Genomic DNA, 122326 nt, shown 5'->3' with positions numbered 1-122326 from the left:
GATGAAATATTTAATCGAGTCAGGTGATAGCAGCATGCTGGCTACACAAGAGTAGGGCTCCTGTATTTTGGACTAATTTGAACATTTTACTTGCTTAGCAAATACATGACAGTTCAAACAACTGAAACGCTGTAGGAAGCCAGTCTGATAGCCCAAGAAGTATAGCCCCTGGCATTCAGTGGCAGATGTTCTAGGTTCTTAATCCTGTGATAGATTTATCCCTTATGCAAGAACTGGTGAAATTCTAGGGCTGGTGTTGTGCGGTTTGTCAAGATTATCATAATGGTCTCTTCTGCCCTTAAAAAGATATGAAAAAAATAATGTATCTTTCTAAATTATACAAGAGACTACTCCAAGTATAGATAATTCCACCACTGGTTCTTCTTATACCAGCCCCCAACATGATACCTATTGACACATAAAAGTATTAGGATACCACTACTATGAATTATTAGCTTTTTTTTTAATTACAACTTTATTTTGAAACATTGCACATATCAGAGTTATTGAGAATTTCTTCTGAAGTGGAAAAAGTCACAAGCATTACTAATGGCTGACCAATTTACTTAAGCAGTTTAATTCACTGTCTAGGAATAGGAAGAACTTGAGAAAGCCACTATGGAACAAGTTTTAAAAGAAAAGCACGCTAAATTAAAACATTTTCCTAGCTCTATGGAGACTCCCTACTTCAGTACTGATCCTAAAGCCTGGTCTACAGCAGAAAATTAGCTCAATTTAATAACATGGCTTAGGGGCATAGTTAAGCAGAACTAAAGCCGTGTCTACACTACAAAGTTAAATCAGCTTCATGTAAATTAGCTGTTACCACTCAAGAAAGAGATCTTGGAGTCATTGTGGATAGTTCTCTGAAAACATCCACTCAATGTGAAGTGGCAGACAAAAAAAGCAAACAATGTTGGGAATTATAAAGAAAGGAATAAATAAGACAGAAAATATCATTGCCTTTATATAAATTCATGGTATGCCCACATCTTGAATATTGCCTGCAGACGTGGTCACCCCATCTCAAAAAAATTATATTGGAATTGGAAAAGGTTCAGAAAAGGGCAACAAAAATTATTAGGGGTATTGAACGGCTGCTATACAAGGGGAGATTAATAATATTGGGATTTTTCAGCTTGGAAAAGAGATGACTAAGGAGATATGATAGAGGTCTATAAAAGCATGACTGGTGTGGAGAAAGTAAATAAGGAAGTCTTATTTACTCCTTCCTATAACACAAGAACTAGGGGCCACCAAATGAAATTAATGGGCAGCAGGTTTAAAACAAAAGGAAGTATTTTTTCACACAACACACAGTCAGCCTGTGGAACTCCTTGCCAAAGGATGTTGTGAAGGCCAAGACTATAACAGGGTTCAAAAAAGAACTAGATAAATTAATGGAGGATAGGTCCATCAATGGCTATTAGCCAGGATGGGCAGGGATGGTGTCCCTAGCCTCTGTTTGCCAGAAGCTGGGAATGGGCAACAGGGGATGGATCACTTGATGATTACCTGTTCTGTTCATTCCCTCTGGGGCACCTGGCATTGGCCACTGTTGGAAGACAGGATACTGGGCTAGATGGACCTTTGGTCTGACCTGGTATGGCCGTTCTTATGTTCTTAATACTGGAGTGGTGTAGGAAAGTGTCCTACCGTGGTGAACAAAATAAGGCAGCACTTCCCAGAAACCTGCAAAGGATTGTAGAGTACCTCCATGAAAGCTTCCTAGAGATATCTATGGCGAATTTCCGGGCCATCCCCATGCACATAAACAGTCTTTTTTTGGAGAGCACCCTCTGCGTAGCTGGAGTAGCCACCGATACCCACTACACCTACTTTTTTGTTCAGATTAAACATAAAAAATACCATGTAACTCTTACAGTTTGATTGGAAATGTGTACTCACCAGAGGTGCCTTCCCTGGCCTCATGCTGTGCTGCCAACTAGTCCTGTGAAGGGGTGGGGTCCAGGGTTAAAAACAGTTTTTGGCTGTCAGGGAGAATGAATCTTCCACTTGCCTGCCTCACGTTCTCCTCCTCTTTCTCAACAATGTCCTCCTTGTTGTTGCTCAGGGTCACCTGGGGCTTCTGGGAGGTATCCACGGAGCATGTGGGGTAGTTGTGGGGTCGCTGTCAAGAATCGCATGCAGCTCCTCATAAAAGCGGCTTATTTGTGGGGCAGAACCAGAACGACTGTTTGCTTCGCTTGTCTTTTGGTATGCTTGCCGAAGTGCCTTTATTTTCATGGGGCAGTGCTGTGTGTGTCCCTGGTGTAGCCCTTCTCCTCCACGCAATCTTGGCATAGATGTCAGCATTTCTTCTGCTGGATTGGAGCTCTGCCAGCACAGACTCTTCTCCACACAGCAATAAGATCCACCACCTCTGTACTCTGTGCTGGAGCGCATTTGTGGCCTTGAATCTCCATGATCATCTGTGTTGGCAAGTTCTCCACACTGATCAAACAGGAAAAGAAAATTCAAAAGCTCCTGGGGCTTTAACAGGGGAGCGGCTGTTTCCTGTGTACCTGGCTGACGTACTGTGGAGTTGAAAGTGCTCTTCATAGTGGTCACAGCAGAGACCTGGAGGCCAATTCATTTGAATTACACAGTGCAGTGTCTACACTATCCTCATGTCGACCCATGGATGTCGAATCAAGCGCTACGCCTCTCGTGGAGGTGAAGTACAGAAGGCAACTTTACAGGCCACTTAGGTCAGCGGAAGGGACCCGGTAGTGTAGACACATATATTATTAGATTGACTTAATGCGGCTTATGTCGACCTAAGTTGGTAGTGTAGACCAGGCCTAAGTCCCCAAGTAGACAGCAGTAGGGCAATGGAAGAATTCTGTCAACCTAACTACTGCCTCTTGGAGAGGTGGCTTACCTACAACAGGTAGGAGAATCCCTCCTGTTGGCATATGTAGTGTCTACACTGAAGAACTGCAGTGGCACAACTGTGCCCTTGTAGCATTTTAAGTGTCGGGAAGCCCTAGGGAATACATACTAGCTTTACCAGCCTAGCAAAAGATTTATTCTTTCCCCTCTTGACCAAAGACACAGACACCACATTGTTTCCAGAGCCTGAAGAGGCCCACCCAGCTCAGGACTCCAGCTCCCTGCCCTAATTCTCCCTCCCCATCTCCCATAAGTAATCAGAATTGGGGTCTTCCCTTTCCCAACATCGTCTCAGGCACTGCAGACAGGGTTCCAGGGCTGAGGGCCTTCCTCCTCACATTGGCATCCATGGAAGGTCTAGAAAAGTAGACTTAAGGCAACCTCAGTAACTATAACCATTCTTTTATTAAACCCACCCTCTTATGCATGCTCCATTTAAAAGGATAGGTACTTGCTAGACCCCAGGATCAGTCTATTCTGCAATTCCACAGCAGAATCCACTCCATCCTGCAGAATTGTGCTCCAGAATCCATTTTGTTGGTTTTATTTTAAATCAATGGCAATTGCTCTCATGACTGTAATTGTGACGCTGAGCCAGAAAGGGTTAAACAACTTGCAGGCAAAATGACCCAAATTCTACCTCTAAAGACATATTAGGAAAGAAATAAATGATAACTAGGGCTATTCCTTATAAATAGCTAGCAAAGCCATGTTAGATAGACTGGAGCTTTGAAATGTAGACTTGTATTGTTAAGGAATTGGAAGAAGATAGTGATTGTAATAGTCAATGATTACCTATATCTTGTTAGAGATTAAAAGTGTCACTAGATGGTTTCAGTCTGTCACTATGTTCTATTGACTCAAAGATCAAAGGGAAATATTAACATTTAAATGAATGGTGAATGTGGTAATATCAGTCTATTTCTCTTTGAAATATCATAGAATCATAGAAGGTCAGGGTTGGAAGGGACCTCAGGAGGTCATCTAGTCCAACCCCCTGCTTAAAGCAGGACCAATCCCCAATTTTTGCCCCAGATCCCTAAATGGCCACCTCAAGGATTGAACTCACAACTCTGGGTTTAGCAGGCCAATGCTCAAACCACTGAGCTATCCAAGCATACTGTTAATCCTTTACAGTTTGATAAATAGAATATTCATATGTAAATGTATTAATGGGTTCTGTGTTACTTTTTTTTTTTTTTTTTTAAAAACTGTACTTGGAAAGAGCTGTACCTGTACTTTGCCAGGGACCTGAAAATTACCACTGATGGATGGCTGCTACCGAGAATCTATACAGTTGACTGGGATCTGAGAAATATAATCCATGTAATAAACTACCTGTAAATGACAGGTTTCAGAGTAGCAGCCGTGTTAGTCTGTGTTCGCAAAAAGAAAAGGAGGACTTGTGGCACCTTAGAGACTAACAAATTTGTTTGAGCATAAGCTTTCGTGAGATACAGCTCACTTCATCGGATGCATTCAGTGGAAAAAGTAGATTCCACTGAATGCATCCGATGAAGTGAGCTGTAGCTCATGAAAGCTTATGCTCAAACAAATTTGTTAAGTCTCTAAGGTGCCGCAAGTACTCCTTTTCTTTTTACCTGTAAATGGTGGAAGATGGGCAGTTGCCTTATGCTAATCCATACAGCTAATTACTGGTGATGCTTAGGAAATAGGCCTACTTCAAAGCCACAATGCTTCACTTATTATTCAACTGCTGTCAAGAAGCTGCCAGAGAACTATAAAGAGAACTCTTGAGCCCTGATCCTGTAATCTCAGATCTGCTTCAGCTCCATCAAGGAAAGTTTGAGTCACAAGACTGAGGTCCCCAGCTACAGTCTGGGTCATCCTGATATTGGTCATAGGTTATAGTCCAGTGGAATTTATTCTGAAAGAACTTTTTGCAACTCTAAAGCTCACCGTCTTTCCTATGAAACTAAACTAAGAACTTTATTAATATCTGTATGTATAATGATTTTTAACCTATACTCACTCTCCTTTTTTTAAATAAATTTTAGTTTAGTTAATAAGAATTGGCTGTAAGCATGTATTTGGGTAAGAACTGAAATATTCATTGACCTGGCAGGTAATGTGTCTGATCCTTTGGGATTGATAGAATTTTTTATATGATGAATAAGATTTTCAGTAATCCTTATCGTATTTGACTTGGCTGCCTGGGTGGGAGCCCAAGGCTGGATCGTTTTAAGGGAATTGTGTTCTTGGCTTCTGGGTAACCAGTAAGGTGTTGTAGAAGCTGTTTTGTTGCTGGATTGGTTGATCTAATTATTAGAAATACTATAGTGCTGGAAAGAGCCACTGGCAGCTCCCGAGCCTCAGTCTGAGTATCACTGCTTTAAAGGGAGACAACTATTAGGGAACATAGGCTCCAAATTTTAGCTTTTTAAAAACAAAAATATCAGTGGAAATATTTTCATTGTATTTTAATACATTTGAATTAAAATATCTAGTTTTTAAACTTCTTAAAATATTTATAAGACAAACACTACACCCCTGTGCTAGCATGAAGAATCAGACTGACTGTAAACAAAATCAGAAAGTATCTACTCCTGTTTAATTTACTTTATGCATTTTATTCAGCTTGGCAAGTAGCATGGACCATGAAGGTGTGTGTTCCTTATAATTCTGTATTAATGAATGCAGTCAGTTTAGATCACTTCCATCTGAATATATTTATCTATTATTACATTTTCTAACATTACTATAACTGAAAGTTGTGGGGAACATAGTTGTTTTTCAGTTAACTCTGTATACACAACAGCACTTTCTCTCTTTCAGACAGCAAAAGGGAAGAGACAAAATGGATTGTAAAACTACACAGATTGACAAGTGAAGTATAAAAGTATTTCTATCTATTTTGTAAGTGGACTAAATTATAACTTGCTATCCTTTAATGATTATGGTACTTTGATATCTTTAAAGAACAGATTTGCTTAGCTATCTAGCTACTGTTAGAGTAACCTCAGTGTCCACCTTAAGAAAGATGTATGCTCACTGGAAGGTGTTAAGAAGTCCCTTTGGTGTGAGAGCCACCATGTAAAGGCATGTATAGGTGGTGCAATAGAAGTGAATCAACCACTAACCCTAGTAGTAAAGAATAATAATCTTGCTGCTCCAGCATTATCTGTCTCATTCAGAAAGTGCAACTGTGTCCATCCAAGCAAACTAAACAGAGGATCAGTTTTTCATCTTACAATATATTGAAACAAACTGTAGGTGAAAAAGTAGCAAAAAAAATCAATTTTAACATGCTTTATAAGTTTATGTTCCTGGTTGGCTGCATTGCCAATCATGAATGAAAATTTGGATTTCATTTCAAGAGTTACGTCAATAATTATACATACATTTGCTTAACCCTTTTCCATTAAGAAATACATATTTTAAAATATATTTAAAAAATTTAAAATATATATGCCTTTATCCTTACACATTGCACTAATTTCATAAGCAATACTTTTTAAACCAGTAAATAAGCAGTTAAGAGAAAGAGAGAGCAGTTTTTGTAAAATACATTTATTTCATAACATTCTCTCTCTTTTTACATGTGTTACTAATTAAAGTGTTTTTAAGAATTTTTCAAAGTCCTTTACTGAGGCCTTGGCAACCTCTGTACAAAACACCTCATCGGGCATGGATACTAGCTTGTCCAGAGAGATGTAGCTGGGCTGTGCTGGGTCATACTGTGCTCTTCCCAAAAATGTAAGAAACATATGTCTTTCTTTGACTCGTAATAGCTTTGAATTGAAAACCTAGGAAACAAAAGAAAAGGCTGAGTTTTATAAGCTTCAGGCTCTATAAGTACATCTAAAACTAAAAGTTTTGCCACTAAAGTAAAAGTTCTGAATAAAAATGAAAATTTTGCACCTCCCCCCCTCCATTTTTCTGAACCATTCCTCATTAAGCATATGAACCAGATCCTATACTACACTTTTTTTTTTTTTTTTTTTAAACAACACTGTTGGAATTAAACAAAGAATCAATAAGTGATGATAAATCTCTAGAAAGTAACTTCACACGGTGGATTCCATTTATTAGCAACTGCTTGGTTCCCAGCAAAAAGTTGTCATTATCTGGAAGTTGCCAATAAGCAGAAGGTAAGTTTGCAGAGCTGCAGCCAGGGAAGAAAGCATTGGGACGTGTCTTGCCTGTCTGCAGCTGGTGCATGCAGGATGCAGCCCAGAGAGTGCTTGGAGAGGTACCATGCCTCCCCATGGACCCCCAGTGCCTTCACTCCTCATGGAAAACCCCGGCATTTGGACTGCAGCCTTCCCTGCCCTACCCACGACCTCCCTTCCCCATCCGCAGTGCCAGGACTCCTGCAGGGCTTCCCCAGTGGGCAGGGATGCGAGCACCCCAGATGGCTAACTATGCGAGCATCCCAGACTGCTAACTCCTGTGAAGGCAGTGAGGCTGCCGCCAGGGAAGAAAGCTCTCTGATGTGCTAAGCCTAGGACTCCAGTGCCAGGTCAGGACGCACCCTGGAGAGTGCAGGGAGAGGTACCGCACTGCCCTAGGATTTCCTTCCCTGGCTGCAGCCCTGCAAACTTGCCTGTGGATGGGGCCCTTACTCCAATCAATAAAAAAAAGTAAGCAGCATGCCTATTACCAATATCCAAATCCCATTAATATTAAAGGTAATGGGATGGAATCAGCTCCCATTAACCGAAAATTATTAACATCGGTTTGCTGTTAAGCAGCATCCCCTTTATATGCTAACCCATAAATCAATGGTACTCTCTAACCTGAAATACTGTGTTCAGTTCTAGTCAGTCACCTTATTTCAAAAAAGAATATAGCACAAATGGGGGTTCAGAGATAAGCAACAAGAATGATTGGAGGCAAACAGAAGCTTCCATATGAAAAGAGATTCAGACTAGGATTGTATTTTAGAAAACAGACAAATAAGAGGGGATGAGGACATGATACAGTACAAAATAATGAATGGTAGAGTGGTGGTATATTCACCGTTCATAATGCAGAACCAACAGAATATGTGATGAAACTGATAAAAGGAAGTTTATATCATACAGTACACAATTAGCTTGTGGAACTCATTTTCACAAAATAACACTGAGGCCAAGCGGTCGATAGGATTCAAATAGGGATTGGGCATTTATACGGATAAGGTATCCAGAGATATAGCAGTATGGATTAAAAAGTTTTGAGAGGAATATAATTTTTCATGCTTCAGAGCATCACTCAACTTCTTTAAGGGGAGTTAAGAAGAATCTTTACCTGGGGGCAGATTATCCAGAACTGCTGACCTTAGGGCTTCTTCCACTTTCCTCTGAAGAGGCTGGTATTGGTATGGTATTCTGACTCTGGCCACTCTTGGAGACAGGATACTGGACTAAACGGACCACTAGTCTGTTCTGGTATGGCAGTGTCTATGTTCCTGCCCCCAAAATCTTAACATTTAAATATGACATGGCAATAAGTGAGGATCAGAAACAGACAATAAGGGAATAAGATGGAAGAGTGTGACAATTAAGACTATTTTAATGGTTATGTTAATAAAATTGTCATCGTTTCTCCCCTCACTTCTTGTAAACAAGATGGCAGAATAGAGGGCAGAATTTTTTTTTAGGAGAAATTTGAATGAGGCAAGGGAGGTGGCTTGGTGAAAGATTTGGGGAGGTTGTTCTCAGCTTAAGGGGTAGCATGAAAGAAGGAAAGATGATGTGTCTCAGAGGAGAACACGATGCATCAAAGCTGATGATATTGGCAGAGTGAAGAGGGCAGAGAAGACACATAGAAACCAGGTCAGAGATGTATCTTCTTCTTTCATATGGCATTGCAATGCTTTTTTATTATTGGATAAGTGAGGACATCAGTCTTCTGTTTGCATAGTAGCTTGGTCAGGTAATCACATTTTGCCGAAGAGGCCCATACACTGCTGCTGGCAGAGGGGATCCACTGAACAAGGCCGCTGTGGGTGGCAAGAGGGACCCCCGGAGCTCGTGGCTGCTGCGGGTGGCAGGGGGGACCCCGGCAGCTCCCAACAGCAGCAGGGCGCACCCTGGAGCTCCCAGGACCCCCCACCCCCGGTTACCCATTTTGTCATGGGTATTTTTAGTAAAAGTCAAGGACAGGTCACAGGCTTCCATGAATTTTTCATTGTTGTCTGACTTTTACTAAAAATATCCGTGACAAAAACTTAGCCTTAGTTATAATCTTAAGTAGCAGAGAGGATGGTGGCATCTATTGTTGTGGAAAAGAGGTAGGTGAGAGGGCTTGGTAAGGAAGTTTGTGTGTTCGGTTTTGCATGAGGCTTGAAATGGTGATGATCCATTATCTAAAATGAGATGTTAGAGAGACAAAGATTAGACTCAGCTGCTGGAGACAGCTTATATTTGTGAATGTGGATAAAGGCAATAGTTAATAGTGAGTGCATGGGCCCCACCAAGGATAGAGCACAGGCAGAAAAGCTGATGGGTCAAAGAACTGAGCTTTCAGGGACCCACAACAGACAAAAAGCCTTTTAAATGTATACAGAAAGAATGGCTAAACATGTAGTTAGGAGGAGAACCAAGAGGGACGGAGTCATGAACCTAAGGGATGACGTGAATAGTACTAAAGGCAGGAAGATGAATATGGAGATAGACACCAAGGCCATTGGACTTAGTGTTAGAGCAGTGGTTCTCAAGCTTTTATACTGGCGACCCCTTCCACACAGCAAGCCTCTGAGTGTGACCCCCCCTTATAAATTAAAAACACTTTTTTACATTTAACACTATTATAAATGCTGGAGGTGAAGCATGGTTTGGGAGTCGAGGCTGACAGCTCGTGACCCCCATGTAATAATCTCACGACCCCCTACGGGGTCACGACCCCCAGTTTGAGAGAATGCTGGGAGGGAAGGGTGGAGATACAAGCAGTAATGGGAGATCACATGAGATTTTTTCATTTTTCCTTGGGGAAAAAACTATCAAGATCCTGGATGGAAAGAGAAAAGACTCTCAAGGTCAGCTCCCAGACTGCTGTGCTGGGCATCACAACATGGGGAATAGATGGCCAGCCCTCTGTGGAGAAAGAGGTGGTTAGGGACTATTTAGAAAAACTGGACGTGCACAAGTCCATGGGGTCGGATGAGTTGCATCCGAGAGTGCTAAAGGAACTGGCGGCTGTGATTGCAGAGCCATTGGCCATTATCTTTGAAAACTCGTGGCGAACGGGGGAAGTCCCAGATGACTGGAAAAAGGCTAATGTAGTGCCAATCTTTAAAAAAGGGAAGAAGGAGGATCCTGGGAACTACAGGCCAGTAAGCCTCACTTCAGTCACCGGAAAAATCATGGAGCAGGTCCTCAAAGAATCAATCCTGAAGCACTTACATGAGAGGAAAGTGATCAGGAACAGTCAACATGGATTCACCAAGGGAAGGTCATGCCTGACTAATCTAATCGCCTTCTATGATGAGATTACTGGTTCTGTGGATGAAGGGAAAGCAGTGGATGTATTGTTTCTTGACTTTAGCAAAGCTTTTGACACGGTCTCCCACAGTATTCTTGTCAGCAAGTTAAGGAAGTATGGGCTGGATGAATGCACTATAAAGTGGGTAGAAAGTTGGCTAGATTGTCGGGCTCAACGGGTAGTGATCAATGGCTCCATGTCTAGTTGGCAGCCGGTGTCAAGTGGAGTGCCCCAGGGGTCGGTCCTGGGGCCGGTTTTGTTCAATAACTTCATAAATAATCTGGAGGATGGTGTGGATTGCACTCTCAGCCAATTTGCGGATGATACTAAACTGGGAGGAGTGGTAGATATGCTGGAGGGCAGGGATAGGATACAGAGGGACCTAGACAAATTGGAGGATTGGACCAAAAGAAATCTGATGAGGTTCAGTAAGGATAAGTGCAGGGTCCTGCACTTAGGACGGAAGAACCCAATGCACAGCTACAGACTAGGGACCGAATGGCTAGGCAGCAGTTCTGCGGAAAAGGACCTAGGGGTGACAGTGGACGAGAAGCTGGATATGAGCCAGCAGTGTGCCCTTGTTGCCAAGAAGGCCAATGGCATTTTGGGATGTATAAGTAGGGGCATAGCCAGCAGATCGAGGGACGTGATCGTCCCCCTCTATTCGACATTGGTGAGGCCTCATCTGGAGTACTGTGTCCAGTTTTGGGCCCCACACTACAAGAAGGATGTGGATAAATTGGAGAGAGTCCAGCGAAGGGCAACAAAAATGATTAGGGGTCTGGAACACATGAGTTATGAGGAGAGGCTGAGGGAACTGGGATTGTTTAGTCTGCAGAAGAGAAGAATGAGGGGGGATTTGATAGCTGCTTTCAACTACCTGAAAGGGGGTTCCAGAGAGGATGGTTCTAGACTATTCTCAGTGGTGGAAGAGGACAGGACAAGGAGTAATGGTCTCAAGTTGCAGTGGGGGAGGTTTAGGTTGGATATTAGGAAAAACTTTTTCACTAGGAGGGCGGTGAAACACTGGCATGTGTTGCCTAGGGAGGTGGTGGAATCTCCTTCCTTGGAAGTTTTTAAGGTCAGGCTTGACAAAGCCCTGGCTGGGATGATTTAATTGGAGATGGGTCCTGCTTTTGAGCAGGGGGTTGGACTAGATGACCTCCTGAGGTCCCTTCCAACCCTGATATTCTATGATTCTAAGAGTCCTCCCCAACAATCTGTTAGCTGACCTTTTTGTTTGGTCTTGACTTCTTAAGATTAGCCATCCCATGGCTTTTAACTTCAAGATTTAGAATGTTAGACTCAGTGGCATGGCTACAATCATTTCATTCCTTCTGAAACTGCCCCTTGCAGTTTTAAATTGCACACGGTTTTCTTGTAAAAAGTTGCCATGTTCCACTCAGAGGTGACTTCATTTCAGCAGTGGGTAAAGTAAACCCAAAATATACTGTTTATTTTTAGGATGATAGTAAATGTAAGGTCTAAAATCATTTAAACAAGGCAGTAGAAAAAAAGTTAATTATCAGGAACTCACCTATTTGTGCAATACACCTCAGTGAAGATTTTAAGAAGTGTAAGAACATAAGAAGGGCCATACTGGGTCAGACCAAAGGCCCATCCAGCCCAGTATCCTGTCTACCGACAGTGGCTAATGCCAGGTGCCCCAGAGGGAGCAAACCTAACAGGTAAAGATCAGTGATCTCTCTCCTGCCATCCATCTCCACCCACTGACAAACAGAGGCTAGGGACACCATTCCTTACCCATCCTGGCTAATAGCCATTAATGGATTTAGCCACCATTAATTTATCCTGTTCTCTTTTAAACCCTGTTATAGTCCTAGCCTTCACAACCTCCTCAGGCAAGGAGTTCCACAGGTTGACTGTGCGCTGTGTGAAGAAGAATTTCCTTTTATTTGTTTTAAACCTGCTGCCCATTAATTTCATTTGGTGGCCCCTAGTTCTTATATTATGGGAACAAGTAAATAACTTTTCCTTATTCACTTTCTCCACACCATTCATGATTTTCTATACCTCTATCATATCCACCCCTTAGTCTCCTCTTTTCCAAGCTGAAAAGTCCTAGCCTCTTTAATCTCTCCTCATATGGGACCCGTTCCAAACCCCTAATCATTTTAGTTGCCCTTTTCTGAACCTTTTCTAATGCCAGTATATCTTTTCTGAGATGAGGGGACCATATCTGTATGCAGTATTCAAGATGTGGGCGTACCATGGATTTATATAAGGGCAATAAGATATTCTCCATCTTATTCTCTATCCCTTTTTGAATGATTCCTAACATCCCGTTTGCTTTTTTGACTGCTGCACACTGCGTAGACGTCTTCAGAGAACTATCCATGATGACTCCAAGATCTTTCTCCTGATTTGTTGTAGCTAAATTAGCCCCCATCTTATTGTATGTATAGTTGGGGTTATTTTTTCCAATGTGCATTACTTTACATTTATCCCCATTCAATTTCATTTGCCATTTTGTTGCCCGATCACTTAGTTTTGTGAGATCTTTTTGAAGTTTTTCACAGTCTGCTTTAGTCTTAAGTATCTTGAGCAGTTTGTATCATCTGCAAACTTTGCCAACTCACTGTTTACTCCTTTCTCCAGATCATTTATGAATAAGTTGAATAGGATTGGTCCTAGGACTGACCGTTGGGGAACACCACTAGTTACGAATCTCCATTCTGAAAATTTACCATTTATTCCTACCCTTTGTTTCCTGTCTTTTAACCAGTTCTCAGTCCATGAAAGGATCTTCCCTCTTATCCTATGACAACTTAATTTACGTAAGAGCCTTTGGTGAGGGACCTTGTCAAAGGCTTTTTGGAAATCTAAGTATGCTCTGTCCACTGGATCCCCCTTGTCCACATGTTTGTTGACCGCTTCAAAGAACTCTTGATTAGTAAGACATGATTTCCCTTTACAGAAAACATGTTGACTTTTGCCTAACAATTTAAGTTCTTCTATGTGTCTGACAATTTTATTCTTTACTATTGTTTCAACTAATTTGCTCAGCACTGACATTAGACTTACTGGTCTGTAATTGCCAGGATCACCTCTAGAGCCTTAAATATTTGCGTTACATTAGCTATCTTCCAGTCATTGGGTTCATAGAATCATAGAATATTTGGGTTGGAAGGGACCTCAGAAGGTCATCTAGTCCAACCCCCTGCTCAAAGCAGGACCAATCCCCAATTTTTGCCCCAGATCCCTCAATGGCCCCCTCAAGGATTGAACTCACAACCCCGGGTTTAGCAGGCCAATGCTCAAACCACTGAGCTATCCCTCAGAAACAGATTTAAAGAACAGGTTACAAACCATACTTAATAGTTCCGCAATTTCACATTTGAGTTCTTTCAGAACTCTTGGGTGAATGTCATCTGGTCTCAGTGACTTATTACTGTTAAGTTTCTCAATTAATTCTAAACCCTCCCCTAGTGCGGCTTCAAACTGTGACAATTCCTCAGATTTGTCACCTACAAAAGGTTTGAGAATCTCCCTAACATCCTCAGTCAAAGAATTCATTTAGTTTCTCTGCAATCACTTTATCATCTTTAAGTGCTCCTTTTGTATCTTGATCGTCCAGGGGCCCCACAGGTTGTTTAACAGGCTTCCTGCTTCTGATGTACTTAAACATTTTGTTATTACCTTTTGAGTTTTTGGCTAGCTGTTCTTCAAACTCCTTTTTGGCTTTTCTTATTACATTTTTACACTTAAGTTGGCAGTGTTTATGCTCCTTTCTGTTTACCTCACTAGGGGTTGACTTCCACTTTTTAAAAGATGCCTTTTTATCTCTCACTGCTTCTTTTACATGGTTAAGCCATGGTGGCTCTTTTTTAGTTCTTTTACTGTGTTTTTTAATTTGGAGTTTTAAGTTGAGCCTCTAAAAAGTGTCCATGCAGCTTGCAGGGATTTCACTCTAGTCACTGTACCTTTTAATTTCTGTTTAACTAACCTCCTCATTTTTGCATAGTTCCCCTTTCTGAAATTAAATGCCACAGTGTTGGGCTGTTGAGGTGTTCTTCCAACCACAGGAATGTTATATGTTATTATATTAGGGTCACTATTTCCAAGCGGTCCTGTTATAGTTACCTCTTTGACCAGATCTTGCGCTCCACTCAGGACTAAATCAAGAGTTGCCTCTCCCCTTGTGGGTTCCTGTATCAGCTGCTCCAAGAAGCAGTCATTTAAAGTATTGAGAAATTTTGTCTACATTTCGTCCTGAGGTGACATGTACCCAGTCAATATGGGATAATTGAAATCCCCCACTATTATTGAGTTCTTTATTTTGATAGCCTCTCTAACCTCCCTTAGCATTTCATCGTCACTATCACTGTCCTGGTCAGGTGGTCGATAATAGATCCCTACTGTTATATTCTTATTAGAGCATGGAATTACTATCCACAGAGTTTCTGTGGATCATGTGGATTCATTTAAGATTTTTATTTCATTTGATTCTACATTTTCTTTCACATATAGTGCCACTCCTCCCCCGGCACAACCTGTTCTGTCCTTCTGATATATTTTGTACCCCAGAATGATTGTGTCCCATTGATTGTCCTCACTCCACCAGGTTTGTGATGCCTATTATATCAATATCCTCCTTTAACACGAGGCACTCTAGTTCACCCTTCTTATTATTTAGACTTCTAGCATTTGTGTACAAGCACTTTAAAAACTTGTCACTGTGTATTTGTCTGCCCTTTTATGAAGTGTCAGATTCTTTTTTATGTGAATGTACTAAGAAGTACACTGATGCGTAAAGACATTTTGTTGCTTGCCATATATATTCTAAAGGCAATACACGAAATTACATTCAAGCTATTTAATGATATTAAACTTTTGCCAGCTAAAATACTTAACTTAGAAACAGCGTAAATCTGAAAGTCGTCATTGCGAGATCTGCATTTTTAGAACTAGTTAAATACCTGATGAAGAAAGTTTGGATTTTTTGGATTAGATTTTCCAATAATTTAGAATGAACTTTCTCCAGTGTCCTTCCTATTTCCACCCTCAACTGACATGAAAACCTTAGGTCCAGTGGTACTCACCCCTCAGTGGTTCAGGAGTCAAATTAGCAATCAACATTACCCAAAAGAGCCACAGTAGTGTGAATTCATTGTTTCATTTACTATTTTTATAGGTATATATTATTCTCACAGCAAATTACCAAGTACTCTACAATTGGTTAATAATATAGTAAAAGCATCCTGATTGGTTAATAATTAAATCAGTGTTTTAGTATCATGTGCTGCAAAGAGCCGCAGGGGAGACATTAAAGAACCACTTTCAGCTCCTGAGCGTCAGTGTGAGTATCTGAGGTGCAGATGATGAAGGCTCCAACAACAGTGTTCGATGTAGCAGGCACTTATCTATATTGTAAATCAGCCAGTAGAGATCACCACTGCCATAACCATAGAAAACAAGATTATTATGTTCACTGGACCAAGGAAGAAAAAAAAGTGCTAAATGAGCTTCCAAATTTAAATCTTTAGCACAGCTACCTGTTGCTCCACTGAACTAGTCATGAGTGAATTACTGATAAAAATTGTTCTAATTTAAGCCAAGCCCCAAACTACTTTTTGCTGCCAGAGGTCACTTGAAGAATCCATGTGGATTTTGGCGATTGTATAATTTTGCCCTCAGAGCTGGCCCAGTGAAGGAAATCAAACTCCTTGTTTTGACGGCAATTACACTTTAACCCACAATTCTTAAATCTCTTACTTGAGGGAAGTTAGTAAGGATGTGGTGGGGAATGCCCATTACATTGTGCAGGTAGTCAAAAGTCTCTGTAAGCTTCTTTTTGTTTGCAGTTAAAATCTTGGGGATTTTAGATACAATATGCTGAATTTCATTACGCCGAAAACCAAGTTCAACCTGGCACACCTGAAAAAAGAAATAATAAATCAGCTATGATCATTTGATTTTTAACAACACATCACTGAAACTGATTTTTTTTTTTTTAAAATAAGTTATCCATACTACTAAGATATTCCAGTCACTGATCATCTAGCTGTGGGTCTCTAAACGATAGCTTCCACCATGTTCAGACTGTAAACTGCTTTGGGACAGAAACTGAGTTGCTTTATGTTATAGACCACCATGAACACTGATGGTGTTCAACAAACAAGGATATAAAACACACGTGATCTGGTAGGTTGCTGAATAAGAAAACTTTTGCACTTTCATACTACAGCACAATCAAACTGAGGATCTCAAAGCACTTTACAAACATAAATAAATTCAATCTTAACTCATGTCAGGTAGGAGAGTTATTATCCCCATTTCACAGATGAGGAAACTAAGCACAGAGATCAAAAGATTTGCCCAAGGTCACACAATAAGTCTGTTGTAGAGCCAAGTGAACATCCCAAGTGATTTAACTGTATTCATACTTACATTCTCAGGGGTTTTTAAATTGTATTAACTATGTCTGCCATCCCAGGCCTATGACCCACAATTTCATTAACAGGCATCCTTTTATGCCTCCACTTCCATCCGGATTAGTGGTTGATGACACAAGGGACAACAAACCAAAGTAAACGCAAGAAACAATATTTCTTCTGATAGCCTGAGAAGGTTATTGGTTGGGTGATAAGAGGTGAATGAAAATAGAGGGAAATGGTCAGACTTACCTCCAGAAATACTATCCCTGCACAATATAACTACCTCCACTTGCCCAGAAGCAGAATTCACAAGGCTGGGTCTACCCTACAGACTTATATTGGTATAACTACATTGCTCAGATGAATGGATTTTTTTGTTTATCCACACTCTGAGCAATGTAGTTATACCAACCTCTCTTTCATATTCTTGGATGGAGATTATCTGGGTCCCCTGATTTAGTCCCAATAAACTGTTTGTGTTTGACTTCCACCTCAGATGCAGTAATTTCTACATCCATATCCTCGCTTCCATTAGCCACCCTGCCACTGCCTCTAAGATCTTCATCAGCCTTATTAAAAACAAAGGCAAAGTATTTGATTTGGTGTTGGGCCATGCCTAGATTATTTTTAATCCCCCCTCCCCACCCCAGTGTTTAGCAGTCCCACTTTTTTCCTTTTAATTTTATTTATATGGCTATAAAACCTTTTATTATTGGTTAGAATTCCCTTTGGAAGGTCCAACTCTGCTTGGTTTTTGGCAGTTCTCACTTTATCCCTACACTTTCTGGCCTCCAAGAGGTAGCTTTCCTTGCTGATCCATCCCATCTTCCATTCCTTGTAGGCTTTCTGCTTTCTTTTAATCACCTGTTTGAGATGCTTGCTCATGCAAGTTGGTCTGCAACCCTTCCCTATGAATATTTGCCCCTTGCTTGAGATGCAGGCTTCATATAGTTTCTGCAACTTTGACGTAAAGTAATTCCAAGCCTCCTCCACATTCAGATCCTGGAGACCTTTGGTGCAGTCCACTTCCCGAACTAATTCCCTTAATTTTTTAATGTTAGCCCTTCTGAAATAAAGGACCCTAGTTACAGCATATGTTTATTTATCCTTCTATTTAGTTTCAACTGAATTAACTCATGATCACTAGAACCAAGGTTGTCTCCTACAATCAGATCTTCTAGGAGGTCCTCACTACTCACCAATACCAAATCGAAAATGGCATCACCTCTTGTTGGTTCAGAGACTATTTTGTGAAGAAATCTGTCAGCTATCACATTCAGGAAAATCTGGATCCTACTATTGTTAGTAGGACTTGTCCTCCAATCTATATTTGGAAAGTTAAAGTCTCCCATAATCACACAATTCCCAGTAGTATTTATTTCATTAAAAACATTCAAGAGGTCTCTACCATATCCAAATTGGATCCTGGGGCTCAGTAGCATACCCCAAGCACAAGCCCAGGGGATCCTCTAGTAGCTTTTTTCCCAAAAGTGATTTTTGCACTAACAGACTCTGGGTATGTCTATACTTGCAGAGTTTTTGTGCTGTAAGTTTCACCGGTGATAGGGAACCAGTGAAAGTAAAGTACTGGTTTGAGTACTCATTTAATTCTTCAGGTGTCAAAGTGTGTTTACATTAGCAGCACTTCCATCACGGAGGACAGCAGCGCTCTAGGGCAGCTATCCCACAGTGCAGCTCTCTCCAGTTTGACATGGGTCTTGTTGGAAAGGGGGGGATAATCGCGGGGCATCCTGAGTCCCTGCACAGCCTCCTCTCCCCAAACACGGATAAGCTCCAGTAGCTCAGCATTGCTCCAAGCAGGGGATCACTTGCTCTGTGGAGCAGGCATTGTCACCTGGCCAGATAAGTGTGCACTTGCCAAGAAAACAGGGAAGGGGAGTTTCAAAGTTCCCAGGGCTTTACTGGGGGAGGGATGGATGTCTGTTTACCTGGCATCAGAGCAGCAGAGCTGCTGGCCAGAGTGGTCACCTAGGCACTGAGAGATCTCCTCCAGGGACGAACTTGTCTTCACTTGCACATCACCGCAGAAGCATCACTGGTAAGAGCTGTACGCCTCTTGTGGAGGTGGTTTTCTTTTTGTGGTGAAACTTTGGAGTTTCACTGCAAAAAGTCATTAGCAAGTGTCGACGCTCCCATGGGTTTTACGCAAAAAAGGGACTTTTTTCCGCTTTAAATGGCAAGGGTAGACATGCCCTCTGTCTTATCCATTCCCTCACTTCTAATTTCTTTACAGTAAATTTCATTAATATACAATGCTACTCCACCATCTTTGTCTTTATTTCTCTTTCCTGAACAGCACAGACCCTTCAATACCAGTACTCCAGTCATGACAGCTATTCCACATGTTTATGTTATTCCTATATATCTGGTTTCACTTCCTGCTCTAATAGTTCTAGTTCCTCCATTTTTGTTACCCGGGCTCCTGGCATTGCTGTATAAACATCTTAATTGTTGCTGCTTAGCTTCACTCACATTCCTTATCCAATTGGGTACATTCAATCTATTGCCAGTATTGCCTGCCTGACTGGTAGCTTCATTGGTATTGGCACTATTTTTCCTTTTAATGTCCATTCTCCTACCCACTGCTGTTCCTTTATCCATTGTTTTATCCTTTCTTGATTTTCCTCCTTTTCAATGTTAAAATCAGCTGTGGAAATTACATGAGCATACCCCAACCATCTCCCCTGAGTTTCTAGGTTAAAGCTCTTTTAAATCAGTTTTGCCACATCCATCCCAGAAGTCTATTTCCCTCACTACTCAGGTGGAGTCCACCCCATGAGAACTGTCCTCTGTCCATGACTGCCTCCCAACGGTCAAACATCCCAAAGCCCTCCTTATATTACCACTGCCTGAGCCATCTGTTGATCATTATAATTTTGTCTCATCTTCATTCTCCTCTAGGGAGAAGTAGAATCTCACTGAAGATCACCTGAGCCTCTATTTCTTAAGCATCTTCCCCAGCCTGGCATAATCTCCCTTGATACGTTCCAGCAAGAATCTAGCTGTATCATTTGTTCCCACATGAAGGACAATCAGTGGATCCTTTCCTGCTCCCATTAGGATCCTCTTCAGCCTTAGATCCACATCCCATATCTTATCTCCCGGCAGACAGCACACCTTTCTGTTCTCTGGATCAGCTCTGGTGACAGGCCTGGGTCTTGGGACTCCCTACTAAGAAAACGATCACGTAGACCTGCATTTTCCTGGTGATGGAGTGATGCACCAAAAAGAACAGGAGGAAGGCTGGTGAAAGTCCTCGTCTTTTATTCTCCCTTACAATCTTCTGCAAGTCATCTTGTATCCTCCTGGGGCTCTGAACTCTGGGTATCTCCATTGACTCTTCCCCTCTTCTTATAGGACTAGCCACTCTTCTCTTCTTCCTTGACCTCCCACTTTCAGTTACTGCCTGCCATGCCCCTTTTTCATTCACCAACTCAGCAAATCTGTTTCTGAGCTCTATTTCTTCTTCATTAGCTGGTCTTTTCCTTTACCTGGTTCTTGTAGGCAATGCTTCCTCTGGCCACTTTTCTCACCCAGCAATCTCTCCTCACAGTTCTTCAGTCCAGCTTGCATCTGCAAGTCTTGACATTTCCCTTCAGCCTCCTCTTGCCTTCCCTCCATCATCTGCTCGAATCCCCTTCAAAACTCAACCATAGTTTCCACCTGCATCTCCAAACTTCAGATCTTCTCTACCATCAGCTCTATCAGGCGGCACTTCATACAAAGAAAGTTCTTTTCAGGTATCCGTTCCAGGATCGCGTTCATCCTGCAGCTTCCACATCCAGTCGTCTTCATTGTCTCTTCCATTGCTTCGGTGACTACCACTGCTGCCTCTGTATCTGTCACAGCCTTCCCACCTAATATCCTGCCAATCTGACTGGGGGGAAAGGGGGAGGGAGTGGTGTCACCTTCCTCTGCAGCATGGGAAACAGGTCACTTGCAAGTTTAAGCTAGTGTAAATGGTGGCTTCTCTGTAACTTGAAGTCTTTAAATAATAATTTGAGGACTTAAGTAATTCAGCCAGAGGTTAGGGGTCTATTAGAGAAATGGGCGGGTGAGGTTCTGTGGCCTGCAACGTGCAGAAGGTCAGACTAGATTATCATGATGGTCCCTTCTGACCTTAAAGTCTAGGATTACCCCCCACCCCCCGACCATGTGGGCATCACTATATCGACGGGAGAAGCTACTATCTCTCAGGGACGTGGATTAATTATACCGATGGGAGAAACTTTCCAGTCAACACAGTAGCATCTTCACTAAAGTGCTATAGCGGTGCAGCTGAGCCGCTGTAACACTGTAGCCAAGCCCTTACTGAGGAAGCATCTTAAGAAGTGGGGGTGTTCTCATGAAAAACCGGATGCGCCTCATTCCTGTGAAGCCAGCCAGCTCTGCAACAGAACTTTTTTTGGGGGAAAAACTACTTTATTAAACAGGAAAGGTAACTACTACTAAGCGCAGACCAAGAGTTGCTTTTATGATTTTGTCTTGTATTGTGGGTTATACGGGAGTGGAGATTTAAGGTAAAACTAGTAAATTGGGATACACTGCTTCTTTTGGGGCAGAGGACCTGGCATTTCTGTGATTAACTAGTGTCATGGGCTGGATACCACAGGAGAACACTTTAGACTGTGGGACTCAGATGCACCAAACCTGCAAGGCAAAGACAAGGCTAGTATAGCCCAGAAGAGAGTATCTGAGTTGCTGAAAGACTGGTAGCGTTAAGGAGCTGATACCCAGCTAGTCACAGACAAGATACCCTCATTGCAGATGAAGGGTGACTCTCAGTCCCGGGTGCCCAGAGAACCATCAGTCCATCTAACAACTGTCTGATAGTAACAACTCTTGTCCACTACCAACCTAGGCTGGATTTGAACTACTGATCTAAAGTTTCATAGATTCTAAAGCCAGAAGAGACCTCTGTGATCCTCTAGTTTGAGCTTCTGTATAACACAGAACTTCCCCAAAATAATTCCCAGAATCTCTCTCTTAGAAAAACATCCCATCTTGATTTAAAAATGGTCAGTGATGGAAAATCCACCACAACTCTTGCTAAATTGTTCCAATGGTTAATTACTATCACCATTAAAAAGGTATACCTTATATCCAGTCTGAATTTGTCTAGCTTCAGCTTCCAGCCACTGGATTGTGTTATACCTGTGACGTTGCACCCCGTAAGACTTTATGGAAATATGCTTATGAACGTATATATGACATAACTGGAATATGTTTTATGCTACATATGCCATGTAACATGTATGTAAAGGATATGATCTACTGAATATATTCATCCTACTTGTATGCATGTGTCATTGTTGTATTCAAAGTTATGAACATTGGCTGTGTACTTGTTTGATTTTAAATAGCCTTAGTAAGGCATTTGGTCAGCTTCTTTAGAAAGGAATTTGCAAGTTAAGTGCCTAATCAAGAAGCACTTAACAGACAATGGATCTTGGAAGGCTCCAATTCACATCAGAAGGGATTCACATGAGGACGTTCAAAGTAGCATGTGAACCACGGCTGCTATCTGTAAATTCTGAGTCATACGTGGACATGTGACTTGCCCATGTGACTCCAAAACTCCATCTTGTAGCTGGAATTCTATGGGGAGGGGGGGAGGCGTCTCCACCCACAAGAGAAAGTCTATTTAAGCCCATGGGAGACCCCTCCACTTGGTTTTCAGCTGGCTCAAGAGATCGCCTCTCCATCCCCAGGGATACCTAAAAGAAACTGGAACAAAGGACAGTAACTACAGAGGGTGTGAGTGATTGCTGGACCCAGAGTAGAAGGAGATTAGTCTGTAAAAGGAAGCTTACTGGAACTCCACTGAGGGTGAGGTTTTATCTGTATTCAGTTTTCTTACTGTATTAGATATAGACTTACGTGTTCTGTTTTATTTTGCTTGGTAATTCACTTTGTTCTGTCCGTTATGACTTGGAACCACTTAAATCCTACTTTCTGTATTTAATGGAATCACTTTTTTCTTACAAATTATTAATTATTATGCATTAATACCGGGGGTGGGGGGTGTGTGAAGGGGAACAGCTGTGTGTATCTTTCTGTCAGTGTTACAGAGGGTGAACAATTTATGAGTTTACCCTGTATAAGCTTTATACAGAGTAAAATGGATTTATTTGGGGTTTGGACCCCATTGGGAGTTGGGCATCTGAGTGTTAAAGACAGGAACGCTTCTTAAGCTGCTTTCAGTTTAAGCCTACAGCTGTTAGGGGGACGTGGTTCAGACCTGTCTGGGATTGCAGCAGGCTAGCGGGTCTGGCTCAAACCAGGCAGGGCACTGAAGTCCCAAGCTGCCAGGGCAAGAAAGCAAGGACAGAAGTAGTCTTGGCACATCAGTTGGCAGCCCCCAGGGGCTTTCTGTGATCCAACCCATCACAATACCTCTCTCTGTTAGACTGAAGAGCCCATTATTAAATATTTGCTCCACATTTAGGTACTTATAGACTGTAATCAAGTCTGCAAGATTAAAGACTATCTCACTTGCAGTCCCTGAATTATCTAGCCTTCAGGGGACTTATTTCCACAGTATTACTAGATTTAATTAGTGACTAATGAGAACTGTTTCTTCCCATCCACAAAGGTAAGGACAGCAACACTGTGTACTTCATTAGACAGACAAACTTGGGCTTTTCAAAAACATTCATTGCGACACTTTACTTGCACAGATAGGGGATTCAAAGTTCATTAAAAAGAAAGTGCTATTAATTGAAACAATCTGCTCCTTTCCAAACCTCCTCCCTCACCACACCCTTCCAGATTGACACTCCTGACCACTGGAAATCTGCCAGAGCAGCTATTCCATCTGAAAACAATAGATTTTTATTCATTTATGGATTATATGGTAATAGGATTTCTCAAATTGAGTTACTACACATCATGCTGTTGGCCTAGCTGGTGTGACAGCACAATAATTAAAGCAATACACAATTTACATTTTCAAAGGGGAAAAGTCCTTATGGAATTGCAAGTTATTTATCCAACAATTGTTAATAATGACCATCTGCTATCAGACAATAGGTGTCAAATCCACTTTTTGGCAGCTCAACTTCCTACCAAGAGAAGATCATCAGCTGCATATTTCTTGCTCCTAAATCCTCAGGGATAATTACTATATTTTTTGCCAGCTTGGGTTAAGAAAAGATAGCAGCCCAATCTTTCACTGTTTACTCAGAAAACGATACCCGCTGATGTCAACAGGACTTTTAACTGAGTAAATTACGCCCAAAAAATCCTCTAAATCCAAAATTAAAAAAAACAAAACAAAGTGCTCTGGAGCATGTGTGCTCTGAAACCTGAATGTTAAACACCAAAACAGGTTTACCAGAAAGATCCTTAAAGTTGTTTTATATGTACATATAAATACATTACCTCCTGCATGGAATTTACGTCTAAGGAATTTTAAATCTGTATTTTTAATTAGCATAGTTATACAGTATATTGACTTCTTAGATGGTTTTTAAGCTTACCTGCCAATTTTCTTTTATAGGCTCAAGACTGCCAGTCAGTAGCCTTGGAAGACGAACTACTAAATCCCGGGTCTGTAATTTAAAAATGGGAAAGATTACTGTTATTGAAACCACAACTGTTAGAAATTCATCCATGTAAATCAGATACATATTTTACATTCACAAATGTTTTGTTGGACTTTTACACACATGCTCCTGAATTTCAGTTCTAGTCTGAGGAAACTAATTCTTTCATTTGAAAATTCATTATGATATCTCCAGCACCAGGATTAGAGAGTCTGAAGAGAAAGGAAAAAATAAGAGGAAAAGGTACCAATAAATAGCTGGAGTCAAATTTCACCATTCGGAAAAAGATGGGATTGAAAGGTATGGCAAAACAGCAGGAAGATGGGATTAAAATAGGCCTACAGACAAAGGCATTTTGAACTCCATATCCTTTGACAGTTCTTAAGAGTTGTTCTTTTGTTGAGATAGCCAATCAGTTTTGAGACATTAAGGTGCTGGTGTATGGACTTTATCTCCTGGTACACTTTTTATTTCTCCACCATGGTCTCCTAAAGACTTTTAGCAGCATATCCTCTTTCTACGCTATCATCATGAGACTGAAATAAGAATTTAACCACCAATCAGAGACACGTGTGACACATATCATCATGGTTTTGTACTATTTGGATTTTCTTCTCCTTCCCACCACTCTCAAGGCTCTATTCCAGTTATCTTTCTAGCCAAAGAGCAGAGGACACCCTTTGGAGGCTGATAATTAAGGAGTAGCTGTTGAATGAAGTAATTAACTCAACTCCTACATGCTTCAGAAGACTGAATGGACTGCTAATGCCTTAAAGACCATAAAGCAAGGAACCGTGCATCTAATCTGATCTCCTGTGCAACCATGCAGAGTACATCCAATAGGTTTCTGGGCTAAGTACAGTGTTACGAGTTTATGCTAGTATGGTATTTGTATACTATATGATGTACTTAAGGCCCTCATTATATTGCAGCGTTTAGAAAATGATGAAGTCAGTTGTCTTTCTTGTTTTATTTATTATTTTAGCAGTAGGATCGATCCTCAGATGCTGCATCAGATGATAAAGCTGTATACACATTTGACACTGTTCACAGATGTACTGCCTTCAGAGGCAGTATTTTGGGATCCTTAGTGTTAAAGATTCATGCTACCTACCTGGGGGAGTTAAAGTCATGTCTTTCGGCAACAGCATGAGAGTGACAATCAATAACCTTGCACGTACACTAAGTATTTTGAGGTTATCTGTGGGCACCTATATTTCAAGTCTAGCCTACTTTCACTAACAAAATACATAAGTATGTAGGGGTATATTATTTACCTTTTGCACACTTAGTCCAAGTTCTTTTTGGAAGAAACCCAATCTATTATCCAATCTTTCCACTGAAAAAGACAGTAAAAACGGAGCTCTCGAGACCATCCGTGCAACTGCTTCCTTACCAAATTTTTTTGATTTTAGGTAAGCCACTCTAGGAAAGAGCAAGAAAATCAGTGATGAACATTTATTGCCTCAATTTATTCATCTAGTTGCTCAAATTCCTCAGTGATATCTTACATGTTTTACAGATGTTTTAATATTAACATACAACCCTGCCAGAAATAATTAGGGGGGGAAGTCTGCAGTTATCATAAAAACAAAATACCATCCCTTCCAATTAACTACAAGCAAAATATGAGAGAGCAAAATGTCAATACTGAAGACAGATTTTAATTCTTTCCAGCTGTACTTAAAATACAGGTTAAAATAGTTATCTGCTTAAGTAGCAGCCTGTCTCACCGATTAAGAACGCACTAATGCACATCAGGGCACGTGGCTATGACAATATACATTGCCTTCTGCTTATTTTAATGAAATACATTTTCATTGCTTTGGTCAAACTTAAGAAGGACCTCAATACCATTCTCCCTTGCACAGTCCTATTATGCCAATATCACAGAAGTAGAAATACCATACATTGCCATGTATGGTGAAACCCTCCACAAAAAAGTTAAACACTTTTAGATCTGTAGAAGTTATTTTTGTTATAACAGATCTCTACTTTTGGTTACTGCCCCCAAGATTTAGTTATAAAACATCTGGTTGCCAGGACACAGAAAGAGTTTATCTACAGCCTTCAAAGCGGAGCAATGGGGGCAAAAAACCTAACTGGCTTCAAGACTGAGCTTGATATATTTATGGGGGGATGGTATGATGAGACTGCCTACAATGGCATGCAGCTGACCTGCAACTGCGAGTAGCAAATATCTCCATCATCTGGTGATGGGACACTAGATGGGGAGGGCTCTGCGTTACTACAGATAATTCTTTGCCAGCTGTCTTGCTGGGGGGTCTTGCCCATATGCTCAAAAAGATTGAACTGATCACCATATTTAGGGTAGGGAAGGAATTTTCCCTATGACCAGATTGGCAAAGACCCTGGAGCGGAGGGGGGCTTTCACCTTCTTCTGCAGCATTGCCAATCTGACTTGAGTGGTGTCACCGTCTTCTGCAGCATGGGACACGGGTCACTTGCAGGTTTAAACTAGTTTAAATGGTGGAGTCTCTGTAACTTGAAGTTTTTAAATCATTATTTGAAAACTTCAGTAACTCAGCCAGAGGTTAGGGGGTCTATTATAGGAGTGAGTAGTTGAGGTTCTGTGGTCTGCAATGTGCAGGAGGTCAGACTAGATCATCATCGTGATGGTCCCTTCTGACCTTAAAGTCTATGAGTAACATTTTTATGTTTAAGAGAGGTTTATTTCCTCTCCGTCTCCTGAAATTAGTGAAAATGGAGTTCTATTTAAAATACTATATGTAGGGCCCTACAAAATTCACAGTCTATTTCGGTCAATTTTAAAATTAGTCAATTTCACAGTTTTAGATGTTTACATCTGAAATTTCAGGGTGGAACCCTGGGGGTCCCAACCCAAGTAACAAAGTGAAATTGACCTAATTCTTGTCAGTTTGTTTCCAATATGGTTCTAAAAAGAAACAATTTTCCTGTCACAATTTTGCTCTGCTGCACTTCTTCCACTCAAATTTGCTAGATACTGTACTCTGTTCCTTGCAATGAAACCTAGAATTCTGCAGAAACTGATGGCAGAGGTCTTCATTTTCAGAGGAAGTCTCCTATTTACCCCTAATGAATGGATTGTTCAAGACCCGTTTAAATATATCATATACTCAGAATTGCCAATCCCAAACATTCTAAAAAAAAAAAACACACAATGGTTTTTAAAATTTCACAATGTAAGTCAAAGGATTGTGGAGTACTTTTTCTTTGCTGTCTCTTTGGTGAGTCATTAGGTTTTATGGTTTCAAGCTTTTCTACAAAACCATGAGAGCCAGAAACTTACTTTAAACAAAAAAAAAAATTAAAAAAGTACAGCTGACATTTTCATGTGGTCACCTGACACTAAGAGCTGGGACTTTTAAGGCAGACACGAACAAGACTCACGATAATCCTGTGAGAATTGGCAACCCTGTCAGATCAGCAGTTGTATAAAGCATGTTAAAGATTCAAGTCACCATTAACAGTATTTCAAAATAAACATATATGGTGCAGCTGCACTACAGACACTGATTTGCAACTGTCAGAATTGTTATGAATTATGGAATGTTTTTACTTTTACAGTGTTTATCTCAAGTCATAAATGCCAAATCTATTGAAACTTTTGTTTTGTTTCCTGGCAACATGGGATCCATAACAATAAAACATTCCAGAGAGTGATGTAACCAATATTGTGTCCATCTGTATTTAGGGCCTGGTCTACACTACGAGTTTATGTCGAATTTAGCAGCGTTAAATCAAATTAACCCTGCACCCGTCCACACAACGAAGCCATTTTTGTCGACATAAAGGGATTAGTGCAGAAATCGACATCGCTGTTTCGAATTAAGGTTAGTGTGGACGCAATTCGACGGTATTGGCCTCCAGGAACTATCCCACAGTGTACCATTGTGACCACTCTGGACAGCACTCTGAACTCGGATGCACTGGCCAGGTATACAGGAAAAGCCCCGGGAACTTTTGAATCTCATTTCCTGTTTGGCCAGGCGAGCTCATCAGCACAGGTAACCTTGCAATCCCAGAATCGAAAAAGAGCTCCAGCATGGACCAAACAGGAGGTACTGGATCTGATCACTGTATGGGGAGATGAATCTGTGCTATCAGAACTACATTCCAAAAGACGAAATGCCAAAACATTTAAAAAAAAATCCCCAAGGCCACCATGGACAGAGGCTACAGCAGGGACGCAACACGGTGCCGCGTGAAACTTAAGGAGCTCAGACAAGCGTACCAGAAAACCAAAGAATCAAATGGATGCTCTGGGACAGAGCCCCAGACATGCTGCTTCTACACTGAGCTGCATGCAATTCTAAGGGGGCCGCCCCTACTACCCCACCCCTGTCCGTGGACTCCGATGATGGGGTACTCTCCACCATGCCTGAGGATTTTGCAGACGGGGAAGATGAGGAGGAGGACGAGCTTGAGGAGAGCACACAGCACCCCATTTTCCCCGACAGCCAGGATCTTTTTATCACCCTGACTGAAATACCCTCCCAACCCAACCAAGCCAGAGAAGGGACCTCTGGTGAGTGTACCTTTTTAAATATAATACATGTTTTAAAAGCAAGTGGTTTTTAATGATTAATTTGCCCTGAGGACTTGGGATGCATTTGTGGCCAGTACAGCTACTGGAAAAGTCTGTTAACATGTCTGGGGATGGAGTGGAAGTCCTCCAGGGACATCTCCATGAAGCTCTCCTGGAGGTACTCTAAAAGCCTTTGCAGAAGGTTTCTGGGGAGAGCAACCTTATTCCATCCTCCATGGTAGGACACTTTACCACGCCATGCTAGTAGCAAGTAGTCTGGTATCATTGCATGACAAAGCCTGGCAGCGTATGGTGTTTGCTGGCATTCAAGCAACATCCGTTCTTTATCTCTCTATGTTATCCTCAGGAGAGTGATATCGTTCATGGTAACCTGGTTACAAGGGGAATTTAATTAATTCAGGGGACATTCAGAGGTGTCCATTCCTACTGGGCTGTTTGCCTGTGCCTAAAAAGAAATCCCCCCCACAGTTAGCCAAGGGGTGTGGGGGGGGGCACTGGCACTGAGCTGTTCGCGTTTGGCTAGCAGGATCTTTCCTGATACCAGCCACACGGTGCGGGGGAGGGGTAAAGCGATCATCCCAGAGAATTGGATGGTGGGGGGGGATTAGTTTGGTTTCTGCTGCTGCACGTTAACACGAAAACTATAGCACTAAATGGCCAACTCAATGGGCTTTGCTTGGTATGGGAAAGGAGGGGCACTGCTGTTATGAAGGTTGCAGAAGTCAAAAGACTAAGGCTTACCATAGCCGCCTACAAGACGAATTCTCTTGCCCGGTACTGCGTGTGTGACCTCTAACACCAAAGCCGCAGGCACTCAATATAAGATGCAAAATGCGACCTTGTACCAAAATCACACGTGTTATGTAATGTGAATAGTGTTGTTCACTGTGAAAGAGTATAGCCATTGTTCTGTAAAATGTATCTTTTTAAATACTTCACTCCCTTTTTTTCCTCCCACAGCTGCAAATGTTTCAAGCCTCCCTCCTCCATCCCAAAGGCTATCTCAGATAAGGCAGCAAAAAAAACACACGTGCGATGAAATGTTCTCTGAGCTCATGCAGTCGTCCGGCACTGACAGAGCTCAGCAGAATGTGTGGAGGGACACAGTAACACAATACAGGAAAGCGGCCAATGAACGTGAGGACAGGAGGGATGATTGAGATGAGAGGTGGCGGCAGAAAGATCAGAGGCGGCAGGATGCAACACTGGGGCTACTGCGGTATCAAACAGACATGCTCCGGAGTCTGGTGGAGGTTCAGGAACGGCAACAGGATCACAGACTGCCGCTGCAGCCCCTGTTTAACCGTCCTCCCTCCTCCCCAGGTTCCAGAGCCTCCTCACCCAGATGCCCAAGAACATGGGGGGTTCGGGGGGGGAGGGGAGGAGGGAGGCTCTGGGCACCCCACCACTCCACCCCAGTAGACATTCCAAGCAACAGAAGTTTTGAAGTGGCCTTCTCCTCCCCTCCTCCCACACCCCACCCAGGCTACCTTGTGAGTTATCTCCCTATTTTTATAATAAATTAATAAAGAATACATGGTTTTTAAACTATAGTGATTTTATTTCCTTTGCAAGCAAGCTGTGATCAAAGGGAGGAGGGCGGGTGGCTTACAGGGAATTTAGAGGCAACCAAGGGAGAGGGTTTTCATCAAGGAGAAAAACAACTTTTACACTGTAGGCTGGCCAGTCATGAAACTGGTTTTCAAAGCTTCTCTGATGTGCAGCGCTTCCTGCTGTGCTCTTCTAATCACCCTGGTGTCTGGCTGCGCGTATTCAGTGGCCAGGGGATTTGCCTCAACCTCCCACCCCGCCATAAATGTCTCCCCCTTACTCTCACACAGATTGTGGAGCACACAGCAAGCAGCAATAACAATGGGAATACTGGTTTTGCTGAGGTCTGAGCAAGTCAGTACACTGCGCCAGCGACCCTTTAAACATCCAAATGCACACTCTACCACCATTCTGCACTTGCTCAGCCTATAGTTGAACAGCTCCTTACTACTGTCCAGGGTGCCTGTGTACAGCTTCATGAGCCAGGGCATTAAGGGGTAGGCTGGGTCCCCAAGGATAACTATAGGCATTTCAACATCCCCAACAGTTATTTTTCTGGTCTGGGAAGTAAATCCCTTCCTGCAGCCATCTAAACAGACCAGAGTTCCTGAAGACGCAAGCGTCAAGAACCTTTCCCAGCCATCCCACGTTGATGTTGGTGAAGCGTCCCTTGTGATCCACCAGTGCTTGCAGCACCATTGAAAAGTACCCCTTGCAGTTTATGTACTGGCTGCCCTGGTGGTCCGAGGCCAAGATAGGGATACGGGTTCCGTCTGTAACCCCTCCACAGTTAGGGAATCCCATTGCAGCAAAGCCATGTAGTATGACCTGCACATTTCCCTGACTCACTAGCTTTGACAGCAGCAGCTCAATGACTGCGTTGGCTACTTGCATCACAGCAACCCCCACAGTAGATTTACCCACTCCAAATTGATTACCAACTGACCGGTAGCTGTCTGGCGTTGCAAGCTTCCACAGGACTATCGCCACTCGCTTCTCAACTGTGCGGGCTGCTCTCATCTTGGTATTCATGCGCTTCAGGGCAGGGGAAAGCAAGTCACAAAGTTCCATGAAAGTGCCCTTACACATGCGAAAGTTTCGGAGCCACTGAGAATCGTCCCAGACCTGCAACACTATGCCGTCCCACTAGTCTGTGCTTGTTTCCCAGGCCCAGAATCGGCGTTCCACTGCATGAACCAGCCCCATTAGCACCATGATCCCTGCATTGCCAGGGCCCGTCCTTTGAGAGAAGTCTGTGTCCATGTCCTCATCACTCTCATCACTGCGCTGACTGCACCTACTCGCCCGGTTTTGCTTTGGCAGTTCTGGTGCTGCATATACTGCTGGATAATGCACGTGGTGTTAAATGTGCTCCTAATGGCCAAAGTGATCTGAGCGGGCTCCATGCTTGCCATGGTATGGCATCTGCACAGAAAAAAGACGCGGAACGATTGTCTGCCGTTGCTCTGACGGAGTGAGGGGTGACTGACTACATGGCTTACAGCACCCCGTTCTCCCCGACAGCCAGGATCTTTTTATCACCCTGACTAAAATACCCTCCCAACCCAACCAAGCCAGAGAAGGGACCTCTGGTTAACAAAGGGGGTGGCTTTACATCAAGGAGAAACAAAAACAACTGTCACACAGAATGGCCCCCTCAAGGATTGAACTCAAAACCCTGGGTTTAGCAGGCCAATACTCAACCCACTAAGCTCTCTCTTCCTCTGGTATTTCAGGCAGGACTGAATCTCCATTATAGTTTTCAAGGTGCCCGACAGACCTCACCAAAACGATTGTTGGCCGTTGATTTCACGGAGGGAAGGAGGGAGGGAGGAGCAAATGAATACAAAACAAATCTGGTCTATTTCTTGTTTTGATCCACTCCATCTATCTTTTACATCTTTGGCTGGCAGCAGACGGTGCAGTAGGACGCCAAGCCATCCACATCTCCTGGCTGCTCGGCAGAAGATGGTGCAACAGGACTGCTAGCCTTCCTTATTTCCTGCCTGCCTGGCAGAAGATGGTGCAATAGGACTGCCTGCAGGACTAAAGAGAATGACATTGTTGAGTCACTCCTAATTTATTCCCTGCGCCCATGTCTGCCCATGCGCTCCTGACCGACCTTACCGAGGCAGCCAGGAGCATCTCGGACACAATGAGGATGGTTTTCAGGCCTATTGCACCGTCTGCTGCCACAAGGCAATGGGTTGCTACTGCTGTGTAGCAATGCAGTACCACATCTGCCAGCACCCAGGAGACATACGGTGACAGTGAGCTGAGCGGGCTCCATGCTTGCCGTGGTATGGCATCTGCACAGGTAACTCAGGAAAAAAGGCACGAAACGATTGTCTGCCATTGCTTTCACAGAGGGAGGGAGGGCCTGATGACATGTACCCAGAACCACCTGCAACAATGTTTTTTGCCCCATCAGGCATTGGGATCTCAACCCAGAATTCCAATGGGCAACAGAGACTGCGGGAACTGTGGGATAGCTACCCACAGTGCAGCGCTCCAGAAGTCGACGCTAGCCTCGGTACTGTGGAAGCACTCCGCCGAGTTAATGCACTTAATGGAATTAGAGCATTTTGCGTGGGGACACACACAATCGACTATATAAAAACGATTTCTAAAAAACAACTTCTATAAATTTGACCTAATTTTGTAGTGTAGACATACCCTGAGAAACGAGCACTGTCTGGTTGGATCACGTCATAATGAAGGCATGGGATAATAAGCAGTGGCTGCAGAACTTTCAAATGCACAAGGCCACATTCCTGGATCTGTGTGCAGACCTTGCCCCAGCCTTCCAGCACAGGGAGACCAAAATGGGAGGTGCATTGACAGTGGAGAAATGAGTGGCTATCGCACTGTGGAAACTTGCAACACCAGATTGCTACCAATCAGTTGGTAATCAATTTGGAGTTGAGAAATCTACCACCGGGGCCATTGTCATGCAAAACATGCAGGGCTATTAATAGAGCCCTGCATGGATACAAAAATGTGTATCCGCATCTGATCTGCGATCTGCAAAAATTGTCCATGGATATCTGCATCTGCAGATTTGCAGAGCTCTACTTACCATGGCTGGGCTGAGGCTCCAAGGCACCCCCACGCTGGAGCCCAGTCAACAGAGGGTGTGGGAGTCTCAGACCCTCCACCTGCCCTCAGCCGGGCAGGTACACAACCCGGGGCTGCTCTAAGCCCTCCCCCCAACTACAGGAAGGTGGAGGGTCCACCGCAGCTCCACACAGCAGCCAGCCCAGCTCTTACTGTGGCCAGGCTGCAGCTCCAAGCCACCCCCACCCCGGACGGAGCCAGGTCAGGGAGAGTTGCACTGCGGGGAGCCTGGGTGTCTCCACCTGCCCTGCGCAGAGCACCTGGGGGCAGGGACATGGGCTGGGTGCTGCCTGAGCCCTCCACCCAGGGAGGGTGGAGGGATCCAGGCTCCCCAGAGCTGCCGGCACAGCTTTCCCCAACGCAGCTCTGGCCAGAGGCAGCTCGTAAACTGCAATTCTGCTAGGTTTAGCTATATCAGTCTAGAGAATTGAGTAAGCCATCTTAGCAGGTGGGCATGACATACAAATCAGGCTCCTGGAAAAGGTGCGAGTAGCCCAAACCTTTCCAGCTTCTTCATTTGTTTTCTGTCCTCTGCTAGTCAGACTCGCTCCCACAAAATAGCCAGGTAGAAGAATTTTGTTGTGACTTAACTGCAGTTTTTCATTCTCAGAATAATTTCAAGCACATGTTCCCACCTACCTAACTGTCACAGTTGTAGGGTTCCCAGTCTAATAAATTTTTTTGAATTTTTATTCTACCTTTCTGAGCAGTGGCAGACTTAGATCTATGTGACTGTAGGATTCCAACTCCCAGGGGCCCGCACACCTAGCCCCCACAATCCCGATTCCCCTCCTTAGTCTGGACTGACTCTGGCAACAGCAGCCTGCTGCACAAACCCAGTTATAACTGCATCTCTCTGCAACCTGTTTAGAAAGCTGCACTTCCTCGCTGCCTTATTTCCTGGTTCATGTAGAGGTGGCAGACATCAGCAGGTGTCGATCCCACAACCAGGTGGGGCGGCAGAAGGAAATCTGAGATGGGAATGGTGGGGGCACAGAAAGGCATGGGACAACCAACAGGTTTGTAGCACAGGTGAAAAGAAATTGGGTGGCTATAGATGAGGAGGGAGGCATTTTCTGTGGATTTTCACTTAGAGCCCTGCACACCAAGCACCAGCCCCACATTTGAGATTTTAAAGCATTTACGTGTTAGACCTAACAAAATCCCACTGTAATATTTACCTATTTTATAGATGGGTAAATCGAGGTAGAAGGGATTGGATTTATGTGATTATAGTTAGCAGGCATAGGATTTGGGTCATGGGCATGTTTCATGAAAGACCTACCTTGTCTCTAGCGCCTCCATGTCTACAGCAAGAATGTATGGATTTTGGGTCAGGAATGGACCCAGCTGATTATCTTCTACACCCACATCCTTAAGAAACAAAAGTCTTTTTCTTATATCTTTTTCAAAATCCAGTCTCAGTAGGAGTTGGCCTGCATTTGGACGTTTTTCCACTTTGGACAAATCAACTCCTACAGCAAATAAATCAGACACTACTTTAGTTGAATACTTAGTTAAATGAATTATGAGGAAGAGATTCATAAGAAACATAAGTACATGCTGCACTGCATGTATGAAGTCTTGAATACAACTTTTGTGCATATAGCCAAAATATTTTGATTGCTCAAGATATTGTGGTCACAATAGCTTGTATATTCAGGAGAGAACTGAGATAAAACAAGCTCTAAATTCTTTCTAACCCAAATTTTAGTAGCAAAATTCAGACAGTTTAGTTTATTCTTTGAAGAAAAAGACAGCAGGTTTCAGTATTGCAATCAGAGAAGTTAAGCACAGTAAGATGCATTTCACACCATATTCTGAACTGTGCAATGTGCAGGGATCTCATTTTGTTTGCTCAGAGGTACGTGGAGGTGGTTACCTCCCAACTCTTTCTTATATGGGCACAGTAATGAGAGGAAAATTTTATTGCAAAGTGTCTTTGGTTACCAACACAAATAGCTCTCATTATTAGACTGTTAGCCAAAGGCAATTTTAATACAAAACCCACTTGCCCCAACAATCCAGCAATTTACTTTTCTCTGGGCTTTATTCCACACTAGAGTGTATAACTTTTTGTCTGCGCTACTGTGTCATGCACTAAGTGGCCTGTATGGACCCTGCTGCCACACACAAAGTTCCCTAGCGTGCTTTGTTGTAGTCCCATTTCAAACAGTACTACGTGAATACACACTAGAGAAATTTTAGTTCGTGGCAGCAGGGCCTACACAGACCATTAGCACATGGCACATTAGTGAGGACTAAAATCTACAACTGTCTGGTACAGTGTAGACATCTCCCCTCCCACAAGTCATTTTTGTATTCCATGCATTTCTTGCACTTGAAGACGGTTGGAGGAAAAAGATCACCTTGACTTCAGGCATCCTTCTTTTTCAATTTAAGGTATTTTTTGAGAGAGCCAGGATATTCCCCATTTCTCCCGCCCTGCCTCTTTTAATTCTTCTCACTTCTAGGGCCCTGCATGATGGTAACTTTCCTTCCTACCCAGGAGAAAAAGTTGCAGCTTCTCCACAGCCAGTTAACATTTCTTCAGTGAGCCCAGAGGGATGGAGGCTACTAGAGTACAGCAAGGTGTTCCTTACCTCCAGGAGCTGCAGGTGATGCCCTCTCAGTGCTCCTAGCTAGATCAACAGCTGAGGAACACAGAGTCTGTCCCAAATATACATACATTGCTGGTAAACCACATAAACAGACTCTACTTGTGTTCACTTGTCCTGCATCTCTCCCCTCTATCTTGGATTGTGCATTGCTACACTTATAAAATTATGATTTGCAAGTTTACTGCTAAATCAGTAAGATCAAAATATAAACTAAGGAATACTCAACACACCAAGCACAAATATTCTGCCTAAACATCATTACACTTACCCAAAAGCACTAATTTGCTCAGAGTTTCTGAACGATCAACATAATCTCGAAGTGTGAAAGAACCAAGGGGAAGGGGTGGCTCAGCTACAATCTGCACAGCTTCTTCTTCAGAGATCTCCTCCAAAGCAGATGAAGGTGGTGTATCTTCCCAAACTAGAAGCCATTAATAAGAGAAGTGTTAATAGATTTTCTTGACAAACTGTTACAATTTCCAGTACCTTCCCAATCGGTCTCAAGAACTAGAAATTAAAGTAATTTCAGAATATGATTTTACTTATGTTGTTGCTTTCACTTGTTTATGGCATTTCTTCTGTGAGGCAACTATGATTACCAGGAAACATAATTAGCTGTAATGTGACAAAATCAAAGGACCGATTCCTTCCCTAGCTCAGCCAGGACTTCCTGGATTCCTGCTAATCCTGCAAAAGCTTTTTTGAATGCTTATCTTTAAGCATCCAAGTGGTAATATCATGTGCTTAAAACGAAGCATGTGTGTAAGTGTTAGCAGGACTGGGACTTTACAGTGCAACTTGGGCAAGTCCCTCAATCTTTGCTTCAGTTTCCCCATCAAATATAGATAATATCAGATCCCTAGCTGGTGAAGCACAATTAATAGCTGGAATGTATGTTAAGGTCCTTGGATTGATGCTGCTGTAGCAATATCACCAAAAAGCTTCCTAATAGTGAGATCTATTGAATTATGTAGTAGTCACTCAAGGGAAGCGGTAAAAGCCACATCGCGGTAAAAGCCAATTGAGACATTTAAATTTATGAAGTCCTGGAGAATATTAGCACATCTCTTTGGAACAGCCCTGTAAGGTAGAGAACTACTGCTATCACTGTTTAACAGATTAGGAATTTAGATACAGAAATAATGACTTACCCAAGACTGAACACAAAGTCTATAGCAGAGCTCAGAACTGAAACTATACATCCTGATTCCCAGTCTAATGCCTTAACCACAAGACAATCCTCCTCACTTCTGGCTGATTTTTTAAAACCTACTCGTTACAGTAATTTGAGGTCTGTCTTGAAACAGGTTAGAAAAACACTTCTCTCTTTTTTCCATTTTGTACACTTGACAGCGTATTTCACATACTTTGTTTCAAAGTTTCTCCAGTTGTGTGGATCTTTCACACAGCAATAAGGGAGAAACTTCTTTCCTGTTATTTCTTAAAGAAAATAAAACGGAAAAACTACAAAACTGGCAGGGACATTCGGGACCAGTAGAATCCCTGAAACTGTATCTTTTAAAAAAAAAAAAGAACATCCATTTAGTAGATGTGAAATGGATGGTGTCCCTCTAACAAGGCTTTATATGTCAACACTTCAATTTTTCCGTACTGATAGTTTTAGTAGAAACATCCAGCTAGCATGCATAGCCAGTGTGGCTAGACAGAATAAAAGGTAGAGTTATAAATTATATCATCCATCTGCCACTGTCACTGTAGAATTGTTCCTCATATTTTCTCATACTTTGTAGAGTCTATTTTTAAATGCCCTAAAAGTTGAGATATGGCCTCTAGTAACTCTATTCCACAGTCTAAACAGAGCTCTCGCTGTTATAGAGTTTTAGATGATTTTCCAGCAAAAGTTTCTTTTTTCTCCACTTCATCCTAATATACTGGTCTGCATTTCTGGGACCAATTCAGCCCTGGCATAAACAGACAAAACTCCATGGAAGTTGGAGTACCTCACAGACTGGTTGTAGGGCTTTAATTAATGTCTACAAAACACAAAGTCCTGGTCTATGCTAGAAAAGGTACCTGTTGCTCAAGAATACATATGCGAGTTGCACATTATATGGGTCACTAAACAGCTTGCTACGCTTCCACCTATTTGCACCTCTGACTGCAGAATATCAGTTTTGACACACTCTGGATGAAAGCTGACTCATCTAAACCAGATTTACACACACTTTGCACTACAGTCACAGAGGACCCAATCCTTCTCAGTTGTACATGGGGTTAGCTGCAAGTGTAGGCCAGACAAGTCAACACAGTGTAGGAAACTCACTTTTTCTAGCATTCCCCATTTGCAGAAGGAGAAAATGGTTTGTCAAAGGACACAAAAGGAGTCCTTGACAGAACCAGACTAAAACTCAGTTTCCTGGCACTATGCTCATAGCCCACCTCTCGGCTGTGTGGAAGAGAGGCCTGTAAGCAGTATCTAAAACAGTTTAAATGGATTAGTGTGTTTAAACGACTGTTTTAACACACTAATCATTTAACATACGTTATGAGTGATATAAAAAGGGTTAAAACAATCTCCAATATCTTATTTCGCAGTTGCAGGTAAATGCTATAAGAAGAATGAAGTATTCTCACACTTAGTACTTCCATAGCAATTTTTCTCCATACATATTAAAAGCCCTTTTCAGTGGTTGTTTTTTATTATCCTTATTTAGGGGTCAGGGCACAGAGTGGTTCAGTGGCTTGCCTAAGGTCACACAATGAGTTTGTGGCACAATGGAGAAGAGAATTCAGGTCTCCTTACCACCAGTCTGATATTCTGATAAGACGACTAAACTTCTGACTAGATTTAAAAGCAATCAGTACGGTTCTGGATCAAATACTTGTCTTATATGACAGAAATCCTATATTAATACTGAGGTTCAAACTGAGTGAAACTTGTAAAGACAGTCCAATGAGTTAACAGCCAAATGTCAAGTTTAAAGCAGGATTTTCAGTACAGAAAAATAGAAGTTCTGACATCATGCTGCCAAAATGAGAATGCTTAGGTGGACACTGGTAAGATAGGCTACACAATAAAACGGCACGAGCCCTCACCACAGAAAAGCAGAGGAAGTATTGACTGAGATGAACGAGTCAAGTGAGACAAAACGTGGGATATGCTGGCTAGAGAGTATATGAACTAGTAGCTGTGGGACATGAGGAATACCTAGAAAAAGGTGGTTTGAGATGCTGAAGGACGACGTGAAAGTTGGTGTCCGCTTGTTAGATGCACTGGACAAGAATGCTTGGAGACTAAGAGCCAACGACACCGAACTGATGGGACATTGTGGACTTTAAGTTAAATTCAAGTTCTTAAAGTTTCTTACCTTCATATAATGTTTTTGTATCTGAGCTGGGTATTACTTCTGCTTGCTGCTGGTAGTGGTTTACTGGAGAATGTAAGTTACTTTCTGAAGAAACAATCTGTCCATTACTTAAGTTGGTGGACTGTAAACGGTTCCCCAAAGATACAGATCTGTAGGTCTTCAATCCACGCTGAAGAAAGTGATTATCAGTGCACAGGAAAGATAGAACTGAAAGCTTACGCAACTGCATCCACATTCTGTGAGTTTTTCTCAGTTGCTGAACAGAATTAGCAACACTACTTGTTTTCACTGACAAGTGCCATATGCTTATCTGCCGAGCCCAAAAAGCCATCTTCTACATAAATATGGTTCCCTGCTAAGAAAAAGGAGCACTTAATTATAAGGAGAAAATGGTCAGGAATAAAGTAATGCATCTCACTGTTCACACAAACTAGGTCCAAAGTTTAGGAAGCGGCTTTATCAAAATTAAAGCAGAAGTAGGTCTGTGCTATCTAATGTCATTCAGCTGCCTTGTGAATTTACAAATGTGATATCCTAGAAAATACATAACTGAACAATAAAAATTTAAAAATCTTCAACAGACATTGTTTGCATTAAGTGTGTTAATTCTCAACAATCTGTTTATGAAAAAAGAATCAGGGCACCACAATGTCAAGTCTCTTCATGGGCACTGCCAGACTGTCCTTTGGTTCTGTAAAAAGAAAAGGAGTACTTGTGGCACGTTAGAGACTAACAAATTTATTTGAGCATAAGCACATAGCACAGGGAGGTCCTGGTCCAAAACTGAAGCTCCTAGGTGTTATGCTAATACACATAAATTGATTACAACAGTAACACATTTAGTCTGAAAAAAGAAAAGGAGTACTTGTGGCACCTTAGAGACTAACCAATTTATTTGAGCATAAGCTTTCGTGAGCTACAGCTCACTTCATCGGATGCATACTGTGGAAACTGCAGAAGATCTTTTTATATACACACAAAGCATGAAAAAATACCTCCTCCTACCCCACTCTCCTGCTGGTAATAGCTTATCTAAAGTGACCACTCTCCTTACAAGGTGCATAATAATCAAGGTGGACCATTTCCAGCACAAATCCAGGGTTTAACAAGAACGTCAGAGGGTGGAGGGGGGTAGGAAAAAACAAGGGGAAATAGGCTTGAATAGAGACTGGGAGTGGCTAAGTCATTATGCAAGGTAACCTAAGTTAATTGTATCAAATTTGCAAATGAATTCCAATTCAACAGTTTCTCGCTGGAGTCTGGATTTGAAGTTTTTTTGTTGCAATATCACAACTTTCATGTCTGTAATCACGTGACCAGAGAGATTGAAGTGTTCTCCGACTGGTTTATGAATGTTATAATTCTTGACATCTGATTTGTGTCCATTTATTCTTTTACGTAGAGACTGTCCAGTTTGACCAATGTACATGGCAGAGGGGCATTGCTGGCACATGATGGCGTATATCACATTGGTGGATGTGCAGGTGAACGAGCCTCTGATAGTGTGGCTGATGTTATTAGGCCCTGTGATGGTGTCCCCTGAATAGATATGTGGGCACAGTTGGCAACGGGCTTTGTTGCAAGGATAGGTTCCTGGGTTAGTGGTTCTGTTGTGTAGTATGTGGTTGCTGGTGAGTATTTGCTTCAGGTTGGGGGGCTGTCTGTAGGCAAGGACTGGCCTGTCTCCCAAGATTTGTGAGAGTGTTGGGTCATCCTTCAAGATAGGTTGTAGATCCTTAATAATGCATTGGAGGGGTTTTAGTTGGGGGCTGAAGGTGATGGCTAGTGGCGTTGTGTTATTTTCTTTGTTAGGCCTGTCCTGTAGTAGGTGACTTCTGGGAACTCTTCTGGCTCTATCAATCTGTTTCTTCACTTCCGCAGGTGGGTATTGTGGTTGTAAGAATGCTTGATAGAGATCTTGTAGGTGTTTGTCTCTGTCTGAGGGGTTGGAGCAAATGCGATTGTATCGCAGAGCTTGGCTGTAGACGATGGATCGTGTGATGTGGTCAGGGTGAAAGCTGGAGGCATGTAGGTAGGAATAGCGGTCCGTAGGTTTCCGGTATAGGGTGGTGTTTATGTGACCATCGTTTATTAGCACTGTAGTGTCCAGGGAGTGGATCTCTTGTGTGGACTGGACCAGGCTGAGGTTGATGGTGGGATGGAAATTGTTGAAATCATGGTGGAATTCCTCAAGGGCTTCTTTTCCATGGGTCCAGATGATGAAGATGTCATCAATGTAGCGCAAGTAGAGTAGGGGCGTTAGGGGACGAGAGCTGAGGAAGTGGTCTAAGTCAGCCATAAAAATGTTGGCATACTGTGGGGCCATGCGGGCACCCATAGCAGTGCCGCTGATCTGAAGGTGTACATTGTCCCCAATTGTCCTTACCCATAACTATTTTACATTATGGCCCCACAGTATGCCAACATTTTTATGGCTGACTTAGAACACCACTTCCTCAGCTCTCGTTTATTTTTATTGCTCCAACCCCTCAGACAGAGACAAACACCTACAAGATCTCTATCAAGCATTCTTACAACTACAATACCCACCTGCGGAAGTGAAGAAACAGATTGATAGAGCCAGAAGAGTTCCCAGAAGTCTCCTACTACAGGACAGGCCTAACAAAGAAAATAACAGAACGCCACTAGCCATCACCTTCAGCCCCCAACTAAAACCCCTCCAACGCATTATTAAGGATCTACAACCTATCTTGAAGGATGACCCAACACTCTCACAAATCTTGGGAGACAGGCCAGTCCTTGCCTACAGACAGCCCTCCAACCTGAAGCAAATACTCACCAGCAACCACATACCACACAACAGAACTACTAACCCAGGAATCTATCCTTGCAACAAAGCCCGTTGCCAACTGTGCCCACATATCTATTCAGGGGACACCATCACAGGGCCTAATAGCATCAGCCACACTATCAGAGGCTCGTTCACCTGCACATCCAACAATGTGATATACGCCATCATGTGCCAGCAATGCCCCTCTGCCATGTACATTGGTCAAACTGGACAGTCTCTACGTAAAAGAATAAATGGACACAAATCAGATGTCAAGGATTATAACATTCATAAACCAGTCGGAGAACACTTCAATCTCTCTGGTCACGCGATTACAGACATGAAAGTTGTGATATTACAACAAAAAAAACTTCAAATCCAGACTCCAGCAAGAAACTGTTGAATTGGAATTCATTTGCAAATTTGATACAATTAATTTAGGCTTGAATAGAGACTGGGAGTGGCTAAGCCATTATGCAAGGTAGCCTATTTCCCCTTGTTTTTTCCTACCTCTCCCCCCCCCAACATTCTTGTTAAACCCTGGATTTGTGCTGGAAATGGCCCAACTTGATTATCATACACAATGTAAGGAGAGTGATCACTTTAGATAAGCTATTACCAGCAGGAGAGTGGGGTGGCAGGAGGTATTTTTTCATGCTTTGTGTGTATATAAAAAGATCTTCTACACTTTCCACAGTATGCATCCGATGAAGCGAGCTGTAACTCACGAAAGCTTATGCTCAAATAAATTGGTTAGTCTCTAAAGTGCCACAAGTACTCCTTTTCTTTTTGCAAATACACACTAACACGGCTGTTACTCTGAAACCTGACATTTAGTCTGGTTACGAGCATGCAATTAATATTGTATCTTGAAAGACAAGGCAGCTCCCCCTAGCCCAACAGGTACATTGCTCTCTTAGGCTATGGCTACGGTAGAGAGCTTACAGCAGTGCACCCCCAACGCAGCTACATCAAGGGGAGAAGCTCTCCCGTCAATGTAGCGCAGTCCACACCAGTGCTTAGGTCAGTGTGACTTATGTCACTGAAGAGGGGTGGCTCATTCACATGCCTGAGCGACCTAAGTTATACCAAAGTAAGTGGCGGGGCAGACACACTACTACGTGTTCCTGCTCTCAGGCAGGTCCCAGAGCTAGGACCCTGCCAAGGGCTCCCAGGGACACATGAAGTAGGAGCACCCAGCAGACCTATCATAGAATCTCAGGGTTGGAAGGGACCTCAGGAGGCCTAGAGATAAGGCAGCGCTTAAAGTGGTCTGAAAAAAAGCAGGAGGGCCTAACATAGCCCCAGTCAAAGTAAGGGGTCATGCACAGGAATCAAACAATGCACAATTTCTTGTATTACAGAATCCCATGCAACCGTTAGCTCATAAAGCTCCTTACAAATACTTATTGTCACTGTTTCTAAGCGAGACAACAGGCCGCGCACAAGTAATTAAAACCCCAGACATTCTAGGACTAGCGGGTGCCTGGCTGGGGGCGCAGGCGACGCTCAGACCGTGCCTAGGGTGCTGCCTCTGCCCCCCTGGCGCGTCCGTGTCCGGAGCCCGGTTCCGAGCCTGACCCTCCGCGGGGCTGGGCTGGCGGGAGCCCCGGCACGGTCCGTGCCCCTGCGGCTTCCAGCGCGGCTAGCCTCGCCCCCAGACACAGGCCCTAGGGCGGCCGGCGGGCGGACTGAAGCCTGAAGCCCGCAGCCTGCCCCGTTCCCAGCGCCCCCTGGCCCAGCTCCAGCCGCGGGGCCCAGCCGGGTGACCACGCCGGCGAGGGTCTCACCTGAGGCGGCGGCGAGGCCTCGTGCCGCGCCGCTGGCTCCTCCCCCCGTCGCCTCGCCCCGCCCCCTCCCGGCCGGTCTGCGCGCAGCTCCCCTGCCTCGCCCGCCCCCTTCCCTCACACACTGCAGAGGCGCTTCCTGCCCGGCCGAGACCATCTGCCGGCGGCGGGGGGTTGATACTCTCCTCCCTCTCCCCGCGCGGCGCGGCCCGGCCGCTCCCTCCTCCGTGCAGTAATTCCCCGCCCCAACCCCCCCGCCTCGCCGGGGCCTGGTCCCAGCGCCCGTTTGGTGCCGCGCGCCCAGGCCCCCGGGCCGGGAGAGCGCTGCTCCCTCCCGCAGCCGCCGAGCGGAGCAGGCGGCCGGGCCGGGCCGGGCCGGGGCGGGCGGCGGCGCGCGGGGAGATGGCGTCCTGCGTGGGGAGCCGGACCCTGAGCAAGGACGATGTGAACTACCGGCTGCACTTCCGCATGATCAACGAGCAGCAGGTGGAGGACATCACCCTGGAGTTCTTCTACCGGCCCCACACCATCACCCTGCTGAGCTTCACCACCCTCAGCCTCATGGCCTTCGCCTTCACGCGGTGCGCGGGGCGGGGCGGGGCGGGGGAGGCCCCGAACGAACGGGGGAGGGGGAGGGACGGGGGAGCGCCGGGGCAGGCTACGGAGCCAGGCGTGAAGGTTGCCGGGCTCGGCGACAGGCCAGTAGCTCAGTGACGTGTGGAGGCGCCGCCCAGCTGGGGGACAGCCACACCGGGGCGGGTTGGTCCCCACCAGGCGCCAGGTTTTCCTTTTTTAAAAAAAATTGAGCTGTTATTTTGAACATGGCCACAGAAGGACTGGAGTTTGCCCTCCCCCCCGCCGCGGATGCTGTCAAGGTATCCCTACCAAGTATTACTTCTGTCCATAAATACCATAAAGAGAAGGTTTTTGGTTTTTTTTTTGCCTTTGGAAAGCACCTGACTGCAGCAGGACAATGCATCCTAGACCATCATACTAGGGCTTTATTCAAACTGGCATTCATTCACTTTGCCTGGTGTTTTTTATGCACAATGTAAATCTGAAGTACAATCATTTGGGTTTACTGTATGTTTGGTTATGTACCTGAGATCTTCATTACTGAATACATATTTTGTGTCAATCTCTCAAATTCAGATTAATTAAAGTGCTGATACCGTAGATAAAGACAAGGCATCTCTTGTGATAGTGATACCAGTCCCTTTTATCATGACATAAGACAGTGCTGTTAAGTCTGTTGTACGTTTCTTTTTCCTATTTCTTGATGAAGAAGGTAGTGTGCCAGGGAGAGGGGGTGGTGTGTGTTTTGTTACCATACTCACTGGTAAATTTATTCACGATTAGTGAGAGTGAGCTGGAACAGATCTTATCAAACCATAGCTGTGTCTTCAAAATTTGGTCTAGTAGTAGTATCAGGTAAGATTTTGTTTTGGCCTTTTTCAATAAGCTTAATTACAATGTGTCTTATAAAGTATTATGTCTCTATCAATATATAGAGTATCAGGTACTAGAAATGATTCATATCCTTTTTTTAAAAACAAACAATCAAAAAAGCTTGCTGTCAGTACCATAAAGTCTAACTCTGATTTTTTCAGTGTTGTTTAGTTTCCTACCATGATTTTGTAAACCGTCAGTTGAAGTCTTCATTGAAGTCAAACATAGTTCTCAAGCAGTCATCTGGGACTACACCATTCCTTGTGTAGCATCACATCTTTTGCTTATTGAACACTATTGTTTTATGCAGATCTCAGATGAACCTGGGAAAAGATCTTCTGTTGGATGCAGCAGCCAGATCCATCCTTAGTTTTGGGAACCTGGTAGTGGTTCTTCATTAGGATCTCAGGAGACAGAGGTCACAGTCCTGAAGTTGGCAGACCAGGGTGGAGCTAGACTTCAGAGAGGGGTTGCTTCAGTGTGGGAAAGCCAACAAAGTAAATTTGAATGGGTGTTTAATTGCCTAATTTGCCTATTTTAGGCTTTTGTAATGTATCTGTCACCTAAATATTCAGGGCTGCTGCTGCACCTGCCTTGTTTTTCCTTTTGGATAAGCTGGTCTCTGGCTTCCCACCTCCAAATCTGTTGCTATCGCTGGGATTCCTATTGACTATGCTCCACTGTTTCCCTTTCCTCCTCTGGGGAGGAGGATATGGCTTTCATTTAACTGAGAGGCAACCAACAAAGAGGCAAATGGCAACTGAGGGACGGCTGCTGGGGGCACTCCTTTGTGAAGCACACACAGCAGCACTTAATGGAGGTGACAGGCTGTGTTTTAGTAAAGCAAGAATAAAATGCAGGACTGTATTCTCCAAGCCCCACTCCCTCAGAACCTGGACACCCCTGCCCAAGCCACTTGCATCCAGCCCCCCTTCCCCTGCTGAGCCCCAACCACCTTCACCTGGACCCCCTGCAGAGTCCCATTGCCCCTGAACCCATAACCCCCCAATAAGCCCCTGTTCATCCAGATCTCCCCACACCCAGATTGCCCCACACAGAATCCTATCCCCACACACTAAGGCCCTTCACTCTTGGATCCTGCTGGGCTGAGCCTGCTTGACCCAACCTGGTGTGCCTGGTATGGAGGGGCAGGGCCACAGGGTGTTTCTGGGCAGGCCCGGCCCTTGCACCTGACCCTGACATAGTGCAGCCTCTCCGCTGAGTCCATGTGCTGGGATGTGCGGGGCTTTAGGGTGATTTCCCACCTCCATGCAGCCAGTGGCCTGTGTTCCCCACTGCCATGCTGGAGCCTCCACATTTATTTATCGACAAATAAAATTTGCAGAATTTTAAAATGTTGTTTGCAGAATTTTTATTTTTTTGGCACAGAAGTCCCTCAAGAGTACATTTTCTTATTATTGTTTGTTGTGACAGTCATTTTGTTTCCCTGTGCCTGCACCTTCCTCTCAGGATTCCCAGCAACACCTCTTCCAAACAAACACCATAGTCTCTCTTCTAGCTCAGAAGCAGTAACCAAGCTGTAGTTTTTTCTTTCCTGCCTCTGGCAGGGGGACAGGATAAACATTCTTTTTAAAAGTGTAACTGTATTAATCCCAAAATGAACTAACTAAAGCAGTAACTTCTGGCTTTCTTAATCAAGGCTTTGACTATCTAGTATGCAGTAAGTAAAGAGGATGTACAGAGAGAAAGATGTTAAAGATTAATCACAATACTCAGGATCTTAGAAACGTGGGGTAGGGAGGTAGAGTCTGATCTGTTCATGTAGTGACCAAAAAAGAAATCAAAATGCTTTATAAGGCTCAGAAATCTTGATCTGTACAAAGCCAAATGTATTTGCTGCTACATTAGGCTTAACTTAAGTGATTTAGTCCACCCTTCTCTAATATATGTGGCTAGGTTGCACTGAATTATGCAGCAATTTTACTTGATTATTAAATCATTCAGTAGCTTTCATTTTTATGGAAAACGTTCTACCAGACATTACTAAGTGAAAATAATGAATGTACACTGTTATGTGAATTTGTAGCAGAGGACTACCTCCTCTGTATGCTGGGCCATTGTGAATCTGTGCGTCGGCTGTACTAAGACAGGGCAGCAGCTCTGATCAAGGCGGAACTCCTGGAGGAGCACAGGGAGCCCAGTGCTAAGGCAGAATTCCTGTTTTTTAGCTAGTCATGGAATGACTCTAAGACATGCATGGGTGGCACTATAACCAGGAAACTGACACTAGTAAATCTCGATAGAACAGGGGGAAGATTAGAGAAAGGTCACTGGCATGATGCACTTTAGAGAAACAAAGTGAATGAGGTAATATCTTTTATTGAACCAACTTCTGTTGGTGAGAGCTTTACTCATATGTAGGACCCTGCCAAATTCATGGTCCATTTTGATCAATTTCAGGGCCAGATGGTTTTAAAATGGGTCAATTTTACATTTTCAGATGTTTACATCTGAAATTTCAGGGTGTTGTAACCATATGGTTCCTGAGCCAGAACGGGTTGGTGGGGGGGTCACAAAGCTGGTGGGGGGGGGTCGCGGGATTGCCACCCTCAGTTCTGTGCTGCCTTCTCTGAAGGCAGCAGCTGTGGAGCTTCCTGCAGCCGGGGGGAGATTCCCGGAGGTCGAGGTGGGTCTGATCTCCCCTGGGCTGCTGGGAGTCTTCAGAGCTGGTACAGCCATGAGCTTCCTGCAGCCAGGGGAGGTACCCAGACATGGGTCTGATCTCCCGCTGAGAGCAGCTGTTCAGGGGAAGAGGAAGTTCTGTCCCACCCCACCCCAGCAGCTGGAGCCTGGTGAACAGTAGGAGCCCCGAGCTGGGGCGCCCCAGCCCTGCCCCTCCAATAGCTAGATTTCATGGGGGAGATCTGATTTCACAGTCTGTGACGTGTTTTTCACGGCCATTAATTTGGTAGGTCCCTTCACATGGCAGCAGCCTTCCCATGGCAGACCTGACCTAGCCAGGGCTCAGAAGCTTCCCGGGTAGAAAAGGCTGCTGTGGTACTCCACTGTAGTGTAATGTATTCTTCTTCTTTATTTGTATTACCATAGTACTTAGGAGCCATTGTCATAGACCAGGACCCTAACATGCTAAGAGCTGTACAAACACAAAACAAAAAAACCTGTTCCTGTCCCAAAGAGCTTACAATCTAAGTAGGAGATTATGCAGCACTTTGGAAGAGGGGAAAATTATATGTCCCACATTCAGAGCCGCCCCTTGGGTAGGGCGAATTGGGGCAACCGCTCCGGGCCCCACGCTTTAGAGGGCCCCGCAGGCCAGTACGATTGGCCGGTGCAGTCAGTCCCAGAAGAGATGAATCTGTCACTTCCGCCCCAGGCCCCACCCACCCCCTAGGGATGGCCCTGCCCACATTTATAATCATGCATCTGAGGCTAAATGTTATTGCAAACTGTAAAATACAGTACTATTTCCTCACTGATCCCATCCTGGCAATTATTGTGGGGCAAATTATACTGCTGCAGATTCATTTTTGAACCATCCTGAAATAAGATACCCTTATTTCACCATGCACAGCTTAATCCATTGTAAAACTAGAAAGAAAATTTGACGCTAAAAGGAAAGGAAGAAATAATGGAATATATTACTGTGCATTGTATATTGGTACCTAGATACATTCATGATGAGTACCTAAAAATATTTAGTTATAAGCAATAAGATTTTAATCTTCATAGTAATAATTAAGATGTGCTATATCAACTATGCTTGTATTTGAGTTATTAATAATTGATGGTTACACTTACTGATTTTGTTATTTAAGGCTCCGAGAACTGACTGAAGAAGAGAGAACTTATTTGCAAAAGCCAGATCTATTCTGAAATGGGTGGATCTCCCATGTAAACTAGGTGGTACTCTTAGCTATCGGAGAAGGAAAAACAGCTAAATCAGGCTTGCCAGGATTTCCTGTCAAGATATTCACACTCGATGCTTAGGTCTATCCTTTGGCTATAATATAACAACAACCTTTCTCCAAAAAAAGAGGAATAATTTAAGCCTTGTTATTTTTACTTTGCAGTCAGTTCTGACAATGGCTAGAAGCTGTACTCCTGGCCTGGGTATATTGATTTTATGTTTAGCTTTGTTCTTGTATAAATGGATGTGCAAGGGTGTCAAGTGAAACCATTCAGTGCAGTTACTAAGTTAGCTTCTCTTATTGATTGTGAACCATCATTGATTTTCAGTGCTTATTTCCAAATGTATTTCATTAACCTGGCATCTAGAGTGCCTTTTCTCATTGTCCTCAAAAAAGTCATGTTACTAAGTTGATGATGTCTGTCTTTTCAGGAATGATTCTATCCCAGAAGATAATATTTGGAAGGGTATCCTCTCTGTGGTTTTCTTCTTTCTAATCGTTAGTGTTCTAGCTTTTCCAAATGGTAAGTATATTGATGCTTTACCTTTATTTCACATGCATATTTCTTTTCACTTGTTGCCATTTACTTTCTGAGATGGAAAGAATTGCTTGCTTGCTTCTTCAAGTGATTACTCATGTCCATGCCATGTTAGGTGAGTGTGCCCACCACATGCACCGGTGCCAGAAGTTTTTCCTCGGTGGTATCCATTGGGGTACCCTGGTGCCCTCTGGAGTGGCGCTTATTTGCACTAGTATAAGCCCCCCACCGCTCTCAGTTCCTTCTTACTGCCAGTGTCTGTGCTGGAATGCTCCCCTTGTTCTAGCAAGCAGTTTCTATTCAGTGGTTCTTTGAACTTTTATGTAAATTGTTGTTAGTTAGTAATTAGTTTACAGTTCTTAATAGCTAGTAGATTTTAGCGAATAGTCCCCTGAGGGACTTAGCCCAGGAACGGGGCATGCCCCGTTCCCCGGGCTTTAAGCCTTGCAATCGTTTTAAGGAACCCATGCCAATCAGCAATCCATACCTAAGCTGTTTGAAGTGTCTGGGTGAGTCCCATATCCATGAAAAGTGCTGCATTTGTAAGGGATTCAAGCCCTGGACCAAGAGGGAAAGAGACATCAGACTTTGCGCGCTCCTCATATCAACCAGAATATCTTCCTTCCAGTGTTCTATCTGAAACTTCACAAGACCAATGAGGAGAGATGCGATGTAAGGTGCACCATAGCTTTCTATTTGGAGCGCAACAATCTCTTCCACAGATTGACTCAACCCTTTGTTGTGACTGCCGACAAAAGGAAGAGCCTTCCAGTGTCCTCTCAAAGGACTTCAAACTGGATCACCACTGCTTTCACATCTGTTACGAGTTAGCGCGGGCAGTGCCTCCACTAGGGCTCAGGCATCTTTGGCTGCCTTCCTGGCGCATGTCCCTATCCAGGATATCTGCAGGGCTGCAACGCGGTCTTCAGTACACATTTTCACCACTCATTACCCCATCACGCAGCAAGCCAGAGATGATGCTGGATTTGGCAGAGCTGTGTTGCAATCAACACGTCCATGAACTCTTCCCCGCCTCTGATGGTACTGCTTGGGAGTCACCTAACATGGAATGGACTTGAGCAATCACTTGAAGAAGAAAAAACTGTTACTAACCTTTTGTAACTGTTGTTCTTCAAGATGCATTGCTCATGTCCATTCCATGACCCACTCTCCTTCCCCACTGTCAGAGTTCCAGCAAGAAGGAACTGAGGGAGGATGGAAGGTGGCCCCTTATCCCGGCGCATATGTGCCAGAGGGTGCCAGATTTGGTCCCCTACCGATACCACTGAGGAAAAACTTCCCACACCAACGCATGTGGTGAGCATACTCATCGAACATGGAATGGACATGAGCAACACATCTCGAAGACCAACAGTAACAAAAGGTTAGTAACTTTTTTTTTTTTAAATTAAGATAGATTTTATTCACTGTCTTTACATGGCATTAAATTAAGCAACCGTATAAATGAACTGTAATAGCATTGAGCTGAAATACCAACAAAATACAGGCTATTTATCTTTTGCATGGTCTCGCTAGAGAGCCATAGTCCCTTGAAAATGGAAATGTCAGCTTTTTCAGCATATTTGGGGATTAAATCTCTTAATAATAATAATATCTGGTTCTTCTACAGTGTTCTACATCAGTAAATCTCAAAGCAGGAGGTCAGTATCATTATCCACACTTTATAGATGGGGAAACTGAGGCTCCAAGAGGGGAAGTGGCTTGCTGAAGGTCATATAAGAGGCTAGTGGCAGAGCCAGGACTAGAACCAAAATCTGACCTTTATTGTTATGGATGTACAACAGTAAAGTTGCTGTACTTCATCTCCACCCCCTAAGAAAATGAAACTTGAAAGAATTTTTCAATGATTGTGAGCGGGGTGTGAAGTAAATCAAAATAGTTTTATTGCCATGTTCTACTAATGATGCGAGTTGAAAAGAATAACGCTTTGGTTACACTGGAGACCCTTCAAGAGAAGAGTTATCCTGTTTTGAGTTACATATATTGTGATCTTTGTTTCCTACTGTAGACTGGTTATGACCATACATTTGTTGGTGAGTTTTGCTTCCCCCCATTTCAGATATTGCCTCTGTTCAACAGTAGATGAACAATAGTTTCTATCAGGACAGATTTGCAGCTTTAAAGGGGAACATTTGGAAAGGACTCTCTAGAGCTTTGTCTTACGATGCTATCTAGCTCCTCCTAGAACTTCATTAATGAGTAGTTTTCATAATGTGCTCACCAAAATGATGAATTGGATAGAGAGAAGGAAAATGCAGGAATTTTGTGCCAGTACCTTTTAGCTTTCATATTTTCAATAGACTCCTAAACCTCCCATTGTGGTTTCTGGCATGACACTATATTCATATACTTCCCAGCACCTATGGGATAAAATTTTTAGTTTTTCATAGTATGTAGTTTTTCTGTTGACATACACACTTAACAATTAAGAGTTTTATGTGCAAGAAACTGAATTCCTGTTTATATTACCATATCAAAATTGCCATGAAAGTTTTATTTTGGAGTGCACATTGGCGCAATATGAATTAGTGCATTCAAGATTAGGCTGTTCTGGCACGAAAGAGAGCTTGTGTAAACTCCTGGTGATCAGCTCTGTCTTCAGCAGCAAATGATTCTTCAATCTTGAAGGATCACAGGAGAGTATCTGAGGGGGCAGAGGGGATAAATTAGAGATCATGCCGCCTCTCATCAGATGTAAATGCCTGCCAAAATCCAGTTTCATAAATTTCAAGGCAAAAAGAGACCACTGTGAACATCTGGTCTGACTTCCTGTATAATACATCCCATAGAACTTCCCCATAATAATTCCTTTTGAACTAGCACATATATATTTTAAGTTGTTGATGTGAGTTTCCTGGTGGGAGTTATAGACTTAATGTATTTATTGAAATATTATGGATGGAACTAAGTATTTTTAAGTATGCTTAGATAACAGAAAGATTAGGGTGCTAAGAAGGTGGAGATGAAATGACTGTTAACTTTATTAAATCTCTTAGAAAACTCGGATTCATGGGCCATAATTGGTTTTGGATAGATTTTTCGAAAATCTTTGTGGAGCAAATAAATAACTCCTTACAAATTCAGGGATTACTCAGACAAATCATAATTTCAAAATAACTTCCTCCAAATGAACATCAACCATTATCATGCTGTTGACAAAAGAAGGCAAGGGTTTAACCCAGTGTGCCTGTCCCATAGCTACATTCTATAAAATCTCATCAAGGTAATCACTCATGTCCCTATCCCCATAAATGAATTATGTGTCACATGCAGACCAAACTGATTTCCTATAGGGAAGAACAAATTTGGATATGCGAAGAAGGTTACATAATGTAATTGCCCAAACCACAAGATCTGCATGTGACTGTCGTTCACTTATGGGTTTAGAAAAAGCCCTTGCGGGGTGAAATAGGGATAGCTATTTGCAGATGGGATTCAAAGATCAAATCATAATGTGTGTTGAAGACCTATATTTTCAGCCTTTTCCTGCAGTCTAGAAGAATGGATTATATTTAGAAACTTTTCAGTGCCACCAGATAAAGGTGGCCCTTATCTCCACTTCTCTTTTTGTTCTAGTTTGGCGTTTTAATTTAATAAAGGAAGTCAATCTAATCTCCGGCAAAATAAATAAATCTAAAACAGAAGCCGTAATCAGAGGACATTCGTCCTCAGGAATCCAGGCTCTTGAGACCTTTAAAGAAATCTTGATATATCTTGAAGTTAAGCCCTTTTGAGCTAGGTATTTAATCAGGATTTGTGTTTGATCTTAATGGTGTCTCTAAAGGTATCAATTTCAATTTTGTAGCCAGAAGAGCTTGTTTTTTCACACACATCCAACCTCTGCGTGTAAGATGCCTGATATTCTTCGTGATATCTGATATTAAGTCTGTTAGAAGTTTTAGGTGGCCTGCCTGGTAATGTTTTTGGGAGTCAGTGCCCCCAGTTTCATTGCTAACCTGCATAAACTTGTATTTGATTACTTTTTCATTCCCAAAATGAAACATGCCCACAACTGTAAAAAGCCACAAAACAGATGTAATCTAAAAAACAGATCAAGAGATCAGCCTGTTAAAAATACTAGCAGCTGACACCTCAGCACACATACATCCAAAATATATGCCATCTTCTTACCACCATGGAAAGAATGCCAATGAAAAGTAATTGCATATTTCTTCCATGTCCAAGTAATGATCAAAAAACCTTCAAATCCTAGAATCAATTACTAATGAACTTGTTTTATTTAAGGCTCTAAGCCAAACTTTCAAGTATATTGTAAAGCTTGAAGAAAAACCGATCTTTGCTTGTTAACTTTTGCTGATATCCCCCTGAACCAAGTCTTAGAAATAATATGCTGTAGTTTTAATCTTTGTAATCAATTCACTGTCATCTAGCAAATATTTCTCTCCACAGGGCCTTTTACTCGCCCACATCCAGCGATATGGCGGATGGTTTTTGGTAAGTTTTAAATTTTTATGTTTATCTTATTTAGTTTCATCAGAAAATGCTGGTTGGTTGAACCTGAGATTTTTCAAGAAAGTGAATTGGGTTCAATTAACTTGCACCAAATCACATGCTTGGGCCCGTAGATCCAATGCCTGCATGATCCGCAGCTCCCGGAGAGCCCTGCCAATCCAGGGTTCATATATTCTAAGTCCTGAAGGGACCATTGTGATCATCTAGTCTGAGATTCCTGTATAACACAAGCTATAGAATTTTCCCAGGATAATTCCTAGAACATATCTTTTAGAAAAACATCCAATATCCAAGTTGTCAGTGATGGCGAATCCACCATGACCCTGGGTAAATTGTTGCAATGGTTAATTACCCTCACTGTTAGAAATTTACCCCTTGTTTCCAGTCTGAATTTGTCTAACTTCAACTTCCAGATGCTGGATCATGTTATGCCTTTCTTTGCTAGACTGAAGGGCCCATTATTAAATATTTGTTCCCCACATAGGTATGTACACGCTGTAATCGAGTTATCCCTTAGCCATAAGCTAAATAGATTGAGCTCCTTGAGTCTCTCATTATAAGGCATGTTTTCTAATTCTTTACTAATACTCATGGCTCTTCTCTGAATCCTCTCCAATTGATCAACATCCTTCTGGAATTTTGGGCACCAGAACTGGACACAGTATTCCAGCAGTGGTTGCACCAATGCCAAATACAGAGGTAAAATAACCTCTCTGCTCCGATTTAAGATTATTCTTTTTATGCATCCCAGGATCACATTAGTTGTCTTGGCCACAGCATCACACTGGGAGCTTATGTTCAGTTCATTGTCTACTTTCACCCTCAAATCTTTTCTTAGTCACTGCTTTCCTAGATAGAGTCCCCCATTCTGTAAGTATGGCCTACGTTCTTTGTTCCGAATTTACACAATTACATTTAGCTGTATTAAATTGCATATTGTTTGCTTACGCCCAGTTTATCAAGCAATCCAGATCACTCTGAATCAGTGACCTGTCCTCTTCATTGTTTATCACTTCCCCTATTTTTGTGTCATCTGCCACCTTTGTCAGTGATGATTTTAAGTTTTCTTCCAGTGATTTATAAAAGTGATAAATACCTTAGGGTGAAGAACCAGTCCCTGCAACACCATGCTGGAAACAGACCTGCTCAATGACAGTTCCGTGTTTACAGTTATGCTCTGAGATCTATCAGTTAGCAGGTTTTTAATCCATGTAATGTGTGCCATGTTAATTATATATCTTTCTAGTTTCTTAATCAAAATGTTGCGTGGTACCAAATCAAACGCCTTAGAGAAGTCTAAGTATATTATGTCAACACTATTACCTTTATCAACCAAACTTGTAATCTCATTTAAAAAAAAAAGATACCAAGTTTGTTTGATAGGATCTGTTTTCCATAAACATTAATTATATTATCCTCCTTTAATTCTTTATTAATCGAGTCCCGTATCAGCTGCTCCATTATCTTGAAAGGGATTGAAGTCAGGCTTACAGGCCTATAATTACATGGGTCATCCCGTTTACCCTTTTAAAAAATTGGCACAACCGTAGCTTTCTTCCAGTCTTTTGTAACTTCTCCCATGCTTCAAGACTTATTGAAAATCAACATTAATGGTTCAGCAAACAACTCAGCAGCTCTTTTAAAACTCTTGGGTGCCAGTTATCTGAACCTGTTGATTTTAAAAGTCTAACTTTTGTTGCTTCTTTTTAACATCCTCTAGAGCAGGGGTCAGCAACCTATGGTATGCGTGCCAAAGACTGCATGCAAGCCAATTTTTAATGGCACGCTGCTGTCTGCCGGGGACAGCAGCATGCAATTAAAAATCCGGCCCGGCCCACTCTTCTCTGCCCACCACTCTCTCCTTGCAGGGCAGGCAAGCTTCCCCCTCCCCCCGCCTCTTCCCCTAGCGTGCAGGGTTCCTGCCCCTCCTTCTCTCCCTCCCTGCGGCCGATCAGCTGACGGCCCTTGCTACGGAGGGGGAGAGGAAAAAGTGGAGCCGCAGAGTGCTCTCTGCTCCAGGGACCTTGGGGAAGGGGGTGGAATCAGCATATCCCCTCCAGCCCCCTGCCATGAGCTGCTCAGGACAGGGGGCTGGGAGCCCCCGCACAACCCCAGCCCACACCCCCAGCCCTCTGCCCTGACCCCTGCACCCCCCTCATGCCCCTCCAGCCCTCTGCCCTGAACCCTCCCCACTCCCACCAGCCCTCTGCCCTCACCCCTGCAGCCCCCACAACCCTAGCCCTGACTCCAGCACCGCCCACACATACCTAGACCCCCTGCCCTGACTCCTCCACCCTCCTCTCACACCCCCTGCCCTGACTCCTGCACCCCCCACACATACCCAGCCCCCCAACACCCGATGTAGTGACTCTTGCACCCCCCCACATCCACATCCCCACCCTCACCCTGAGCACCAAACGGGAGCTCCTGCAAACACACACCCACATTCCCACCTGCACCCCTCACACCAAATGGGAGCTGCCCAGGTAAGCTCTCCACACCCAAACCTCCTGCCCAAACCCTGAGCCCCCTCCCTCATTCTAGCTCCTGGCCAGACCCTGCATCCCAACCCCCAGCCTGCTCCTTCATCCCCAGCCCTGTTCTCAGTTCACTCCCACACTCATCTCAGTGCAGAGAGAGGAAGAGAATGGGCCAGAACCAGGGAGAAAGTACGTATCTACTCTATGTGGACAGGGCCGGGACCCCAGACCGGCAGCGGGCTGAGCAGGGCCGGCAGCCAGGACCCTGGCTGGCAGGAGCCAGCGGATGGAACCCCAGACCGGCAGCAGGCTGAGCTGCTCAGCCCACTGCTGGTCTGGGGTCCTGGCCGCTGGCCCCGCTCAGCCCACTGCTGGTCTGGGGTTCTGGCTGCCAGCTCCTTCCTTGCCAGCCGGGGTCCCAGCCACAGGCCCCGCTCAGCCTGCTGCTGGCCTAGGTGAACGGAACCCCAGGCTGGCAGCGGGCTGAGCGGGCTGGCGGTGTAAGATCAGCATTTTAATTTAATTTTAAATGAAGCTTCTTAAACATTTTGAAAACCTTGTTTACATACAACAATAGTTTAGTTATATAATATATAAACTTATAGAGAGAAACCTTCTAAAAAAGTTAAAATGTACTGGCACGCAAAACCTTAAATTAAAGTGAATAAATGAAGACTCGGCACACCACTTCTGAAAGGTTGCCGACCCCTGCTGTAGAGGTACTAGTGGAATGGAAAGAGTGTTATCACCATATGATGAGACTGTATCATCTGTTTTCCCCAAATACACAACAGAAATATTTATTGAACACTTCTGCCTTTTTGCATTACTATTGATAAGTCTACAATTTCCATCTAGTAGTGAATGAATATTATTGTCAAGATTATTTTTATTCCTGATATATTTAAAAAAATCATTATTGTCCTTAAGTGTACTGGCCATATATTTCTCCTTGTGCCCCTTTGCTTCTCTTATCAAGTTTCTACAGTTCCTAACTTCTGATTTATATTCATTACTATCAGCTTCCCCTTCTTCCATTTATTATATGTTTATAGCTGCCTACACTTCCCCTCTAAACCAGGTCATTTTTTTTTTTTACCAGTACGGCCTTCTTCCTCAACTGTGGGTCAACAGCTTTTTGGGCATCTATTAAGGTGTTCTTAAATGAATCCCAATTATGATTCACTCTTTTCTGATTAAATTCTTCCTCCCAGCTGATTTGGCTCATAATTGTTTTTAGCTTTGTGAAACTGGCCCTATTAAAGCACCATTATTACTGGTCTGGACTTTATTCTGTTTGAACATTATAAATGTGATCGAGTCATGATCACTCGTACCTAAGCTACTGTTATTTTCTACTTCTGTAGTCAGTTTCCTTTTATCTGTTAGGACAAGGTTTAATAGAGAATTCCCCCATGTTGGCCGCAACAATTTTTTTATAGAAAATTGTCATCCATAATGTTTAGAAATTCCAAGATGTTTTAGTATTGGCAGCATGAGATCTCCCACATATATCACTCAAATTGAAGTGCCACAGGATTATGTAGCTCGTGGAACAAGAAGAATCTCAGAGAAGATTGCTTGGACATTCTTCTTCAGCACATTTCTGACTTCCCTGAAGTCATCTAATATCTGCAAAATATCCTTCAGTGCAGTTCCATTAGTGCCGATGTGAACCATCACCAATGTCTCCTTGCCTGTCAACTTCAGAAACCTATTCAGTCTTAGTGACGTCTCTTGTCTTGGCTCTGGGAAGGCAGCACACCATCCTGTTGTCTGCTTGTCCCTTGCAGAATGTTCTTTCAATTCTTCTGAGGATTAAATCTCCAACAAGGATAGTCTGTCTTCCTTGAATGATTGGAGAACTCTTCACAGGCAAGCTTGATTTTCTTACATGTTAGGCCAAGCTGCTATCCACATGTGATTCCCTTACATGTCTCCCTTCCCTTGGACCTGCTGGATCTTGAGAGGTGTCTTCCAAAGTTTCCACATTTAGGACCTGGTATTGATTTGAAATTTCTAGCTGTATGGAATCCTTCCCAGTCCTCTTCTCTTTGGTGGCCACAGCCTGCCCATCCTCATCTTTCTCCAGCCATGTAGAATGCCACTGTGACCTCTTGCCTATGGTGGTTACAAATTGCCAGTCTTCCTCTCTGGCTTCCTCTCTCTCTGATTCCTTTGTGGCCAGCTCCATTCTTCTTTGAACCTGGGGTACCAGTGTTTCCTGAACCTGGCTCTCTAGGAACTCCTCAGCTTTTCTGACTCTCAGTAATGTCTCTACTTGCTTCTCCAATGCAAGAATCTTTAAGACAGAAGGGATTTCAAGCAGGAAAGAAAACATGGTACATCCATTGCAAGTCACCACCACTGTTCCATTGATGGCCATCTTGATATCACATGGGCTGAACCTAGAAGCCTTTTACATTGCTTCTCTCAACTCACTCCAAAACTTCCCTGCCTCTTTTCATAGATCTCCCTGACATGGATCTGGGAGCCTGAAACCAATGGAGGCTCTCTGGGACTCCCGTGCTCCCTGCTGTGGAGCCAGGAGCCTGGGAGATCCAGTTAGATTACATTTTCAAGCTATTAAATAACCTCCCTAAGAAAATTGCCATCTCTGTAATTGTTTTATTCCTGGTATAAGCTGTTTTGTATATATTTTTTTCATTAATTTATTGATAAGTATTTTAATTAGACACTGCTCCTGTACTCTAACTTGTCTGTGGAGGGATGCTGCTCTGCTTCTACAGCTAGAGGGATAACCTGTGGTATTCCAAAATGTCTTACAATTAGAGCTTCAAGTTGTGCTTAAAATGATCAACTCCAGCGAAGCAGAAAAATTGAGAATAGGTTTTTATGAAATATACACTGAAAGGAGCCCCAAATTGAAAATCTTTGCAGATTTGTGAATCGTTTGCTGTTGGGGCTGATGCATTTAAGATGTCTCCCAGGCACTGCACCTTCATTCTGGAAGCATGGGGGCTTAGAGAGAGAGAAATGTTTTCATGTTTCAAGAAAAGCAGTTTTCAAATGTTGTGGTTTTATTAAACATTTTACTCCTAAAAAGTATCTTAATTTGCTGAGAAATAAACACAAAAAATCAGAACAGGGAATCCTCTTTGCAATACGTGTAGCAAAAGTGTTGCATGTATTTTGAAAGTTGCCCATTTAGTTACAAGATTACAAAAATGAGACAACTGGATAATACGATGTTGGAAGTGAACTGCTGCCTCATCATAATATTTAAAACTGTGATTTCCATTAATTAATATGTCACATTTATGTATGTAGAATGTGAAGTTCACAATCCGTTGTGGTGGGCTACGAATTTCCTGCTGTTTTCACATCAGGGGTGGTGGTAGCCTCCCGATTCAGTGGGTGCACTATACTGAACTGCCAAAGGAGCACTGACCACCCTGGCAACCCTAATCCCGTCCTGGGGGGTGCTGGGAAGTGGCTAGAGAGCAAGCCTGCCCTGGGCTCACCGGCAGTGGTGGCTCCTGTCCCATGGGGCTGGGCCCCGCTCTCTGTTCCAGTCATTGCAACCTGTGCATGGGTCACAGCATCACTTGGGGTTGGCCTGGTTGCCCCTCCATCGTGACAGAGAGGCTGCTGGACCAATTCAATCGAGTGGCGTTGTGACATGGTGCATGGGTGTTGCAGTATCTGCAGTCAGGACAGAAGTGAGTGATGCTGCAACCCTGGGCACCAGCTGTAATGCCTGTAGCAGGCAGTCGGGCCCAACCCATGGGACAAGACATGCCACTGTGAGGTAGATGCAGGGCAGTCTTGTTCTCAAACCCAGCAGGCCTCCCCTGTGCACTAGACTAGGAGATGGGTATGTTTGCCTATGTTTGCTTCCTGGGTTTTATCATTTCTGGGAGTGCAGTTGAACCCATGCTACAGTCACTCATGTTTCACACTTACATTATTGGGGAGCAACTTGGGTCCCATTAAACCACGTGTGCCAGCATAATTTATCTATCTAGGCATTTTTGACCATCAGTTTGGTATCTAAATGTGGTGTCTAATTGCAAAACTTTTAACCAGGGTACATAAATTGCTCAGCATAGTGTTCACTTATACAGCAGGGCAGAAAAATTCCCTCCACTGCAGGAATTACTCAGTGAAATTCTATTTCTTAAAACTATCTTAAATACATGGCAAAAACATGCAAAATTCCCCTCAAAATACTTGGAGGTTCATGGAGCATAAAGCAGATTTTGAAAATATTTTTATAGAATTGAGTCTGATATGAAGAACAGATCTGTTCAAAAAGATATTGAAGATGCCTCTGTTGGGATTTTTTATGTAGCTAAAAATATCTAGCCTCTTAAAATAGCTAATGACTCATCTGTTGACATTAAAGGGTCACTGCTGATTAGCTGTAACAACTTTGAGAATTCAGCTTGAGACGCTTGAATAACCTGGCTTCTGCTGTACAGTCTTGGGTGACAATAACTGTAAATTAAAAGGATGCTCTCAAGGTTGACGCTCCCAGAACTTCTGTTGTACTATTGGAGAGAGAGTGTGCCTGCGTAATTAGGGCAAAATCCTGCTCTAGTGTGATTCTGCTTCCCTTGGCATGACTAGTCAGCCACAGCCATTCAGTAGATGCAGAGCAGGATGGCTCTGAGGCGTGCACCTAACTGCAACTCCAAAATAGAGTCTCACGCACAGTTGGGAAGCATATATTTCACCACAACTCCTAATCAGCAGGCCACACCTTGTCTAGTAGCTAGCTAGGTATCCATCCTGCCTTGATGTTGTACAGATCCCCTGAGGGAGGGAAGCCCTCTGCACAGTCCTCTCGTCCTCATATTGTGTCTGCATACCTCTGGACAGGATTTGGCTCTTAATATATAGAGACATCATGCAGTAACCTCATTATTATTAAGACTCATTAGTGTTTGTCCTAATTAAGCTGATTTTAAAGACAAATATGGGGTTTTTTCCATATTTTTCCCCCTCATGGTATTGCTAGAGGACAGAACTAAGGTTGTTTGAGCGTCTAAACTGTGCATTTCTTGCGTTGACACGTTTAGATTTCTCTTAAGTGTAACTTACTGTATATACTCATTCATTAGCCCTTTCGTTCATAAGCCGACCCCCAAGATGGTTAGGTAAAAATAGCAAAAACTGTATGACCCTTTCATAAGCTGACCTTATATTTCAGGGGTTGGCAAACTTTGGCTCCTGGCCCGTTAGGGAAAGCTGCTAGCGGGCCTGGATGTTTTGTTTATCTGGAGCGTTCACAGGCACGGAGCCCCTCAGTGGCGCCACTTCCCGCCGCTCCCATTGTCTGGGAACGGCAAACCGTAGCCACTGGGAGCTAGGGGGCTCCATGCCTACAGACGTGCCAGGTAAACAAAACGACAGTGTATTAGATACTCAATTCAATGATTCCATACAGTTTAAAATCATCAGATTTTGGTGTAGACCTGTTTATAAGCCGACCCCGTTCTTTGATGCGTCACTTTTTTACCAAAAATATTTGGCTTATGAACAAGTATATACGGTAAATTGAATTTCCTGGAATTGTAATTATGCCCAAAATCAAGCATTAAAACATCCCTATAATGTTTTTTTTACCCTTGGTCATAAATATAAAGGAAAGGGTAACCACCTTTTGTATACAGTGCTATAAAATCCCTCCTGGCCAGAAGCAACATCCCGTTACCTGTAAAGGGTTAAGAAGCTCAGCTAACCTGGCTGGCACCTGACCCAAAGGACACAAGATACTTTCAAATCTTGGGGGAGGGGGAGAAGGGTTATGTTTGTGCTCTTTGATTATGTGGTTAATTTCTCTTGGGACTGAGAGAGGCCAGACAGAAATCCATCTTCTCCAACCCATCCTAATCCAAGTCTCCAATATTGCAACCAGTGTAGGTAAGCCAGGCAAGGCGGATTAGTTTATCTTTTGTTTTATGTGAATTTTCCGAGTTAAGAGGGAGGTTTATTCCTGTTTTCTGTAACTTTAAGATTTTGCCCAGAGGGGGATCCTTTGTGTTTTAAATCTAAATACCCTCTAAAGTATTTTCCATCCTGATTTTACAAAGATGATTTTTATCTTTCTTTTTTTTTTTTTAATAAATCTTTCTTTTAAAAACCTGACTAATTTTTCCATTGTTCCAAAATCCAGGGGTTTGGGTCTTTAATAATTTTGTAACAAATTGGTTAGGATATTCTTCTCAAGCCTCCCCAGAAAAGGGGATGTGTAGAGCTTGGGGGAATATTTTGGGGGAAGATGTCTCCAAGTGGTCTCTTTCCCTGTTCTTTGTTTAAAACGCTTGGTGGTGGCAGCTTATCGTTCAACGACAAGGCAAAGTTTGTACCTTGGAAAAGTTTTTAACCTAAGCTGGTAAAAATAAGCTTAGGGGGTCTTTCATGCGGGTCCCCACATCTGTACCCTAAAGTTCAGAGTGGGGAAGTAACCCTAACACCCTTAAATTACTGATATGTATGCTCAGTCTTAACACCATCAAATGTAGTTTTGAGTTTTTGAATTTCCGTAGTTTGCCTTTTTTTAGAATTAAACTTCTAATGACAATCTCTGCACATCAAAGCAGCTATAGTGCATTAACCAGGAAAGCTAGAATTGCAGCTAAATTTGCATTTCCAGAGCAGCTCAAAGCAGGTGTGTCTGTCCCTTAACATGTAAGTATTGGTTTAGATAGCTATGTTAGTGAGGCCAGGAGAGCATGAAAGTGGGACAGGAAAAGCCCAGTCCCTGAATCCCAATGTCTCTTTTTTTTTAAGAGCTTCGCCTGTGCTCCTGCTTAAATTCTGTGTTTAAATTGCTCTTTGGATGTGACTTGTTTTGGTTCTGTTTTTTCAGTCATGGCTATGTAATCGAATATGCGATAGGTAAATGGTATTAAAGGCTGGGTTTTTTTTCAAAGATTGCCACGTGGTGTGTGTTTGCAAATGTTTGTATGCAGCTATTGTCTGAACAAAACCTGCATTTGTACAAATTGGCATTTCTGTGTGCAGTTAACCTCTGTAAGCAGGCTTTGGGGCACCACTTTGAAACCAACTTTTGACTATTTGGCCCGTGGAATTTCCTCAATAAACATTCCATGTTAATATGATTCTACCTCCGACAGGTCTCAGCGTTCTCTATTTCCTGTTTCTGGTGTTTGTGCTCTTCCTTAACTTGGAGCAGGTCAAAGCAGTGATGTATTGGCTAGATCCTAATCTTCGTTATGCCACCAGGGAAGCAGACATCATGGTATGTATACTTAGCATCCTTGTGCAAGTTACAGCTATTTTATATTAACTGTCAGATCTCTACATTTCAATTAACCAATAAAAATGTTTTTTTTTTATTCTTTCTGATTCAACTTAGTAAAAACTGATCTACTGGGCGTATTAGAAATATTTGTGTTGAGGTATTGGGTTATATTAATCATGGAAGCGATGCTAGATATCTGAAGATATCCATCATTGTAGTATCTGGATCGTACCTGAGCAGCTTGGAGTCAAGTCAGAATAGGAGATCTACAATTGCTATCAGACCAAATTTAATGGGGAATATGGGGTTTTTCCTGACAGTACTAAGCAATGGAACTTTGTTCCTTTTGTGCTTTTGCACAAACTTAATTTCTCTCATATCACTTACAAATAGCTATAATAGATGACTTATCTGTGGACAAACTAAATCCAGAGTTATGGCCCTGTCGCCTTTTGACACAAAGGAAAGTGAAAGCGGCACCCCACTGCTAGGGTGTCGGAGCTGTAGTTGCAGCGCCAGGTGCAATTAGACTTCTTTCTGGGGAATCTTGCTGCAAGTCTTACGCTTTTTATTTGAGTATTATCATTGTGTCTACGACATACAACTTGCAGCACCCTGCCCTATTCAGGAACTTACAGTCTCCTTCAGACAAAAATACACTTTATGTTTTTGTTCAAGAAATAAAACTGAGTACATAGTTAAAAAATTGCATATGCATGTGGGTTATTATACAAATTGGGAGATGAACTTAATTTAACTTTCTAGCTTTATGGCTTGAATTTGGACCTTGTTTTCTGCATATGTGTATGGAGGAAAAGAAGTAACAAAGCATAAAGCAACTGTATTCTCCCTCCTTGGCCTTCTCCCCAAAACCCATAAAGTTCATACTGCGCAGGTCTCCTTGGCCAGAACTGGGAAGAGTCTAGGGCATGCTGTGGGATGTATGCCCATCTTTGGTCAAAAATTAAAGAACGCATTGGTGGCAAAATGAGAGCCTTCTGGTGCTCAAAATGCTGTGCCTGTCAATAAGATGACTTTTACATTTTGCCCCCCACCCACAAAAAGCACCCTCTTGGCCTGAGCTTTCTCATGCTATCCTATCTTTGGTATTTTACACTGGTTTCTCCAGTAGTAGTAAATGTAAACCTTACAGCTAGGAGACTTGCTAGGAACAGAATTTTTTTTAATCATGGTGTAATGGTTTTTAAAGTGTAGGGCCAGATTGTGGCTTTTAAAGCATAGTCTGCACTTGACAGGGTGCAGAGGGGACTGCATTGCAATAGGAGCCTTTGAAAGAAGCCTAACTCCTCTGGAAGGATCTCCCTGGGCCCGTGACTGCAACTGCAGCTTTGCCACCCTTACAGTGGATGATGCTTTCACTTCTCTCTGTGCCCAATCAACTCCACTAGCCTGCAGGAGGAGGAGATAGGGCAATAACTCCCCTTTCCGCCACCCTGTTAGGGTGGCGCTTATCTATAAGCATGGTTGGCGCATGAACCCCCCCCCTTTTGGGGAGGCTTGCCCCCTTCCTTCAAGATAAGTAGGGTTTTACCAATTTCATAGCTGTGAAAAATATGTCACCGACTGTGAAATCTGATCTCCCCTGCTTCCACGCCTCCCGCACCCCACCCCCAGCCACTGTGGCTCAGGGCTTCCGCCCCATCCCACCCCACATCCACTCCGGCCCAGGCTCGGGGCTTCTGCCCCATGGCTACAGGCAGGACTTGGGGCACCCAGGCTCAGGGCTTCTTCCCCTGCGGCTTTTGCAGAGGCTCAGGGTGACCCAATAGGGTCTTCCCCCAAATTGGCTGGGGGCCCCTGCCTTTATCTGGTGTGGACTAGCAGCTAGGAGCCCCCAGCTCTGAAGGGAGCACAGAAGTGAGGGTGGCATTCTGCAGACTCCCCTACAACAACTTTGCAACACACACTCCCCCTCCCCTGCCCCGATCCCATTTTGGGTCAGGACCCCTATGTTTACAACACCATTAAATTTCAGATGTAAACACCTGAAATTGACCAATTTTTAACTCCTCTAGCTGTGAAATTGACCAGAATGGACTGTGAATTTGGTATGGCCCTACACATAAGACCTCACCTGTTGGAGCCCTGAGCACCTCCCCCGCCCCGCCCCTGCAGCCAGAAGAGTCCCTGAGCCCCAGCCTGATCCCTCCGTCCGCTGGCTGGAGCTGAACCCCCACCAGCTTCAGAGAGGAGGGGGAGCGAGTGTAGGGCATTGGGGCGGAGTGTGGTCATGCAACAGCCGGGGTTGGCAGAGGGTTAGCCTCCCCTAGCCTATTATACCCGGTGCCCATGTGAGGTCACTTGCAGTGAGCAGCGCTTACAATCCCTGTGCTGGGAGGGCTTGGGTGAAATTCTGGCTCCATTGAAGTCAGTGGAAGTTGGATCTGCAACTTGTCTGTGGAACTGCTTCAGGCATTGTACTGAGGATGTACCACTGTTGAGTTTTTTGAAAACCAGACCTTCAAGGACAGTGTTAAAGCAAGAGAACCATGATCACTTGTGTATAACTTTTTTTTTCCCATGACCTGCTTGCCTGAGGTTTTATTTGTGTATTTTCCATATTTCTTTCTCCTAACTGTTGCTTCTATCCTTCAGTCACATGTGCAGCATTCACCCCAAAGGCTGCAAAGACTATCACTACCCCTTTCAGATTCATTTTGTACCATGATGACATCAGTCTTATCCTATTCTTGTTTCCTGCAGCTTTATTGGCTAAAAATTGAGGAAGAGCACTGAGGGATGGGGAGCAACATTATTCCACATAGCTATTTCTTTCGATTTCTTCTATCTGTCCCTGTTCTACCTCATCTCAGATTTATGGCTCATAGAAGAGTGCAGCATGATTTTTGCTTCCAGCTGTTTGGTTAATTTTTTTTTAAAAAGGAGGTGGCAAAATATAAACTTGTACATAATGTTAAGTCCTGTCTCCATATGAGACAGGCATCCGAGGTCCTGATCGCAGCAGTATTGGTGCAGTTCTATCCAGGCAGGGAGGAGGGTACAGAGAATCCATTCTTATAGCTCTGAGGCCCAAGCGGGACATTCTGCCCCCAGTCCACACCGTGTACAAAAACCAGCCTACAGTGTACATACTTGAGGCTATGCACTGAGGACAGAATTTGCCCCATAATTACCAGCAATGATAACAATCAGCACCTGCTTAAACAAGTCAAAAATGATAGAGATGGACAGCAGAAGGAGAAAAATTCTTATTGTTTTCAAATGTTTACCATTCAGTTTCCCAGTGACCCTTTTTCTAACCTAATTGCCAGGGCTAGGAGGAGGCGGAAGAGGGCATTTCTAATGTTGGTGGGAATAGTAACATGGATTCAAAATCCAGAATATCTTTAGTTTCAGCCTTTCAGTTTACGCTGAGTTAAAAATGTCCTCCTGTTCTGGTGCTTCCAGATGTAAATCCTAGCTGAGGATCTGTTGTTGTTTTGTTAACAGGAATATGCTGTGAACTGCCATGTAATCACCTGGGAGAGAATCCTCAGCCATTTTGACATATTTGCTTTTGGGCATTTCTGGGGCTGGGCAATGAAGGCCTTGCTGATCCGCAGCTATGGGCTATGTTGGACTATTAGCATCACCTGGGAGCTCACTGAGGTAGGTTGACATGTTAAATCATGAGCAGGCTGATGGTACTATATATTACTCATAGCATACAGGAAAGAGGACTGGCAATTTTACTTCAGCACTAGCTAAATACCAGTATATGTACAAAGTAAATTATAAAAAACATATGCTATAATCATTTCAGGAAGAAATGTTAAGACCAAATAGGTTACACTAAAAAAAATTAGAAAGTGAAAATAGTTAGTACTAAACTATGACAAATTCAATCAGTGCAAACCCTAGCTTGCCCCTGTCCACGCTAAGGGATCGGCATGAATTGCTGGGCACCCATTGCCAAGTGGGAGCTATTCCCCAGTGTAGACAAAGCCTTTGGTTAGACTAGTCCTGCAGTGCTCAGCCCTACTTTTGCCCCATATGTAACAGTATCCTACATAATGTGACCCCAGCCTACAGTAGTAGTGTTTTGAACTGTTATCTTAAAACACTGTCGTATAACTTCAAGAGTTACTGACTGATTTCTGTGCTATCACGTTAAAGCAGTTCTCTCTAGATGTGGGCGTATGCACACATTAGCTCACTTCTGCAGCTGTCTCTCATTCTCAAGCCCTCTTTGTGCTTGAAAATTGCTGACATCTATGTTGAATTGGCCAATAGGGACAGCAGGCTGTGCGCTAGCCTCTTGTTGTTAGATGTGTTGTGATAATTAGGTTGAATACTCGTTATCCTAAATAACTCAATTTTATCTAACTTTTATCTTATCTAACCTATAATTTTAATCAGTAGAATGTTACCTCCCTAAACTCCTGAGGCCACATTTCTGCAAAATTGAATTCTGTTTTGTAACGCCTGAATGATCAGGGTATGGAGGATGCCAGTTTTGGGGAAGCTGATGTTCTAGAACTGGCAATGAGAGAGACTCTCTGAAACTTGCTTTCAGTTATTAAGCAATTCAGACCAGGAAGGCTCTAGTTCTTACAAGCCAAAACGACTTCGGACAAAATTTTGAGACTTTGATGTCTAAATTTAAGTTCTTAAATCCATTTTTAGGGCACCCAACTTAGTAGGCCTAATTTTTAAAGCAGCAGATCTCACTGACTTCATTGGAGTTTGATGGTGCTTGGGCCTTCTGAAAATCAACTGACTTATGTTTTAGAAACTAAATACGGATTTAGGAACCTAATATGAGTACCACTCAGTTTGAAAATATTGTCCCTAACATCTCCTCCTACTAATGTGTACTGTTATTCTTAGGTATTCATGGATTCTGTCTCTTCCAGGCCCCCTTACAACAGTATTGTTTAAAATTAAAAGAGAATTCCAATTCATGAAGGCACTAGGTGGCACAGTGAGCTAAGGCACTAGCCGTCACCTTTGGAGAACAGGTTGAAATCCTGACTCAGCTCACAAATTAAAGTGACTCTTATCATCCCCTATGGATCATCACAAAGCCACCACCCACAACTTGACCCCATACGATTGGTATTCCCTGCTAGTGAAGGACAGAGTATTGGAACAGACAATGTGTTTAGGGGAAAGTTTACCATATACATAGGATGCTGCCACTCAAATGGATTTTTAGTCCTTTAACTATTTCAGAAGAGTCATTAGAAACCTACAGTCGTTATCAGGGGAGTTGCATAGGGGTTTAGTTGTTGTGCATCTCCTGTTAACATTGCTAGCTGTCAGCTGGCTAAATCCCCATACTGACACTGGACACTCACACATGCTGAATACTATCTTCTTAAAGTTGGAATTCAAACATACCTTTGATGCTCTGTGCTCAGCACCACCACACCACAAATTGGTATTATGCAAATATCGTTACTCTGTTTAAACTCAGCCTCCTCAGCTATAATCTGTAGTGTCTTTGGGCAAAAATAGTGCAGTATATGTGATCATTAAATACTGTAAGAGAGTTAAAACATAATATGAGAAATGGATATAATGCCCATTTCACACCAGATTTATCCAAAAACTTTATGAAGTAAGATGATTGATTTGAAACCACTGTGAGAGTATAAGTCGTGTACATCTTTGATTCTGGAGAATAATTTAAAGTTCTTCCTTGTCATGTTAAAACTGGCCCACACCTTTAGTGCAGGGAAAATAAAGATGTTTAAACAGTTCTGTTTCTGCAGTTACCCTGGAGGAAAGGTATCACTGTCAGGATAGATCACTGTATTTCGTTTTACAGTGACCAGCATCCTTTCTTGCTCTGTGCCTGAGGCACTCCTTTCCCCTCCCTCACAGATCTGACATAACATTTTTTCTGCATGCTTCTGGCAATGAAAAGATGTTTTAATGTGAAATTCTGGTAGCACGCAAGAGACTACGCAAGCCAATTCCATTCACTTTTCTTGGCGTTTAATGAAAGAAAATACAGAACACCATGAGGAATATCTGTTTTGCTTGGCACCTCTTTGAACGTACCACAGGGACTGTTCAACATGAACGTATCCCCTTTTCTGATGAGTTATCCAATGTTAATGATAAATGTTATCCAATTTCAAGCCTTTGGGGTTTGGGGAGATAATCTGTAATAGAGATCAAAACTTGTTTTCACTTAAGATGAGCAATCCGTTTCTAGCCCTGAATGAATCAGGTTTCTGTTTTACTTAAAATATCTCAGTTCCACCATTCTGCCTCACTCACTCTATGAATGAAGATTATAAAGTTACTTCTTCTTGAGGGGCACAGGGTATATATTCTTGCTGGACTGAATCCATACGCTGCTCATGACATGAACCTGAGTCATACAGGAGCAAGACAGTGACCTTTAGAAATGAATGCTGTTACGCTCTCCAAAGGAAGTTTGTAGGAAACTGGAAATATTGGGAGATTGTATCAGCTCTTTTACCCCTGTATTGCTAGTTTGAATCTAGCTATTGAGGACTGAAAGTCATTACTGTCTGTTCTGCCCTATGTGAAATGAGTAGTTGGTCCAGGGACATGTCTACACTACCGCACCACATCAGCACAACTGCACTGATGCAGCTGCGCTGCCGTAGCATGTCTCATGAAGACACGCTATGCTGACAGGAGAGCGCTCTCCCGTCGGCATAATTACTCTACCTCCGCAAGAGGCAGAAGTAATGTCAGCAGGAGCTGCTCTCCCACCAGTATAGCGTGATGTGGACAATGCCTTAAGTCAGTGTAACTTACATCGCTCAGGGAGTTGTCGTTTTCACACCCCTGAGTGATGTAAGTTGCATCAACTTAAGCAGCAGGGTAGACCGACCCTTGGTCGTCTTTTTTAATAGCACCATCACAGCACTATCTCAATCGGTAGTTAGCAGAAATGCAAGGCATTGAAAGCACACAGAGAGTGAAATACCCTCTCGCTCCTAGGTCCCTCCAGGTCAAGAATGAGACAGTCTGGTAGGTCAGCATGGCAAAGCTTGCACTGCCGCTGTCTATGCTGTATCTATCTATGAACAGAAAAACTGCATCATACGGGTTGCCAGCTCTATAACCTTTTACAAGCAGGAAATTCCCCAAAACGTCATTAACAAAAAAGACTTAAGTTCCTGAAATGTGTTCAATTAGAAGTCTTAAAAATCTTGCATTCCAACATGCTTCAGTATTGATGCTCATGAGAACAGACTGTTTAACACTAAATAACAAAGAAGATTCTCTTTAAAATGTAGCCTTTTGATTTTAGACAAGCACAAAATCACCTTCCTTTCTCTGAAAGAAATGCAGTTGTTCTGCAAGGGTTCTGTGTTATAACATTTTATGTCTGTGGGGCTCAAAACTCTGCATTTGATTCCTATAGATAGTACAGCACCAGAGGGAAAAGGTGAGAGGAGGGTAACGTCTGAAGCCTTCTTAGGACCCTGATCCAAAGTCCACTAGAATCAGTGGAAAGGTTCCCATTGACTTCAATAGACTTTTAAGCAGGCTCATAAAATATGACACTTTTTGTTTGTTCAACAGTTGCTTTAAAAAAAATAAAGTTGAAAATCTTTGTAAGAATTCTATGTTGTTCCTCATCCAGAATTTTTTTGCTGTATTCTGTAGCTGTTCTTCATGCATCTTCTGCCTAATTTTGCTGAATGCTGGTGGGATCAAGTCATTTTGGACATCCTGCTATGTAACGGGGGTGGCATCTGGTTGGGCATGATAGTTTGTCGTTTCTTGGAGATGAGGACCTATCACTGGGCAAGTTTCAAGTAGGTCTAAAGTAAAAGCCAATAAGTTGCATGTTTAAAATATTGCAGTGTAAAATTTTGAATTATTAGCTCCTAGTTAAATGTCTTTATGTATGTAAAATGCATGTGCTATAGAAATGGAGTATTATCAGTGTATATTTACAGTGCTATATATGAGATTAATAACGTTGAGGCACCATCTTGTGTCAATCCTTTTGTGTGAATTGTGTACCTGATTATAATTGAATTTTTAAGAATTTTTTGCTTAGTCTTAAAGGTTAAAGTTGAGGCCAAATAGAGTACAAAATGGTAGAAGGAAATATTTGCATTTTTAATCTCTTAATTCATGGCAGCAAAGCATTGTTTGAAGAAAAAGGAACCAAATACACACATACATCTGAACTGTTTGACTCGTCCTTTTAATAGTAGGTTTGGGATCAGGCTGTTATGCTCTAGTGTAGTGACCCAGCAATAATACTATCAGTACCTAACATACATAAGATCACATTATGATAAACCTATGTTGTGTAGTACCTTACTCCACAGGTGGTTCCATTAATATCAGTGTTTCAGAGTAGCAGCCGTGTTAGTCTGTATTTGCAAAAAGAAAAGGAGTACTTGTGGCACCTTAGAAACTAACATTTATTTGAGCATTAATATATATATTATATATTTATATATTAAAATAAATTTGTTAGTCTCTAAGGTGCCACACGTACTCCTTTTCTTTTTATTAATATCAGTGGAAGCACTTGCAGTATAAGACAGTAGGCAGTGTGAATAAGAGTGGCAGAATCCGGCCTAAATCAAAGATTTAGATTTCCCTGTTTCCCCTGAAGGAGCACAGGGAGTGGGATAGTGACATTGCAACAGGCTGAAATCTAATTTGTCGCTTTCCCAACCCTCAGCTGGAGGAGAGGAGAGTTGGAAGGTTTCACCAAAAGCTTTCCTTTCATTTGTTTTGTTAACCGTTCAAGTAACAAAGATGTTAACAAAAACAAAATGCAGCCCACCTGACAGAGACTCCCCTTCCTCCCCAGATGGGACGTGGGGGAAAAAATATATGAAGCAGGGGTAAGCTTATGGCTTACATCCAGTGCTGTACATGGCGATGTGGGACACCCAAGTTGGGTCCAATACCAAGCTTAGCATGGGCTGGGAATCCTGCAATAGCAACACACTCAGACCTGTGGAATAAGAGTGGTGTTGATGATCTATAGAAGGGAATCACCATCTAGACCTCGTTGGTAAGGACAGTGAAGCTGTAAAATAGGGAGATAATGAGGGAGGGAACCTCTCTTCAGGAATTTGTGGCAGATTTGCAGAACACCATTCTTCTTGGTCCTTTTTCCTTCAGGGAAAGAAAAAAATGCTTTGAAACCCAAACTGAATAACTACTTTAGATAGTACTGGGAGTTTGACTTCAATGTTTTCTAGTTTTTGCTTTTTTACTACTGACTGAAGTCTGTATATAGCTCTGCTATAAGAAGGCTATTTCTCATAATAGCTGTTTGCCTCTTCACTGAAACACTCAATAAATTCTGCCTCTTAATGCAACCTTTGCTGTAACACGCAACACATTGCACTTAAGTATAGATTTATGGGAAAGAGCACTGCATCATGATTTGTAATAGAAATACTAAAATGCAGTATCACTTGTCTTCTCCCTCCCTCTCCCCCCCGCCTTATCTTTTCCTTGTCTTTACTGCAGCCATTCTTTTCTTTCAGGGACATTCATACCACCACAGGGAAAATCAAAAGAGCTGTATTGCAGTTCACTCCAGCTAGCTGGACCTATGTTCGCTGGTTTGACCCCAAGTCTTCATTTCAAAGAGTGGCTGGAATATACCTTTTCATGATCATCTGGCAGGTAAGAAATAACTTTTGTGAAATCAAAACTAGTATCAGCTCAGTTTACTTACTGGCTGAGTTTGATTAGAAGATATTATATTCTTATCTTAGTCCATCATTGAAATGTTACAGTTAAATGAACTGATACCACAAACTATTCTGGACACTATCCAACGCATCTGGACTACAGTTACAAGTGAAATTACAATATCTGTGAAAGAAACAAATGGCTGCAGATTGATGTACTGGCTGTGGGATTACTGTATGCAATGGATATATGAGAACTGAAGAAATAGATGGGTAGGTTTTTCCCAGCTGATGGTGCATGTACTAGTATGATATTCAGAATTCAGTCACCAGTGCACCCAGGTTCTTCAACATGTGCCTAACTTTAAGTGCATATGACTTTAATGGAATTACTCATGTGCTTAAAATTTGGCACTTGCTGAAATACCTTACAGCATTTGTGATGATACCCAGGGATGTGTTCTCTTTTTTAGGACTTTAATCCCATTGCCCTTAATCTGTGTTCAGTCAGACAACATTTAATACAAGTTTTGCTTAAGTGAAGCCCATAATAGCCCTTAATGACATAGCCTTTAGTGGTGATCCTGTTTCCTGGGCACTTCTGGGCTACTGCTACCTGCCTCTCGTTCAGTTGTGCCGTCTGAGTCGGCAGACACTACCTCATACAACTCAGTTAAACTGGTACGTTTGCCCTAAAAGCTCAGGAGCTACTGGTTTAATGTAAACCATTCTTGATCAGAAGGAGATACAGCAAGAGAGCACTGCATTACCGAGGGACTACAAACCCTTTACAGTCATTGGTGTCTGGCCCCAGTTATATTGCTGCCACCAAAGGCTTTTACTTTAATGCAAAAAGAGAAAGGAACTAATGCATTGAATGTAAAGGGTGGAGGGAGTAGAAGGGAGCCTAATTTTAATGGGGAAAGAATAATTTCTACAGTGTCCACGGGGATGTTTGAATATAATCATTCTAGCATCTTAGAAAATTCACCCCCAAGATAGCATGCAATTTACTTACTTACAATTTTGCTGATTGGAACAGACTTCCTTTGTGAGAGATGTATCTTGTTTTGAGATGAGGCCCACTGGGGCGCCGTTCCTACAATTCTTATTCCAAAAATACTTCAGTACAATACAGTGTAGGACACGCTATCTAAAATAACAAATGATCATACTGAGTAGTCACATCCTCACTTCATTTTCTACTGTGAGAATTCTTAAGGGGTTAAAAACTTCAATAAAATTAAACAGGAGTACCTGTTTCAAGGGAACAGGTGGTTTATTACAGCTGTTTGGAGTTACCACCTCCAATTCCACATTTTCATATTCCATTTTAGCTATTTTTTTTTAAAAGTGATGGACTAGTTTGATAATTTCTGGTTTTGTTGGGGAGAGAGCATAAATATGCTGGTACTAAATTACGAACATGTTTGTGCATATTTCAGCCACTTGCCCATAATTTATACTAACTTTAGATCTTTTTAAGGGATTTAATTTAAAAAAACAACTTTTTAAACTAAACAGGTATAAATGGGCATCTCTTTTAGAAAGAAAAAAGCTGGATTTGGTTTGTGAAGAGTCCAGTGAGCTCTGAATTTTACAGACTTGAACACTTCTTTCTAAATTTGCATCCTAGCCCTGCTTCAAGAATTATGCTGTTATTCCAAAATGGAACTCTATAAACTATTAACTGAAACCTTGATGGGTTATCTGAAGTATACGAAGTAGTTCAGCACTGGGTTTTTTCTTTTTTGTGGTGGTGGGTTTTTTTAATTTTATTTTTTTGTTTTGTTGACTTGGTATACAACTTTGCCTGTTCTGAAGATGATATTTTAAGAGCTTTTAATTCTTAATCCAACCAGCAGAGCTAGTTACTGAGCTGCAATAAACCATAAATCATTCCCTCTTGTGTATTTTAATTATTGTATTAATTCTAACATTTTATGTATCAGTCTCTGAGAAGGGGTTACATGTGCATGGGTCTGTCCTGTAAAACAGAACCTTATTAACTGACTTTTTTATTTCCAGCTGACTGAGTTGAACACATTCTTTTTGAAACATATCTTTGTGTTCCAAGCAAGTCACCCTTTAAGCTGGGGTAGAATTCTCTTCATTGGAATTATCACAGCACCCACTGTAAGGTAATTTATTTTATTTTTTTCTAATTGTACAGTAGTTGTGACCCTTAGGAACACAAGAAAAGGTGTGCAGGCTTTATAAATAAGTACAGTATGTGAAAAGAAATAATGCATTTAAGTCTCCAAAAAGGGCAAAATTATCCTTATTTTTGCAGTACTAGGTATAAGACTAAGGATAAAATTCAGCAGTCTGGGTGTATGCTACTAATGGTGAGACTTGTGTGAAAATCTGCATTTGATAAGAATCCATCATTCTCTCTTCTGATTGCGCAGCAGTTGCCTGTGTTGGGTGGATTAACTCCATATGCAGCCATCCATAATTTCATATTAGGTTCTTTTGTTGACTAGAGCCATATGATCATTATAGCATGCACGTTAGGGAATTTACACCTGTGCGTCTTTCCATGATCCCTGTTTCTAGCTACCTATTTGTGCTTGAGTATGGAATATACCACAATGTATTTGTAAGGAAAGGTGGTAGATCCTTGTTTTGAATAATTAGTGAAGCTACAAAATATGAACCATGACTGGGACTTGAGAACTAATCAATCCATAGTCACCTTACAAAATTATTTCATGAAGTAATTTTGTGTAGCAATCAAAATGTCTTGTACCAGCTTCTGTTTACATCCAAATTGAAAAGTGAAGATTACAGCTATTGAAGCATATATTGTATTTGAGGTTGTTTTGGGGTGGGGTTCTGGTAAATATATATTTTAATATGTATGTGCAAATTATTTGTGTAGGAACCGTAACTTTTCAATATTGTGTGTTCTGTCTTTCTTAGGTACTTATATGGACCCCATTACCATAGTATCTGAGCGCCTAACGGTCTTTAGTGTATTTATCCTCATAACACTCTTGTGAGTAGGGAAGTGCTATTATCCTCCTTTTACTGATGGGGAACAGAAGCACAGAGAAACAAAGGGTATGTCTACACTGCCCAAAAAAAAAAAAAAAAAGCCCATGGCAGCGAGTCTAAGAGCCCGGGTCAACTGACTTGGTCTTGCAGGGCTCGCGCTAGTGGGTTAAAAACAGCAGTGTAGACGTTCCTGCTCGGGCTGAAGCATACTAAAGTGACTTGCCCAAAGTTACACAGGAAGTCTATGGCAAAGCAGGGAATTGAATCTAGGTCTCCAGAGTCGCAGCTTAACACCCCGAACCACTGGACCATTCTTCCCCATTATACTTCCTCTGTTTAAATTCTTAACCCTGATGTTACAGCAACATAAGACTTTTGAATTTAATTGCCTCTGTATTTGTGAAAGGATAAAAAGAAGACAGTGCTGATATCGTGTGTCCCATTGTGCTGGCAAATGGCATTTTTCCTAATAATCATACCACAAATATTGCTCTACCTTCCATTCACATTAATTAGCTGTTATCTGCTACCCTCAAAATACAATCACTGTCACAAGTGGTATCCTTTATTGGCAGTCTCTGTAGAAAACCAATGAACTGCCTGGCTTGAAACTGAATTATCCCCCACCCCTAGCAGTGATCTCTCCAGGTCAGTGCTGATACAGGTTGGCAGATTATGAAAAACCTTGCATTGTGCTGCTCCCTGTGCTGTGTGTGTTCTGTGAATGGAGGATAACAGTCACCAGGGCTGTCAGGATAGTCCTGTAAACTGTGTTCCATTCCCATGGAGACGCAGTGTCAGAATGGGAGCCTTTCAGAGTAATGTCAAAACCGGAAAGAGGCGTATTTTAAAATGATGAATCTAATTTTTAAACAGATCCTTGGTTTCCTTAGACTATGTTTTTCCCCAAGACTAACCCTCTACTGACACACTGTACCTCCCAAGACGTACATGCACACTCAGGAACTAGAATAACTTAAAATGAAAAATAACTTCCAAGTTTAGAGCATAGATCATTTTTTAAATCAAATTTGCTCTTCCAAGACTTGTTCGCCTCTGGTTGAGTTTTTTCCCCATCTGATGATTAGTCCTACTAAAACTGAAGCTATCCAGTAGGCTTTCATCATGTTTTAGTGTAACGCATGATACAAGCCCTAAGTGCTCCACTTTTGATACAGGGAATATTAATGTTCATCATTTTTTAAAAGTGTAAATGTATTTCAGAAGCTTTGTGCTTTGTTAAAGAATTTTCATTTGTTGTTTCTGTTTCCAGGCAATATTACGCCTACCTCACAGACACACAGTGCAAAAGGGTAGGAACTCAGTGCTGGGTGTTCGGGTAAGTGTTCTCGACTGTTGGAAATTTTACAAACGTGAGGCTGTGTTCTGTTCTGTTGGTTTTTTTTAAGTGTTGGCAGTGTGCTCAGTGCGGTGCCAGGTATGCTGTGAAGCCAGTCCTTGCCCCAAATTGCTTCCAATCTAAAAGACAGGCACAGAAAAGGTTCCTGGGGAGAAGCCTACAGGGGAAGAATATCTTAGATTTGTGGGGTGGAAAGGATAGAGAAGGGAAGGGAGAGTTTATAGGTGCTGCTGGTTAAAGAAAGAAATGTTAGTCAGGGCATCTGCATTCTGTTCCCCACTTAGTTGGTGGTGCATTTGGTGGCTTTAGCAAATAGCTTAACCTCTGATGCATCCATTTAAACTGTGCAAAGTGCCTGCTTAGCAGGGATATTGTGAAGCATAATTAAGTAGGGCTAAATTCTGCCTTCAGATATGAGGGCACAGTTCCTTCTGTTTTCAGTGATTATTGGCTTTATGAGAGCTGAATTTTAGGCTCTTAATAAATAATAACTTTTCATTGTAGTAGCACCTAGGAGCCCAGGTCATGGATCAGGATCTCATAGTGCTGGGCACTATACAAATTTTTATTAAGCGCACTTTGTAAATTATTTCACCATTGTCCGCAGATAGATGGCATTTAGCAGATTTTATTTTTAGATCAATATAAAAATCCATCAAGCTAATTTGTATTAGTCTTCATTTATTAGTTACTTGGCTTCTGGAACGGTGGCTTAATAAAATGTTAAACGACAAAGTCCTCTTCATATCATAGAAATTAGAGATGGAACAGACCTTTTTGCTAACCAGAACTTCCAATCTGAGCTAGTGGGCTCCCCCCGCCAGATTATAGCACTATCCAGTAAAAAGGTTCTTTGACACTGCAGGAAGCCTTCTTTTGGATCACAAGGGAACTCTCTAGTAAAGTGCTTCAACAGATGCTTAAATAGAACAGAACTGATCCTGTTTTCAACACCAAGGGTCACATTAGTGCAGGCCCTGTGCAAGGATTTGAGTGTTTCTACTTGCATCCACTTCCTAATTCGCTTACAGTGACTGCCACTAATGAGAGAATGTGACAGGGCAGATGTAAGTGAATGTCTAAAAGAGGCCAAAAGATTGGATTAAATGGGGGAGAAATTTATTCTATGTCTTCCTTACATATGCACATTGCTAATCAGCAGGTGCTTTTATCTAAATACGACTTTGTGAATTGGGACAGAATGTCCAGATTTATTGATGAGTTGCCTGAGGATGCTGTGGAAGAGTTTAAGGCTTTTCTGGCAGAGAGCCCACTAGTGTCTAAGACATCACTGCAATCAGCAATCGATATGGCGGACACCTCATCTAGGATTATGGCTTCAACTGTAATAATGAGGAGAGCTTCTTGGCTACAGACTTGGCTATGTCTTTGTTTTCTGAAAAGACTGATGAGACATTACATTCTTTTAAGGACTCCAGGGCCACATTATGATCCTTTGGGGTTTATACCTCAACAGTTAAGACATCATTATGGGGATCAGCGACAACAACAATTCCACTGATACTCCCAGCAGTATTTCAGGCAGACTGCTTATTCTGCAACACAACAGGACTTCTCCAAGAGGAGGCACAAGTTGCACAGGAGAAGGCCCTCTTTTTTCCATCTTCAGTCGGCCAGCCCATAGTCCATCAACTAATGGCAAGCAGCCAATTTGACCCTCCCTTCAAGGGCAACAAACTAGTCACCAGTCAAGGCTATTTCCCCTCCATTTGGGGACATGCTGTCCCACTTCCATAGGGCTTGGGATTCAATAACCTCAGACAAGTGGGTCCTAAGCACTGTGCAATTGGGTTATACCATCCAAATTCTATCTGTTCCTCCTTCCTGTGGCTGGAATCACAATGACTGGTTTCAGAGTAGCAGCCGTGTTAGTTTGTATTCGCAAAACGAAAAGGAGTACTAGTGGCACCTTAGAGACTAACCAATTTATTTGAGCATAAGCTTTCATAAGCTACCGCTCACTTCATCGGATGCGTTCAGTGGAAAATACAGTGAGGAGATTTATATACACACAGAACATGAAAAAATGGGTGTTATCATACACACTGTAAGGAGAGTGATCACTTAAGATGAGCTATTACCAGCAGGAGAGCGAGGGGTGGGGGGGAACCTTTTGTAGTGATAATCAAGGTGGGCCATTTCCAGCAGTTAACAGGAACGTCCGAGGAGCAGTGGGGGGGAATAAACCTGGGGAAATAGTTTTACTTTGTGTAATGACGCATCCATTCCCAGTCTCTATTCAAGCCTAAGTTAACTGTATCCAGTCAGCTCATTGAGGGTCCACCTGGTGCGATCTCAGCACACTGCCATTAGGGTCCTCTATTTGAGCTCCTAGCCACTTGCTCTCTGTCTCTTCTTTGCCAAAAACAGCTTTTTTTTTTTTATCGTCATATCTTCTGTGAGATTTAGTGAGCTTGTAGGCCTTAATGGTGGACTCTCCCTATACTCAGTTCTTCAAAAACAAGGTGTCCATGAGGCCACACCCTAAGTTCTTGTCTTAAGTGGGGCATCTAGATCAGAACCAAACTTTGGAAGAGCATTTCTGCTGTCATTATTTAAGTAGATTCCGAGCCCCACCTCCATCGTTTACTGCTTAAGAGTCATCTGAGTAGAATACACCTTTTCAACCAGTTGAAGAGAAAAAAAGTCACCTACCTGTACTGCAATTGTTGTTCTTCCAGATGTGGGTGCAGATGTGTATTCCACAACCCAACTTCTGTCCCTTTTGCACTGAAGTCTCAACTATTGACATTCAGTACGACAGAGAGGGGTCGAGGCAGCGCTGCCTTTAAATAGCTATGGGAGGGGCTATGGGGCCAGAGGGCACAAGCATCACCCCAACGGGCAATGTAAAGCAAAATTCTTCCATTTCAGTGCCGTGGGCACATGCACGCCAAGTGAAATATATGTCTGCACCCACGTTTTGCAGAACAACAGTTACTATTCAGGTAGGTAACTGTTTGATTCCCATCAATCTGGGAGTAGTGTAGGGCAACACTTTTAGTACTAAAATTTCCTTATTTTTTTATTTACTGTTCCCTCACTTGTATACACAGGTTCTTTTAAACAATGCGGTTATCCCAAATATTCTTTTCTACAATAGTGAAGTTTAACATGTTAAAAGTAATGCAAGTGATAGCAATGAGAGACGTTAAGCAGAAAAAACATATTTTTAAAAAGTCATCTCTCTTTAGAGTCTTATCCTGCTTTTTTTTTCTTTCTTTTTTTTTTCCTTTCCTTTCTTTTTTTCTTTTTGAGATATGGAAAGGATCATTTTAAAATGGACAGTTCTGGAAAGCAAAATGTCTGTAACTGCCTGGGTAAGATCCATATTGCAGGAGTCTGGCCCCTGACAGTGTAGCAGCACAGCTGGCAAAAATCACAGAAACCTGTCCTCTAAAGCTAAGAGAGGATTACAGTCTGCAGAAAGCCTTTAAGGACTTGCTGTTTTCTCACAGAAACATTATAAAAGGTGACGGGAACAAATCTGTCTTAAGACAGCTGTGCTTTTTTTGAAAGGAACATTCTGTCCTCTTGAAGTTACAGACATCGGTGCTGTTTATGTCAGTAAGGCTTGCTTATGTAGATATTGTCCCATCAGGGCTGATCCATGCTGAGGTATGCTTTTACTCCTGCTTCTTGCTTTTGGCAAATATAACCAACCTAGATGAATGAGTTAGCACTGAGGTTTTAAGGGACGTCCATTTCGCGCCCATTTGCTGAATCTCAAGAGATTCTATTATAACAACCAGTGAACATTCAGATTCTGCTTTTGGAATGGCATACGGACTGATGTGCTGTATAGCCAAGTCATTTATGGAGTTGGCAGTTAGCAAGATTAATGATATTTTTTAGGGCTGTCAAGCGATTAAAAAAACTAATTGCGATTAATCACACTGTTAAACAATAATAGAATATCATTTATTTAAATATTTTGGATGTTTTCTACATTTTTAAATATATTGATTTCAATTACAACACAGAATACAGTGCTCACCTTATATTTATTTTTATTACAAATATTTACACTGTAAAAAACAAAAGAAATCGTATATTTCAATTCACCTAATACAAGTACTTTATAATGAAAGTTGAACTTACAAATCTAGAATTATGTAAAGAAAAAATTCATTCAAAATAAAACAGTGTAAAACTTTAGAACTTAGAAGTCCACTTAGTCCTACTTCAGCCAATCGCTTAGACAAAAAATTTTGCTTACAATTTGCAGGAGATAATGCTGCCCACATCTTGTTTACAATGTCACCTGAAAGTGAGAACAGGCGTTCGCATGGCACTGTTGTAGCCGGCATCGCAAGATATTTACGTGCAAGATGCGCTAAAGATTCATATGTCCCTTCATGCTTCAACCACCATTCCAGAATACATGTGTCCATGCTGATGACAGGTTCTGCTCGATAACGATCCAAAGCAGAGCAGACCAACGCATGTTCATTTAATCATCTGAGTCAGATGCCACCAGCAGAAGGTTGATTTTCTTTTTTGGTGGCTCAGGTTCTGTAGTTTCCACATTGGAGTGTTGCACTTTTAAGACACCTGAAAGCATTCTCCACACCTCGTCCCTCTCAGAGTTTGGAAGGCACTTCAGATTCTTAAACCTTGGGTCGAGTGCTGTATCTGTCCTTAGAAATCTCACATTGGTACCTTCTTTGCGTTTTGTCAAATCTGCTGTGAAAGTGTTCTTAACATGACCTTGTGCTGGGTCATCATCCAAGACTACTATAACATGAAATATATGGCAGAATGCAGGTAAAACAGAACAGGAGGCGCATACAGTTCTCCCCCAAGGAGCTCAGTCACAAATTTAATTAATGCATTATTTTTTTAACGAGCATCATCAGCATGGAAGCATGTCCTCTGGAATGGTGATTGAATCATGAAGGGGCATATGAATGTTTAGTATATCTGGCACATAAATACCTTGCAATGCTGGCTACAAAAGTGCCGTGCGAACGCCTGTTCTCACTTTCAGGCGATGTAAATAGGAAGCAGTCAGCAGTATCTCCCATAAATGTAAAAAAACTTGTTTGTCTTAGCAATTGGCTGAACAAGAAGTAGGACTGAGTGGGCTTGTAGGCTCTAAAGTTTTACATTGTTTTGTTTTTGAGTGCTGTTATGTAACACAAAAAAATCTACGTTTGTAAGGTACGCTTTCATGATAAAAAGATTGCACTACGGTACTTGTCTGGGGTGAATTGAAAAATACTATTTCTTTCGTTAATCATTTTTACAGTGCAAATATTTGTAATAAAAATAATAATATAAAGTGAGCACTTTACACTTTGTATTCTGTGTTGTAATAGAAATCAAAATATTTGAAAATGTAGAAAAACAGCCAAAAATATTTAATAAATTTCAGTTGGTATTCTATTGTTTAACAGTGTGATTAATCATGATTAATTTTTTTAATTGCGGTTAATTAAACTCTGAAACATCAGAAGATTCCCCAAATGAGGGTCACTTCCTATTTATCTGAGTACTATATTGTTTAGCACAGTAAAAAACATTGGAAGAGATGATAAAAGAAAATCAAAATACAGTATATGGCATATTTCTCACTGCAATTTAAGATGTTCTAGAGCAGAGGTCCCCAACCTTTTTCTTTCTGAGGCCTTCCTAACATGCTATAAAAAATCCACGGCCCACCTGTGCCACAACTATTTTTCTGTATATCCAGTAGATTAAAAGCCACCAGTGTTAGGGGGTAGCACACAGGGCAGTTGCCCGGGGCCCCGGAAAGCTAAGTTGGTCAGGCTTCGGCTTCAGCCCAGGGTGGTGGGGCTCAGGCTTTGGCTTTCTGCCCTGGGCACCCCGCAAGTCTAATGCTGGCCCCTCTCTGGTTTATTTTGGTGGATCCTCTGAAACGTCTCCTGGCCCCCCCAGGGGGGCTCCAGACCTCTGGTCAAGAGCCATTGTTCTAGAGAGCTGAATAAGTCACACACTCACATGTCAGTCGTTTGAACTTGGGTACTTTTGCTTACTAAAACACCATTTTGTTCTAGGCTTTTATGTTCTTTAATTTTGTACAGTGCTTAGGTACCACAAATATATACATTTAATATTGCTGCCAACTCTTGTGATTTTATCAGAAGTCATATGGTATTTGGTGTTTCTCTGATAGCCCCAGCTCCTAGAATCATCTGACTAAGTAAGAATCTTAGTTTTAATTTAAAAGGAAGTTTATAACCCTCATGAATGTGGAACAAAGCTGGAAAATGTGAACCCTAAAGGCTCAATCATAAGAAAGTAAATAAAAAACCTAAAAGCTGTTTGGTTTCTTTTAATCTAATTTATATACAAAAATTGGTATGCTTGTGGTTGGCAATCCTGTAAATTATATAAAATCCTAATATAGCTAGGTCATAGGGGGTGGTTCAGACTTTGAACGGCATGTGGATATTTTATATAACAAGCACTAGTAAAATAAAAATGTTAAACAAGAATCTGAACAAATGGACATCCCTTTTAAGCAATGAATTTCTAGCACCTGAAATACCCACACAAAGTTGGTGAGAACATTAAGCAAAAGTCTTTCACTGAAGAGCTATTATGTGTTCAATGAAGGAACCTTTTTATTATATTCATATATCCTCTTAAGGGTGCTTAAGAGTAGTGCAGGCTTTAATTTAGGTTCTGAGGTTTTGGCTGCAGGTTTGAGGGATAGAGCTTCTTGATGCTAAATGTACAAGTTCCAGTTTTCTTTTTCTTGAGTGGGTCCTATATGTGAACAAATGTGGCCAAACAATATAGGAAGATAAAAGGCAGCTTTTAGCTATATGTCATTGATTCTTTTAAGATAGACTGACTTTATTCTGGGCAGAGAAAGCTGTTTAATCTTTCACAAAATGGATTAGGTTTCTTTTCTTAAAGAATGGATCAAGAAGTGGCATGAATATGCACACACTAATGGATCATCAGTATACTTGTACATTTCAGACCAAAGGGAAATGTGCCAAGAAACTCCTTACTGTTTTGGTAATGTTGTGTCTCTTGGAGATTGAATGTGAACACTAGTTTGCTTGGCATCACTATATCATTTAGAGAAGTGGAAGAATTTAGCAGGATATAGTCCCTTAGAGCAAAATTTTTTTTAAAAGAATCAAAGTATTTGGACCAGTAAGGACTTGAATAATTGCTTTTAAGTAGAGACCAGGGTGAAATTCTGGTCCCACTGAAGTGGAGGAGAGTTTGCCAGTGACTTCAAGAGAGCCACAATTTAACACCTGGTCCTTCTTAAATGTCTAATCGTTTCTTTTGTCCACAAAATTGATTTACCTGATGCAGACGGGGGTCTGTTTTTTGTTCTCTGTGATCATTTGATTTTTCTTTAAATTTATTTTGAAGGGCAGTTGCTTTTAAAATTTATTTTCAACCACTGCTAGAACAGCTTCTGCATGCTTCTTATAGGAAAATGTCTAATGTTTTTATGTACTCCTGACAAAAGATGAAAAATGTAAGAAGTACAGTATCCTTTTTGCTATCCTTTCTCTATATGTAGTTTTACTGTATCATTTCAGTTAAGTAAAGGTCTGTTTGCATTGTTGATGTAAAACCTCTCAATCTCCATGGACTGTTGGAGATTTGAAGCTTCATGGGATCAGTGCAGACATTCCCCTGTCAGAGGGAGAAAACCAAACATGCTCAGTAGCGGCCCTTCTCACCAACTGACAAGTGGTATTGGTGGATTCCTTTCATTGCTCTTTCTTGGGAGAAGAGTGGACACACTGTCTGTTACAGTTCGCAAAAAGAAAAGGAGGACTTCTGGCATCTTAGAGACTAACAAATTTATTTGAGCATAAGTTTTCGTGAGCTACAGCATAAGCTTATGCTCAAATAAATTTGTTAGTTTCTAAGGTGCCATAAGTCCTCCTTTCCTTTTTGCGAATATAGACTAACACGACTGCTACTCTGCAACCTGTTATAGTCTGGGGTCCTTCAACAAGTGTAAGGTATCCTTCGCATATTCACAGTCAGGGCTGTATTTTAATGTCCATCTATGGAGATTTAAGCACAGGAACCCTCATTAATGTCAATAATAGATTAGAAACATGCACCTTTGTACATGAATCCAAAAACGCACCCTACAGTTCATAGTTTGCTAGACTGTTCATTATTGCTTCAAAACCTGTGTTAACATACTTCTGTACAGTTGTGTTATCTAGCTCAGCATGGAAAGTCTAGTTCTTTCGTTACCTTTTTAGGGCAGATTATGAAATTACAAGAGGGTAATGTTGCCTTGACAGAATTATGAAGACAAGTTGGGTAATTTCAGCTGGTATTGAATGCAGCTCCCCACCTACTTACCAGTACTTCCCGCAGGAAACACATTACACCTGCACTGCAGAGACTCTACTGGCTTCCGTTTCATGCAAGTCAGGGTGTTGGCATTGATCTATAACACTCTCTTTACTGTTTGTATTCTGTGTATCTCGGAAAGATCCTCTCCTCTTAGTTTTTAACCCAGAGATTGTGATGACACACTCAAGATGACAAGCTCTAGAAATAATTATTTTGGGGGCTGGGAAGATGAAGTTCACAGTGGAAATTCCGCAGACTCTTTTGGTCTGACACAGGTTTTGACCTTCACAGCATGTTGCAAACCCTGTTTCTTTATTGTAGTATTTTTTTCAGGGCTGAGTAAGGATGAGTAGATTCAGATTAGGTTAAACTTGATTTTTGTTTTATATAGGGTTTTTAAAGACTGCATTGTGTGTACATCTGGAGTGTCAGGTTAGGTGTGTTCTATAAATCAAAATGTATAAAGAAGCTCTGTGCATGGAAGGGGATTTAATAGTCTCAGTCATTGATATCTGATTTGTAAAAAGATCATAGGGTGACTGACAATCAGCAAGAAAATGCATTTTAAAGAAAATTTAAATAGAAGTTTCCCTGGTAAGAAGAGAGCTGTCTAATAAATAGATTACTATGGAAGTGTTTAGACTGTAGTCAGATAATATCAAATCATTAAAAAAAATTATTGCCAAAAAGGGACATAAGTTTGTGCTTTTGTGCTTATAAATTGAACATTCAGAATTAGGAGGAGCAGAAACTTTACCACTAGCTGAATTTAACAGCCTCATCTCTCCTTGAAAAAGCTTCATCACAAATTAAAAAAAAAACAAAAAAAACCTTCCTTGAGCAGTCAGAAAAAAATCATCCTTAAAATAGGAAAAAAATGTAAATGATCATTTGAAAGAATATAGAAGTTTCACTAAAATAAGGGGGATAATGCAGATAACATATTTAAACAAAACCTGAATGAAGTTCAGGAAGAACAGAATCTGAAAGGGATTCTTCAGAAGTTCTATTTTTGTTCTTTATAGTTTTTTATCACATTCATCACCCTACTTAGCCCAGTCAAATTATTTTTCTCAATTGAATTGCTTAAAAGTGGCTGTTTGTCATAAAAATCAAAAATGTGCGTTTCTCTCCCTGATCAACTACAGAAAGTTTTGACAAGAAAAAGAACTATGCCCTTCTGCCTGAAGAGAAAATATCCTGATTGACAAGTCAAAGATTTACTTCTGTGCATCTGAATAGACTTTGCAAGATCACAAATATTGTATATTTTGTCATAATTTTAAGGTGTCTTTATGACTCCAGATTACCTTCATGCTCCTTTTCTTATTTGTTGCCTTCCAATTTGTGCTTAATACAAGTTTTAGAAAGATGGGATGAGTCAGATGGAGGGGCCCAGACATCATTTAAAATGCGTTCTGAAAAACTTTAGAACACAGAATAGCATTTCAAACTTTTGACCCAATGCTTTCTAATGCTAAAAAGTATCTGAAGATGCCTATCACTATGGAATGTGAGAGCATGTGCACCAAGTGGATATAAACTGGCCACCAGGAAGTTTAGACTTGAAATTAGACGAAGGTTTCTAACCATTAGAGGAGTGAAGTTTTGAAATAGCCTTCCAAGGGAAGCAGTGGGGGCAAAAGATCTATCTGGCTTTAAGATTAAACTCGATAAGTTTATGGAGGAGATGGTATGATGGGATAACATGATTTTGGTAATTAATTGATCTTTAAATATTCATGGTAAATATGCCTAATGGCCTGTGATGGGATGTTAGATGGGGTGGGATCTGAGTTACCCAGGAAAGAATTTTCTGTAGTATCTGGCTCGTGAGTCTTGCCCATATGCTCAAGGTTTAGCTGATCGCCATATTTGGGGTCGGGAAAGAATTTTCCTCCAGGGCAGATTGGAAGAGGCCCTGGAGGTTTTTCGCCTTCCTCTGTAGCATGGGGCACGAGTCACTTGCTGGAGGATTCTCTGCTCCTTGAAGTCTTTAAATCACGATTTGAGGACTTCAATAGCTCAGACATAGGTGAGAGGTTTTTCACAGGAGTGGGTGGGTGAAATTCTGTGGCCTGCGTTGTGCAGGAGGTCAGACTAGATGATCATAATAGTCCCTTCTGACCTTAGTATCTATGAATCTATAAGTCCTTCAACTTTTTCTGGTAGCTCTGATGTTCTCACAATTATTCTTCTTAGAGTTCTATTTAACAATGAATTGATAAGGACTCCACTAACGGACTTCAAACTTCACTCTGGTCTTGCATCCAGTCTCTTGTGAAATCTTCAACATCATCTACCCTCTTTTCTAAAGTATCAGTTTTAGATGAGTGAGGGTGATTCAAGGTCATGATTCCAGAACGATTTGCCTTAAGCGGGGTGTTTGATATCCTCTTCAAGGAGATTTGAGGAGGGGATAGATGTGCTTTTTCTGCTGAGCAAACAGCTGCAACAAATGGAGATTGAGGTAGATGACCAGAACTGAAAGTCCTTCTTTTTTCATATCCTCTGCTTTAGAAATCTCCACTGTATGAGAACCTGAGACTCCATTAGACTCCTTCTCATCTCTGTTGGTTTCTTTAGGAAGACCAGTAAACCAGTAGTTTGCTTAGGCATCTGTTAACTGTCCTCCCTCCCTCCTCCCCTCATGCACACACTCTTACTGTTGTGACATCATACAAAATCTCCCCTCACCCCCCACCAACACCCTCACAGATATTCTGATAACATCTCTTTGTAGTCTTTCCAGTCCTTAGTGAGCATACTTTTATTGTAAGCCAATCAGTCTCATTTAATTTTTCATAGTTCTTTCTGGACACACTTCTGAGGAGAAAACTTATTTTTATTGTTCTTAGAGAACCTCAGTTTCAACAAGTTAATAAGAAATTCTAAGCTACCAGTGCCTATCCAGCTGCCTCATGAGCTATAGATTGTATATACCCCTTATGGTAGTTTCTCACCAAGTTCCCATGAGCTTTTGAAGATTTAATTATAAACTGACTAAAATAGATGTTTTTGATAACTGGTGACCTATTTTAAATTGACAGCCTTTGTGAAGAATATTTTTTGGTATAAGAATGGCATCTGAAAAAGCCCTTCTTTCTGCAGCCTTTTAAAAGGATGTTTAATAATGACTAATGCAGTCCGTACTTGACCCTTTGTCTTATAGTAAAGTATTTGGGTTTATTGCTGTGCCTAAATTGGATTTGTGTTTATGAATGTACAATGTTCAGTATCACTTGGATCAAACAATATTTTACATGTGTAAGCAGCTGCAGATTATATATGCAAATTTTTATAGGAGTCATCGAAAGAATAATTGCACTCCAAGGTGCAAAATTAAATGTTGCATTGTTGTCCTACAGTTTTCATATTGACCTACATGGTATCTTCCTGTAAAGAGCAAACCAGAAAAACCTAGCCTTTTGGAAGCTGTGTTTTCTGTCTGCAAATTTACTTTGCTTGCTGCTATCTGAGCTGCCCTATCTTCTCTCGCCTATGGCCTGATCCATGAATTAATCATGTATGCCAGTGATATTGTGTCACCTGCTACTTAGCAAGTGTGGAAGCTTTGTTTCCTGGGATGTTGTCAGATATGTCAGTTGTACCATAAATGTAAGCGCTAATCTCTTCAAGTTTATAAAATTAAGGTTGTTTCTCTGTGTTTTCAAACTTACAGGACCAGATCATGTGGTGTAAATGAGTACAGTTCTCTTGATGGCAGTGGAACTGCACTGATTTACTGAGGATCTGGACCTTCATTTTTAATGTCTTTCATGTGTGTACTTGGGGCCAAAATTCTGGAATCCCTCCTTCTGCCAGGAAGGCATAGTCTCAGCTTTGTGTGGCCACTACTCATGTCCCAATGCATATTAGCTAGGAGAGGGAACTGGCTCTCTGATAATAGGCAGGTCTACCCTTTCTTCTTGCTACCCTCTTTCTACTCTTCCCATCTTATCGCTGGGTGGAGAATTTGAGGGAGAACCTTCACATGTCTATCAAACCTAACTACTGGAGCCGGCAGCCTGGGGACTCACCCAGAGTGAATGGTGGCTCAGGGGATTGGGGATGGCTTTACACCTCTGGCTCCCCAGCTGAAACGATTCTAGGATGGTAAAGTAGCTACTATCTACCATCTAATGGCTGTTTGGCCTGCATGAAATGAGTTGGTGGTGTCAGTCCAGCATGGAGTAGACAAGTGCCCACAGTACAGCTGACTGTCTCAACAGAGAACCTGTGGGTTGAGTGGACATAGAAATGGAATGTTTCAGAGTAACAGCCGTGTTAGTCTGTATTCGCAAAAAGAAAAGGAGGACTTGTGGCACCTTAGAGACTAACCAATTTATTAGAGCATGAGCTCTAATAAATGGAATGATCATCTTATCCCTGCAGGTAAAGATGGAGGCGTATTAGCAGAGAGTGTGGGGAAGCTTTCACTGTCAGTGAACCCTTTGTGCCCATACCTTGGATAAGCAGAGAATTTCAGCTCTGAGGGCTGTCAGCCCAGAATTCTCCATGTTCTCTACACTAACGCTGCTGCAAAAGAATGGCGTGCTCATCAGAAATCTGGCTAAAGCTACTGCTTATTTAGCGTGGACAGAGTCCAGACTCTTTACCTCACCAGTATTTATAACCTCACCCTTTTTCTTTCTCTGCCCACAGAGTCATTGGTTTCCTTGAAGCTTTTGTGTGCATAAAGTTTGGTCAAGAGCTCTTCTCCAAAACACAAATATTGTATGTTGTGTTTTGGCTTCTTTGTGTGGTAAGTGAGACTTCTCGTTCATGAAACACCGTGCCCAGCAATGCCTTGAGGCCTCGATCCTGCAAACCTTATGTACCTGGGTAGTGTGTACATATACAAGAACTCCTGCTGAATTCAGTAAGTAAGGACTTCTTAACCCAGTAGGAGTTGCAGATATGAGCCCTAATACTTTGAAAATTATTGATGCTACTATGAATTTGTAAATACTCTTTCTTTAATAAACAAATTGAATTTACTAATATTCTCAGAAACAAAGGGCCAAACTCTCTCAAATGGAGTAATTGCATTGACTCAATGCAATTAAACCAGTAGAGATCTTGGCCCAAAGTTCTGTAAAGTTCTGGTCCTGCTTTGAGCAGGGGGTTGGACTAGATGACCTCCTGAGGTCCCTTCCAACCCTGATATTCTATGATTCTATAAACATTTTTATGTTGTTTTTTCCACCCTCTTGTAGGCTGTTACGACTTTCCTGTGTTTATATGGAATGGTTTGGTATGCGGAGTACTATGGCCACCGAGAAAAGGTACTTTGGTGGGGACTCAGTTTTTATTTTAAGCCAAAATTAAACTGCAACAAAGCCATATTGTTATAAGTTCTTGTAAAGAGAATTCTGACACAGGAATCAAGGTTGTGATCCAGAGTCCTTTGAAGTGAGTTGGAAACACTTCCATTGAAGTCAGTTGGCTTTGGAGTGAGCCCGAAGTGTGGTGTTGTCTCCAAGGAGCACGGTAATCCTAGCTATACAAAATAGGGCTGGAACTTTATCAAAGACTGGAATAATAAATAACTAATGTCTCCACTGTCTACGTGAAAAGATCAGAAGAATATGAAAAATACTGAGAAAAGCTTTGTTAAAGGACAGACCACCTTGGAGCTGTTGCTTTATTGCCATTTTACGGTCCCATTGTTGTATCAGCTATTTGTGCTTGATAACAAGATGGGGAAAGGCCTTTACTTCCATTAGCATTTTCGTCAGAATTCTTGCTGCAGCTTTAATGCTACAAGTCCTAACCGAAAATGTAGTGGAGAGGAGAAGTAGAAATTGACTCAGCCTCCCCATGACGTGTGTCCTCCTTGTCTTTACAGACCTTGTCGGAAAGCGAGGACAGTCCATACAGCCCAGATGCCTCATGGCTTCATTCTAAATTCACTAAAGGTACTGCTGCTTTGCATGCACATTTTCAGTGTCATATCACTGGGAATACAGCTCAGTCCTAATAAATGTAGCTTAAGAAACCTGCAGTATAGGTTCTTTGATTTACTTTCTGACCCTCGCAATTCAAGTGCATATAGAAATAGGCTGCAAAGCCACTTTTATTTTTCCCCACTGATTTTCTTTCCTTTCGTTAGAATGTGATTCAATTTTTAATGGAACAAATGTCTCCTCCACCTGTTGCTGTTCCATTCCTTCCTGACAGCGAATGTTTGAGATTAGAGAATTTCACAACCTCGTTGGGCAGGTTTTCTCACTGAACATCCCCTGTATGGCTTCAGGTGAACAATGTGAAATGTGCTTTTATGCCTGCTTATTAGTGAGCAGGCAGGTATGTGCCCAGGAGCTTATGTTCCTACTGACACTTACTAAGGGCTTGACTACATGAACATTTAGTTCATGGCAAGTTGGGGTGCCAGTCTACCTGCACTAGCCTGCCACAGACTAGCTGTCTGTGTGGACCCTACTGATGTGCGTTTTGTTTCAAAGAGAACTAGATCAAAGTATATTCGTTAGTTAAAGAACTTAATGCAGTTCAGCAGGGTCCACACGGACATTTAGTCAGCCATTTTTTATTGCAATGAAAGTCAAGTAGGCAGCCTGTTTTCTCCTTCTTACACTTTAGTGAGGACCTTCCTGTGGAAAAAGGGCAAGATTAGCATCTGGAAACTAGCATTTAGAGGTTACACTCCAGGTGTATTTACAACATTAAAACAATATTTTCTTTTCATTTCAACTTCCTGGAATCCTGACACTTGAAGCACTTAAATGTGTTTTTCTTCAGTTGCATACACAGATTTCCTAAGTTGCCTGTATTGATTTCTTTTTGGTTTGTTATTTAAAGAAGCGTATTGATTTCTTTAGAAAAATACATACATTAAAATAGATTTTTCAAGCATAGGAAAAGAAAAAACTCTAATTGTTGGTCTAAAAACTTTGACCGTGTCCCCTGACTTCATCAGAGTTATCTGCTCAATAGCAAATTTTCTGCTAAAGTGTGCATGAGGTTAATGCCAGTGTATATTAATCATCATCAGACCTCTACACCTGCACAGGCCCAATGTGTGTGACAAAGATCCAAAATGAGAGATACTAAACAATTATTCATGCAGGAAACTTGGTGATGTGAGAATTCGTTCCATAATTCTCTTCAACCTCAGGTTCATGGTTCTTAATTTCTAATGTAAAAAATTATCAACAGTATGAGGGAGATGGCAAATTAAAATGAGTGACATCAGTGTAAATGAGGGACACTTCTGCATCACATTTTAATTTGTTAAATTTTTTAAGTTGCCTTGCAGACGCTGACAGAATAAATGTTTTAATTTGGCCACTAGATGGAGTGCTAGTATCAAACAAATAGTTTCAGCCTGAAATAATTAGTTTAAACGTTACATATCTAGGAAACCTTAAAAACTAAAACAGTAAAGAATTGCTTTCAACAGTCAGCTCCAAATCTTAAATTAATTTTGATTTCTTTGTAGGTACTGAAGATAGTCCACCAAAACATTCAGGCAACACTGAGAGCCATTCATCTAGAAGAAGAAATCGTCATTCCAAAACAAAAGTAACCAATGGAATTGGCAAGAAATAAGATCAGTCTCTAAAGATGTTCCAGAGTGTGCCTAGACATGAGAAGGAAAACTGGACCTGGTTCTGAATTACCTATTAGAAGGTTAATAAGAAACAGGTGGAAGATGGGTGGGAAATGTTTGCAGCAACCGAAGGGTCTTAGTACCTTTTAAGATGTAGCCATCAGTGTATTGCAGATCATTGCCTGTTGCCACGTGCCATTCACTGACTTAAATCTAATTTCTTCAGCACTTGGCATTCAGAAACAAGTAGTAGTATGTTGAAAGGAAAAATAGTTTGCTCTTGGCAGGTATGTAAAGGTGTATGTTCAGGTATCCCGATTTGCATTTTTAATGTCTTTGTTAGTTGAGAACATTAACCCAAAGGTTAATGGATGATAACCAGATGTTTGGGGGGGGGGGAACACCAGGGGAACGCCAGGGGATTGATTGGTTGTTTTTGTGTCTTTGTTTTGATTAGTTTCTTTGTTTTGAAACATACACAATCTTTGATTAAAATCAGACAACTAAACTTTTCCATACTAATGGTTCTTTTTATTTTAAGTATTTAAAAAAAATTCCATATTTCTATCCAATTGCTCATTTTTATTTAAAAAATCTCCACTCGGTGGCAGGATTTTACCAACTGGGGTATGTGTCCAGATTTCTTAGAAAGATTGCAGAGTTAATTTCAAATGTTTCCTTGTTTCTGATTCTGTTCCCTATCCTGTTTGTTAAAGCCTACTACCAATGCATATATGAAACCTGTTACACAGTAGTGAGGACTGTACCTGTTGACCCCAGGGGCAGATGTTGTATTGTTCAGTTTACACACACCTCCCCCCCCATTTACTGCTATGTATTTGCTGCCATTAGCTGCACGTAGTGTTGTGTACGGTACTAGTAGCCATTACTCTTTCAGTTGCGTCATACTTTGTAAAATACTTGTCCCTTGCTTTGCCTCAAGTTTTAAATAAGATTCATGTTAAAGGCAGCTTGAGGGCTTTTGGTACTGCCCAGTCTGATGATGGGCAGCTTCTTCACAAAGTACTGCAGCTCACTTTTTTGTAAGTTTACAATCATTCGTAAAGACTCATTGTGTTGCTGAGAGTAGAAGGGGTCACACAATATGACCCCTTCTGTTTATACAGTGTTTTCCTATTTCCTAACATGCTATCAAACAGCAAACAGCAAATAAACCACATATTTGAAACATCCATACTAATTATGGTCTCAAAGTGGGTGATTCCCTCAAACTGCAGCTAGCATAACGATTGTTCTTTAAGTAAACCTGCGAAATCAGTTAGTTCCTGAACTAAGTTATCAGATTTTTGATTTTTTTTTTTTTTTTTTGGTGCCAACTGGGTTGTGGAGCCTATAACCTTAGAGAGCTCAGCAAAGCAGACAGGTTAAGACAAATAAATAACATCCATGAGTCACTAGTCCTTGTAATAACTAAGATTTAATTTCTGAGAAATGTTACTGTGATTTGCCACACATTATGTACTAGTAAAGTAAAATGCTGTAAAGACTTTATCATACAAGTGTATGATACTGTAAATAGGAAAACCATCCTATGTGTATTCCATGACGACCTATGTGCCACAGATTATCAACATTTGGAATACACTTATGCTGCTGCCTAACTCATTGGAAGCCCTTTTAATTTTCTTCAGTCCAACACAAATGTACAACTTAACAACTAAATTGTATTGAAGGCTGCTATGTCATTTTTCTGCAACTATGTTGAATTTTATAGGAAAAAAGGCCTGGAAGACTTCTTTGGATTTTTCTACAAAAATTCTCTTTTCATTTATATTACCAAAGCTGTGGTCTGTGGCATCTCCATTTGTTCTTAGCATGCTGCTTGTTGTTGAATGTATTTGCAAGTTTCTTTGGCTATTCGAATTTGTTACTTTTATATGTCACTTGTTTATAATTCAGTCACTGCAAGACTGAGGATGGCATTGTGAATTGTTTTTCCTATTGATTCAGTACCAAAGCAGGAAGCTGAAGTTTAACATCATGTTTACATTTTGTATGTCACATGTATAATTTTTATTTTAAAGGACACAGTTTTTCAAAGGTAAGAGCCTGTTTTGTACTTGCAAAATATGTGCATACTCGCATTGTACATATAAAACACACCGTGGCTTGTGTAAACTGGGGCTTATGTGTACAGTTATCCATTTCCCACACACAGTGGGTATATGTGAATGTTTTGCAAGTGCAGAATTGGTGCTCACATTTGTGAATTGGACCCTAAAAATTTTAAAAAGGAAATATGAAGAAAGTTGAAGGTTCATCTGTTGAAGGTTCTGACTTCTGAATTCTGTTACACTAGCACAGGTCTGACCAGTAAAACATAGGTCAGGACCTTCAACTCATAATGCCTATGGAAAAGGAATGTGCAGAAAAAACATCTTTCACGTTTTCCCAGTGTGTTCTTTGTTTTTACTTTTTTGAAATTAAAGGGAGAGTTGGGGATGCAGGGGGGGAATTAAGTAGAGTCTTTTACGCAGTTTGAAAAATGGCACCTTCTGCACTCCATCAGCAATCCTGGCTGAGATTGACAAGTGTTCTGACAATTAATCCTCTGGCTGACAAGTGCTATTTCCACTCCATTTTCCATGGCAATGGGCCTTGCATTGGCACAGATAGGATGGTGCTTTTGATCACTGCTGTAAATCTGAAGTAATTATCATTTCCCCCCTTATCGCTGAACTCCACATACAGTCCATGTGCAATGGCCAGTGAGAATGATGAATAACTTGAGCTGTTACATTAACTAATTTCCTTGTATCAAGAATTCCGCTGCTTGAATAGTCATTGTTACTGTTACAAATGCACTGTCCCTTTTTTACCCATTCTTTGTCCTTCCATGTTTTCTCATCTTGCCTTCCTTTTATTCTTTTCTCTCTCCTATTATTCTGTCCTCCAGTTTTAAAACAAGCTATTCCCTGCCGTTGAAAGGACTGAATTTGCCCTCCAGAGACGTTACTCAATGTCAGTCATTGAAGGGGGGCTAATTCAGTCCAGCATGGCATAAGCAGAGGATAGTGGCAACACTTTACAACACTGAGTGAATTTAATAGCAGTAGACAGTTTTCAGGATGGGGAATGCTGGAAGGGTATAAAATGAACCGGAAGCCACCAAAAGTGAACCTCACTACCAGCTGCCAGTATTAAAGCTGGATGGAGAGCTGTATAAATCAAACACAGTATCTAATAAAATACATGGAGGAGCTTGATTTCTGTTGTTCTTTTGTTACTCGGCTGTGAAGAAAATAGTTTGCTGTTTCATCTATTAAAGCCTTGGTATTTACTACATGATTACAAGATAGTGTGATAATGTAGTAAATGCTGCGTCTGGATAGTGAATACAAACAATATGTGCCAATACCAATTACCACGTATTTAACATTGTTTTCAATAGAATTGCTCTGTACTGATTGCGAAGCATCGTATTTTGCAGTAGTTCAGTAAAACAACTCATGTCACCACTATGCGTTTGTCATCTATATACAACAGGGCACAGCAGGTGATCACTTGTTGGAAGCTGTTATTTTTTATATGCCTAGTTGCAGGCTGACACGTTCATCCACTTCCATCACAGAACCAAGGCTCAAGCACTCTCAGGTCTCACTGCAATCTGCTACTTGGGAGGAGAGCAGACTTTTAAAATACATCAGCAATATCAGAGCTTTCTCTTGTTTCTGACGCTACTTCTCAGGTTTCTAGCAGGCAGAATACCGCTGTTCTAGTAAACCTGGCTATTCGTTTTGCATTTTGGATATGTTACTTTATTATTGCAGACCACAAAGATATGGAAAGAAGTGAGTTGTCATATAGTGGCTTTGATTGCAGACCTTCTAAAGTGAACAGAAAGTGAACTGGAAGACCCAGGTTATTAGAAGGTGGGCTTTTGCTCATGCCTCCATCAGTGAAGTACAATAGCAACATTTGGATAACAGGAATACTTAGGCTTAGTTTTCACAGCCGATGTAGTTGCTGCAGCAGCAGCACTGTTCTTATACTGTATAAAAACTGTGTGTTAAAGGTAGCTATTTGCTATTGAAATATGCTAAAAGCACCAGGCAGCACAGTGTCTAGACACTGCAGGCACAAATTGAGGCCTATGTTCTATCATGAGAAGCTTTCTGAAAGACACACTCGCAATGCTGATACTCACTGTCTGCAAAACCACGGCCTGTTTTACATGTGAGATACAGGACTTGTAATTTACAACCAGCCATGTGCACTGCTGCATCTGGATAGTGAATACAAACAATATGTACAGCTCTGCTTGTTTAATTGTGTGTATCTTTTCTCAGGAACAGGAGAGGTTTTCAATGCTAAAAAGAAGGAAATGTGAAAAGTAGAAAAGCAAAAAGAGTTGTATTGTCATATATATATAATCCTCTTTGCCAGAGGATGTTGTGAAGGCCAAGACTATAACAGCGTTCAAAAAGAACTAGATAAATTTACGGAGGACAGGTCCATCAATGGCTGTTAGCCAGGATGGGCATTGATAGTGTCCCTAGCCTCTGTTTGCCAGAAGCTGGATATGGGTGCCAGGATGGATCACTTGATGATTACCTGTTCTGTTCATTCCCTCTGAAGCACCTGGCATAGGCGACTATTGGAAGACAGGATACTGAGCTAGGTGGACCATTCTTGTGTTCTTATGCTTTTATGATACGTTAATCACAGGCCAGGAAGGCCTCAGAGTACCTCCCCCAAAAGATTTCAGAACATAAAACCTCGCAATTCACAGCAAAATGGGTAATGGATGCCATTGATTTCAGTGGGAGGAGGATTTGGCCCTTATTGAATAATCTCTGGAACAATGGACGTTTTCGCTTATCCTCTCCACTTTCACAGCTCGTACTGAAGACTGATTCTAAATTTTTTTCAGGCACATTCACTGGAAACTGGAGAGGAATGATTCTTCCATTCCCTTCTTGAAAGCTGTGAACTGTAGTGAGCTCAGCTCTGTTTTGTTTACATGGTTGCACTGGTATTTTCACTGTTCTTCATATGTTGGTTCATTACTGACAACGGGATTCATCCTCAGTAGAATTTGTGTAATCCTGAATTTCCTCATCCTTTAAAAAATTTATGGTTTATTGTACAGTGTGGTTCCATGTTGAACTCCGAGTTAGCGGCATGGACTTATAAAGTGTTTCAAGATCGCTTTGTCATAGGCTCCTGGTGTGTCTCCACTGTAGATCTTATCCTAGTGTTTCCATTGTCAAACTGCAGGCCTGGTCTCCTCAAGCTTGGGAACATAACACTTCACCCAACGGGGCGGTCTTTAAAGCTCCCACTCTGTTCTAGAGTCTGATTTATGATCTGGCAAGAGCATAAACCTCAGCTCTTCACTTCCCCCCCAAAAAAAGGCCTGGGAAAGAATGCAAATTATAAACACTGAATTCCTATAATCAGCAATAATGCAAGTCCCAGACTATACTGCTGTGTACCATATGGATTTAATTTTAGTATTTTTTCATACTTTTAAGGTTGCAGATAAAAATGAAGGGTCCTGATGACTTATTTTGTGTGGGTTTTCTGTTTGTTTTTTTAAACACACAGTACTTGTATGGACTTTACAGAATGAGCTTTAGATAAACAGATATTACATCAGATGGGGGAAGTTTTAAGTGCTTGGTGACTTGCTTTGAAAATGCACATTGATAAAATCTGCATAATTTCATCTAAATATCCCAAGTGTGTATTTTCCCAAAACGCTTGATATCAACTTGAATTGTTGTCTCATCAGGGCATGAACGGTCTCCCTTCTGTGTATATATATATATATGGTTCCTGGCACAAGCAGGAACCAGTCTTAGATGGGGCCTCTAGGTGATGCCTTCTTACAAATACAAAATAAGGCCCTGAATTTTCAAAAGTTGCTTTGTAATTTTGGGTGGCTAACTTCATTCATCCCAGCCTGATGTTTCAAAGGAATCTGCAGCTCCCATTGACTTCAATTACATACACTGTCCACACAGACCTACAAACTGTTACTGTTATCAAAGAATGTTATACTTACTAAAAAAATAACCAACGCAAAACACACACACACGAATAGGTTTTGGAAGCATTTTAATTAAAATGTTAAACGGTAGCTTTCACCTTGACAGCTTAAAAATAGTCTTTGGAGAGAGACTTCTACTGAGTTTCCAGCACACAGCCACAACCACCAGTTTGTTGTCCGAATAGCTTTCCTGTTGGAAGGGAGTACAGATCTCTCCAACAGTCCTTTGGGAGGGGATCTGTGGGCAGGGCTCTCTGGCTTTCCTCCCATTACCAACACTCATTGGGTGGGATGTGGAGCTAGGAGGATGACTGCTCTTTGAAAAGGCTGTTCAATTTTGCTGAGGAAAACTCTCATGCTGTCTGTAGTGTGCCATACCATGACCCACAATGCCTTGTGCTCTTTCACAGAAGCCAGCGTCTCCGGTTGTGGTAATGAGGCAGCAAGCTTGCTTGCTTGAAACTCACTCTGTTATTCTCACATCTCCGGTCTTGTTGGGGAACCTGAGACAACTAAATACAAAATATTATTTCTTCCTCTATTATGTGCTCTGGAGTTGGTGAGAAGTCACTACATTGTGGCAAATTTTAAATCTTCTCACGCTGCTAAATAATTTTTATGTTTTCTGGTAAAAGCCAAGAAGTGTTAAAAGGTTTTGAAAATGCTATTTATAATAGAGACCTCAATATGGGTTGTCATTATCAATGACAGCTGCTTTGTAGAAGTTAGTATTGAGGCACGTCCACGTATTAATGTCTAAATGATCCTAGCTGCTGCTAAGAAAATCCATTTCAGTTCTGAGTGATAGATGGTCAGGTGCTTCATAAGTTGCCTGAAGAATCAATAGCCCACGGTTCTGAGAAAAGGAAACCCAAAACCTCATAGTCCCTAACTCTGTTCTATATTGCTACATCACAGAGGGTAATGTACAGCGTTGTTTTTTTGTTTTAACCTGACTTTTAGCACTGATTCTCCTGCATGGAGGAGAAACAGTACAGTGAATGAACTAACTAAGGTATATTTTTGTTAACCAAAAATGTACTCTGCCAAAACTTGATATCCCTTTTATTAAATTAATCAAGATGATGTGGTTTCTTTTCTCTACATGTGCTGGAAGAACAGTAGGTGTCCCAAAGCACACAATGTTGCCATTACATGTTTTTTATATTTATATATTTAGTTCTGCAGGTCAGCTTGTTTTGCCACATTTGGATCACAAGTTTGCTAGGATCAGCACATTCCATCTGACCGCGTTTAGAATAAGTTTAAAGAGTAGCAGGGAAACGGATTGAAAAAAGCTGAGGAGCAATAGAAATACTGTCATTGTAACCAAAAAATGATGCTAGTAGCTTTGCAGTTGCACAAATCAGTGGTTCTCCACCAAGGGTACGCATACCCCTGGGGGTACACAGAGGTCTCCCAGGGGGGACATCAACTCATCAAGGTATTTGCCTAGTGTTACAACAGGCTACGTTAAAAGCACTAGCAAAATCAGTACAAACTAAAATTTCATACAGACCATGACATTTATACTGCTCTATATGCTATACACTGAAATGTAAGTACAGTATTTATAGTCCAACTGATTTATTTTATAATTATATGTCAAAAATGAGAAAGTAATTTCTCCGTAATAGTGTGCTGTGACACTTTTGTATTTTTTTATGTCTGATTTTGTAAGCAAGTAGTTTTGAAGTGATGTGAAACTTTGGGATACGCAAGACAAATCAGACTGCTGAAAGGGGTACCGTAGTCTGGAAAGGTAGAGAGCCGCTGGCACAGATGATCTTTTGGGGGGATGTGTGAGGAGAAGATTGGAGGGTGAGGAATGTGTGCAACCACAACACAATGCTTTTTCTTGGTTTTACTCCATCTTTGTATGTCTCTTAGATATTATACTCCGCAGCCAGTTTCAATTGCCCCAAAATATCCCATCAATCTTGGTATTCCACTTTTTTAAACGTGTAAAAAACCCCATACTTCATGTAGCACATACACCAAAATGTGATCCTACAAAACACTGTGTAATTAAATGTACAGTCTTGTTGCATTTCCAGGCAATGTCATTGTGAATCATGAAATTGCTTTTTAATGCAATAAAGCGCACTTCTATCCCTACCTTCTATCCTGGGATCTTGAAGCATTTTGCCCCAAAACAAATGAATTAGGCCTCACAGCCACCCCTGCAATATTGCTGAGTAATCTCATCTTCTGGATTGGAAAGTAGGACTAAGGTAGAAAGGGAAGCTGGAAGCAGAGACCGGAATAGAATCCAAGGCCCCTGTGTCCCAGGGTTTAACCACACGACCATCTTGGGATTTGTTTTTTATCCCTTTTAAAGTAAACAAAAGAGTACTGTCCACTTCTGTTCAATACTAAAACAAAAAACAGCTCACTGTACCGACAAAGGAAGGAGGGAGAGAGGTGCCCACCACATTATATTCTCAATTCTCATATTCACTGTATTTTGCAGGGTTCTGTTAATAAGCTTCCATGTACACTTAAATGATATTGTTTTAAAAATGATTAGTACTTTTTTAAAGGTATCTGGTCAGCTTAGATCTGGGGAGGGAAGGAGAGAGAATGTCAGACTCCATTTTAATATATCCTTTCTTCTAGCTAGAACAGGGTTAGTCCTGTCTTCTTGCTTTTCAGAGTGATTTGCACTTTTTCATTCCTGTAAAGTGTATCAGACCTTTGTGGCTCTGAATAAGTGTAGGAGTTCTAAATGCTTGAATGAGAGAAAACATGGAACTGGGATGCTTGGACTTCCCTTGATTCTAAGCAATCAGACCACAAGGATGTGAAGATTGTATCCGCATTCTTGAGGTTTTCACAGCTCAACCGTTCTAAAGGCTACTGACTATGAATCAGTGCTACAGATTTAACATCATCTGGAGTGTGGTGGTAGGATTCTTACAATGCTTTTGAGTCTGAATCTGCTTCATATAGAAATCTTCTCTCTTTTTATGTGCCATATCCACTATGAATCCCAAATACCTGAAAAACAGGATTTTGGAACTGTTTTTTTACCCATTGTTTTTTATGCATCCGATGAAGTGAGCTGTAGCTCACGAAAGCTTATGCTCAAATAAATTGGTTAGTCTCTAAGGTGCCACAAGTACTCCTTTTCTTTTTGCGAATACAGACTAACACGGCTGTTACTCTGAAGACTGTTTTTTCAGTCTCCTGAAATCCTTGCTGCTTACCTAAATGCCTGCATGAATAGACTTCCTGTCCCGCAAACTTTTCATTTGTATTACTGTAGTGCCTAGGAGTCTGTCATGGACCAGGAGCCCATTGTGCGAGGCATTGCACAAACAGAACAGAAAAAACTGTCCCTGCCCCAAAGAGCTTACCATCTGAGTATAAGTATAAGACAAGACATGACAGCTGGATACAGACAGTTTGGGAGAGGGGACAAAAGAAACAATAAGACAATAATAGAACTCCACTCTCAGGCACAGTCTCTGTGGAAATGCTCAGACCCTCAATTCTTGGGTCTGAGTTAATTCAAGGCTCCTTTCTTCTGGAACTTCCATTTGTCACCAGTTTGGCAGAGCCACAATCACCCTGCTCCCATTTATCTCTTGCAGCTTGTCTCTGACTGCAGCTTCTTCCCTGCTAGGAACCTCGCTCTTGCTTTGGACCTACCTGGTGATCTCCGCTAGTTCTGTGATTTTTAGCTGCTTGACCTCTGACTGCATTCCCCACCCTAACTTCAAAGACCCTTTCTGAGAGAAGACACCCTGCTTAGGTGAGCCAGCAAGACCCCAACACACTCCTCCTATGTCTTTTTCCTGCAGCTTGGATCCCAATCTCAGCGGAGCCTGATATTCCTTCCAGCTAATTTTTTTTTTTCATTTCATATTACCATAGCACCTAGGAGCCTTAGTCACAGACCAGGGCCTCATTGGGCTAGGTTCTGTGCAAACAGAACAAAGACAGTCACTGCCATCATGTTTTTTGGAGTTTGTGGTTTGTTTTTGTTGGGTTTTTTTGCTGTGGTACCATGACTCCTTGGCCCATGTGACAACAGCACTTCCAAACAACCATTAACTTGGTAAATACAGTCCCACAAATAATGTGGAACACTGGAACTGATTTTGCCACTCCTCAGAAGCCATTGTAACCTGAGACCTCAAAGCTGAGGATGTGCTGGATTCTGGCCATTGCGTTTTTAAATCGGCATGAATTATTCCCCTTTTACAACTAACTCCATCGAGTTGCAGAGATGTGCATCCTGTTTGCAGGATTATGTTTGGCTTTGTATGCATGGGCACACGTATTTTCTAGTATCTGTTTACAGGAAACTACACATCTGTCTGCAGTCTGGCCACAGTCCTGCCCCCACCATAAATACAAATAATTTAAGACCCTTCATGTTTCTTGTCTTTGTATTTTTTTTCAATCAATCAGCTGATCTGACCTCATGTGCACCATATGATTTTTTCGGGTGTCTTCCATTTACCTAGCGGTACAGCTAGGTTAATCAAGGGAAAGAAAAACCAAATGACTTTCTACCAGGTCAAAAAGTTTGTGAGGGGTTGTTTTTTTTTCCATCCATGACCTCATAAAAATTCTTCAATTTTTCCCCCTTTCACTGTCAGAAGCTGGGACTGGATAATGGGGTGTATCACTCAATAAATTGCCCTGTTCCGTTCATTCCCTCTGAAGCATCTGACAGTGACTGGTGCCGGAAGACAGGGTCCTGGGCTAGGTGGACCAGTGGTCTGACCCCGTGTGACAATTCTTATGTTCTCTGAAGCACCGCTGTGGTTTGTCTGCTGGGATCATTTGCGTGGATCTCATCTGTCAACTCCTTGCCATTGCAGGGGCCTCAGGCATTGGTGGCACCTTAGCTCTCTCTTGTTCTCTCCCTGTGGCACACAGTTTAGTGCCCTGAGAACTGAAATGCTTTGGTCTAACTGAACTCTTTGTGCTTAGTACAGGGGTATCTGGGTGAAATGTAATGGCCTGTGACACACAGGACGTCAGACTAGATTATTTGATGGTCCCTTCTGGCCTTCAACTCTAAGTGCTATTTAATATGAATTATGATTGGGTTGAAGAAGGTGAATGGGAAGGTGTGGGTTCCACAAGACCAGCTGTCTCTATTAAGGCAAAGTTTGAGATTTCCTGCTTTAGAGGAAAACATGTAAGTCTGTGTCACTGAACATGCCATGTACGGCACCACATACTGCTGAAGCACCTCATTCTGTGAGGGTGGGGGGGCTGATGATAGAAATCCTCTGAGTGCATCCAGGCTCTGGTATTTGCTCTCCCTGGGTCTGAAATGGCTTTCTGGGCCCACAGTGAAGGCCATCTAATTGACTGGATTTTTGTAGTGGGGTGAAGGCATGTACTCAGGGCAAAGGTGAGGATGGTTGGAGTTTTTCTATAGCAGGTCCCTGGCTGAGCTGGGTTTTTTTGTTTTTTGTTTTTTTTTTCATTCCTCTTGAATGTTAGTTTTAATGCTGCCGGGCATATTATGCTGTAATATCAAGTAAGCATCAAGGTACCTCGATCTCCCATGTAGGCAATTTTTAGATCAAAATAAAATATAAATGAATCATGATTAACCTAAGAAGTCTTGGTGTTAGAGTAAATTCAGTTTAAAGTTAATGGGTCAAATCAATTAACTGCAGTGACCTAACACCAGGGCTGAATAGGACTATATTTTTTTTCTAACTAAAACAGTCAAAGAGAAAAGTTTGATTATTTTGTGATCAGGTGGAACTGGATTTCGTTAGACTCTTGTCTAAATCTAAAAGCACTGAAGACATCAATTCTTCATTAAACAACACACAAGAGTCTTCCAATGAAGGTGGCTTTCCCTTTGTAGGGGCTGCAGAAGGGATTACCCTGGGTGTACTTACTCTGTCCCTGCCCCAATTTGGGGTGTGCAAAGAGTCAGCAGTGGGAAGGCAAATAAAAATCAGTTCCTGCGCATACTTTCCATACTGCGGTGCACTCAGCAGTGGCCCTGACATCTCTATTCCGCCAGGAAAGCCAAAACAACAAAGAATATATTTTTGAGGCGGTCGAGTCCCCTGCAGCTGCCATGCTCTAAACCTTAGATTTGTGTATGTCCCAGAGAGGGTCAAATGGAGGGATACAGTTATTGTAAGTTACTTCAATGTGGCCTAGTGCTCCCCTGACTATTTTATCCACCTACTGCCTCTCCTTTTATTGAGTGTAAGCACTCCAGAACAGGGATTGTCTTTGTTACATATCCGTACAGTGCCTGGCACAATGGGCTTCTAGCCTCCACCACAATAAAAGCAATTCTATTCTTAGAGAATAGGTTTACAAAGTTCATTTGCCCTGTTGAGAAAATTAAAATTCTCCTAAAAGAAAAGCCTGCCAGCATTTTCAGAAGGCCCCTTTCTTGCCTGAAATCCTGTTATAAACTATACTGTATGTTCATTCAATAAAAAGGGCTCCACTTTTTTCTTCCTTGCCCACTTTGCCCCACTCCCAGTCCCCCTGCAATGACTGACACAACTACAAAATATTTTCAAATATAAAAATTCTAGGGGATCCCACCCAGGCTGCAAATAAAGTAAACAACTAGGCACCTCACTGTAGCTAATCATACATCTTCCACCAGTCTTTGTTTAGACACCTTTAATTAGTTAATATGGTTATTGTTAGGGGGCTTATTCCTTCACCCACTTACTTCCCTGGTCCTTCTCCCATGAACAGAGAGCAACAATACCTGAAGTCCAAAGGTGCAAACAATTCAATGTTTATTGGGGTGAACTTCCAGCAAGCATGATTCCAGTTTCCTTCCTTAGTGTCCCCCTTCCCAGCTCTGACACCACAGAGCCTTACACCTGTATCCCTCTTCCCATTCCTGCCCTTAGCCAAACATGATTCCAATTTCCTTACCCCCATTCCCTGTTCCCATTTCCCCCTTTAGCAAAACATGATTCCAATTTCCCCACCCCCATTCCCTGTTCCCATTTCCCCTCCCCACACACCCACCCACTTCCTGATTGACTGTACACTATATAGTAAAACTTGAGTTCTGCTTAGCTATATCTTAACCAATCATTTTCCTGAAATTTAACTAATCAATCCTAACCTATTGTAACGTGACTATGTAACCAATTATATCCCACCACCTTAATTAGTTTACACCCAGCAAAATTAATTATACAGCAGACAGAAACAATCACAGAACCGGACAGAGATTATACAGACAAACAATGGCAAAGTGGGAACTATAATGACAAAACAATACAGAAGTGAGGATTTCACATCCCAGCTATTGATAAGTGAGTTCTTGCCAGACAGGATGCTATCAAACTAAGTTTCCTTTCACATCTTCTAGGCGCTTCCCTTTCTCTGGAGGTGATAGGCACTATCAGGACAGGATTGTATTCCTAACAGCCCAATAGCACCTTCTTTCAATATGACTAGTTTGGAATGTAAGGATGTGACCGGTCGCTTCCCAGCTTATGGCTGCCTCTGCTGCTTAGCCAAAGGCCTTAACCTAAGAACAGGGCCTCGGACTGTCACAGTAAGAGAAGGCTCTTACACTGGCAAACAGTGATTTTGATTCTTTTATACCTCTATAACTAGCTAAGTGATAAGAATACACCTAAATTCTTAAAACACAGGCCTTTGCAGACAGGCCTGAATATCTATATCCTAACAGTCATTGTTCTAGAATTAGAGGTGAAAATAACATTTTGAGTCAATCCTTTTTTTATTTTTGTGCACTGGAATTGGAAGACAAATAGCTTTTGTACAGGGATTATGCCAGAATTAATCCTACTTAGCTATGATAAAGTTCTCTGCTTTCTAGTGAGATGGTTTAACCCTCTTCTAGACCAAGCAGCACACTTTGGCAAGACTTAGATCCCCGAAAAAAGGGGATTGCTTCGCTATGCCCTTAAAAAAAAATTGTAGCTTAAATCTCTTCCCCTTCTACACTGACAGTGTTATCATGTGATAGTTGCAAAAGAACCTGGAACCATCCCATGGTACCATATGTAGTGATAACCTTAGCTTTGTCGTATACTAATAGAAAGCAATAGAGTGATAATTCATTCTGAATGTAACTCCATCTTTCCACTTCCATTCAATACACAATCCTCATATATATATGTAACAATCAGAGATACTGTAGGCCTCGAAAAAGTAGATTATCACCTATGCTGCCATATGTAAGGGATATACTGGAATAGCACTAACATGTGTAACCCTTCTGCCAGTCACAATTGGCCGCAACAAGGGCCCGGTTCTGTATCTAGGGGTTCCTTTTCAATAATACGACACAAAACCGGCTTGAGCCCCCACTCAGTGACCTAGGGCAATTACACACCATCCTCTGGGCGCCTCTAAGAGGCAATACTTCTCCTCTTACAAGCAGAGTCTGAGTGTAGCAAAAGACTTTTAATAAAAGGAGGGAAATAATGCGGCATTAATTTGGGAAAACACTGCAAACAGAGTTTATAAACATAAACCATGAGCAAAAGACCCACCCCCAAGTAAGTTGGGCAGTGTCCTTTTCCCCTCAGGTTCTTAAGTCCAGCAACCCAAAAGTCTCTTTAACTTACCCATCCCTTCTCTACACCCCACTCACAGTTGCTGTCCTTGAACAGTGCAGACCCAGAGTTCAGAGGTGCATCTGCAGAGTTCACCTCCCACCCTAGGTGGAAGGGGGGTAAGGAGGCAACTTACTCGCTCTGCTGCTCAAGCACTTGCTCGCCACCCTTCTCTGCAGGGTTCTGCTGTGACACTCTCTGCTAGCCACCGTACTGACCATACCTCTCTACTAGCCACCCTACTACCCACTCACCATACCTCTCCACCCACTCCAAGATGTCTTCAGGGCCCCCACTTAACACAGCACACAGTGATTTCAGCTGCTAGTAGGAGAGCCTCACTGCTCTCAAACTGGGTAGTCTCTTGCATCAGAGGCACTTTCCCAAAGCAGGTCTAATACTTAGACCTAGGTAGCAGTGGTTGCAGCTCTGCAGCAGGTAACAAAACTCTCAGTTAGCTCTATTATTACACAATACAGACAGAAAGGATCAAATAACATCAAAAATCCTTACAGACTGACTATATCCTCTCTCAACTCACTGGGCTTTGGAACCCATGTCCCCTGCCTAGTGAGTGCCATTTAGCTGAGGGTGAGTCCCTCAATCGGGAACTGCCAAGTACAGTTCTGCTGCCCTGGATTCACACAACAAGGATAACGACGCTTTATTATTCCTGCCCCAATAACAAGGAGACTGGGAATCCAACACCAGCCAAAAGTGACCATTGGGAAAGCAATCCCATCATGCTGAGCACCTAGACAGGGTGGGTCTGCCCATGCAAACGAGATCAGCTCCTGAAGTCCTCTTCCACAGCTCATCACTATATGTCAGGGGAGAGCTCATTCAGACTCTGATTACACATGGGTTTGGTTACTCACTAATATGTCAGTCTAGAGCTATTCATCGCCAGCTTGAAACACTTCTACCCACCCAGCAGCTACTCCAAAGGTGTACCCCATCTCTGCTCTGTTGTGTGCTGTTGCTGACACATTTGGGTTTCCTATATAACAGCTGAATTGTTATAAACATCCTAGAATTTGCTGCAGTTGTTGCCAAGAATCCGTGAAAAATCACATACCAGAATACTCAAAAGAAAATGAAAACCATTGATCAAAACAAAATAAAATGTGACAAATCCATCACTTCCGGGACCAATCCGTCACCTCCGGGATCCACTGAGTTGGCCAATCGCACCAGCCCACGGGGCCCCCAAAGACCGCCGCCTCCCATCGGGCCTGGTTGTGATCATAAAAAGTGCAGAGCACCAATAAATCCCAATGAGTGATTAAAAAAGAAAGTGGATTTAATTAACCTTATGCCTAGTTTATATGCTGAAGAAGCTTTCCCAATATGCAGTGTTCTGGGCTCATTCTTAGTGACACACATTACAAACTTTTTCCAATTATTTAGTAGGAATTGCTCATTTTCTTTTATTTCAATTCTACATGATTGGATCAAATGGTGCATGCTCTCCTTGCTTGTATCACAGATTGGCCTAATGTAGTCCAGATGACTCTTTCATCTCAGTTCGTATATATATTTAGTTAACTTTTCTAAAACAAATAAATTCACTTGCAGGCATATATTCATGCGGAAGCAAGAATCACCTCATATCAATACCCAAAGGTTATGTTTTCTTACCACAACAGGTACCATGTACATATTTCTGTTCTTTATTGTCAGGCTGCTAGCCTCAGAAATACAGCCAATTTCTTTAGAGAGTTTACTTTGGCTCTTCCCTGAGTTTAAACAAACTAAATTTATCCTGATTACTGGATTTGCAATATGCACAGATTCTTTCATTGACCTTTCCATTAAATCCTTTTGCAAACTTTGGTTGAGTATTATCAAAGCTGTTACAATGCCCACTGGTTTGACTGTTTGCCAGTGTTATTTCTGATTGCCTTTGACTGTGGGTCAGGTGTCCAGTAGGGCTTGAAGATGGTATCAAATTTATTCTCAGGAAAATGAGAGTATGATGAAGAAAAAGGGAAGTCAAGAAGAGAAGAAGTTTGAGACAATGGAAATTTAGAACTTCTTCAAAATCAAGAAGAACTGAAGGATGGATATTAATGTCCGAATTCTATATGACTTACGCCCCACTCATCCCACTGCAGTCAGTTGGATTGCAGGGTGTGTAAGTGAGATCTCAGTTTGGCTTTGTAGTGGGCAGAGAAATACATGGCAGTGGGAAAACAGATACTTCAGGAGTCTGGCAAGAGGATCTGTGCTCATGCAGGGAAAATGTTGGGGTGTGGCAAGGGGGTGTGGGAACGGAATGTTTAGCCTTCTTGGCATTTGATTAGGGTTTTTGTTTCTTGTGGGAAGAGAGACGGCAATTCCACTAGGTGTACTTACCAAGAACATTTGAAACTCCTCTACAGACCTTCATTCACTTCATTTGGTTTTCGTTTCAGTGATTAGCTGTTCAGTTGTCAATGGCAAAACCTAATAGTTGTTGCAGCTTTTCTCTTCTGCAGCTGCTTCTCTAATACACAGTGGCATCTGACTGGCAAGGTTTTGTATTATCCACTCTTCTTTTAAATAATATATTCCATGCCATTCTCTAGAAAGGAGAAGCGTAAGTGTGGAGCTGGCGATTGATTGTAAAAACTGATGATCCACTCCTAGCTCCTTTGGATAAGATGGACACAAAGGGCCATCCAATAAAATTCCAGGGCAGTAAATTATGACCCAGGGAGATAGTGTATTTTTCTCTCTTTAAAATTCCTTAAATCTAGTGCTCATGAAAGGTACCAGATTAAAAGCCTCAGGGCCTGACTCTCGGGGGTGGTTTTTGTTTTACAGCAGTAAATGACTACACCAGGTGCAAGGAATCAGGACTAGAGTGATTTGGAAAATAATTGGGGTATTTTTTTTGTTTTTTGCTTTTTTCTTCTCAAAATTTTTGTTGAAATGGTTTGGTTTTTCATCAAACCTCAAACCCCTGACCATATTCAACAACAACAGATTAACTGTGTTCCACAAATTTCCATTTAATCAAAATGCCATTTTCCAGTTAAAAATGTTGACAGTCAGCTTTAGTCAGGACCCTGGAGTCTTCTAGCCACAGAAATAAGGTAGACAGTAAGAACAAGATTCCTCGCCGTGCCTCAAACCTGACCCAAACTTCAGTGTGGAAATGGTAGTTCATTCTTCTTGCCCATTCTGTCCTTCATCACTCTGCAGGAAAGAGAAACAATTCCACCCTCTTCCCAATCCAAGGGCTTAAATAAAACTGCACCATCAGTCAGGCAGTGAAAACAGACCTGACTACAGAGAAATACGATTTACTGTCTCTCTTACTTTAAAGAAAAACATTGTTATAATATTGAATACTATATTTAATTTTAACATTTTTGCTTCTAGGTGTAATGAGGCCCAAGCAAAAACCCCAGATCCAAACAGCATGGGACTTTAAGAAAGTCCTCAGCTGAATTTCACATGGTGAACCATCTCTGCATACATGGACTTCAATGGACTGAGGAGCTGGCACAAGGTTTTCTTAGTTTATACTTTTTCATCTTCATGTGTCTAATTAATTTTACATCCCAAGGGCATTGAGGAGGTGATGCCTTGTGGCGTGAGCGCTGATGTGGCACTCAAAAGAGCTGGGTTCCACTCCTGGTTCTTCCACTGCTCTGCTTGGACAGGTCATACCTCCTCTGTGCCTCAGTTTTCTCATTTGTGAAATGGGCATAATGATACTGACTTCCTTTGTAAAGCACTTTGAGCTCTGCTGATATAAAGCACTGTACAATAAGGTATATTATATTATTATTATTATATATTGGGGTCCTTTACAGGTGGAACCACTCACACCAACAGGTTAATGCTCCTAATTGCTACTTAAGGTCATTACTTGGAAGGACTTCTGTTATTTTCATCCCCCTTTGCAGTGGGGGATACAACAAAATGGGTATTTAATATATTGAAATACCCATATGTGAATAAAAGAATGATTGCAAAATTCTGTACCATAATCCCTAAATTCCATTCATCCCTTTGAATCCACCCACACAGATTTTAACCTTGAGAAACATTTTACATTTTCACTAGGCCCAGTATTACTGAGAGTTAAAAAGGAACCTTGGCTCTATTTTTCTTTTTAAACACATGATAAACAAATGGGGTAATCAAGAGGAGGCACTTTACAGAGAATTGACCTCATGTTAACTAGAAACAAAGGAACAGTACACAACAGCACTCAACGCTGTGGCCTGTGTTTTCCTTCACCAGATAAAGGCCACATGCTTATCAATATTTCCCCCCTACCCCCCAACATTGCCCTTGGGATTTTAGCAGGTTCATGTACTTACTGATCTCCAGCCCTACGCCAGGTCAGAAGGCAGAGCCAGTACAAACTCTTTGTTATCACACATGGTAGCTGGGCAATAATGGTCTTGCCTACATCATCAAAGAAGAGCAGATAGACAGTGTTTGCTATCTAGAGAGAGAAGAAATAGGAGTGGAGGTTATGAAATAGGGAGGGATTGTGTTCTATTCTTTTAGGCCTTATGAAGCTACTTTGTTTAAGATCCTCTACTTCAAAATGTGAAGCTGGAAGAATTAATTAATGTACTTGAATTCTTGCTCTTCTAATATTTCACAGGTTAACCAAAGTCAGCTTTACATTTTAACCCACTATCTGCCCTTTTGCAGTTTCATTGGCCTGTCCATGACTTAAAGGGACAATTACTTTATCAGCTGTACTGTTATGACCCCCATTGCCATAATAACTGAGCCTTTCACTGTCTTCAATGTATTTATTCTCACACCACGTCCGTGAGGCAAGGCAATGCAATTATCCCCATTTTACAGATAGGGAATTGAGGCACAGAAGGCCTAAGTGACTTGCCCATGAAAAGTCTGTGTTGGAACAAGAAATTGAACCAAGCTCTCCTGAGTCTCACTCTAGTGCTCTAACCACTTGGCCACCCTTCCTGTCTGCTAGCAGCCTGAAATGTGCATACCTGGTAAGGTGTCCTGATCCTGTCACTACCATATGTGAAGGGAGCCTCTTGTTTGTAATATAACATGAAGGTAACATGTAGGCTATGAAAAAGGCTCTGCTAAAGCTAAACTGCCTCCACTTGTAGAGTTTTAATATTTGCTTCATATTTATTGCATGCACCATCTGCAATATGAATGCCTTCAGTTGCCTGGCCTCATATGTGGTTAAAACTGGGACTTTTACTTTAGTCCAACTTTCTTGATGAACAATCTGTTTTTTTCTGAAAAGTGTTTAAATAAAACATTACTACAGAGTTGTGTTTCAAAATTCCTCGCCCTCAAAAAGTGCCTTAGCAATCACTATAGAAATTGTGTGTCTAGTGTGCTGAGAGTTTTCCAAATTACTTTCCAATCGGATCCATTCCAAACCAGTTGATATGTTACAGAGTACAAAGCCGATGAAGCCTGGAGAGCAGTAGAAGCATTTTCAGTAACACACAGGTGTCCATTCATTAAGCGCCCATTTGGAACCTACTGTACCAGCTTTCATTATAAGTATTTCATGTGGCTCACACATATTTCCATAATGGCTCCACTGACATTTAATAACAGTTAATGCAAACTGAAAGTGAAGCCAAATTTCTTACTGTGCACAGCGTTACCCATATTATCCTAGATTTACATGCCTTTATTTCTGTGGTTTTCTTTTCTCTGTTTTAACTCGGCCCTTGAGCCTTCTTCAATCAGGGATTTAATCAGGGTTAGCATTTGTCAGTTCAAAATAACTTTTGTACAATTTCTTTTCATTTTACTTTTAAAATGGGAAGTATATGGGAAGGGGTGAGTGTGCTTTGCCAGCATAGCCAGGCCAGTCAGAGGTGTGGTTCTTTTCTTGCTTCTGACCGATGTAGCTGACAACTGACAACATTTTGTAGTGTAGACTTGACCTAAGAGGAGGGCATTGGTCATTTCTCACTATGCCCTTCGTAATACTGAATACCAGAATCAGAGCCTTCCTAATGCCTTCCTTCTCCTGGCTAGAGAATGGCTTGGAAGGTATCAAGAAGAGGGTTAATTGAAATGTGTGTGAAATGGTAATATTGTTTTGATGTGGGCACCTCTCTACAGATCCTGGACTGAAATCAATATACAAAACATATTTATTCTAACCACAGAAAGTGATTTTATAGCTCAGTAGGCACACGGAGAGCTTTGACTGAGAGGCATATTTGATTTGCATGGAGCTTGATTGTTTTGGAAGGTTGAAGTGAGCAGAAGTTGCTGATGTTTTCCCCTTTTTTGGTGGCAGTTACTGAGGGTAGTACAGCAGAGAATTTGTGTTTCCTGTCTGGAAATACATTATAGACCACAGGAAATTGCTCAGCCTAAAAAAATTGGGCTATTAAAAGATAAAATCTCCCAAGACTAGCCTCTCACTTCTTGATCACACTCCCCATTCCATCCTAGTAAACATTTAATTCCAACTATTCTTACATCAGGCAGAGATCCTGCAAATCCCAACTGGTGGGCCCAGGCACCAGCACCGAATCCTACTGACTTCAATAGGACTTCATGAAGGTATCAGTGTTCACCCCTTGGACTCCTTCTGCAGAATCAAAGCTTAGTTGTTGAGCTGCATTCTACAAGATTTTTTACATCAGAACACAGGACCTCACCTAATCCTATATGCTCTAAATTTTTGAATTGCAACTTCCCCCTTTTTTCGTTTTTGCCATTTTTTCATTTTCCCGTTTCCCTCACTACCAAAATTAACTTCACCCAGTGGAGTTAATCACTCCCAATAAACTAGAAGGTGGTGGTTTTAATTTTCCAGGAATTGGTGGAGCTGAGCACACCTATGTCTGAGATCTAGCCACCAAATGAAATGATCTGACGCACCTTGAAAACACTGCACTTAATTCCAGGATTGTGTTTCACTAAATACAACCTTGGGGGGAAAAGTCTTATGGAGATAAGCACAAAAGCGGGCAATAGCAGCAGTTTCCCACAAGATGAATTAGGAGAATATCACACAGATAAATATTGATTTTGAAGCTGTTTGGTTCATTGGGTTCCTCTTTTGAAATTAAAATAAGTGAGCAAATATCCCAGAAAATATACATGAAATATACATGAGTTCAGGAATAAAATGACCTCTTTGCTTTTATACTGCGAGCAATGATTAGCTAAGAAAAATGCATCACAGGTTAATATCTAATAATAATTATCATTTGACTATTGTAGCAAACTTTAAAGCACAGACTGTAATGAGCCTGAAGGATGCTCTATGAGCCTGATGAGTGCTGCTGAGTCTGAGTCATTCCTTCAGCCTGAGCTTGATGAGTCTTCCCTGAGCTTGATTATCTGAGAGCTTCATGTCAATCAGCCAGGGTTCAGCCAATCCACAAGTGAAGGTCTAACCAGGTGACCTCTGGGCCAGGGATATAGACTTCCAATGAGCATAGCCACTCAAGTCTGCTCAACGTTGCTACCTTACTGGGAGTATCTCCCGCTGCTTGATGGTTCTGCCCAACGGCTCCTGCTCCTTTCCAGCCCCAGCACCAGCACCAGCCTCTGCCTGCCTTCTGCTCTGTTCCAACCCTGCTCTTGGTTCCTGATTCCTGCTCTGACCTTGGGCTGTGGTCCCTGGCCTGACCACTGCTGCTTCAACCATTAGGCCTGACAATCCACTTCTCAGTTTTTGACAGTTTGAACAGACTGCCTTCTTTTGTGCCCTGCTCCAGCAGTTGAGATGGAGACCCCCTGGAATGTTCATCACTGAGATGACAGATTTGGTCCACAGCCTTCAGGACCAAGTTGAATCTGGAGAATCCCTCCCTTTGCCCTGGTAATCCCAGTAGAACCTGGCCCAAAGGTTCCACATTGGTACCTTTAGAACCTGGCCCAAAGGTTCCACTGCTGGAAAGATCTGACAGGCATCATCAGGAGTTCTGTGGTTTTCTTAATCAGTGTCACCTTTCACTCCTGTTACGTCCTGCAATGTATCCCAATGGTCAGACCAAAGTGGGGCTTATTATCAGTATATTGACGAGTGAAGCCCTGAACTGGGCCTCGCCACTTCTGGAATGGGTCACCCAATTCTCCGTAACTTTGACGAGTTCATCCAGGCCTTCTCTGTAATATCTGATGATCAAAATGATGCCTGTACCACCAAAGCCACCCTGCAGTTTCTCCAGCAAGGCCATCAGCCTGTCTCAGCCCATGCTGTCCATTTTCAGCGACTCGTCACTAACAGTGTGGAACGAGGCAGCACAGGTTTACCATTTCAGCTGGGTGTGATCAACAACATGAAAGATGAATTGGCACAAGTTGAACCTCCCACTAGTTTGGACTCGTGCATCACACTGTGCCTCCAGATTGGCAGTCATTTGTTCAAACGACAACAAGAAAAGAAGAAGTTGTACCCTCAACTCCAGCCTGGTCCTGTTTCATTCCAGCCATCCCCTCAAGCTATCCCCAGAGCTGTAGCCTACACAGACCAATGTGATGTGAAGACTCCTCATGGATCAGAAGGAGTATTGGCAGCAGAATGGTCTTTGCCTGTACTGTGCGAAGCGGAGCCACCTCATGTCAGGGACCTGACCAGCTAGGGCCAGCCACTTATTTGCTCCCTGACTAACTTCGCTGCTAGGCAACCAATGAGCCCATCTGCATGGCCTTGGAACTGACAGAGTGGCCACAGGTCCTGATTGGTTGCTGGTTTAACAGCCCTGCTTATAAGGCTGGCCCCCACAGCAAATTCGTGGCTGCTCAACATGTACCACACCTGCAGCTGCATTTGCCTTTGCTCCAGTCCCTGCTCTTGCTTTTTTCCAGCCCTTGTTCAGTTCCTGCTTCCAATCCCTGCTCCTCCTCTGCTCCAGCCCATGCTCCACTCTGGCTTCAGATGTCTGGCTTTGATCCCCAGCTCTGCCACTTGCTTACAGCTCCAGTTTATCCTCCAGCTCTGGCATTTGGCTTCTGTCCCTCCAGTACTGATCCTCAGCTCATTTCCTGGACTCTGCCCACCCTGAACCCAGCTCTAACCAGTAGGCCTGATCACCCATGACCTGATTGGCTACACTTTTCCACTGAATGGACCCTTAAATCCAGACCTTTGACATACCCGGGGAAACAATCATGTCAAGCCCCATTACAGGATTTGTGGCCGGACATAACCTCAAAGTCAAATCCTCCAATCAGGCCCCCTCTTCTGCCCACATGTATCTTGGCAGCCACATCTGCAGGTCTTGCTTCCTCCCAGGATCCCAACTACCCTCTTCCTCTCTGACACCTGAGATGAATTGCTCCCAGCTTGTGCTAATGTTTTCTGGTGCCTCTAGCAATTCAGGGACACTGGATTCGCTAAGGCAAATCAACTTCTGGTGCAAAGGAAGTCTACCCCAGCCCTAGTGGAAATGATCGAAGCTAGTATGCTCTCCCATCAAACTGTACCCCTCCAGGTTGAAATCCAAGATCTTCTAAAGCCACTGCAGTTTAATTTAATTAAGTCACCACACTTTCCGATTATGCTCGGTATTCCCTGGTTCTCAATGCATGATCCAAACATTTCATAGAAGATGCTTGAGACACAATTTGAGATGAGCTACTGCTGACAATCACATCTAGCTAAATCAGGGGACAAGGAAACAAGAACCAGCACTGAGAAGTCCACTGCCTTCTGTGTCCAGCAGATTGAAAGAGCCAATGGTTTATTAATCCCTGCAAAATCTCAAGAGTTTACTGATGTATTTGATAAAAGGAATCCTGATATTTTACCACTGAATGGCTCCTAAGATGCCTCACTGATCTCCAGTCAGGATCTAACATTCCATTCAGACAGATTTACTCTTTATCAGAACCAGAACTCAGGGCCCTCAGAGAACAACTTGATGAGAATCTTGCAAAGAACTTTTTCCATCCATGCTGGTCTCCCGCTGGGGCCCCAGTTTTGTTCATGAAAAAGAAGGATGGTTCCTTGCACCTTTGCATTCACTACCATGCACTGAAAAAAATCATTGTCAAGAACAAGTCTCTTTTGCCTTGAACAATGTGCTGTTGGAAAGAATTGTTTCCACCAACGTATTTGCCAAGCATGTTGCTTACAACCTAGTTTGTATTTGGGAGGGGCGATAAAGGGAAAATAGCATTTCGCACCTGTTATAGTCATTTTGAATATGTGGTTTTGAATTTTGGTCTCTTCAACACCCCTGACACATTCCAGCACTTTGTCAATGACTTTTCAGGGATATTTTAAACCATTTTGTGGTGCTCTACCGAGATGACATCCTCATCTTCTTGGAAAATTAAAGTCTTTACGACCTACTTGAGCACTTCCAAGTGAATAGCCTGTAGATAAAACCCAAGAAGTGTGAGTTCAACTACCCTTCTGTCAAATTCTTAGACCACATCATGTCCCCTGATGGAATAGGTATGGACCCCCCAAGAGTGTACACAATTGTGGACTGGCAGCTCCAAGGAACATCCCCAATGTCTAGTGCTTCTTGGAGTTTGCTAATTTTTACTGAAGTTCATCAAGGACCTTTTGAAGATGGTGACCCCAATTATCCAGCTGCTTCAAAAGAACACCACATTTACTTGGACACAGAAAGCCCAATCTGCCTTTGAGTTGTTGAAGGAAACATTCCCATCGGCACCCATCTTGGTACATCTGGACCTGGCAAAACCTTTCATTGTTGAAACAGATGCTTCCGATTATGCATCTGGAGTGGTGTTGTCACAGCAGCATGGGCCCCAGAATGTGCTCCATTCTTGTGCATTTTATTCCTGGAAACTGATGCTGGTGAAACAAAACTATGAAATCTATGACAAAACTACTGGCCAACAAATCCACTTTTGAGGTATGGTGTCATCACCTGGAAGATGCATGTTTCCTGGTCCAGGTATATACAAACCATAACAACCTGGAGTACCTGCAAACTGCAAGGCCTCTCAACCAACATCAGATCTAGTGGTCCCTTTTTTTCTCCAGGTTCAATTTAACCCTGACCTATCATCTGCATACCCAGAATGGTAAATCCAGTGCTCTGTGCCACCAGGGTGAGTACCTGGACAAGAAAAATATGGCTCCAGAACCTGCCACAGTCCTGAAACCCTTCCACTTCATCAATGTGATGGGAACAATGACTTGCTGTCTGTCATATAGCTCCTCCTATCCCACAATCCATTTGCAGAAAACCATATTTCAACCAGTGCAGACTTAACTTCAGACTCAAAATTCTGTCAACAACGGGATTCTCATATTTAAGGACCGGATCTATGTCCCTGATGCTGCAATGCACTTAGCAATACTCCAGCTATGCCATGACTCTGTACTGGCCAGCTATTTAGGTCACTGGAAAACATTGAAACTGGTCATTTGATATCTCTGGTGGCTGAAACTATATTTGTCGACTGAGTCATACATCAACTCCTGTGGTGTCCGTGCTCAAACGAATACCTCCTCCCACCACCACCAAACCCATTGGTGCTCTGATTCTGCTTCCAGCTCCATCTCAGCCCTGGCCATCCATCTCCATGGATTTTATTGTTGACCTCCCTGATTCTCAGGGCCATATTGAAGTGCTAGTTGTTGTCAACCTACTTATGAAAATGTCTCATTTCATGCCGTGCCTTAAAATTCATACCACACAGGTAACAGGACAACTGTTTTTCATCTCTATCTTCAAACTCCATGGCCTACCATCTAATATTACCTCTGACCAATGATCACAGTTCATTTCACGTTTTTGACAGGAGCTGATCGAGCTTCTGGATGGTGACCTATGTTCTTCCTCAGCTTATCACCCCCAGACTGAGGGACAGACAGAATGAGTGAACTAAATTCTTGAGCAATACCTTCATTGCGCTATCAATCTTCATCAGAATGACTGGTTTTCCCTCTTTCCCTTAGCCAAATTCGCATACAGTAATTCTGACCACCAGTCAACCTGCCAGAGTCCTTTTTATGCCAACTATGTGTGACGGGGTCAGGCCAGAAGGCTATAGGAGAGTGATAGAAGGCAGGTATATTAGTCCCAGGATAAGCAGGTCCCTTTTCCCCTGGTAATTGAACAGGATTTACACCAGGTTAATTAGGACACCTGGGGCCAATCAAGGGCCTGCCAGAAGCTGTTAAAAGCCTCCCCTCCAGTCAGATAGGTGCACACAATAGGAGCTGTGGGGAGCAAGCATGCTACTGGAGAGCCGGACAGTGCAGACACTGACAAACACTGGAGACAGACCTCACAGGTACAGAGGTGAAGAGCAGGGGAAACCCTGCCCAACAGGGCGTACAGTCCTTCCAGACCCCAGAGGTTAGGGGAGAAGAGACCCTGCCCCCTGTCAGGGTGGCTGGGAGGAACCCCTGTCCAGACAATGTGGAGGCAGAAAACCCATGGGTGTGGGGAAATTCCCAGGGAGAGAGGAATCCCTCAGCCCGCCGCTAAGAGGAAGCACAGAACCCACCAAGGCGGAGAAGGAGCTCTGCCACATATGGTTTCCACCCTTGATTTCACTCATCCATGCCACAAGCCTCCTATGAACCTGCAGCCCCTGACCTAGTCAAATATCTCCACCATAGGAACATAAGAACAGCCATACTGGATCAGACCAAAGGTCCATCAAGCCCAGTATCCTGTCCTCTGACAGTGGCCAATGGAAGGTTTCCCAAAGGGAATGAACAGACAGGTTATCATCAAGTGATCCACGCCCTGTCACCCAATCCCAGTTTCTGGCAAACAGGGACACCATTCCTGCCCATCCTGACTAATAGCCATTGATGGATCTATCTTCCAGAAATCTATCTAGCTCCCTTTTGAACCCCACATCCAGGAAGAATTGAAAACTCACCTACAGTCAGCCAGAAAGAGATGACAAGCATTACAGTGACTTTTATCAGCAGGCAACCCCTCAGATCACAGGTGGAGATAAAATATGGCTCTTAGCACAGCACCTTGACTCTATCCAGCCTTCAAGGAAGTTAGATTACTGATATCTTGGGCCATTCTGGGTCATCCAGTAGATCAACCCTATGGCCTTCAAACTCCAACTGCCTAGGGCAATGAAAATGCACCCAGTAATCCACGTTTCCTTGCCGAAAAAAGTATACTGACAGTTCCTTTTTGGATTAATATAACTGCCACCTCCACCCATCATGGTCCGGGGCATGGGGAATATTTGGTGGACTAGCTTTTGGACTGCAATGTTCTCCAAGGAAAGCTCATGTATCTTGTTGATTGGGACAGGTGTAGTCCAGCTGATAGTTCATAGGAGCCAGCCAAAAACACACATGTACCTGACCTGCTTTGAACATTCCATCAGTTATATCCCAATAAACCTGGTCCGAAGACACCTAGTAGGCACCTTTTGAAGTGGGGTAGGCGGGTAAGTAATGAGTCATCTCTGAGCCTGGTGAGTGCTGCTAAACCTGATGAGTCATCTCAGCCAGAGCCTGATTACCTGAGGATTCCATGTCAATCAACCAGGGCTCAGCCAATCCAGAGGTGAAGGTCTAACCAGGTGACCCAAGGCCAGGGATATAGGCTCCCAATGAGAGCAGCCACTCCATTCTGCTCAATGCTACTATCCACCAAAAGTATCTCGACCTCCACGCCCCACCCTGCACTGCTTGGTGGTTTTGAGAGACTACTCCTGCTCTACCCTTGTTCCAACCCTACTTTTGGTTCCCAGTTTCTGCTCTGATCCCTGGCTCCAGTCCCTGGCCTGACCACTGAGCCTCATCACTTCAATCACTTCATCCACTAGGCCTGACCATCA

The 122326-nt window shown here is 42.1% G+C and overlaps 2 protein-coding genes across 6 annotated transcripts; one reads left to right on the top strand and one right to left on the bottom strand.

Annotated features, from left to right (window-relative positions):
* Positions 1-5465: 5465 nt before the first annotated feature.
* On the bottom strand, positions 5466-44640 carry MTERF3 (mitochondrial transcription termination factor 3). Of its 4 annotated transcripts, none has more exons than XM_073330519.1 (8): positions 44491-44640; positions 39460-39814; positions 36399-36551; positions 34795-34984; positions 25567-25714; positions 24224-24295; positions 16060-16221; positions 5466-6662 (listed from the first exon to the last, which is right to left on the bottom strand). In XM_073330519.1, exons 2-8 carry the CDS (start codon positions 39788-39790, stop codon positions 6468-6470), a joined length of 1251 nt encoding a protein of 416 aa, XP_073186620.1. In that variant the 5' UTR covers positions 39791-39814; positions 44491-44640; the 3' UTR covers positions 5466-6467. The 4 variants fall into 4 exon arrangements, with proteins under 4 accessions (XP_073186620.1, XP_073186621.1, XP_073186618.1 ...); XM_073330520.1 differs by having other exon boundaries at positions 39460-39811; XM_073330517.1 differs by lacking the exon at positions 44491-44640 and adding an exon at positions 44041-44132.
* PTDSS1 (phosphatidylserine synthase 1) lies at positions 44173-98343 on the top strand. Of its 2 annotated transcripts, none has more exons than XM_073330515.1 (13): positions 44173-44618; positions 49808-49899; positions 54346-54390; positions 63995-64119; positions 67594-67752; positions 71743-71894; positions 73602-73743; positions 75780-75892; positions 78025-78090; positions 91114-91213; positions 91668-91736; positions 92300-92369; positions 93911-98343. In XM_073330515.1, exons 1-13 carry the CDS (start codon positions 44440-44442, stop codon positions 94018-94020), a joined length of 1422 nt encoding a protein of 473 aa, XP_073186616.1. In that variant the 5' UTR covers positions 44173-44439; the 3' UTR covers positions 94021-98343. The 2 variants fall into 2 exon arrangements, with proteins under 2 accessions (XP_073186616.1, XP_073186617.1); XM_073330516.1 differs by having other exon boundaries at positions 44434-44523.
* Positions 98344-122326: the final 23983 nt, after the last annotated feature.

This window comes from Lepidochelys kempii, chromosome 2 (genome assembly GCF_965140265.1).
Source record: "Lepidochelys kempii isolate rLepKem1 chromosome 2, rLepKem1.hap2, whole genome shotgun sequence".
Taxonomy (NCBI): Eukaryota; Metazoa; Chordata; order Testudines; family Cheloniidae; genus Lepidochelys; species Lepidochelys kempii.
This window is presented reverse-complemented; position numbering and strand designations above follow the sequence as displayed.

What these genes read in the sequence shown, in the direction of transcription:
- MTERF3 (XM_073330519.1), bottom strand. Translation starts at nt 39,790, where the DNA reads ATGGCTTTTTGGGCTCGGCAGATAAGCATATGGCACTTGTCAGTGAAA. An exon ending in GAGCAAATTAGTGCTTTTGG is followed by an intron (nt 34,985 to 36,398) that starts GTAAGTGTAATG and finishes TATTTGCTGTAG; the next exon opens with GAGTTGATTTGTCCAAAGTG. An exon ending in ATGGAGGCGCTAGAGACAAG is followed by an intron (nt 25,715 to 34,794) that starts GTAGGTCTTTCA and finishes GCTCTTTCCTAG; the next exon opens with AGTGGCTTACCTAAAATCAA.
- PTDSS1 (XM_073330515.1), top strand. Translation starts at nt 44,440, where the DNA reads ATGGCGTCCTGCGTGGGGAGCCGGACCCTGAGCAAGGACGATGTGAAC. An exon ending in ACTATGGCCACCGAGAAAAG is followed by an intron (nt 91,737 to 92,299) that starts GTACTTTGGTGG and finishes TTGTCTTTACAG; the next exon opens with ACCTTGTCGGAAAGCGAGGA. An exon ending in TCATTCTAAATTCACTAAAG is followed by an intron (nt 92,370 to 93,910) that starts GTACTGCTGCTT and finishes ATTTCTTTGTAG; the next exon opens with GTACTGAAGATAGTCCACCA.